The 121682-nt window shown below is 46.3% G+C and overlaps 1 protein-coding gene across 1 annotated transcript; it reads right to left on the bottom strand.

Moving 5' to 3' along the window:
* Positions 1–17361: 17361 nt before the first annotated feature.
* Positions 17362–121444, bottom strand: CD164 (CD164 molecule). The gene is made up of 6 exons (XM_029595296.1): positions 121010–121444; positions 97631–97714; positions 54803–54877; positions 54014–54079; positions 37501–37563; positions 17362–20710 (listed from the first exon to the last, which is right to left on the bottom strand). The coding sequence occupies exons 1-6, from the start codon at positions 121077–121079 to the stop codon at positions 20547–20549; spliced, it is 522 nt and encodes a 173-aa protein (XP_029451156.1). The 5' UTR covers positions 121080–121444; the 3' UTR covers positions 17362–20546.
* Positions 121445–121682: the final 238 nt, after the last annotated feature.

The raw sequence follows: 121682 nt of genomic DNA, 5'->3' as shown, positions 1-121682 counted from the left end.
TAGGGTTGTTATTCTTTGAGGGGCAGATTTTAAGAGCCCTGCTCGCCTAAATCCGCCCAAAACCGGGCGGATTTAGGAGAGCAGGGCCCTGCGCGCCGGGAAGCCTATTTTACATAGGCCTACCGGCGCGCGCAGAGCCCCGGGACTCGCGTAAGTCCCGGGGTTCTCCGAGGGGGGCGTGTCGGGGGGCGGGCCCGGTCGTCGCGGCATTTCGGGGGCGTGTCGGCAGCGTTTTGGGGGCGGGTACGGGGGGCGTGGCTACGGCCCAGGGCGGTCCAGGGGCGTGGCCACGCCCTCCGTACCCGCCCCCAGGTCGATGCCCGGCGCGCAGGAGGCCCGCTCGCGCGCGGGGATTTACGCCTCCCAGAGGGAGGCGTAAATCCCCGGAGAAAGGTAAGGGGGAGGTGTAGACAGGGCGGGGCGGGTGGGTTAGGTAGAGGAAGGGAGGGGAAGGTGAGGGGAGGGCGTTAGAGGATTCCCTCCAAGGCCGCTCCGATTTCGGAGCGGCCTTGGAGGGAACGGGGGTAGGCTGCGCGGCTCGGCGCGCGCCGGCTATACAAAATCCATAGCCTTGCGCGCGCCGATCCAGATTTTTAGCAGATACGCGCGGCTCCGCGCGTATCTACTAAAATCCAGCGTACTTTTGTTTGCGCCTGGAGCGCAAACAAAAGTAGGCTATTCGCGCTCCTTTTAAAATCCGCCCCTGAGTGTTGGCAGACAGTACTGTGTTGATACAGGAGGAGGACCATGCTGAAATATATCATAATAGGTATGATGCCATATGAATTCCAAGATGCAAAGTTTTCTTGTTGGCATCACAACAGTGCATGAAATTATCACAACAACTTGTATAATTTTACCTCAGAATGTCATTTTTCATGTAAAATATGTTATAAATGCATAATTTAAAATTGTGTATGGGGAGGGAGCGCCAGACTGTAAGGTTTGCCTAGGGTGCCTAATACCCTTGCACCAGCCCTGCTGCCACAGCACACTGAACCGATTTCTATGTGTTATCCACTATGACGCCTAGATCTCTTTCTTGGGTTGTAGCATCTAATATGGAGCCCAACATTGTGTAACTATAGCATGGGTTATTTTTCCCTATATGCTTCACCTTGCACTTATCCACATTAAATTTCATCTGCCATTTGGATGCCCAATTTTCCAGTCTCACAAGGTCTTCCTGCAATTTATCACAATCTGCTTGTGATTTAACTACTCTGAACAATTTTGTATCATCTGAAAATTTGATTATCTCACTCATTGTATTTCTTTCCAGATCATTTATAAATATATTGAAAAGTAAGGGTCCCAATACAGATCCCTGAGGCACTCCACTGCCCACTCCCTTCCACTGAGAAAATTGTCCATTTAATCCTACTCTGTTTCCTGTCTTTTAGCCAGTTTGTAATCCACAAAAGGACATTGCCACCTATCCCATGAATTTTTACTTTTCCTAGAAGCCTCTCATGAGGAACTTTGTCAAACGCCTTCTGAAAATCCAAGTACACTACATCTACCGGTTCACCTATATCCACATGTTTATTAACTCCTTCAAAAAAGTGAAGCAGATTTGTGAGGCAAGACTTGCCCTGGGTAAAGCCATGCTGACTTTGTTCCATTAAACCATGTCTTTCTATATGTTCTGTGATTTTGATGTTTAGAACACTTTCCACTATTTTACCTGGCATTGAAGTCAGGCTAACCGGGCTGTAGTTTCGCAGATCGCCCCTGGAGCCCTTTTTAAATATTGGGGGTTACATTAGCTATCCTCCAGTCTTCAGGTACAATGGATGATTTTAATGATAGGTTACAAATTTTGACATCGAAGCAAAAGCCAGAGCATTCCCATGCATCGGCGGGGATTGGTGCCTATGCTTCTTTAGCTATCATCAATGCTTAGCCTGGTCCTGGCCCAGTGCAGAGGCCAATGAGGAGGAACCAAACATCCTTGGCCTGGAGGAGATAGAGACTGTGGTCTGTTTCCAGTTCCCCTGTTCACCAGTAGCATCAAAGGAACAGATGGTCCCGCCAATGTTGATAGCTCAGTTTCCCTCGGTGTGGCTCCTTGGTCCTTCGATGCAGATGGAACCAGCTGAAACTTCAACTTGGAAGATCTGCTCCATCTTGTTGAGTCAAAGCAGACATCGCTTCAGAGTCATCTGGCTGCATAAGCAGCAATGCTGCATGTCATGTGATGGCCCCAGGCAGAGGGCACATCTCTCATGAGGATTTGTGATGGAAATGGTCCTTGGGCAGCAGGGGCATCACTGAAAACAACATGGACATGATGGATGAAACAAAAGTGGCTCGAACTGAACGTGATGGCGGAGGGGCTTCAATGGCCAGCAGACACTGATGCACCACCACTGCAGGGAAAAAAAAAAAAAAAAAAAAAAAAATCGACCATAAAAGGAAATTTACCCGAATCGCCAAAACCCTGACTAGGAGACACTATGGGGCGGATTTTAAAAGGGTTATGCGCATAAGTTACGCGTGTAACCCTTAAAAAAAAAAATCCCTGTGCGCGGCGAGCCTATTTTGCATAGGCTCGGCCGCACGCGCAAGTCCTGGGGCTTTGCTAGGGGGTGGCGCGATGTTCAGGGCGTTCCGGGGGGGTGGTGCCGGCCTGGGGGCATGGCCGAGGCCTCCGGACCAGCCCCGGGGTCGGATGATGGCGCACCAGCGAGCCACCAGCAGGCGTAACTTTTGCAATACAGGTGAGGGGGGGGGGGGGGGTTAGATAGGGCTGGAGGGGTGAGTTAGGTAGGGGAAGGGAGGGGAGGCGGAAGGAAAGTTCCTGCCGAGGCCGCTCCAACCCCGGATTTTAAAAGATACACGCGGCTACACACGTATCTATTGAAATCCAGCGTACTTTTGTTTGTGCTCGTTTTTTGTTTTTTTTTTTTTTTTAAATGTACCCCTATGGAAGGGCACCAAGAGGAACCCAGCAACAGAATGACAAGGAAAAACTACAAAAAAAAAAAAAAAAAAAAAGACAAAAGTTTTACAGCAGGTCAAAAAAATTGCCAAAAGGAGCTCACTCACACTATGAGGATTACAACTCCAGAGAGACTGGCAAGGGACCCCGCACAGACATGTGGTATAGGGCATGCTCAGTGTGCCTAGTCAAAGTTCTAGAAACTGACATAAGTCTTCCGCATTTGGGCTCCATCTGATGTCACCCATGTGCAAGGACTACAATCCTGCTTGTCCTCTGAGAAAATCCAATCCATGTGTGGCAGATCAAAGTCTCAAGCAATACTTCTTTCCCAGCTTTTTGATGTTCTGGATGAGTTCTCTGTCCATTTCTTCTGTTTGAATCTGTGAGCTATAAATCACTCCAGTAAAAATAGATGCACCCTCTTTTAGGGCAGTCTATAATGCTTCATCTCCACGTCTTTTGCAATTCAGTTGCTTGGATATAGTTTTTGATAGCTGCTCCTCCCTCTTTTCTATCCTCTCAACAAGTTATAGTCTGAGCTAGCAGATTCACTTACCTATAACAGGTGTTCTCCCAGGACAGCAGGATGTTAGTCCTCACAGATGGGTAACATCAGATGGAACCCTGACACAGAATACTTTTTGTCAAATTTTCTAGAACTTTGACTGGCACACTGAGCATGCTCAGCATGCCACCAACCCTGTGGCCACATGGGGGTCCCCCTTCACTCTTTTTTATAGCAAAAGTATGAGCAAAAAATATAACAAAAGCGAACCCAACTCTGCAGGGTGGCAGGTGGGTGGGTCTTGTGAGGATTAACATCCTGCTGTCCTGGGAGAACACCTGTTACAGGTAAGCAACTCTGCTTTCTTCCAGGACAAGTACGATGGTAGGCCTCACCAATGGGTGAATAGAAAGCTGCAGGCTGCTCCCCGAATACCCTGGGCCAACAGACCCCTAATAACATGCAACAAGCACAACAGGTGTGCAGCCTGAACACCACACTGGGCCCTAGGTAGGAGGAGTTGGGTTGTTACACTGGAAACAGATTACAGAGGACAGACTGGCTAAAGGCACTGTCCTGTCAACTGTCTTTATCCAGACAGTAATGGGCTGCGAAGGTTGAAGGGAACGCCATGTCGCAGCTTTGCAGATTTCAGAAACAGGGACTGCTCGAAAGCATGCCACTGGCACTCACTGAGTGCGCTTTTACTTGGCCCTCTAGCAGAAGGCCTGCTTGCTGGTAGCAGAAAGCAATACCATCTGCCAACAAATTAGAGGGGGGTCTGTTTGCCCACCGCAACTCAATCTATTCTTATTGAAGAAGACAGAGTTGGATGGACTGCCTGTGGGCTGCAGTGCGCTCTTAAAAAAAAAAAAAAAAAAAAAAAGGCAAGAGCACGCTTACAGTCCAAGGTATGCAGAGCCCGCTTACCTGGTGTGAGTGTGGTCTCAGGAAAAAAGTAGGCAAAACAATGGACTGGTTTAGGTGGAAGTCAGTCACTACCTTAGGCAGGAACTTGGGGTGAGTGCACAGTACCACCCTGTCAGGGAAGAACCTCGTATAAGGCGGATAGGTTACCAGGGCCTGCAGCTCGCTGACTCTGCGAGCAGAAGTAACCGCCACAAGGAAGAGGACTTTCCTAGTGAGGTGTTTGAACTCATAGGAGCGCAGGGGCTCAAATGGAGGCCGCATGAGCCACTAATACTAGGTTGAGATCCCATGCCACAACAGGGGGCATAGTAGAGGCATTAGTTGTAGTAAGCCTCTCATGAAGCGCTTCACTAGGGGTTGCACAGAGATTGGGGTACCACCCACCCCTCGGTGGTATGCGCTAATGGCACTCAGATGTACCCGAATTGAGCTGGTCTGTAGACCAGACTCCGAAATGCACCAGAGGTAGTCCAAAAGGGTCATCGTGGGGCAAGAGAAAGGGTCAAGGCCTTCTTGCATGCACCACGAGGAGACCCTTTTTCCACCTCGCCCGATATGACTGCTATGTGGAAGGCTTTCACAAAGCTACTAGGACCTGCGAGACATTGGCCGAAAGGTTGAGGGGCTGAAGGATCAGGCTTTCAACATCCAGACTGTCAGGGACAGGAACCAGAGGGTCAGGTGAGGTGCCCAGGCTAATGGGTTCCTGGACAGAGAGGACGCAGAGGATGGGGAACCAGACCTGACGTGGACAATGCGGGGCTATGAAGATCATGGAGCCTTGGTCCTGCTGTAGCTTTACGAGAGAGTCTTTGTTATTAACGGAATCTGAGGGTACGCATAACAGGCTCATGCTCCAGGAATGAGCGAAGGCAGAATCTGTCCACCTTGTGGTTCTGCGAGGACACAAAGATTGACGTCCGGCTGACCCCACCCGCAGAAGATCCTGGTCGCCACACAAGGATTCAGAGGCCACTTGTGGGGCTGGAATGTCCAGCTAAGGCAGTCAGCCACTACATTCTGTGTGCCTGCCAGATAGGTGGTTCGCAGGAGCATGGACCACGACAGGGCCCAGGCCCAAATCTGCATTGCCTCTTCGCAGAGCAGGTAAGAGCCTGTGCCCTCCTGTTTGTTGAGGTACCACATAGCTACCTACCTGGTTGTCCATCTGGATCAGGATGACCTTGTTGGACAGGCAGACCTGGAATGCGTAGATGGCATACCTCATTGCCCGGAGTTCCAGGAAGTTGATCTCGCAGGCCACCTCAGTTCTCGACCACATCCCTTGTGTGTGGAGGCGTTTGAAATGGGCGTCCTAGCCCAGGTTGGATGCATCGGTGGTCAGTTATTTTAGCAACCGGGGGCTGAAAAGGCAACCCTTTGTTCAAGTTGGATTTCCACATCCACCACCTGAGAGAGAGCCAGAGTGGAGTGGTTATGTGGACCCATGCAGAGAGCTTTTGAGAGACTTGGCTCCACTGCGATCGCAGGGTCCACTGTGTGACTCATGTCTAATGGGGCCATTGGGGTGCATGGACAGAATGCCATGTGCCCCAACAACCTGAGGAGCAAGTGGACAGAGGCCAGCTGATGGCATCGGATGGAGGCCGCCAAGTTGGCCAGGGTGGCTACTCATTCGCTGGGAAGGAACACCTTGGCCAAAGTCGTGTCCAGGTCCGCCCCAATGAATGACAGTTTTTGAGATTGAGTCAAGTGGGATTTCAGGTAGTTCACCAGGAAACCCAGTGACTGAAGGAGTTGTAAGGTTAAGTAGAGGGAGTGAAGGGCTCCCTCCTTGGATGAGCTCTTGCTAAGCCAATCGTCCAGTTATGGGAATACATATACACTGCTTCAGTGCAACTGTGCTCAGACAAGTACCAGGCACTTTGTGAATACCTGGGGCACAGAGGCGAGCCCGAAGGGGAGAACCCTGTTCTGGAAGTGACTGTGACCCACGCCAAACCGCAGATATTTGCAACTGGGGGGGGGGGAAGGAATCACAATATGTGCAAAAGTGTTTTGTAGATCCAGAGAGCAGAGCCATTTCCCCTGCTGCAGCAGCAGGAGTAGGGTGCCCAAGGACACCATTCTGAACTGCTCTCTGTGCAGTAGCCTGTTTAAGGCTCGAAGGTAGAGGATGGGACGGAGGCCGCCTGTTTTTTTTCAGGATGAGAAAATAGCACGAGTAGAACCCTTGGCCTCCCTGGGTCTGGGGAACTTTATTCCACGGCTCTGGTCTGTAGCAGGGCCGAGAGTTATAACTCGAGGGCCACTGTGTGATCGACCAGACTCCATGCTGGAGAAGGTGGGGAGTCTGGTGGCACCACGAGAAGATTGAGGTGGTAACCGTGGGCTATGATGGACAATACCTATCAATCGGTGGTGATTGGTATCCAATTCCTGCTTAAGCGACACAGATAACCTCCAACAGGTGGGTTGGATGGTGCGGGGGTGGGTGGGGGGTGGATTCTGCTCCCTGGATGTGAGTCAAAATCCAGCTGCAGGGCTAGGCTGGGGAGCTGGCTGTGCCCTCTGTTGGCAAGGATGGCCTCGTTGAGAGGGCAGAGTTGTACGAGCACAGGATGCTGGGAGGTTAGTATCTCCGTAGTTTGTAGAACTGTTTTCTGGTGTCCCTACGTGGACCGCAATGCACCGCTAAGTGGCCATCGGTGGTAGCGGAGAGCTGACGCAGGGTCTCATGGTGATCCTTGAGTTGGGCCACTGTGTCACTGATTTTATCACCAAACAGGTTCTCTCCTGTACCGGGGAGGTCTGCCAATTTGTCTTGTACCTCAGGACGAAGGTCTGAGGCCTTAAGCCAGGCCCAGCATCTGGTGCTAATGCCAGCTGCTGCGATGCTTGAGGCAGTTTCAAAAGAGTCATAAGCCAACCTCACCTTGTGCTTTCCAGCTTCCAACCCCTTTTAGAGTATGGAGTCCGGACCCTCCTCAAACTGCTGGGGCAGGGTTTCCCAAAACTTCTGGACTTGTTTCCAAAGGTTTCGATTATACTGGGTCATATAGAGCTGATATGCCACTATGCAAACAACCAGCATAGACCCCTGGAAACCCATCAACCAAGGGCATCTAGGGCTCTTTGGTCTTTTCCCGTAGGGGCAGAGGAATGAGGGCGGTTCCTTCTGGGCTGACTCTACCACCACTGACAGGTGGGGCAACTGGCTTTTTTGAAGACCTAGGGCCTGTTACACTAGGTATGTGGCAACGGTCTTTTTATTGACCGGAGGCACAGTACCAGGATGTTCCCAGAGACTATGCAGGAGGTCTAGGAGAACCTCATGGACTGGGATAGCCATGACCTCTTTTGGAGCATCCACAAACTGAAGGACCTCCGACATTGTGTGGTGAGCATCTTCCTCTATTGCAAGTTGGAAAGGTATTGTCTCCACCCTTTCCCTTACAAAGCTAGCAAAGAAGAGGTCTTCTGGTGGTGAGCACTGTCTCTCCTCCGGGCGGGGGGGGGGGGGGGGGGGGGGGGGGGTTTGAAAGAAGGTCCTCAGAAGCCTCCGAAGAATGGTCCAAGGAGGCATCACCCATGTGTCTTCGATGGCCTCTTTCTCACCAGGGATGTGCCTGGGTTGAAGAGAGAGGGTTAACCCCAGAGTAGGGGGTGCAGGCACCTATGGGCAGTGGGGTGGCACAGGTAATGGTGGTGCCAGCACAGAGGGCACCAGAGTCTGAGAGGGATGCCAAGGCACCGAAAGGCCCGATGGTCCAGGATCCAGCATCAAATGGTCCTGCCCCATCTTCCTCCTCCGAGGAGCCCGGGATCAGGATGGAGACCAGAGGAGGTATCAGTGGTTGGCTGGGCACCGGAGTCCTAGCTGGTACGGGCTGCATCGGCAGAGCACAGATCAGGACATCCAGCTTTTCCAGGAGGGGTGCCAATATGGATGTCACCAGTTCTGATGCTGGTATGGGGGCCGGTGTCTGTGGCAATTGAAAACCCTGAAGGGTGTTGAGCACTGCCTGTTGGACCATGCTGCCCAATTCCTCCAGGAACAAGCAGGTGGAGAGAACCAACCCTGGAGGAGGCAGGCTAGGAGTCACTGGAGTGCCCACAGGAGTCCATGGGGAGCTCAGTGCCCGTCACAGTTACCGGTGGGGGAATGCCTTGGGCTCCTGGGTCCAGAGGAGGATGGAGGCTCTGTCGAGGCCGATGCCACTCCGGTGTCTGTGCTCGCACCAGACAGAGATGCGTGTCAGTGGTGATGCTTCCCACTGTGCTCGGCCCGGTCTTTCTCCGGCATAGAGGATGACGCGGAAGCCTTGGAATGGGTCCATGCCGGCAAAGGTCGGCCTCCTGCTCCTCCCACTGGGGCTTCGATGGAGGGACCAGAATCAGATGGACCCCCTCGACCCAATGTACACGTCAGCAGAGTCGATGGAGCAGGTTACTTGGGCCCTTGGGGGGTCATCTGGGCACAGCTCAGACAATTGACTGATGTCATGGGAAGGCCCAAGGCAGAGGACACACATTGTGCGATTCCGTTATGGACATAGTCCGCTGGCACTTGGGGCACTTCCTAAACCCAGTCACCATGGTAAAAATAGGCAGCATGCAGTCGATGACAGTCTATTACCATGAGGAGAATAAAACAGGAACCAACCGCAAAAGCACGAAGTGAACTCACTGAAACAGAGGAGTCTATGCGCGATGGGAGACCCCGGCACAGGGTCGAGAGTGAAGGTAAACTTCAAAAACTTTCCATGAGGAATATTGTGAGGAAAACCTCACACAGAGCTCCAAGAACTGTTGAGGCAAATGCTGGGCAAAAAAAAAAAAAAAAAGACTGAAGGGGGGACCCCGTGTGGCCACAGGGTTGGTGGCATGCTGAGCATGCTCAGTGTGCCAGTCAAAGTTCTTGAAACTTTGACAAAAGAATTCCGTGACAGGGCTCCATCTGATGATGTCACCTATGAGGACTACCATCCTGCTTGCCCTGGGAGAAAGCCATATCCTAAATCATGAGAATCTATGAACCATGTCTCCTTAACAGCAACAATGTCTAAGTACACCTCCAGGATTAGGCCTGTAGATCTGGAATTTTGTTGATCATACTATGAGCATTTACAGTCAAAGCTTTCCAGTCAGCTTTTCTGCTTTGACAGATTTTGTTACTTTGCTTTCCTTCTTCCTGTTTTGCTTGGGGATGTCCTACCAAATTCACGGGCCATCTCCTGCCACCCTCATTTCCTGTTAGATGCCTAATGTATAATCTCAATTTTTCACTTAGCATCCTCTTTCCTACCACAGACAAATGTAGGGCATCCTTACCATATAATATTTTATTGCTCCAAATCATAGCTCCAGCCTCCACTGTACCCTTATAACAGATTGAGCCAGACATTGAAAGTTGTATGGCCTAACCTTTGCATGAACAGGTAATACTTCTGAAAAAGGCAATAGGCTTTGCCAAGTGTCTAATCTTACCTAGATTTTGGAAATGCTCCTGTACTTTATGATCCATGTTCCTAGTGAGGTTATTGGCTCCCAGATGGATAACATTGACAAGAGTTCTTTTCTTCTACAATTGCATTGACCACCTGCTTTATACTTCTATTAGCTGAGGATCATGGAAGGCATTTACCTGTTGTATCCCCAAATTGAATTCCCAATTTGGTTACTCTGAAGACAGTCTCCCCACAAAAGCAGCTTTCTTTTATAACATTTTACCATGTTGAAGGGTTTTTGGATGCATTGGGCAACTACTTCCCTTTCCGACATCACTTCAGATTTTGTTGCTAGGGCTTCATTTGCCAATGCAGAAAATGCATTATGTAAGGGTGACAGCAGGAAGTGGTTCTCTCATCACAGGACTTATTCTGCCAGAGCAGACTAAGCCAATTATTCCTGGCATTCTGAATGCTGGGTGTCTGACTTCTGTGGGGGGCAAAAACACAGAATGCTTCAAAGTTGGGGACAGTGGGTGTCTCAGAGTCACAGGTCTTGTTCCAGAGAGCACATTGTTTACTATTTATACCTGGGTTTCTGAATTATCTGCGAGAGATGCTCTGAATGCTGCATGGAAGGGGAGGTTATTTGAAACTTGGGCAATCTTTTTGGAGGTGCATTTGCTCCTTATTTATGGCAAATGCTGAAGGCAAATTTGATCATGTCATTTTTGTCCCATTTTCAGCTCATTTATAAATATATTAAAAAGCAGTGGCCCCAGCACCAATCACGAGAGCCATCCACCATTAACCTGTCTCCATAAAGAAAATTCACCATTTAGTCCTACTCACTTTTCTACCTTAACCAGCTCAGGACAATACCATGACTTATTTCTTAAGTGTCTCCTGAAGGACTGATTCAAAATCCACCTATACTGTGAGAGCAGTTGAGTTAGCTCACCTTTATCCACATTCATTAATCCCCCCCCCTCCCAAAAAAAAACCAAACAAAAAAGTACCAAATCTGCTCTAGTCACCTAATAAAAAAAAAAATCAAATTTGTCAGACAAGACCTTCCTCTGGTAATCCATATTGCTTCACGTCCAAGAAAGCCCCTGCTTGTATAGTTTACTATTCTCTTGCTCAGCAGAGTCTCCCTTAATTTTCCTACCACAGAGGTAAGGCTGAGTGACCTGTAGATTGCAGCCTCCTCTCTGCTATTACAGATGAAGTGGGACTACCATCACTGTTCTCCAGTCACATGGTACCACTCCTATTACAAGGGATCTACTCGACAGGTCTTTCAGCAGACCTACCAGCACCATCTGCACTTGCTCAGTATCTGTTACGAATTTATTGAAAGAATATGGGAGTCTGGATGTTTGGAGTTCAACACTTCATACTTTTGCCATACTGGATTCTAACAGGAAACATTTGATAATGGTCTTTAGCAATCAGGACTACATTAAAATCATTTTAAAATACTTTAACATTTATTACATGAACATTAGATGGGAATGATGGTAGTAACAGTCCACATGCAAGTATCTAGTTAAGAGATAGCAAATGTTGCTTACCTGTAACAGGTGTTCTCACAGGACAACAGGATGTTAGTCCTCATATGGGTGACATCACAGGATGGAGCCCAATCACAGAATACTTTTATCAAAGTTTCTAGAACTTTGACTGTCACCTACTGGGCATGCCCAGCATGGCACTAAACCTGCAGCCAGCAGGGGTCCCCCTTCAGTCTTGTTTATAGCTATAGGAAGTGCCAAAAATAAAATAAAACATAACGAACCCAACACCACGGCGTGGTGGGCGGGTTTCATGAGGACTAACATCCTGCTGTCCTGTGAGAACACCTGTAACGGGTAAGCAACATTTGCTTTCTCACAGGACAAGCAGGATGGCAGTCCTCACATATGGGTGACATCACAGGATGGAGCCCAATCATAGACCGAGCTGAGGATGTCCAAGTATGCACCAAATGTACCCAAAGACGTGCAACAGGCACAACAACTGAGGTGGAATTTAGTAGAGGGCATCCTGAACCCTAACGGGCAGGCGGAAGGGTGTCAGTACATCAAAGTTGCAAAAGGTTACACAAGACAGACTGCCGAAGATGGAATCTTGTCCTCCACCCTTGTCTAAACAATAGTGGGCTGCAAAGGTATGGAGAGAACTCCAGGTAGCAGCCCTAACAAATATCAGAAAGCGGCACAGAGCGTAGGTGCGCTACTGAAGTTGCCATGGCCCTCACAGAGTGTGCTTTAACACTATCTTGAAGTGGAATGCCTGCTTACTGATAGCAAAAAGATATGCAGTCCGCTAACCAGGAGGAGAGAGTCTGCTTACCCACAAGGTTGCCCTAATTTGATGGGATAGAAAGAGTATGGTCTAGAACACTAGAGTCCATTTACAGTCAAGGGTATGCAAAGTCTGTTCTCCTGGATTGGAATGGGGCTAGGGAAAGAAGGTAGGTAGTATAATGGATTAAGATGAAACTCCGATACTACCTTAGGCAAGAACTTAGGGGAGTGCGGAGTACTGCCCGGTCGTGCAGAAGTTTAGTGTAAGGCGGATAGGTAACTAGGGCCTGTAACTCACTAACTCTGCGAGCGGATATGATCGCCAAAAGAAAAATCAATCACTTTCCATATGAGATAACTAAGATCACAGGTTTGGAGAGGCTCAAATGGTGGTTTCATGAGCCGACCCAAAACCAGACTGAGGTCCCAAGAAGGGGCTGGAGGGCACAGTGGTGGCGTGAGGTGGAGCAAGCCCTTCAGAAAGCACGTTACAAGGGGGTGTACTGAAATAGGAACATCCCCGACACCTTTATTGACGGCAGTTACCGCACAGACATGCATGCTGATGGAAGAAGTTTTAAGACCTGATTCTGACAAGTGCCAGAGATAGCCCAGAAACTTCATGGTGGAACAGGTAAAAGGATCAAAGGATTGAGCAGAACACTATGATTTAAATCTGTTCCATTTATAAAAGTAAGATTTTCTCGTGGAAGGCTTCCATGAAGCAATCAGGACACAGGAAACTGGCTCCAAAAGGTTAAGTGGCTGAAGAATTAACCTTTCACCATCCAGGCCCTCAGGGATAAGGCCTGAAGATTGGGGTGGTACAAGCACCCATCATTCTGAGTGAGCAGAAAAGGGTCCTTTCCCAAGAGAATATGCCTGTGAATGGAGAGGTCCTGAAGGATCGTAAACCACACTTGGCATGGCCAGTGAGGTGCTATCAGGATCATGGTTCCCTTTTCCTGACATAGCTTCACGAGAATCTTTGAGAGAAGCGGAAGTGGAGGGAATGCGTATAGGAGACCGGTTGCCCATGAAAGGGAGAACGCATCTCTTGGCTGTGAGTGCGAGGAAAAGTTCTCTACTTTGTGGTTTTGAGGTGACTGAAAGACGTTGATGTGGGGATAACCCCAACATTGGAATATTGAGTCCGCTACTGTGGGGTCAAGGGACCACTCGTGGGGTTGAAAGGCACAATTCAGCTTGTCCGCCAACACATTGTCCACTCCCGGCAAGTAGATGGCCCTGAGGTACATCGAGTGGGAGAGGGCCTCCGCCCATATCTGTGCCGTTTCCTGACACAGTAGATAGGAGCCCGTCCCTCCCTGTTTGTTTATGTACCACATGGCCACCTGGTTGTCCGTCTGAATCAGGATGACCTGGTTGGAAAGGTGATCCTGAAACACCCGAGAGCATATCTGATTGCTTGTAGCTCCAGGAAATTGATTGGGTGTTTGGCTTCCTCCATAGACCAAGATCCTTATGTCTGCAAATTGGTGACATGTGCTCCCCAGCTGAGGTTGGAAGCATCAGTGGTGAGAATTATGAGGGTAGGCCCTGGAAGAGATTGATCTGATTTTTCCACCACGCTAGAGCCTGACAAAGGAAGGGGGGGGGGGGGGGGGGTTTCGGTGATATGGACAATGATAGATAGTGGTTGGATAGATTGAGTCCATTGTGACCATGAGGGTCATGCAGGTTACACCAATAGCCTGCATGACCCTCATGGTCAAGCAGGCCATTGGTGTAACCTGTACTGAGGACACCATGTGTCCCAGCAGGATGAGGAAGTGGTGTGCAGTCGAGTGGTGCTGAGAAATGAGAGAGAGCTCACTGTCTAGGTAGAAATGCCTTTGCTTGAAAGGTGTCCAAGTCTGCCCCTATGAAGGACAAAGTTTGAGATGGGACTAAGCAGGATTTTGCATAGTTGAGGAGAAATCCTAGCAAAATCAGAGTGTGTAAGGTAAGCTGTAGGGACGACAGAGCCCTGGATCAGCCAATCGTCCAGATAGGGGTAAAACGTGAACACCTTGGGTCCTAAGGAAGGCTGCTACTACTAAGAGGCAGTTGGTTAAGACGCGTGGTACAGATGCCAGGCTGAATGGTAGCACTCTGTACGGATAGTGCCTGGGGCCTACCAGAAATCTGCGATGAGTTGGAGTTATCGCAATGTGTGTACACGTCCTGGAGGTGTAGAGAACAGAGCCAGTCTCCTCTTTGCAGAAGAGGAGAGAGAAACCAAGGTTACCAACTTAAACTTCTCGTTGGAGGTACTTGAGGGCACGTAGGTCCAGAATTGGATGGATGAACGCCACCTGATATTTGGGGGATTAGAAAATACCGGGAATAGAATCCTAGGCCTTACTGGGAGTAGGGCACTGGTTCTATTGCTCTGCACTGGAGGAGGAGGGAAACTCCTATTCCAGGAGTAGTCAGATGTTCCATGTCAGCCAAAGTGGGGAATCCAGTGGGATGGAGAGAAAGTTCAGGTGATAACCCACTGTTGAAATGGCACAATTGACCTCCCACTGGTATCTGAGGCAGTGGAAGCTGGCTGGTGCTCTCTATGCAGGAGTCAGAAACAGGGCCTGGCTGAGGAGCTGCTTTTGTTTAAGGAGGTTGACGAGAGTGGGCCTTCTGGAAAGGTCTCATGGAACAACTTCTAGACAGTGGTGGATAGGACTTCTTTGGATGGAAGAATGACTTTAGTATCCTTCCTGAATGTCTGTTTGGAGGAATACTCAGAAGGCAGAGAGTTGGCAAATGGTCTCATGATGCTCCTCGAGTTCCACCACCGTTCGCTGGATCTGTTCACGAAACAGATTGTCCGATCTGCCTTACATAGGAGACAATCTGTCTTGTACTTCAGGGCGCAAGTCCTAAGACTTAAGCCAGGCCCATCTTCTTGCAGAAATGGTAGCTGCATCTACCCTGGAAGCGGTGTCAAAGATATTGTAAGAGGATCTTATTTCATGCTTCCCTGCTTCAAAACCCTTGTGTACCAGGGTTTGAAGCTGTTCCTAGAATTGCTGAGGCAGGGACTCTGCAGAGTCCTGTATCTACTTGAATAAGACCCTATTATACTAGGTCATATACAGCTGGTAAGAGGTGATCAGAGAGATGAGCATTGATTCCTGGAAGACATGCCAGCCAATGGCATCCAGAAATTTCTGCTCCTTACCTGGGGGGAAGGAAGAGTGGGGTTTTGAGCATCGTGCCCTCTTTTGGGCAGATTCTACAACCACAAATTGGAGATCCAGCGGAGGTTTCTGGAACCCTGGGGCTGACTGGACCAAGTAAGTGGTATCTGCCTTTCGATTGACTGGAGTTACCAAACCAGGGTGTTCCCAGTTTGAGAAGATCCAAAAGAACCTGATGAATAGGGATGGAGGTTATTTCCTTGGGCACATCCAGGAACTGTAATAGCTCCATCATTTGGTGCCTGTCATTGGAAGGGAACCAACTCAGACATTTCCTTCACAAAATTTATGAAGGACAAGTCCTCTGGAGGAGAATGCTTCCTGCTTTCAGTAGGAGAAGGTAAATCATTGGTGTCTTGAGATGAATAGTCAGTCCAGGTGTGATAGGGATCAGCACCTGTCCCTCTAGGAACCTGAGAAGGACGGGACGATTGTATTCCTAAAGGTCCTGGTCTAGGCTCTGAAGGCAGCAAGGGAAGTACTGGAGGCACAGATGCAGGCGCCGATGGCATCGATGGCTGAGGCATCGGCAGGACTCCTGATGGAGGAATACGGAACGGTGTTTCTCCTCCCGCTGAAAGAGTAAGTGGGGAAGGCACCGGAGCAATCAGTGATCTGGGATCTATTGGTGGAAAAGCGGATATAAGCGCTTCCATCTTCGAAAGCAGCGATGCCAATGCTGACTGAATGGGATCGGTGGTCAGTTCCACAACTGGCACTGGTTTCGGTGCCAGGGGAACTTGGAATCTGTGCGTTGCCTTATCGATGGCCTCCTGAACCATCTGGTTCTGCTCTTCATGGAGACCTGGAGCAAGCAGCCCCAGCTCCGGCAGGGGAGAAGGAGGCAGAGGCATAGCCGGAGGGACCACCGTTAAAGGCAGAGTTGCGGCTCCCGATACCCGTCCGGGTGAGGGTTGCCTCAGTGACCTGGTCCCAGAAAGGGTTGTTGCCTTTTCTGGATGGGGTTTCTTCGATGGTGACTCACGATGGCGAAGTCTATGATTTTCCTTCATTGATGGTCAGAGGCTTTCGGTGTCTATGCTTCTCTCTACGATCGCCTTGATCCTGAGGGAGAGTAGAGGTAGTTGATGGCTGGGAAGTCGACACCGGACGGTCACAGGCCAGTGCCCGATGCTGGCGAAGTGGACGGCGTCGAAGCAATAGCCAGCATCGGAGTTTGATAAGGAAGAGAAGTTCCATTTTCTCCATTCTGGCTTTGCGACCTTTTAGTGTAATTAAGGCACATTTGGTGCAAGTCAGGACATCATGCTCACACCCAAGGCACATTACACAGACCTTATGGGGGGTCTGTAATGGACATGGTGTGAGTACAGTCAGGGCACCGACAGAACCCCGACGCCATGGCCTTTGAAAGATTGAGCTGTGGTGCGGTCGACGGCCAGTAAGCCACAAGGGCCAAACTCGACGGGAATTGACTGAAAACAGGTAAGGGACTTACCGGAGTACCGCGAAAGCAAAAATTTGAAAGTGAGACCCCTGTGGGGTTTAAACATTTTTAGTAATTCTGTGAGGAAAATTCCTGTCAGGAATCGCTGTGGAGCTCCTTAACCCATGTGGCTACTGCTGCATGGAAAAGTCAACTGCTGGCTGCAGGTTTAGTGCCATGTTGGGCATGCCCAGTAGGTGCCAGTCAAAGTTCTAGAAACTTTGACAAAAGTGTTCTGTGATTGGGCTCCATCCTGTGAAGTCACCCATATGTGAGGACTACCATCCTGCTTGTCCTGTGAGAACAATGATTCAACTCAAGCCCAGGGAATCATCCTGGGACGGGTGGATTGGTGAAACGTGGTCCACAAGCCTTGTGCATATTCCAGACAACTGCATGCACAACAGCGTGGTACTGAGTCACAAGTCTTCTGAGCCAACCTAATATCAGCCCAACCAGGCCGGGCCAGATGCTCACCCAAGCCCATTTGCCAAAAGGCACAGCGCCAGCATACAAGCAGACAATATCCACTTTGAAGAAGCACCTAAGGATCCAGTTTCATTAACATCACTATTTATATAAATAAAAACATTTTAGCAAAACTAATTGATTCAACAGAGGTCAATTTAATTGTTTTTCCAATTTGGCTTGAAGTGATTACAGAGATTTGGTTTGTGGCACTTGCAAATAATTATAGAAAACATTTCATAGCAACATCTGAACAAGCTTCAACCAGAAGTAACTTCACCAGGATTCTTACAGGTTTCCAAGGTACAGGGAACACTAAATAGAGTTACACATGAACCAGCTTACCTGCCACTCAGTATCATGTAGAAAACCCTTCTGAAGGAAGTGAGATTCTCCCTGGAGGCCAAGTATTACCAGCTGGGGAACTCCTGCAGTAAATCTAATCGAGGTGGTACACCGTAATCATCCCCTTCACATTTTCACACGTGCAAGGGAAAGTGTCACTTGAGGGATAAGTCACCTGGCATCGGATGCAAGCTGAGCACCCCACACAGCAACTAACACACCAAGCTGAGCAGAACAGAGCTGCAGTCACAGCGGCAGCAACACTGAACAGTAGGCACAGACTTGTTTGGAAACATTGAAGGCACTTACATTTGAAGTGAGTTTTTGGATGTGCCTCGTTGGAAAAAAATTCTCAATGGGCTGAAAAACCGGCACATCGCTGAAAAGATCAGGCACAACACGCAGGCTCAAGAAGACTGTACGCTGAGATCAGTGTGGTCCTGAGTTTTCAGATTACTGGGACTTGTGTTTTTCCCCCCACACCTCCCATGCTCCACCAGTTGAACCAGCTCATTAGGTGCCCAAAAAAAAAAAATATTTTTTTTTTTTAAATCCTCCCTGTTCTCAAATGACATGGATAAAAAGCAAGGCTTTACAACCAAGGCAGGACAGGGAAGTGAAGGAGACTGGGAAATAGCAATACAGCCCTCAACATTCAGGTGGCTTGGGCTCATGCAACCATCTACCCACAGAAGAAAGGCACATGTGGAAGAGGCATGTTCAGCCCATGGGGGGAGGGTACGCAGAAGACATGGCACACAGCAGTTTCAGCTCCAGTTAGAGCAGACTGCCAAGCAGAAAAAGCACAGACTTGCATGCAAAGTCCTCTGCATGGGCAGATGCTCCACACACAATGTTCTGAATTACAGTGAAACATGCACACCAGGAGAGACTAGAGGCTGCACACGATGCAAAGAAACTGATCACAAACGCTATCCATAGCCAAGAAAACACACTGCCACATTCTATCAAGGGGGCCTTATGTAGCATTTCAAAACTGGCAACAAGCCAGATGTGTTTATTAGTAGCCACTTATTCCCAACAGGAAAAAGATCTAAAAACTGGTCTGCACAGTTTCTGGACCTGCTCCAGTGATATCAGATCCGAAAGCCTGAGCTGTTGGGAGACCAATGCATAACCGTGGATGGAGCCACATGCATGTTCTTAACTTACAAATGATTAGCTACCAATTCAATACTATTCTGGGATTCTGCCAAACCAAAAGCCTGTTTAGTAAAAAAAAAAAAAAAAAAAAAAAAAAGCCTTTATTTCCTTTAGCATAAACTACCATGGACTGGCATGTCTAAATTTACCATGCTTAATAAAAAAGCAAACCTGAGCTACATCCAAACTTAAGCTGTGTTTATTAGACCGTACAGCAGGCCAATTGGGGGGCCCAAAATGTAGACAGTTGCCTGACAACCTGTCCAAGCAGGGATAGCATCCAATTCTTCCAAAAGATATTAAACAGAAAGGATCTGCAGAGTATATAAAAAGCCAAAGGAGTTGCTCCTGTCCCACCTTGGCCTAAATCCGGCAGAGCTCCCTGTGAACAAACTTGGCCCTTAGGGAAATCCTCGCTTTTCGCCATCAGCAGTGGGGCACTTGTGTGTGTGTGAGACTAATGAACTGGTGATGAGTGGGACTATATCTTTATCCTTCAGCACATCCACAATCATCAGCTTGGCATACAATGGAAAAGAGCATTAAAAAAAAAAAAAAAAGAAAAGCTTGAACAGTCTACGAGCAAGCAATCGTTAAGGCACTGTTCCATCTCCTCCTTCACACCTTCACCCCAATGGAAGGTGCAAGATTTATTTGAAGGTGAATAATCTAGCATAACCTCTTTAACACAAGCCCCCCTTTCACAGCATTTATTCTAATGCAGATAAAAGGGGTTTTATACCCCACTGAGAGGCAATGGGTTAGAAATACAAGATTCTGCCTCCATCTGCTTTTTTGCCATATTTCTAGTGGCTGGCAAGCCAGAAAACTTGACAAGCTCAACATCTCTTCCCACTCCCACCCAAGCTGGTGGGACCCTGCATCCTTGCTAACCAGCTTCTCATCTCAACATTATCCGCTCAAATTCAAAAGGAAAAACAAAAAGGAACAGCCCTTGCTGGGGGTAGAACACACCTTTTCTTTTTCTCAGCTGCAGTTTAAATTAGAACAAGAAGGCTGCTGCTCTAATTCTTCACTGAAGCAGCAAGGGATGCAGGCAAAAAGAACATTTTAAAACCCCAGCCCTTTATATATTACCCCTTTACAAATCAAGGGTTTTCTCCTCCTTCAGAATGCATATGGCATTTCATAAAAGCACTATACCCACTTACTAGCAGGAACTCCAGTTGAATGGGTGGCCCCACAGTGCTCTACACTGCTGCAGAGGGATCTGGGTTCAGATCCTTCAGCAAGACCAGGGAAGAAGGGAAGAAGGAAAGGAAAGCAGCTGCCCCCATTAGCCAGGCAACCGTATCGAGGGGCTGCTGCAGAAGTGACACCCCCTCAGGCCCTGGCACTCTTAAGGAGCACCAACTGGAGAGTCTAATGGAACATGTAGGTGGCAGATTGCTGAGGGGTTGAAGATTGAGTGCATTCGTACACACATTAGATGACTAGGATGGGCTGCAGAAACCATCACATAAGAGTCAGAACATAAACTACCATCCCCCCCCCTGCTTCAAGACATTGTGCACCATAGACTGTTTCTGAAGGGGAAGAGAAGGGAGAAAAGCAAAGATTATAAAGCTATATTTGGTGCATCATGGTTTAAAAAAAAAATTGCACAGCAGCAGATATCAGTATTGTAATAATCTGACGACATGTAGACAGGTAGTGGGAATGCTGAGCCGCAGATAATGCACCAGTTATAACCCCAAGCATAGCAATAAAAAAAAAATTCTTAATATAGTCATCCGTTGGGAGCTGCATTCTTCAAACTGCTGTCTGCATGCATGTGGGGGGTGGCACTGGTCTCAAAGTGTGTGATAGTTTCGGTCCTTAGACTTGCAGAATTTATAAAGAAAGAAGATCACAGCTTGTACGCCCAGCACCAGGACGATGCCCCCGATGAAACTGGCTGCATCAAAAGTCGATTTAGGGGAGGGGGGAGGCACGGTGGTGGTAGGGTTGACTTTCCCTGTTAGATTGCAAGAGAAGAAAACAGCATTTAAAAAGCAGAAGTGGTACATTCTCACTCACATTTAGTCAACACTAGCAGACAACCTGATATGTTCAGCCCTTTGGCTCAGTAATCCAGCAAATGCCTCAAATCAGGAAGAAACAAAAAAAAGTATGGCTGCTGGTGCACGTGACCAAACCTTTTTATCTGCATTGGATAAGGTCCTATTTGGTGAATGTGCAGATTAAGGTACCAACTCCTATTGCATCTGTTTAAAATTAAATATATAAACAATTGACTTCAGTTTTTGCTCACCTCTGGAGCTTTAAAATTGGCTTTGAATGGCTGGTATGTGAAAGGTAGAGGTAAAAATTAATACCTAGCCTATATGCTACAAACATACAAAAAGGAATTGTGCACCTAAACATGTAAAATACATTTTGTTTGAACGGCTGGTGTCAGGAATTTAATGGTGGTCCCAACAGGAGCTGAGGGGGTAGGGGGCTAGGAAATAGTTGGATTTTTTTTTTTTTTGCTGGCTTCTGGTGTGGAGGTTATAGAGGGGAAAACAAGATTAGTTGCAGGGCTAGCCACTTCCACTCCTATAGTGCTACAACCAGATCTGGTTTTCAGGATATCCACAAAGCACATGCCATGTGGGCTGTAATATATTTCTCAGACCCCATTTTCTGCATAAAGACATCTGGACCTGATTCACTGAGGATTTTCTCCCACCTCCACTGCTATGGGAAAATTTTTTGCTGCCTCCTATGTTCTAGGCTAGGTAGGCATGGGCTGAGATAAGCAAGGGTTCAAATCCTGCTTCTCAGGACCATGGCCAAGTCCCTCTGGCAAGTTGTCTCAGGTACTCACTTAGGCTGTAGGCTCTCTGGGGAAGGAACTTAGTGTACCTGAATTACTAAGAATGCTATAATACATTTGGAAAGGCAGGCTAAAAAGGCAATTACTTTATATACCTTCATTCCAAATAAAGACCACAATTAGATTGCTTAGATACTTTAATAACTATTGGATCCTCTGAGGAATATATCCAGATAGAGGGCAGGATTTGTGATTTTACACCATAGGTATGACTTTTCAGTTTAGCACAGGGTTAGCTAATTCCAGTCCTCAAAAGCCACAAACAGGTCTGGTTTTCAGTATATTCACAAGAAACATGAATGAGAAATTTATACACAGTAAAGGCGGTGCGCATGTAAATTCATTGTGGATATCCTGAAAACCAGGCCTGTTGGTGGCTCTAGAGGACAGAGTTGGCCACTCCTGCTCTGGTACACAGCCACCACACCCAGCGGCTCAGGATTACACATCTCCACCTGTACATCACTTTGAGCGATTTCATTTAAATCAGGAATGCAAATGGGTAGGCCCTCCCCAGTTTGCCACTAAATGCCCCTAGTGTCCATGCCAGTTAACACTCAAGCTTTCCATCCCCCTCTTCCTCCTCCCATCTAGGAGAGCAGGGCTATATTGCTCTTTTGCAGTTGAAGCTGTGGCTAGGATCAGTTCAGTTCAGACACTAAAGAGACAGGATGTATGATTTTCACTCCTGGGGAGGCCTCATCAGGTTTTTACTGTTTGAGGGGAGACTCCTCTGTGCACACCCTGCCAGAGGGACACAGGAAGTTTAGTTATAGTAAGTACGCTGGTGCTGTAACCCCTGCAGGACTCCAGACCAGCGAGCCCATGCACTTGTGAGAGGCTTGGCTGTGTGAAGCTGTTGAAGGCTAGAAGAATCCTATTTTTAGAAGGGATGTGTGTTTAACCCACCTTCTTTGGAGAAAGTCATCCTCACTAACTGGACTCAGGACAGGGGTTGAAGACTGGTGAGCCCATTCAGCCCATGAATGTGGCAAGTACTTGACAACAGAACACCAGTCTGGGAAGATTTTCTCTTGTTTGTGAGGCAGCATTTTAGCCACCCCCTCATGGGGAGCCAGGCTGGATCAGCAGGTTCCTGACCATGGACTTTTCAACCCGAGTCATCACCTTTCAAAACTACTAAAGGAATCAAGTAAGATCATGGAGACCAGGACCCAGGTCTTGGTGATCAGATTTGAACAAGAGCTTGAGGTAGGAAGGTTTTTTTTTTTGCTATGCTAGAAGGGTGACCTGTGTCATAAGAATCCCAGGAAAGCTGCTAGGAGAGCTTGTAGTGTACATTTCACATCACCATGGGAAGCAATCAGACTGGTGAAAAGGCCACCTTCCCTGTAATAAAATCTGTAACTGCACACTTATACAGAGATGGACTTAAATTTATTAAATGGTTAAAATCAAATTAAACACCCAGTGCCTAGGCCTGCATTGCTACCATCAAAAGGAAAATTGGTTCTTACCTGCTAATTTTCGTTCCTGGAATTTCCACAGATCAGTCCAGACAAGTTGGGTTAGCATCCCTACCAGCAGATGGAGGCGGAGAATAAACTTTTCAGGTACTGCTACTTAACAGAGAGTGCCACCTGCAGTTGCTTAGTATGGACTGGTACCCAAGCCAAGATGTCTAGCCCCAAACTCCAAGGATCTCTCCCTCTAAAGCAAACTGAGGAATAAGTTGGAATTCCCAACCAAACTGACCCCTGAACTAGGGCAAAGAAAAGGGAAATTTAGAGTCTAAAATCACTGATAATCTCATTCATAATGCTATAGCACAAAAATTCTGCATCACCAAAAACATCCAGAAGCAGAAGTCTTTCAAAAAAATAAGATGAGAGTCTGGACTGATCTGGGGTATTCCAGGAATGAAAATTAGCAGGTAAGAACCAGTGTTCCTTTCCTGTTCATACCCCAGATCAGTCCAGACAAGTGGGATGTACCCAAGCCCCTCTACTGGGTTGGATCCTGAAAGGCCTGCATGCAGCACACTTTCAAAGGAGGCCTCTGCTGGGGCCCTGACAACCAAACAGTAATGTCTAGTAAAAGTGTGCAGGGGACCAAGTTGCAGCTTAACAAATCTCCTGTGGAGACACCACAGGAGGCTGCCTGTGCCTACAATCCCTCAGGGATAGACAGACCTTTACAAGTACAGGCCGAAACGATCTCCTTTAACCAATGAGTCATCATACTCTTAAGTCGCTTTGCAACCTTTTTGATCACTGAATACAAAAGATGGTCTGAGCTCCAAATCCATTAGTCACCTTGAGATATTTTAGAAGAACCAGACACATCCAAAAGAATAAGTTCCCTTGTACGGGGAGAATCAGACACCAGGTGTGAAAACCCCAACTCCGTCTGGCTAAGATGAAAAGCAGCATGACCTTGGGCAAAAAAAAGGAAGGAACAGCACCCAAACACCATCATCGAAAATTCACAAAAAAGGCTCCCTGCATAAGGTCTGGAGCTCTGAAATTAGTCTTGCTGAACAAATAACCACCAGTAACACAGTCTTCAGAGTAAAGTCCTTCAAAAGGAGCCCTTCTGAAAGGCAGGTCCACACAGCACTTGAAGAACCAAAATTAAGATTCCAGACAGAGGACAAACCCTTTGCTTCCTTAAGACTTAAGGCAACCTGCCCCTGAAACAACCTAAACTGGACTCTGAAAGAATTATAGGCTAAACCCTTCGACAAGCCCTCTTGCAAAAAGGTCAAGAGTCTGGCAATGTTTGCCTGCAAAGGATCAACACCATGGGCCCCACACCAGAACTCAAACACTCCAAATTCTGATATGTGCCAAACATAAGAATTGCATACTGGGTCAGACCAAGGGTCCATCAAGCCTGGTATCCTGTTTCCAACAGTGGCCAATCCAAGTCACAAGTGCCTGGCAAGTACCCAAACATTAAATAAGTTTCAAGCTACTATTGCTTAATAGTTTACGGATTTTTCTTCAGGCTAGAAGATCTGTGAAGCGAAGAAATTGATGGTCTAGCTCTGATGGGGAATGTGGAGATATGCCTCCATTAGATCCAAGAAGGCCAGAAATTCCCCTTTGCACACTGCCCGCACAAGACTGTGTTGACTCTTTGCAGATCTAGAATGGGCTGAAATGAACCCTCCTTGGGAGCCACGAAGTACATGAATACCTTCCTTGACCCTGCTCCTCTTGTGGCACCAGGATAGCAGCTTCCAATCGCTGCAGCTATAGAAGAGTGTCCTGTACCACTGCCTGCTTGACAGGTGAAGCACAATGGGACTCCAAAGGCCTCTTTTTTTTGGGGGGGGGGGGGGGGGGGGGGGGGGGGGGGGGGGGAGAAGAGAAAATTCTAAGGCATAGCCATCCTTTATTACTTCAAGAACCCATTGTCTAAAGAGATTCTGGTCCATGCCTTGTAAAGAAAGGACAACCTTCCTCAGACAACCACTAGGAAGGGTGGGCTTCACAGCATCAGAGCCCTGCTCTGCACTCTGGTCAGCCTACAGGTTCCTCAAAAGAACTGTTTTCCTGAACCGTGCTTCTGTGTGGATCCAGAAGAACCCATGCTGGATCGAAATCTCATCTCACGGACGCGAGTGCAAGGCGGGAAGGTCTTATTTCCCTTATCCTCAGGCAATCTATTCCCTTTAGAATCTGCCAATTACTACATCAGCTTCTCCCCAAACAACTTTCTTTTGAAGGGGGAGATTACAAAGCTGTGCCTTTGACCAATCTGACCAATTATGTATCCACAGGAACCTTCAAGCAGCTATCGTGGATATCATATTCCTAGCCAAAATATGAAGCGTATCAGCGCATCCGCCACAGACCATCCCCACTTCCAACTGAGCATCCTGACTAAGATCAGCAGAGGTCCCTGCAGTCTTCTGCACCCAGCACAAATAAGCCCTCTGTTAGACTAGCACAGACCAAAGCTCTAAGGCTCAGCACTGAGACCTCAAACAGCCTCTAACAGGATCTCTAGTTTCCAGTCTTTGATATCTCTCAAGGTCACTGACCATGCCACAGGAATAGTTGTCACCAAAACTGCTGCATCCACAGCTCTGTGTCCTCCGGCAGGGGATACAACCTGGCCATAGCCCTAGCCATCTTCAGTCTTACCTCTGGGAAATCCCATTCCCAGTCAGTCAGCTTCTTCGATAAAAAGGGAATGCCTTCAGTGGTCCACGCAGCCCTTCCAACACCAAGTTCACCTCCTCGTGGGAATCCTCCTGTGCAACCTTAACCCCCAGCTCCTCCAGAACATGAGGGATGAGAGGCCACAGCTCCTCCTTACGGAATAACGTGACCACTCTTGGGTCATCCCCTTCCGCCAGAGGGACAACATCCGGGTCACCATCCACCAGACAAGCCACAGGATCCAAGCATTAACCAGCACCCTGGTCAATATGCGGATTCTCCTGTGGATCATTGCCAGAATCCCCAGAGAAGTCCCTCTGCTTGCAATCGATCCAGGCCCAGCAGGCACAAAATTCCCCCCCCCCCACCCCCGACTTTGGAGGTGCCTCAGCCCAAGACTTCTTAGCCTTGTCTCGGAATCTGTGTGGCTGGGCACCTACCCGCCAGCTCTTCCTTGGCAGGTAGGCCTCATGCAGTAACAAAACACCCGTGGAAAATCTCACTATCCCCCTGCTCTGCAGCTGCCAGGTCTTCTCCTGGACCTGCTGGCACCTCTCCCCCACCTTCTCCAGAAGCCTGTACTGGAGAAAGTGGGGGAGAGGAGTCTCTGCATTCCCCATCTATAGCAGGGGCTCCTGTCACATGGAGCCAAAATGGTAGTCTCCCACCCGAGGCCTCCTGTATGTGTGTGCGCAGCGTCTGCTCGCTGATCCCGGTGCTGAGGCTCCCTCACCTCCGGAGGAGCAGTCAGAGCAGATAAGAGCCACACTGAGGCAGGATCGCCTCCCTCCAGAGACCAGACAGGCTCTCTCTTTTGCTTAGTGGGAGGTGGCATTTTCAGAAACACGGCCTGCAGCTAAAATTAAGCAAACAGGAGCAAAGAAAAGCTGCTGCAGCCGACGCTGCCCCAGCTCTGGGTGCTGAAACAGTACGAGCCACACGGTTCCCTGCTCACCCCGACACATCGGGCCTACCTTACAGAGAAAAAGCAGCCTCCCAAGCAACCTAGGAAAAAAAAGAAAGTTATACATTCCTGTTTCTGGGTGCTTGGGCCTCAGGGGGGGGGGGGTGAGGGAACTAGGATCCCTGGCTTTCCCTCCCCCAGGAATCAAGGGTTGAGCCTGGCCAGGGATTTCCAAACCCCTGCTCAACCAGAGGGATGGCCCATGAAGGAACCTAACACCTCTGCAAGCACAATCTACCCTTCTGTCTTCTCGCTAAACATGTGGGTTTTTTTAAAACTATGATCAGACTGCAGGTTTGCACCTCTACCATCTGATGGAGAAAAATACTAAGGGACTGCAAGTGGCACTCTTGGTTAAGTAACAGTGCCTGAAAAGTTTTTATTTTCTGCCCATCTGCTGTTAGGGATGCAAAACCCACTTGTTTGGACTGATCTGGGGTATGAACAGGAATATAATGTTTACACCAATGTCTGGGCCACAGACAAGAGTGTCAACTCATAAAATGAATCCCCTCTAGGATAGAGAGCTAAGGATTGGGAGTGATAGGCAGAAGCCCTAAAGATAAATGTGTGCCCTGAAAGAAATTGCTACTTCCAAATAAAGAGATTACATGATTAATACGTTTTAATAAAATAAATGTACAAAAGGTCCAATGCCTGACAGCACGGCAAGCACCATTTTAACTGCACTATTACCTCAGCTATAATGTTAGGCTGTTAACGCTAGAAAGGGCATCTTTCAATAAAATGGAAAACAAACCCAAATGGCGAAAATAGGCAAGCACATAAGCACTGGCAAGTCAGATGTAAGACAAAGAGAATTTAAGTTTACTATGGCAAAAACTAACAAAAATTATTCTTGAAAATATATATTTTAAACTAAAGAGCAAGTGAGGGAGTCCCTTGGGCCACTAGATGACAGGGGCAAAAGGGATGTCCAGACAGGACAAAAATAGCAGAAACACTAAAAATTCTTTGTCTGTCTTTACTGATAAGAAAGTTGGGAACATCCCTGCATGTGAAACATTCTTTAATGGTGGAACATAAGAACATAAGAAAATGCCATACTGGGTCAGACCAAGGGTCCATCAAGCCCAGCATCCTGTTTCCAACAAACAAAATCATAGCCGTGTGTAGATATGGCCATAATAGGGATGAGTCAACGTGGTTTTAGCCAAGGCAAATTTTTCCTTACCAGTCTGATATTTTTTTTGAAGGTGTAAAAAAACATGTTGATAAGGGTAAGCTGGTTGAAGGCATTTGATAAATTCCCCCAGAAGACTCAGGAACTAGAGTTGCTTACCTGTAACAGGTGTTCATAAGACAGCAGGATGTTAGTCCTCACATGGGTGACATCAGGATGGAGCCCAATCACGGAATACTTTTGTCAAAGTTTCTAGAACTTTGACTCGCACCTACTGGGCATGCCCAGCATGGCACTAACCCTGCATCCAGCAGGGGTCCCCTTCACTCTTATGTATAGCAAGAAGTACGTGCGAAAAATAAAACAAATCGCAAGCGAACCCAACTCCATGGGGGTGGCAGGTGGGTTTCGTGAGGACTAACATCCTGCTGTCCTGTGAGAACACCTGTTACAGGTAAGCAACATTTGCTTTCTCACAGGACAAGCAGGATGGTAGTCCTCACATATGGGTGAGTAGTAAGCTGAGGATGCCTGAGCAATGCACCAAATGCACCCAAAGACATGCAATAGGGACAACAGGGGTGGATTTGGGTAGGAGGGCATCCTGAAAACGGGTCGCTGGGTAGGATGTTGGGAAGTTAAGCTGAGAATAAGTTTCATAGGATAGACTGGCCAAAAATGGAATCTTGCCAGCCAGCCTTATCCAAGCAATAATGGGCTACGAAGGTATGGGGAGAGCTCCAGTTTGCAGCCTTACATATATCAATAAGTGGCACCAAACAAAGGTGTGCCACAGCCCTAAGAGTGTGCTTTCACACGGTCTTGTAGCAGAATGCCTGCTTGCTGGTAGCAAAAGGAGATACAGTCTGCCAACCAGGAGGAAAGGGTCCGTTTTCCCACTGTTATCGAAAGAACAAATAATTGAGTGGACTTCCTGTGGGCCGACGTGTGCTCCAGATAAAAGGCTAGGGCATGTTTGCAGTCCAGGGAATGTAGAGCCTTTTCTCCTGGGTTTGAATGGGGCCTTGGGAAGAAAGTAGGTAAGATGATGGATTGATTAAGATGAAATTCCAACACTACCTTTGGTAAAAACTTAGGGTGGGTAGGTGACTAATGCCTGTAATAACTGTGAGCAGATGTTAGAGAAGAAAAGAACTTTCCAGGTGAAATAGCAGAGATTGCAGGAGTGGAGAGACTTAAATGGAGGTTTCATGAGCCGCCCTAAGATCACGTTAAGATCCCAAGTGGGGCTGGAGGGCGCAATGGAGCAAACCTCTCATGAAGCATGTGACTAAGGGCTGTGTCGAAAAACTCATCTCCTACTCAGTTGTGGAAAGTGGATACCGCACTGACATGCACTCTTATAGAGGAAGTTTTCAGGCCTGATTCTGACAGATGCCAGAGATAGTCCAGAAACTTTGCATTGGAACAAGTGAAGGGGTCTATGGACGTGCACCATACCGTAAACTTTTTCCACTTAGAACGATAAGAGCGTCTCGTGGAAGGCTTTCGTGAAGCTACTAGGACTCTGGATACAGACTACGAAAGGTTAAGGGATTAGCGTATTAACCCTTCAATATCCAAGCCGTCAGGGATAGGGCATGGAGATTGGGGTGGCGAAGGCACCCTTTGTTCTAAGATATCAGAAGCAGATTCTCCCCTAGAGGGATGTGCCAGCAAACTGATAGGTCCCAGAGGATTGGAACTGACTTGGCGTGGCCAGTGAGGGGTTATCAGAATTAAAGCCCTTGTCCCTTCATAACTTCATGAGAGTCTTCGATACGAGTGGAAGTGGAGGGTATGCGTAGAGGAGACCACTTGACCACAAGAGGGCAAAAGTGTCCCTCTGCTGCGAGTGGTGGCTGCAAGTGAGGGAGCAGAAGTTCTCTACTTTGCAGTTGTGGATGGACGCAAAGAGGTCTATTTGTGGATACCCCCAATGTTGGAAGATGGTGTCCGTGCAGTTGAAAGGTTCGACTCAGCTTGTCTGCTAGAACATTGTCCATGCCTGCCAAGTAGGTCGCTCTGAGGTTCATCGAATGGGAAAGAGCCCACGCCCATATCTGTGTAGCTTCCTGACACAGAACGTAGGAGCCCATTCCCCCTTGCTTGTTGATGTACCATATTGCCACCTGGTTGTCGGTCTGAATCAGGATGACCTTGTTTGAGAGGCAATCCTGAAAGACTGAGGGCATATCTGATCGCCCGAAGCTCCAGGAAATTTATCTGATGTTTGGCTTCCTCTGGAGACCAGTTTCCCCGAGTCTGGAGGCCAACATGAGCACCCCAACCTAGGTTGGAGGCATCCGTTATCAGGATAATTTGAGGTTCTGGAATTTGGAAGGGAAGGCCTTGATGAAGACTGGAGAGCCGCATAGACCAGGACAGCGACATGTGGAACTGCTTGGTAATGTGGACAATGCAGGACATTGAATAAGCCTGAACTCACTGGGACTTTAGAGTCCAAGGCATACCTTTGGAGTGACATGTACAGAGGATGCCATGTGACCCACTAAAATGAGGAAATTACTAGCTGTTGTGTAATCTCGATCCTGGAGGCATTGCGCTAGGAACATGAAAGTACAAGCTCGATCCTGAGGGAGGAATGCTTTCACCTGCACGGTGTCCAGGTCGGCTCCTATGAAGGTTAGGGTTTGAGATGGAACTAGGCTGGACTTGGGATAGTTGATCAGAAACCTGAGACACAGCAATGTATGGAGAGAGTTAGATGTAAGGAGGGCTAGTGCGTCCTTTTTGAGTTGGAGCCCTTATCAGCCAATCGTCAAGATAAGGGCAGACATGGATGCCCTGACACTTCAGGTAGGCCGTGACCACTACAAGGCACTTAGTAAAGACTAAGTGTGGATGCTAGGCCGAAGGGCAGTACCCGGTACTGGAAGTGCCAGGGGCAGACTAGGAATCGAAAGAATTTGCGGTGAGACGGAGTGATTGAGATGTGTGTGTACGCATCCTGAAGATCCAGAGAGCAAAACCAATTTCCTCTTTGCAGAAGAGGAAGTAGATTGCCCAAGGTTACCATCCTGAACTTTTTTCTGTAGATACTTGTTTAAGGCACAGAGGTCCAGGATTGGACGAATGCCTCATGACTTATTTGGAATGAGGATATACTGAGAATAGAACCCCTGCCCCTGCTGGGAGAGGGGCACCAGTTCTATTGCTTGGGATTTCAGGAGGGTTGGAACCTCCTCCAGAAGAGAGGAGTGGTCGGATGATCCCTACGTTGGCCGAGGTGGGGAGTCTGCTGGTACAGACCATAAGTTGAGGTAGTAACCTTGAGTCAGTACAGCAAGTACCCAGTGGTCCGAAGTGATTGTGTGCCATAGGTTGGTGAAGTGGCACAACAGACTGCCAACAGGTACGGACGGTAGAGGAGGAGATTGGTTATGTTCTCCAGTGAGGAGTCAAAATCCAGCAGCTGGTTCTGCTGGAGGAGCTGGCTGAGTTTTGAGGCCTGGATTGTCTGTCCTGACCCTTCTGGTAAGGTCTGGAGGTGCAACCTCAAGTAGCAGGAGGATAATCTCTGTGGCTTGAAGTACAGCCGCTTAGAGTCTCTTCGGAATGTCCTTTTAGGAGGTGGATGGAAAAATCAGAAGACACTTACGAAAGCTGACATAGCAACTCGTGGTGGTCTTTGAGCTGTGCTACAGTTTCCTGGATTTTGTCCCTGAAGAGCTTATCTCCAACGCAGGGCAGGTCAGCCAACCGGTCCTGTACCTCTGGTCTTAAGTCAGAGGACTTTAGCCAGGCCCATCTTCATGCACTAATCCCCGCTGCAGACACCCTAGAAGCAGTGTCAAAAATATAGGCAGCATGGACCTCATGCTTGCCAGCATCTAGACCCTTCTGAACCAGGGTATTTAGTTGATCAGGTAGAGACTCAGAAAATTCCTGGATCTTTTTAAATAGGTCTCTGTTATACTGGGTCATGTATAACTGGTAGGAGGCAATGCGAGAAATAAGCATTGAACTTTGGAAAAAACACGACAGCCAAATGCATCCAGGGACTTCTGTTCTTTCCCTGGAGGTATGGAAGGATAAGGTTTAGAACATTGTGCCTTTTTCTGGGCTAATTCTACAACTACAGAATGGTGATCCAGCTGTGGTGTTTGGAAACCTGTACCAGGTAGGTGGCATCTGTTTTTTGATTCACTGGTGGTACAGATCCTAGATGCTCCCAATTCCTCTTCAACAAGTCCAGGAGGATTTCATGAACGGGTATGGACATGATTTCCTTGGGTGCATCTACGAATTTTGAGCACTTCCAGCATTTTGTGTCTGGAGTCCTCTTCTGTCTGAAGCTGGAATGGTAATAGCTTCAGACATTTCTTTTATAAAATTAATAAAGGACAGATTTGCTGGAGGAGAAAGTCTTCTCTCCTCAGGGGGGTGATGGCTTGGAGGGTAGATCAGAATCCTGGGAAGAATTATCAGTCCTAGGATCGTAAGGCTGATCACCTGCTCCCATAGGATCTCCAGAGGGAAGTAATGGTGCTATTCCTGAAGGATCAGGTCTAGGCAACAATGGCAGCACCAACTGGCGAGTCTGTAGCAAGATCCCAGGCATAAGTTCAGGCCTCGGTGCTTCATCGTCCGATGACAAAGGAATTGGGGTGGAAGGTATTGGACATACCGGTATCCTCAGTTCCACTGGTGGAAGGGCACCGATCAGCACATCCAGCCAGCTGAGTAGTGGTGCGAGCGCTGTGGGAATCGGGTTGGTGACCGGAGCTGGCATTGGTATAGGCGTCGACTGAGGCTGGAAACCCTGTAGAGCCTTTCCGATGGCCTCTTGGATCATCTGATCCAATTCCTCGTGGAAGCCTGGGGCATGGAACCCCAGCTCCGGAGTAGGAAGCAGCACTGGCGTAGCCGGAGGGTCCACTGGTGAAAATGGAGTCTCTGCTCCCTGCACCAATGAAGGGGGGGGGGGGGGGGGGGGGGGGGGAACACCTCGGTGACCCAGTCACAGGAAGATGGGGCCTTTTCTGGACAGGATTTCTTTGTTGGTGGCTCTGTCGACACCAATGCCGAGGGCTTGCCTGGATCAGCGGACAGCCTTCCGATGACTGTGTCGACACTTTTCACGATGTTCTCCTCTGTCCTTCTCCGGAGCCGAAGAGGAAGAAGTTGATGCCGGGTGGACAGCACTGGTGTCTCGCTGCTGGCGAGAGGTCTATAGCATCGGCTCAGATGATATCGAAGTGCTCGATGGGAGTCTGTGGCTTTGTCTGAAAAAGAAACTCCATCTTCTCTGAACAGGCCTTACAGCCCTTCAGTGTCATTTGGGCACATTTGGTGCAAGTTAAGATGTCGTGGTCTGACCCTGGACACTGTCAGAGGACAATCGGGGCACCGACGAAAACCCGACGCCATGACTTCGAAAAAAATTTAGCCGCAGTGCGGCTGATGGCCGGTAGGCCTCAAAGGGGAAACTCGATGGAATTGACCGCAAATGAGGGTCTACAGAATCGATAGGGGGACCCTTATGGAGTTGAATTTTTTTTTTTAATTTTAAAGTTAAATTCCGTGAGGAAAATTCCTGTCAGGAATCTAGAGAGCTCCTTAACCTGTGTAGCTTCTGCTGTGCAGAAAAAAAAAGAGAGACTGAAGGGAAACCCCTGCTGGATGCAGGGTTAGTGCCATGATGGGCATGCCCAGTAGGTGCTAGTCAAAGTTCTAGAAATTGACAAAAAAAAAAAAGTGTTCCATGATTGGGCTCCATCCTGATGTCATCCTGTGAAAATAAAAAAGTTCAGTGATAGGTGGCAATGTCCTGGACTGGTAACTGGTTAAAGAAACAGGAAACAGAGGATAGGACTAAATGATCAGTTCTCCAAACAGAGAAAGGGCATGAGTGGGTATCACAGTACTGAGATCTGTGCTGTCTAACTTTTCTAAATGATATGGAAAAGGGAATCACAAGCGAGGTGATCAAATTCTCAGATGAGAAAATTATTCAAAGTTGTTAAAACAGCAGATTGTAAGGGACTGCAGCAGGATCTTGTCAGTCTCCTAGTCAAGGCAGATGAAGTTTAATGCTTAAGTGCGAACTGATGCACTTAGGGAAAAATAATCTTAACTATGGGTACATGATGCTAGGTTCCATATTAGGAGTTACTCAGAGAAAAAAAAAAAAAAAAAAAAAAAAAGACACGACCTTGGAGGCTTTGTGGACAATATGTTGAAATCCTCAACTGTGTGGCAGCAGTCAAAAAAAGCAAAGAATGTTAGGAATGATGTGAAAAGGAGTGGAGAACAGACAATATATTTCCTCAGTTTCAACCACCACCGAGAGGGGACATGACAGAAGTTTATAAAGTAATGAGTGAGATGATCCATCTGTGGAATGTGTTGCCAGACCACATGATCAATGTGATGAGTATACCAAGGTTTAAAAAAAAAAAGGTTTGGATGTGTTTCTGGAGGAAAACCCTATAACAGTGATGGCAAACTCCAGTCCTCAAGTGCCACAAACAGGCCAGGTTTTCAGGATATCCACAATGAATATGCATGAGAGATTTGCATACAATGGAGTAGAGTAGAGTAGCAGGCTATGAACCAGGAGAGCAGGGTTAGAGTCCCACTGTTGCTCGTGACCTTGGGCAAGTCACTTTACCCTCCATTGCCTCAGGTACAAACTTACATTGTAAGCCCTCTGGGGATAGGGAAAAAACATTCAGTACCTGAATGTAATCTGCTTTGAAGTGGGAGTAACAGGAATTAGGATCCACTTTACGGGATCTGCCAGATACTTAAGACAGACTGGCTGCTGTTGGAGAGAGAACACTGGACTCGATGGACCTTTGACTCACCATGCCAATTCTTAGGTTCTTATGGGAAAGAAAAACTAAAAATGTGAAAAGTTAAGCTGCAATAGGGAGTCATAGGGTCTCTGGCACAAACTATCAAAGATTCCTTGGGGTAACAAACTATAAAGCAGTGTTTCAGCGTCATGCATTCTGCCCTGCCTTTACCAGCTTTCCCACAATGAAGCATGGAAGCAGAGGGATGTTTACCCCTACCTGCAAATGCAAAGCTATAAACCAGCTTCTGATGCAGACCCACAAGCCAATCCAGAGCACCCGAGGCCTGTCGAGATAAGATATAACGGTCCCATTTCACACTACTGACTAAATGTTTCACTTTGTATGGCTCCCTTCAGGCACGGATGTGAACATTTTGTATTTGTGCTTGCCAAGATGCTACCCAAAAGGGCTTCTGTATATCAACGACTGGGCAGATTCCTTACCCTGCCTCTGTAGACATGATTGCTTTTATCCGAGACTCTACTCTGCTTATGCTTGCTGCAGCTTTCTTGTAGTGAAAGGTAAGCCGCTTGGTTTTATAATCTTCTATTAAAATGAGACTGATGAACCCATAAACAAGAGAAGGGTCTTGTGAGCAGCTTGTTCAGTCGTTTTATGGGACATTCTGAAATGGATACGTCCCCACAGAGGATTCCTTTTTCCAAAGCAAGCAGCTCACCAGCTGAAGTTTAACTGTACTTGTGTCTGAGATCCTGCCTCTTAGCAGGCACACAGCAACCCATGTTTACAATGGAAACTGAAAAAAAAAATATATAAATTGTTCCTTCTATTTTTTTTTTTTTTTAATATGCTACACGGAGTCGAACAGGAAATGGCAAGAAAAAAAATGCTTCCATATGTTGCTGATTTTGGCCTACTTTTACCTTCTCCTAAAATCAAGTTTCCTCCCAGGCATTGTGCCCCTTAGACTCCCATATCCCCGGTGCGAGGGAAAGTGATAAACTGACTTACAAAACAGCAAGCAAAAGGATATTCCTTTCCCACCTGAGGGCAGCAGTACATCCACCCATTAAAAAAAAAAAAACAAGGGGGGGGTTGTTATAATTTGTTTCCCCAACATGTATTTGCATTCTGACTGTTCTTTTTGTGGTCGGACACTGAAGGATACTGTGTTTGGCTAACTGTTCGGTTCTTGTTCTTAAGTGGAAAATGCAATAAAAATTGTTAAATATAAAAAAAAACCCTCTTGATTAAAGTTTGAGAACTTTACACTAATATCAAATCTTTCCTTCCTAGAGAAGAAAAAAAATGCTAAATGCATACCCCTAGGGCATTCCACTCTACCATCCTCCATTGAGAAAGCTGACCATTCAGTTCTACTGTTCCATATCTTGCAACTAATTTGCAATCCATAACAGGACATTACCTCCTGTCCCACAACTTATTAATTTCCTGAAGAGTCTCATGAGAGACTATGTCAAGCACTTTCTGAAAATCCGTGCATTGACTTGCCATTATGCACGTTAACACCTTCAAAAAAAATGTGGCTGATTGGTGAGGCAAAACTTCCTTTGGATAAATCCATGTCTAATTGTTCTTTGGTATCAGGAAAGAGAAACTATTCTAATGTCAGGCTCACTAGTCTTTAGTTTCCCAGATGACTCCTAGAACCCTGTAAGAGGCTGTAACTGAAGATTGGAAGGTAGCCAACCAATGATTAATGAGGCCTGCAATTTCATTTTGTTTACAACTTAGGGGTGTATACACCATCTGGTCCAGGTGATATGCTATTCTCTATTTGTCAACTTGCCCTATATCAGCTAAACTATGCCCTTGGGGCTACTAAGGTAGCAGCTGATTTAAAGGTTTGGAGATATTTGTATATTTCCTGGGCAAGTAGAATTAATGCTCTGAAAATGAATCTTATGACATCTGGTTTATTTCAGCATATTTCATATACTCTGCCTTTCAAGGTTGAATAGTACAATTTCTAGTTTCATCTGTCAAACAAGTCTTCCTGCATTAAAAGCTTGGTAACTTTGTTGCTAAATGATTGAGGTAGGAGGGAGCATGGCTCTTCCAAATCTTTTGGTATATTTCTGGGCAGCCAATCTCATGTATTAGTTGCTGGCTAGGAGCTGGCTACCATCAATTTTGGTGCTTAAAGTGTATCAGATGTAAAGGTATGAATATTTTTGTGCTTCTGAAACCATATACTTCTGTTGACAAGCAGGCATGAATTAGCTATAACACATGGGTGACCATCCGACAGCAGTGACCTGGACCTAGTTCAGGATCAGTCAAGTTTAATGCACGTGTGGGAGCTCCCACATACATGTTGCCTTGAAAGCTCTTCAGTCTGTTTGAGCTATTGTATGAACATGTCCCAGCCTCTCAAATTTTAACTTGTGGCGCAAAAAAAAAAAAAAAAAAGCAAAATGCCCATGCAGCCTCAACTTTTGAGCTTTACAAAAGGTGAAAAAACTGTTTGAAGAGTATGGAAAGTCTAAGGCCAAGCAACTCAGTGCGCAGCAGCTTCAACTACCATATCTATGGGCACTGGCTGTCCACCATGGATACATGCCATCTACTATTCCTGCCTGTCCCAGACCACGACTCCAACTGCTACAGCTGTGGTCTGATATCTCCTACAGCACAGAGGCACCATGTTTGGACAATGGAGGCGCTATGGAAGGTATTGGCAGACTGGTGTGTGGCTGTGGATAGCAGTTTGAGACAAATCTTCCCATCAGATGCACAGAAAGTCTCCCCCCTCTTGATATGCCAGTTCTCAGATCAGCTGGACATTACCCTCAAGCCACAGACTTCACTCAGGTTTACTACAGATGCAACACTGGTTTATAGCTCCATAAGTTCAGACATATAGAATACGTTACCTGTCGTCGTGATGCTTGGTGTGATGGTTGTGGATGCAGTAGATGCATTTGTAGTCGTGTTAGCTGTGGCATGAAAAAAAAAAAAAAGGAAAAAACTTCAGTTCAAAAGCAGTAAACTGCAGTATGGTGAAATGGATTTTGTGCACATTTTCCTTGTTTTGCTTTTAGACTTCTGTTTTTCCCCCCAGAGGGCTCAATCCCTTTAGGTGGAGTTTGACTTCTAAACACATTGTAGTTCAAACTGAGGCTTGGGATGCTCCTCAGGGAGCTGTAAGACTAATATTGTGCTGTGCCAGAGCTCAGAAAGCTATTGCTAGTACTTTGTACAATTCATCCTTCAGAGACAGCCTTGCACTCCAATCTTAGTTGGGAGTACAAAGATCACATCTACATGCTAAGGCCCAATTCTAGCTCATGTGGATAGTCCTTTCCTGACCTCCCCCAGGCCCTGTCAAGTACCTAAGAATATGAGATTTGCCATACAGGATCAGACCAAAAGGTCCATCAAGCCCAGGATCCCATTCCCAACCATCACAAGTACTGGGCAGGATCTCAAAAGGATGACAGATTCCATGCTGCTTAAACTAGGGATAACCATGCGGTTTATGGAATTTTCCAAAATTACAACTAGTTGTAAATAGACCAATACCTAATGGATCCCAAAATATACCACGATAATACTGTATAAAATACAATTTTTATTAAACAAACTTTTTAAATTTTTCATTATTTCATAAAAACTTTCATTATATTTGTTTTCTGAGCTCAGAAATAGATATTCATAATGGCCTGTAGTCCAACCATCTGAGTTCAAAATTGAATTTCTATTACTTTAGAAAACGTGGCTGATAATTTCTTTGCCATTTAAGAGTGATATAAATTTCTACTCATTATTGCAACCGAACTAGCCAACATGATGCAAAATTTTGAAAAATTATGCCATTAATATGTTGAACTAATTTTTTAGATAGTTTAATTTTGAACTCAGTGAAACTTCTAATATAACACACTCATAAACCACAGTCTAGATGTATGTCAATATGAGTACAGAATTAACAATTGATGATGTCAATACGTAAAAAGGATGACAAGATAAGGTTTTGTCGGGACAAGATAGGCTTACTGCCATCATTTAAACAGGTTCTGTTATTATTACTGTCGGGCAACATTAACATCAGACCGATGCAGTTTATGGAAACCCTATTACCGGAAGTCAATTTGGAAGACAGTGTGGCTATTTGATTTCAAAAAACTTCACGTCTTGCCTTTGAAATATATAATCTGAACTTTGGTCAACAAGAAATGTTAAGGATGAACGTTGAACTTGATTCAGTAATTTAATATATACCAACGGGATACTTATAAAGAAATATTTCAAGTATTGAAGACATCATCAATTGTTAATTCTGTACTCATATTGACATACATCTAGACTGTGGTTTATGAGTGTGTGTTATATTAGAAGTTTCACTGAGTTCAAAATTTAAATATTGAGTGAGATTTATTGATGTCATCAAATTGATTAAACTATCTAAAAAATTAGTTCAACATATTAATGGCATAATTTTTCAAAATTTTGCATCATGTTGGCCAGTTCAGTTGCGATAATGAGTAGAAATTTATATCACTCTTAAATGGCAAAGAAATTATCAGCCACGTTTTCTAAAGTAATAGAAATTCAATTTTGAACTCAGATGGTTGGACTACAGGCCATTTTGAATATCTATTTCTGAGCTCAGAAAACAAATATAATGAAAGTTTTTATGAAATAATGAAAAATTAAAAAAGTTTGTTTAATAAAAATTGTATTTTATACAGTATTATCGTGGTATATTTTGGGATCCATTAGGTATTAGTCTATTTACAACTAGTTGTAATTTTGTTCAATATTGTATACTAGTTTTTCTCCCTTGCAATTTTTCTTATGGAATTTTCCTCCAGGAAAATGCCCAAACCTTTTAAGCCCAGCTATACCAACACCTTTTACCATATGCTCTGGCAATAAATTCCTGAGATTTATGCTTTGAGTAAAAATATTTTCTGTTTTAAACTACCTGGTAACTTTATAAAGAGTAAACAGATTCGTGTTTAGTCATTCCACACCACTGATTTTATTAGACCTCTACATCTCCCCTCAACTGTCTTCAAGTTGAAGAGTCCTAACCTCTAGCCTTTCATAGTGGAATTGTTCCATTCCCTTTATCATTGATTGCTCTTCGATACTTTCTAATTCTGCTATAAACTGAGATGCAGTGACCAGAACTGCACTCATACCAGAAGTGCAGTCCTTTCCTAATAATCCCTAGCATTCTATTTGCTTTCTTGGCTGCAGACTGAGCAGACAGTGTCAATATATTACCCATAGCACCCAGATTCTTTTCTTGAGTACTGACTCCTAGTGTGGAGCCTTTCACTCTTTAGCTATAATTTAGGCTGCTCGGCCCTATGTGCATCACTTTGCACTTGTCCACATTAAATATTATCTGCCATTTGTATAACAAGTTGAGCATTCTTGAAGGTCCTCTTGCAAGTTCACAATCCTCTTGTGATTTAAGAACTTTGAGTAATTTGATCACCTCACTCGTCATTTATAAAGTGTTACAAAGCAGTGGTCCCAGTACGGATCACCTCTCACCACTGAGGATAAAGTAGCCTTTTAGCCCTACTTCCCCCCCCCCCCCTATCTTTAAATAGTTCTCAATCCACAACACATCGTCTTATCCCTAAAACTTAATTTTCTTTGAAGTCCATGAGGGAGTTTATCAAAACACTTTCTGAAAACACAGATATATTAACTGGCTCACCTTTATCCACACCTTCAAAAAAAAAAAAAGTGTAGCAGACTGGTCTCCCTTCAGTCTTTTTCCATGCAGCAGTAGCCACGTGGGTTAAGGAGCTCTCCAGAGATTCCTGACAGGAATTTTCCTCATGGAACTTCTTTAAAAAAAATTTCTACCCCATGGGGGTCTTCCTATTGATAACAGCACTCCACTGTCAAAAGGTAAGGTTTTACCCTACTTGCGGTTGATTCCTGTCGAGTTTTCCCTTTGGGGTCTACTGGCCATCGACCGCACCGCAGCTAAATTTTTGTCGAAGTCATAGCATCGGGCTTTTGTCTGTGCCACAACTGTCCTCTAACAATGTCCGTCACAGATCCACATAGTTTGTGTATTGTGCTTGGGGTCAGACCATGTTACCCTAACTTGCACCAAGTGTGCTCAAATGATGTCGAAGGGCCGTAAAGCCTGATTAAAGATTGAGTTTTTTCATTCAAAACTCCCGACCCCATCGACCTCTCGCCAGCAGCGAAACACCGGTGCTGCTCAACTGGCATAGACTACTCCAAAGATGTCGACTTCTTCCTCATCGCCTCAGGACAGAACATCGTGAAAAGCGTCTACACCGGCATCAGAAGGCTCAGTCTGCCGATCCAGGCAAGCCCTCTGCATTGGCAGAGCCACCGACAAAAATGCCGTCCAGAGAAGGCCCCATCCTCCTCTGCGACCAGGTCACCGAGGCATTCCCCACCTTCATCAGTGCATGGAGTCGCGATTCCACTTTCACTGGTGGACCCTCGGCTTCGCCAATGCAGCCTTCTACTCTGGTGCCAGGGTTCCAAGCCCCAGGCTTCCGTGAGGAATTAGATTGGATGATCCAAGAGGCCATTGATAAAGCACTGCAGGGCTTCCAGCCTCCATCGACACAGATACTGGTGCCCACGCCGGTCACCAATCCAATTCCCATGGCGCTCGCACTGCTACTGGGTAGACTGGATATGTTGCTCTGTGCCCTTCCACCGCTGGAACAGAGGAAACCAGTATGTTCTCTTCCTTCGATGCCGATACCTCTGTCATTAGAAGACTAAGAAACATATCCATACCACCATCTGGAATTCTGCTGACTCATCCATCGATGTTGCCGGTTCCATCGGCGCCACCATCAATATTGGCGATGACTAGGCCTTGCCCTTCGGGATTAATGCCATTTCTCCCCTCTGAAGATCCTCAGGGAGCTGTGATCAACCTTATGATCCTTGGACTGATGATTCTTCCCAGGATACAGATATCTGTCTTCAGTGCCCTCTCCTCCTGAAGACAGAAGGTGTTTTCCTCCAGAGGATCTGTCCTTTAACTTTATTAAAGAAACAATTTCATTTCAGCTTCAGACAGAAGATGCACAGCACAAGATGCTGGAAGTACTCCAGTTTCTTAATGCTCCTAAGGAAATCATGTCAATTCCCATTCATGAAATCCTAATTGATGTGCTAGAGAAATTGGGAGCATCCAGGTTCAGTACCACCTGTCAATCGTAAGACAGATGCCACCTATCTTGTGCAGTTGGCTCCTGGGTTTTGACGATCACAACTGGATCACTCTGTGGTTGTGGAATCAGCCCAGAAAAAAAAGGCATGACATTCCAAACCTCGTTCCTCCAGGAAAGGAATAAAAATCCATAGATGCTTTTGGCAGACTAGTCTTTCATGGCTCAATGCTTATCTCTCACATTGCTTCCTACCAGTTGTTCATGACCCAGTATAACAGAAACCTTTAAGATACAGGATTTATCTGAATCTTTACCTGACCAATTCTAGGATGAGCTTAATGCTCTAGCTCAAAAAGGCATAGATGCTGGCAAGCATGATGTCCGCGCTGCGTACGACGTATTTGACACGGCCTCGAGGGTGTCCGCAGCAGGGATTATTGCAAGAAGGTGGGCCTGGTTGAAATCCTCCAACCTCAGACCAGAGGTTCAGGACAGGTTAGCTGACATACCCTGTTCTGGAAATAATCTTTTCCGAGTCAAAATCCAGGAGACTGTGGCACAGCTAAAGGACCACCATGAAATGCTGTGTTAACTTTCTTCAGTGCCTGCTGATTTCTCGTCCACCTCCAAGAGGACATTCAGGCAAGACTAAGCAGCTGGCCTACAAACCAAGAAGGTATTATCCTCTGGTTTCCCTGAGGTCACCCTTTTAAGCCTTATCAAAAAGGTCAGTCCAGGCAGTCCTGTCCTCAGAAGACCCAACCTGCCCCTCAGCCAGGACCAGTGTCAGGGTTTTGACTTCTCCCCGGAGAGCATATGCCAAACTCCTCCTTCCATCTGTACTGGTCGGTCAATTGTGTGCCAAATGTTGAAGTGGCACAATCATCACCAATCAGTGGGTACTTTCGGTAGTCACTCAGGGTTACCACCTCAACTTCCTGACTGTACTGGCAGACTCCCCACCTTGGCTGATGTGGGGATCAGACTACTCCTTCTGGAACAGGAGGTTTCAACCCTTCTCCATTCCCAGGCAATAGAACCAGTGACCATCTCCCAACAGGGGCAGGGGTTCTATTCCTGGTATTTCCTCATCCCAAAAAAGTCAGGTGGTGTTCGTCCAATTCTGGACCTTCGTGCCCTAAACAAGTATCTACAAAGAGAAAAGTTCAAGATGGTAACCTTGGATTCTCTACTTCCTCTTCTACAAAAAGGAGACTGGCTGTGCTCTCTAGATCTCCAGGACGCATACACACGCCTCAATTATTCCATCTCATCGCAAATTCCTGCAATTCCTGGTTGGCCCTCGTCACTTCCAGTACTGTGTACTACCATTCGGCCTAGCGTCCGCTCCATGAGTATTCACCAAGTGCCTCGTGGTAGTCGCAGCCTTCCTCAGGAGTCAGGGTGTCCATATCTACCCTTATCTGGACAATTGGTTGATAAGGGCTCCGACTCAACCAGCCACATTTGTGTCGAGTCTCACACTCCATACCTTGATCTACCTAGGGTTTCTAATCAACTATCCCAAATCTAAGATAGCTCCATCCCAAATTCTCTCTTTTATAGGGGACGACCTAAACACTATACAGGCAAAAGCCTTCCTCCCTCAGGATCAGGCTTTTACCCTGTCCTCTCTGGTGTATCATTTACAGACTCAAGTATCCTCAACTGCTCATCACTTCCTCATGCTGCTGGGTCACATGGTGTCCATGGTGCATGTCACTTCAATGGCCCGAATAGCCATGAGTCATGCAATGGACCCTGAAATCCCAGTGGGTTCAAGCTTGTCAGCCACTCAGCTGACTGTCACTGGCCTGGTGGATACAACACTCCAATCTACTTAAAGGCCTTCGATTTCAGGCTATAGATCCTCAAATTCCCTTGACAAACACCTCCAACCTAGGGTGGAGTGCTCATGTCAGCGACCTACAGACTCAGGGTACCTGGTCTCCAGAAGATGCCAATCAGATAAATTTCCTAGAGCTTCGGGCAATCCGATATGCCCTCCAAGTTTTTCAGGATTGCCTTTCAAACAAGGCCATCCTGATTCAGACAGACAATCTAATGGCTATGTGGTACATCAACAAGCAAAGGGGGGGGGGGGGGGGGAACAGGCTCCTACCTCCTGTATCAGAAAGCTGCACAGATATGGGCGTGGGCCCTTTCCCACTCGATGTACCTCACAGCCACATACTTGCTGGGCATGGACAATGTGTTGGCGGACAAGTTGAGCATCAAGTTTCTTCCGCACGAGTAGTATCTCAACCCCACGGTAGTGGACACAATATTCCAACGTTGGGGTTACCCTCATAGACCTCTTTGCATCAGTCCACAACCACAAAGTAGAGAACTTCTGCTCTACCACTCGCAGCCACCACTCGCCACAGAGGGATGATTTTGCTCTCTTGTGGGCCAGTGGTCTCCTTTATGCATACCCTCCACTTCCACTCATACCGAAGACTCGTGAAGTTAGAGGGAAAAGGGCGTAATGATTCTGATAGCCCCTCACTGGCCACGCCAGGTGTGGTTCCCAATACTCCAGGACCTTTCAGTGTGCCGGCGCATTCCTCTGGGAAAGGATCCGCTTCTGATAACTCAGAACGTATACCTGTGCCACCCCAACCTCCAAGCCCTCTGACTGCCTGGATGTTGAAAGGTTAATACTCCAACCTCTTAACCTTTCAGAGTCTGTGTCCTGAGTCCTGATAGCTTCACGAAAGCCTTCCACGAGGAGGTCTTATTCTAAATGGAAAAGTTTTACAGTCTGGTGCACTTCCATGTCCTTAGACCCCTTCACTTGTTCCACGGCGAAGTTTCTGGACTCTCTCTGGCACCTATTGGAGTCAGGCCTGAAAACTTCCTCCAACAGGGTGCATGTCAGCGCGGTAGCCGCATTTCATAAGGGCGTGGGGGATGTTCCTATTTCAAATCAACCCTTAGTAACACGCTTTGAGATGTTTGCTCCACTGCACCCTCCGGCCCCTGCTTGGGACCTTAACGTGGTTTTGGGGCGGCTCATGAAACCTCTGTTTGAGCCTCTTCACTCGTGATCTCCGCTGTCTCACCTGGAAATGTGGAGATTACTTACCTGATAATCTCGTTTTCCTTAGTGTAGACAGATGGATTCAGAACAAGTGGGTATAGTGTGCTCGTGCTAGCAGTTGGAGACTGATCTGACGTCAGCACGGGTACACATACCCCCACAGGAAGTGAAGCACTTCAGTAATCTTCCTTGCAAAAGCTGTTATGGATATATGTGTACTGACGATCAATGAAATAGTGAAACAGGATTCCCCTGACCGATTGATAGTAGCTGGAGACTGCCAGCATTCCCAACCGGAAGGCGTCGACACCTGGTAGAGTGGACGCACTCATGTAAGAAGTGATAAGGCTTACCTTGAATCGGTGAAATCCATGGACTCAGCATCCCGCCCAGCTGCCAGTATACATCTGTCTACACTAAGGAAAACGAGATTATCAGGTAAGTAATCTCCACATTTCCTAGCGTGTAGCCAGATGGACTCGAACAAGTGGGATGTACAAAAGCTTTACTCCCGGACTGGGCGGGAGGCTGCCTGAGGACCGTGTAAGACCGCCCTCCCTGGCCTGGATATCCAGACGGTAAAACCTGGAGAAGGTATGGAGGGAGGACCACGTCGCCGCTTTACATATTTCTGCAGGCGACAGCATCCTAGATTCCACCCAAGATGCTGCTTGGGCTCTGGTAGAATGAGCCTTAACTTGTAGAGGTGGTGACTTCCCGGCCTCTACGTAGGCCGCTCTGATGACTTCTTTAATCCAGTGGGAGATGGTGGGCCGAGAGGCCGCTTCTCCTTGTTTCTTCCCGCTGTGCAGGACGAACAGATGGTCCGTCTTTCGTACTGTTTCTGTCATTTCCAGATATCTGGGCAGCAATCTGCCAATGTCGAGATGGCATAGCAAGCGCCCTTCTTCAGGATTTCTTCAAACCCGCCGTGGTTGGCAAGGATATGGTTTGAGTGAGGTGAAATTGTGAGACTACTTTCGGCAAGAAGGATGGAACTGTGCGAAGATGGATCGCCTCTGGAGTGATCCTAAGGAAGGGATCACGGCAGGACAGCACCTGTAGCTCCGAGATACGGCGTGCTGAACATACGGCCAGCAAAAACACCATCTTCAAAGTTAGCGAACGGAGAGACAGGCCCCGAAGGGGTCTGAAGGTGGATCCTGTGAGGAAATCCAAAACTATGTTGAGGTTCCACAGAGGTACTGGCCACTTCAGTGGCGGACGAATGTGTTTGACTCCTTTCAGGAAGCGAGAAACATCTGGGTGCGTGGCAATGGTCTTGCCGTCCCTCCTGGGACCGTAGCAAGACAGCGCAGCCACCTGAACCTTGATGGAGCTGAGGGAGAGACCCTTCTGAAGTCCATCCTGCAGGAAATCCAGGACAATAGGGATAGTAGTCGCATGTGGATTGGTGCCATGAGTGTCACACCAGGCTTCAAACACTCTCCAAATCCTGACGTAGGTGAGGGATGTGGAAAACTTGCGAGCTCGGAGAAGTGTATCTATCACCGGCTCCGAGTAACCTCTCTTCTTCAGTCTAGCCCTCTCAATGGCCAAACCGTAAGAGAGAATTGAGCCGGATCCTCGTGGAGGATGGGACCCTGACGTAGCAGGTCCCAGAGAGGAGGCAGGGGAAGGGGCTCCCCTGCCAGTAGTCTTCTCATGTCTGCATACCAGGGTCTCCTTGGCCAATCTGGTGCCACTAGAAGAACTAGGCCCCGGTGCTTCTGAATCTTGTGGATAAGGGTGCCCAGCAGGGGCCACGGAGGAAAGGCGTATAGCAGGGCCCCTGCTGGGCACCCTTATTCATCTTGCGGCTGAAGTATCTGGGTACTTGAGCATTGGACCTGTCCGTTAATAAGTCCATGTCCGGAATCCCCCAGTGATCCACAATCATCTGGAAGGCTGTGGGCGACAGCTGCCATCCCCCCGGATTTAGGCTTTCTCTGCTGAGGAAGTCTGCCGTGGTGTTGTCCCTTCCGGCAATGTGGACAGCGGAGATGTCCTGAAGATTCGCCTCTGCCCAAGCCATCAGCGGTGCTATCTCTAGGGACACCTGTCGGCTTCTGGTTCTGCCCTGACTGTTGATGTATGCCACCGTGGTGGCGTTTGACATCACTGACTGCCCGGTTCCACAGTCTGTGAGCAAATTGCAGGCAGGCTAACAGACTGCCCGTGCCTCTAGGCAGTTGATGTTCCACCCCGCTTCTTCTGTTCCATCGCCCTTGGGCGGTGAGTTCTTCGCAGTGTGCTCCCCATCTGCTCAGGCTGGCATTTGTGGTGAGCAGAATCCACGTGGGGGAGGACATCTTCGACCCCCTGCTCGTGTGGTTGGACTGCAACCACCACCGTAACTGGGACCGCACTCTGGCTGGTAGAGGTAGATGCATGGAGTAGTTCCGGAAGCGGGGACTCCAGCGAGAGAGCAGGGAGCTTTATAGAGGTCTCATATGGGCCCTTGCCCAGGGTACCACTTCCTGGGTGGATGCCATGAGGCTGAGAACCTGCAGATAATCCCAAGCTATGGGCTGGCTGGCTCCCATCAAGGACCGGAGACGCGTTTGAAGTTTTAACCTTCTCTTGGTGGTGAGACTGACTGTCTGCCTGGGTGTCGAACTGGACTCCCAGGTATTCCAGTGATTGGGAAGGCTGTAGGCAACTCTTGTTTAGGTTGACTACCCATCCCAGGCTTTCCAGAAGGGCGATCACTGTTGGTTGCCCGATAGCTCTCCTCTCGTGACTTCGCCCTGATCAGCCAATCGTCTAGGTAGGGATGGACCAGGATTCCTTCCCGTCTGAGCACCGCTGCTACCACTACGATCACCTTGGTGAAGGTCCGCGGTGCCGTGGCTAGCCCGAAGGGCAAAGCCCGAAATTGGAAGTGGCGTCCCAGAACCTTGAAGCATAGGTAGCGTTGATGATCCTGATGGATTGGGATATGCAGGTAGGCTTCTGACAAGTCTAAGGCCGTGAGGAATTCTCCTGGCTGTACTGCGGTCTTGACTGAGCGCAGAGTTTCCATGCGAAACCTCGGGATCCTTAAGTATCGGTTGACTGACTTGAGGTCCAGTACGGGCCGGAAAGTGCCCTCTTTCTTGGGTACCATGAAATAAATGGAATAATGTCCAGAATCCATTTCCCATGCAGGTACTGGGACTATGGCTTTCAAGGGCAGGAGCCTCGCCAGGGTAGCTTCCAATGCTGCCTTCTTGTGGATTGGAAACGGAGATTCCACAAACCTGTCCGGAGGGAGATGATGGAAGTCCAGATAATACCCCTCTCGGATGATGGCGAGGACCCACTGGTCTGACGTAATCTCTACCCATCTGGGGTAGAAGAGGGTTAACCTGCCCCCTATGGCTCCATCCCCCGGATGGATCGGCCGATTCTCATTGGGAGGCGCGGCCGGGCCCTGAACCTGAGCCGGCTCCCCTCTTTATGCTGCTTGGCCCGAAAGGACTGGTTCCTGGCCCGAGGACGGGGTCCCTGGTAGCGACTCCTAAAGGGAGTGAAGCGTTGAGAGCTTCTGCCGCTGGAAGGCCTCGGAAAGGCACGCTGGTTCTTCTTTAACCTATCTTCCAGCAGGCGAGGTATTGGAGAGACACCCCATGTGCTGGCCAGTTTATCGAGGTCGCTGCCGAACAGGAGAGAACCCCTAAAGGGCATTCTGGTGAGGCGTGTCTAAGGAGCATCGGCTGACCAATTCCGTATCCAGAGCTGCCTCCTGGCAGCTACAGAAGATGAGATCCCCTTGGCTGTTGTACGGACTAGGTCGGATGCGGCATCCGTGAGGAACGAGAGAGCTGACTCCATGTCCGCTGCTGGAGCATTGCTCCTGACCTGTGACAAACAGGAACGCGTCACCACTGTGCAGCAGGTTGCGATTCGCAAAGACAGAGCTGCCACCTCAAAAGTCTGTTTCAGGATGGCGTCCAGTCGCCGTCATGAGGTTCCTTGAGGGCCACCCCCCCTCAACTGGAATGGTAGTGCGCTTGACCACCGCGCTAACCAAGGCGTCCACCTGAGGGCACACCAGCATCTCCTTGATTGTCGGATCCAGGGGGTACATGCCCATCAGGGCCCGACCCCCTTTGAATGAGGCCGCTGGTGCAGCCCTTCCAAATCTATCAGTTGCTGTGCGGCTTGCAAGAAGGGAAAATGGCAGGCTGTAGGACGAAGACCTTCCAGCAGAGGGTTCTGTGTAGATGGCACCGTAGTGCTGGGGCCTGTAATAGCCAACTCCGCCAGGCACTGAGATACCAGGTCGGAGAGATCTTCCTTGGGAAAGAACCGCCTCATGGTTTGATATGGCTCAATCCCCGAGGGAAGCTCCCCCTCCTCAGAGGGTTCGGACTCGTCCTCTGAAACATCAGGGTCCGCCTGAACCGGACTGCCCGGAGGAGGGTATTCTTGCCCACGATAAGGGTGCGAAGGTCCAGGGGCAGGATCCGCTGGAGCAACAACAGGGCCTGGACAGGAAGCTGATTGCATCTGTACAAAGGCATGGATCCCCTTAAAGAGATCCACCCAGGAAATGGAAGCGGTCTCAAGTCATTGGGGTACCAGGTCCCCCGGGATCCCAGGTTGATAGAGAGTACCCGCTAGATCCGGGGTGGCCCCTGGGGAACTGTCAGCAAACCTCTTGAGACTGGTCCTGGCCCGAGGCTCCCACGACCTCCTCACATTGGGCACATGCTGAACAGAGGCAGAGAGCTTTCACGCCGGAATCAGGAGGTGCCGCCGGAGACGCCTGGGCGTTCGAATGTTCCATTGTGCGTTGAAGAATATGCGCTCAATACAATATGCGCTCAATAATATGCGGTCAGCATATTATGATTCAACGCCTCACATCCTTCCTTTCTACATACTCCTCCTTCCCTCCACCACACAGCCATATTCTCATTGCTACCTTATGCCTTATGATCCCACTACGCCTTATCCACTATGCAGCTGCATAATGACACTTCATTAAACATATTTTGACATTACACACACAGCCGTCCCAGTTGTTGTTACTCTATATATGTTATTCACTGATGAAGCATTTCACTATTTGTTATTGTTGAATTGTTGACCTGTTCTATGTTTATTGCTCAATGTTCTCGATCGATGTAACGCCATAGCCGCGACTGTTCTGTTCAATTGTAAACAGATATGATTTGATATCTTTGTTCAAGAATGTCGGTATAGAAAAAATCTAAATAAATATACGCTCACTACAATATGCGCTCAACAATATACGCTCAATACAATATATGCTCAATAATATGCGGTCAGTAATATACGCTAAATGATATACAATATACGCTTAAGCGGTCATCAAATATGCGCTCAATACGATACAGGCGCCTATCATGGGCGCTCAATACCTTAACAAGGCCGACAAAATGGCAACCTCCGCAGCGTGCCGCATACAGGCCACGCCGCCGATCCTCGTACCTCGGAGACCAAAAGTAAGAGATGTACGCCTTACCTGATCCTCGGCGCTTCCCGGCTGGAACCCGGGCGGTCTCCGGCTGCGGGGGGAGAAATGCCGCGCTTGAGGAAATGCACCCGCTGCCTCTAGGTCCACGCCGGGACCGAGGCGCCTCTCAGCCCGACCCAAGCCCTTCTCGCTCGGGGGCTAGGTCCTCGCCGCGATTCGGTCACCGGACCAAGGCCTAAACCTCAGAGGGATCGTGGAAATCACCCCAGGAAACTCAACTGGGAGAGGGACCCGAAGGTATCACTGCAGGAGTGCGGGGCTCGTTGTTCAATAGAAGTTTAGCAAGTAGAAAGTAGAAAGTAGATTGGAAACACGCTCAGCGAGCGTGCAGGCTCTCCAAACTGCTTTGGAGACTGAAATTACTGAAGTGCTTCACTTCCTGTGGGGGTATATGTACCCGTGCTGACGTCAGATCCGTCTCCAACTGCTAGCACGAGCACACTATACCCACTTGTTCTGAGTCCATCTGGCTACATGCTAGGAAAGTAATTTTTCTTCTTGCTATCACCTCCACTTGCAGAGTTAGTGAGGTGCAGGTTTTAGTTACCTACCTGCCTTACACTAAGATTCTGCATAACAGGGTAGTGGTCCGCACTCACCCTAAGTTTTTACGAAAGGTAGTATCGGAATTTCATATTAATCAATCCATTATCCTTCCTACTTTTTTTCCCCAGGCCCCATTCAAACCCAGGATAACAGGCTTCTGCATTCCTTGGACTGCAAATGTGCCCTAGCCTTCTATCTAGACCACACATCGGCCCACAGGAAATCCACTCAATTGTTTCTTGCGACACCATCAAATTGGGAACTCCTGTGGGAAAGCAGACCCTCTCCTCCTGGTTAGTGGACTGCATTTCTTTTTGCTACCAGCAAGCAGGTATTCCGCTGCAAGACTGTGTAAAAGCACACTATCAGAGTCATGGAGCCATCAGTAGCGCACCTACGTTCGGTGCCGCTTGCTGATATTTGTAAGGCTGGAGTTCTCTCCATACCTTCGCAGCCCATTATTACTTAAGATAAGGCTGGCGGATTCCATCTTTGGCCAGTCTATTCTACGCAACTTGTTTTCAGTTTAACTTAACATCCTTCCACCAACCTGTTCAGTGTTCAGGATGTCCTCCTTATCAAATTCCACCCCTATTGTGCCTGTTGCACATCTTTTGGATGCATTTGGTGCATTGCTCGGGCATCCTCAGCTTGGTACTCACCCAGGACTATCATCCTGCTTATCCTGTGAAAAAGCAGAGCTGTTTACCTGTTACAGGTGTTCACAGGACAGCAGGATGTTAGTCCTCATGAAACCTGCCCACCACCCGTGGAGTTGGGTTCATTTATGTTTTTATTTTTTGCATGTATTTTTTACTATAAGACGAGACTGAAGGGGGGACCCCTGCTGGATGCAGGGTTGGTGCTGTGCATGCCCAGTAGGTGCCAAAGTTCTAGAAACTTTGCCAAAAGTGTTCTGTAATTGGGTGACATCCTGTGATGTCACCCATATCTGAGGACCAACATCCTGCTGTCCTGTGAGAACATGTTACAGGTAAGCAACTTTCTTCCTCCCAGGGGGTTGGCAGGTCCTGGTGGATCATCTCACCTGGTAGCAGGTACAGCGAGAGCCGGGCTTGGAAGCCCACAGGGCTCTTTTCTTGGTGAGGTGCCCAGGGTGATACCGGTGGGTCCGGTCCCAGTCCCTCCCCCCCACTCTGCCGGGATCAAGAGACGCCTGCCCTTAAAAGATGTAGAGCAAATTCCTTGTACTATACTTCTTAGAAGTTCACTGAGATTTGTTTTAGTTCCTCTGAATTGTCACCTTTAAATATTTCTGGCACATGTATCTTGCTTACATCTTCCTCAGTAAAGACCAAAGCAAAGAACTTAGTCTCCACTTACTCCCCTTTTTCTCTCAATCTAGTTGCCCAACTGATTCCCTTACAGGCGTTTTGCTGCAAATATATCTGAAAAGTTAGAGTTTTTGGTTTAATGGCAAACTTCTTTTCAAATTCTTTGCCATTATCAAATGTTTTGCATCTATTTGCTAGTGCTTGTGATTTGTTTTCACTTGGATCCCTTTTCTGTTTGAAAGATGTTTTTAGCTATAATAGCCTCTCACATCACCATTTAGCCATGCTGGCATTTGTGGCAGTACAATGGAAGTGTAGTTAGCCATTACTTAGAAATCTGTCATTTTTCTACTTGCTGTTTGCAAGTTAAATCTGTTCACTGTTCCTAGTTTTGTTAAACTCTTTAGTATGTTAATTGTGTATCTTGAAATTAAAATATTCCCAATGTTTTCTGTATTTGGTCTGTGGGTGCCTAAGAACCTTGAGACTAAGGTTATGTGGTGTCATCATTAGAAGCCACCAGGAGAGTTTGCAGGTGGGGGTACTTAAGAGGCACACAGGACCCCACTTGGTGGTTAGGAATTTGCCAGTGTAGGGGTACAGGCAGAGGCAGGCTGGCCTGGGCATTGCTTAGTGGGATCTTCCATGTGTCAACGGGATTAATCCCAAGTGGGTGTCAGGGTGGTGCTGAGGAATTGACACAAGCAGTCACTAGTTGAGTTCCTGTATTAACTAAATAAAGGTCATATGCATACAACATTCAGTCCTCACACCTGTGACTAAAAGATGCCTCACCTTCTGAAGTAGTCAATTTTTCTTCCTTCCCCTCTTGGGTCACTGTTCTGACCCCTGCACTGGGATCAACGTGACTGGCTTACAATGCGTTTAGCCAAACTAGTTTTGTCTGAACTCACTAATGGCAGAAGCAGGGTCGGTTACCAGACAATTCCTTTCCTTTATTTCCTAGCATATTATTTGCCATTAGAATGTGGGGACCAAATCTGCCCCTACTGTGATAAGATTGCGAGTATGGGGGGAGGGGGGGGAGAATACTGTTCCCATTGCACAGGTTTAAAGCTAAGTTATTGTATTTTTTTCTGCCATCGAGCTTTTATAGACTTCCAGCCCCAAATTAGGACCTACAGCACCAAGAGCATTCACAGCCTCCTTCACCCTACCTTGCTTTTTATTCCTTGGTCTTTTATAACCCAGCCATCATAATAGCCACAGGCTGCAACTGTTGTGCAATGGCCACAAGCCAAATGTCTGTGCTATCCCAATGAGCAGAACTGACAAAGCATTATATTCTCATGGAAAGGAACCAAGGACCTACCCTGAAGCATGTGAGCACAGGGTTGCTTTTCTATACTGCTTTTTGTGCAACAGCAGTTTTTCATACTGGGGCATGGGTGTTGCTTTACAGTTTTCCCCCAGTCTGGCTTGCTTTCCTACACTGTAGAGCTACCTGTCCAGTCCAATTAGAACCTGCCCACACCAGTCACTGCCAAGGCTGGTTTGCCATGGATTGTTCAGGGTCTTCTCTTCCCACTACAGTCCACCCATCACAGACTGTCATCAGTAGGAGAGCGCAGATGTCAGTTGCTTTTGGAACCTGGCACATGTCCACACTGAACCCCACCCACTAGAGTCACTTGAGAAATGACAGCTTCCTCCCCCCCCCCCCCCCCAAGGGGCTATGAAGCTTTACTTCTGCAGCATCCTGTCTGGGTCTTACATTAACCAATGTATAGCACTGCCACTGTGCCAGCCCAGTGTCATGTTTTATTAGGTGTGGGTTCTTTCAGAGGGGAGAGAATGGGAAGCTTTGGGTCACCATTTTGTGAGAGCCTATGAGCAAAGGACGATGCACTTAGTTACCTGTTGAAGGTGCAGCAGACACAGTGGTGCTGTTCACACTTGGCGTGACAGATGTGGTCTCATTGCCTAGAAGAAAGTGAGATGCTGCATGAGGACTTTCAGTCATACTTTTGATTGATTCTCTTCCATGAAGAGCAGGAGCTTTGGGACCAGCATGCAGATTGTTTGCCTCCCATGTCCAACATTACAGCAATCAACTACAGCCCAGACACTGCTGGACAGGGCAGTAAAATACCAGCTCCACAGTTCTGTCGGCCTGCCCCTGGTCCAGTCAGTGGAGTCAGACAGATTGCAAGTCAGCTGCCCACTATCAGAGCAGCCCAGGTACACAGCACTGAAACATCTGCTTTTATTACATGCTTTCCCAATAAAAGCTTAGAATCTACATCAACATTTCTAGATTATGTCAACATGCCTACTTCAATATATCAGAACAGTTACCAAATAAAGCACAAGTAGTAAAGGTTAAACAAAGAAAGATGCAGAGAGCCATAACAGCGTGCAGATAAGTAGTAAGGATGATAAGCAGTTCTGGAGGTGATGTCTGGGCAAGGAAATTGTTCCTCATGACTTTTGCATAAGGTATGGTAAATTAACAGGCACGAGGTAAAATCATCACAGGGGTATAAGCATTTGGTAGTCTGCAGCACAAACTGATACACAGCAGAAACTGCCAAGTCTGTTCTGTCACTTCCAAGAGCCAGGTTTTTAGCAGTTGTCTGAATGTTGGCTGCTTTAAGGATAGGGAGTTGCACAGGGCTGGACCTGAACCCAGAGCAGAATACTTGCCTGCACATTCTGTCGTCTCATTCAAATATGTACAGTTGGTCACATTCTGACTTGTGTTTACACAGGTAGAGTTTTCTGCAAGGAAAGAAACTTAGTTAACTATTTGAAAGTCCAGCTTTAAAGCTTTTTTTTTTTTTTTTTGCTGGCTTATAAGAAAGCCATTTCTATGCACAGGATGCATGACTGAAAGCCAAGTTCTAGCTAAATCTTTACCTACCTTAAGATGCAGCCAGCATTGGTTTTGCAAAGCTTTTAACTAATACTCTGCCTCTCAGATTCTGGTATATGACAGCAGCCCAGTACAGAAAATTTAGAATAGTAGTTTACACATACATCCCAAAATGCTAAACACTCAAATACAGGAACAAGAAGCACATATGGGAAAATATGATACTTTGATGCCACCACCACCAAAAAAGAAAGCAGCAGAGACTGCCACCCTCACTTGTAATTTGTTTTTGATGCTTGTGAGTTTACGTTTGTTTCATCTAGTGATATATATATATTCTTCCATCCACTTTACTTTGCTGGGGGTGGGAGAAGTACACTCAGGTACCAGATACCACATGTTTTGGGTGGAAAAATCCTGGACACCCAAGAAGAAATGCACTCTTGCTTTAGCAGATCAGAGACAATACCTAAGGTGCCTGCTTGTAACATCTGGGAAACACTGACGTGCAGAGCTTCAAACCCCAGCACAATCTCAACAGCAAATGAGGGAGGTGGAGCAGCAGCTTGGAAAGGGGTTTTAGGTTTATACATTTTTATAAACATGAGAAAAAAAATTGTCTTAAAGAACCAGGAAACAATTAGAGTACCTAATTCACCTTATTTTGCAGAAAAAATTATAGACCGGGGATAGGCAGCTCTGATCCTGGGATGTTACAAACAGGTCTTTTTCAGGTTACCCACAATGAATATGCCTGAAAGATTTGCATACAATGGAAGCAGTACATGCAAAATCTACCTCATGCATATTCAGTGGGAATGAAGTTACTTACCTGATAATTTCATTTAATCATCTTTTCTATACCGTCGTTAAGTTATATATCACAACTGTTTACACATTGGCACGTAGAGTAATGTTAAAATCTGTACTGGTTAATATTTTCTTTAAAAAGTGCCAGTAAAGTTCTGGTTACATAGTTTCAACAATACATTTGATGAATGTCAAATCTTGTCAATTTATACATGTAAAAGATTTACTTTACATGTATAATCCTTTTGTACTATATATTTTATCTAGAATTAGCAGTGAGATAAAATAAAAACTTTACACAATTAACCTATGTGCTGTGAGCTGATGTTCTGCTGCCTGCTTTATTTTTCCTATTCTCAGTTCCCTTTGTAAAATGCTTGTTAGAAAAGCCAGGTTTTTAAACATTTTTTTTTTAAAGTTTGAAATTTTTCTGCAATCTGATTTCAAGGGGAATGGTGTTCCATAGTATCGGTCCTGCTAAGGATATTGCCTGCTCTCTAACTTGGATCAGTCTTGCTGTCCTAACTGAAGGGATGGTTAGGAGGGCTTTGTTGGCCGATCCAAGGTTTTTCTGTGAGACATGCACATACAATGCTGTGTTCAGCCACTCAGCTTTTGTCATTAATTTGTGTATTGTATCCTTTGTTCTATGGTTAGCCAGTGTAAATCTGCTAGTGTTTCAGTAATGTGATCTTTTTTCCTTTTACCAGTGAGTATTCTTGCGGCAGAGTTTTGTAAAATTTGGAGTGGTCTGATAGTAGTGTATGGTAATCCTAAAGGCAGTGTGTTGCAGTAGCCCATGCTTGCAAAACTGTTCGAAAGTTTTCCTTAGTGTAGACAGATGGACTCAGGACCAGTGGGTTATGTACTCTTCTGCTAGCAGGTGGGAGACAGATTTCAAAGCTGACATAACCCTAGATATACCCCTGCGGTGACCTCAGCTCCTCAGTATAGTCCTCGAAAAGCCATTGTGGATATATCTTTGCATAACAACTTGATTCAACCGATTTAAAAAAAAAAACTGGAGAACGCTAGTGCACTCAAGTTAATGCAGACACCAGACTAACTGTGGGTGTCTTGAACTAGGGGTAGGCAACAGCTTACCTGTATTTGTTTAGACTTGAGGTTTGCTCTGAGGTCCTCCTTTTCTGGGGCAGCTGTGAGAGGGATGCTGAGTCCATCTGTCTATACTAAGGAAAACAAATCATGTAAGTAATTTCTCATTTCCTAGCGTGTAGCCAGATGGACTCAGGACCAGTGGGATGTACAAAAGCAACTCAGACAGGGCAGGAGGCTGCCTGTGGCCCACTTAGTACTGCCCTTACGAAGGCTGAGTCTTCTCAGGCCTGAACATCCAGGCAGTAGAACCTGGAGAAGGTGTGTAGGGAGGACCACATCGCTGCACAACAGATCGACAGGCAATAGCAGCTTGGTTTCTGTCCAAGATACTGCCTGGGCCCTAGTAGAATGAGCCTTAACCTGCAGTGGTAAATGTTTTCCTGCCTCTATATAGGCTATCTTGATTGCTTCCTTGATCCAACTGGCTATGGTTGTCCACGAGGCCACTTCTCTTTGCTTCTTCCAGCTGTGAAGAACAAGCAATCCATTTTGTGCACCAGTTCTGATCATTCCAGGAGTCTGCAGACATTTAGATGGCGAAGGAGGTGTGAGTCTTCAGAGTATGTTCATCCAGCGATGGTAGGGAGATGGCTTGGTTCAAATGGAACTCTGAAACCACTTTCGGTATGAAGGAGGGGATGGTGTGCAGTTGTATGGTTCCAGGAGTGAACCTCAGGAACGGTTCCCGACAGGATAGTGCCTGTAGTTTGGAGATGCAACGAGCTGCACATATTGCCACCAGGAATAATATCTTCAGTGTTAACAGGCATAGTGATAGACCATGCTTTGGTCTGAAGGAATCCCCTGCTAGGAAGTCTAATACCAGATTGAGGTTCCATAGGGTTCACTTTGGCTCTGAAGCAGGAGAGGGCGGCTACTTGGACCTTGAGGGAGTTGAGTGACAAACCTCTCTTCATACAGTCCTATAGAAATTCCAAAATCATGGGAATCTTGGCCATTCGTGGGAATACCCCACAGTACTTGCACCAGGCTTTAAATATTCTCCAGATCTGTATGTATGCCAGAGACATTGAGAATTTCCACGTGCGGTGCAGGGTGTCAATCATGGCTTTCAGGAGTCCTCTCAAGGGTCAGACGATAAGAGAATAGAGATGGATCTTAGTGACGAATCGGGCCCTGCTGGAAGAGTTCCTGTGTGGAAGTAGAGACAGAGGGCTCCCTGCAAGGAGTCTTTGCATGTCTGTGTACCATGGGCGCCTTGGCCAATCCGGGGCCCACTAGTAGAACTAGTCCCTTGTGGTGTTCTATCTTGTGGATGATCTTGCCCAATAGAGGCCATGGAGGGAAGGTGTACTGTAAGTTCTCCTCTGGCCAGGTCTGGACGAGGGCATTGATTCCTTGGGAGTGCGGCTGAAGAACCTGGAGACTTGGGCATTGAGAGGTGTGGCCAGTAGGTCCATGGCTGGGGGGTCCCCCAGCGATTTACTATCAGTTGGAAGGCTCTGGCCAACAGCACCCATTCCCCTGGGTCTAGGCTTTCTCTGCTGAGGAATTCTGCAGAGTCATCTTTCCCAGTGATGTGGGAGGCTGAGATCCCTTGTAGGTTTACCTCTGCACATACCATAAGGGGGTCTATCTCCAGAGACACCTGCTGGCTCCTCCCTGGCAGTTGATGTAGGCAGCCGTTGTAGCATTGTCAGACATTACTCAAATCGCTTGCCCTGCAGCTGAATCGCAGGAATGCTAGTCTGATTGCTCAAGCTTCCAGGTGGTTTATGTTCCATCCCCCCTCTTCCTTGTTCCATTGTTCCTGGGCTGTCAGTTCCCGACAGTGGGCTCCCCACCCTCGGAGGCTCTTGTCTGTGGTGAGCACAATCCACTTCAGTGGAGATAGACCACATAAGCAGAGGAGTAAGCCTTTCTGTAGCCACCACTGAAGCAGAGAACGAACCTCCACTGGTAGTTGGAGGTGAATTGAGTAGTCTTGGGACAGTGGGTTCCAGCGTGACAGTAAGGAGCATTGGAGTGGTTGCATGTGAGCCCTTGCCCATGGTACGACCTCTATAGTGGATGCCATGAGCCCGAGGACTTTAAGATAATCCCATACCTTGGGGCACGTACTGGTCATTAATCACTAATTGCTCCATCAGATTTCTCCTCCTCAGGGGAGGGAGGAAAACCTTGTTCTGTTTGGTGTCAAAACAGGCCCCCAGGTACTCTAAAGACTGAGGGGGCTGCAGGCTGCTCTTGACCATGTTCACGACCCAACAGATTTCCTGCAGTAGGTTCTTGACTCTACTGGTCACCTGCAGGCTCTCCTCCAAAGGCTTCACCCTGATCAGCCAGTTGTCCAAGTAAGGGTGTACCAAGATCCCTTCCTTCCTCAGTGTTGCCACAACCACCATAATTTTGGAGAATATTCTGGGGGTGGTTGCCAGGCTGAAGAGTAGCACTATGAACTGGTAATGGTGTCCCTGTACTGCAAAATGTAGAAAAAACACTGGTGGTCTTGATGAACTGAGATGTGAAGGTAAGCTTCGGAGAGGTCCAGGGAGATTAGGAACTCCCAGTTGTACTGCCATTATTATGGAGCAGAGAGTCTCCATGCAGAAGTGTAGTATCTGCAGATGACTTAATGTTCTTGAGGTTCAAGATGGGTCAGAATGATCCCTCTTTCTTGGGAACAATAAATAGATTGAATAATGCCCTGTATTTTGGTGTGGTGTAGGTACCAGAGTTATTTCCTTCTGGCTGAGTAGTCTTGTCAGTGGATTCCACTGCCAGTCTCTTGATGTGGCAGTGGTAGGATGATACAAGTTTGTCCAGAGGGATGCTGCGAAACTCCAGAGAGTAACCTTCTCGAATGTTTAATACCCATGTCAGACGTGATTTCAACCCATCGTCTGTAGAAGAGGAAAAGTCGACCCCCTATTTCCTCTTCCTGTGGATGGGTCGGCCCATTCTCATTGGGGAGCTCATTAAAAAGCCTGCCCCTGGACTTGTTCAAGGACTGGGACCTTCCTGAGGGAAGAGGTTCATGGAACAACGAATTCCTGTAGGGTCGAAAGCATTGGGAGACTCTGCCCCTAGTTCTGAGGGGAAGCATGCTGGAATCTTTTTCCTCTATCTTCCAGTAGCCAAGGCACTGGAGATTCACCCCACTTGCTAGCTAATTTCTCTAATTTGCTTCCAAACAGGAGAGATCCCTTAAAGGGTATTCTTGTGAGATTCACCTTATGGTTGCGGAATTGGTCTGCAGATGCAACTTTGACAGCCTTCTGGCCACCACTATGGAGGCTACTCCTCTTGCTGAGGTACGCACCAGGTCTGAGCTTGCGTCCATCAGGAAGGCTGCAGCAGGTTCAAAATTGCTTCTCCGGTATACGTTCAGGGATTATCTGCCTCCCGAGAGAAGCAAGCAGGAGTGTGCCACCAGCAAGCTATTTGCAGTGTCATCGCTGTTGCATCGAAGGCTTGCTTAAGAATGGATTCTAATTGTCTATCTTGAGTATCCTCCAATGCCACCCCTCCCTCAATGGGAATGGTTGTTTGCTTCAAGACTGCACAGACCATGGTGCCCACTTTCAGGAAATTCAGGCTTCCAAGGCCAGACCTCCTTTAAAGTTTCCCTCTGGGGGCATCCCACTCCAGGTCAATCAGTTCCTGGATGGCTTCCATCATTGGGAAATAGCACGAGGCCTTATGAAGGGACACCAAGATGGGGTTCTTTGGTTCCACCATAGGATGGTAATTCATCCATGTGGAAGAAGCAAAGCATGGTTCTCTGTATGGTTCCAGGCCTGGTGGGATTTCCCCTTCCTCCAGTGAGCCACCATCATCTGAGGTGTCTGGGTTCCTGTCAGGGAAGTTCTTGGTGAAGCAAGGTATGTCTAGGCACCTGAGCAGGGCCAGGAGGGTCAGGTGCTCCTGGCTGGGGTTCTACCCAGGTCGCAGTCAGGGCTGATTGTGCCTGAATGAAGGCTTGCAGTCCCTGGAAAAATTCCAACCAGGAGAAGGCCCCTGGTCCCATACTAGCCCCAGGGGGAGTGAATAGGGGCCCCTGAAATGCCCTCTTATGGAGAAGATGCCATTTCGGAGTTGCATAGATCCGGGGGTGCTGTTGTATGGAGTAGTTCCTGACCCATCCTCAGACTGTTAAGGACCAGGCTTTGGTCCCCCCTGGGCTTCTTCACAATGAAAACACAGGCAGGGCTCCAGTTCAGGCTGTGTGGCTTTGATGTGGCAGGCTGTGCAAAGGGAGTGCCTTCTGAGTTTCTTTGCCGCTGGTGCCATTGCCTCTGTGTATAGACACAGGTAGTGCTTCGATATGCATGCTGTTATATGCATGTGCACTTTGCACGCGGCTATGTTAGCAATGCACAAGTTGGGCACATTGACCATCCGGCCTGCCCTGCATGTACCGACGGCCGAGCAGGGAAGACAACACCAATGCCACCAAGGGCGTCCACATGTCTGGACCCCTGAACTGGACTGGGGTCTAGTCCAACCAAGGCTGCTCAACCCGATTGGTGCTTTTACCTTGCCAGATGGACAACTGAGTTGGTATGGCACTCAGAGAGCCCCAGAGACCTTAAAGTTTCCTGCTTACCTGGTCTCTACACTTACTGGTCATGTGTCTCCAGCTGCGGGGGGGGGGGGGGGGGGGGGGTGGCGGCTTAACCTTCACCGCCATGCTCTGTTATGCACCTACTGCCTTTCAGTTGCTCTAGCGGCTAAGTCCATGTCAGGAGCCGGCTACTGGACCAAGGCACATCTCAGGAATTCTCAACTGGAAGAGGGACCCTTAGGTATCACTGCAGGAGAGCGGGGCTCTATCCTCTAAGGTAAAAATTTGTTTCTCTAACACTGCTAGTGTCCACATCTGCTAGGAGACGGATACTGAGGAGTAAGGTCACTACAGGGGTATATCTAGGGTGATGTCAGCTTTGAAATCTGACTGTCTCCCATCTGCTAGCAGAAGAGCACAAAACTCACTGGTCCTGGGTCCATCTGGCTACACGCTAGAAAAAGGTGGCTTTTAATGGATCCAAGTTTGCATGACCCATAGTATCCTCAACCAGAGAACATATCTCCTCCCACTCTTCAGAGCTGCATTCAGGGATAAATTTATTCTAATCACTGTGGAGACGCATTGACTTCCTCTAAGCAAGGATTCATCAATCACCCAGAGGTTATTACTCAAATCTTGTCATACTGAGTTAGACCAAAAAGGTCTAAAGGTCCACCATTTCCAGCAATAGCTAATCCAGGTCAAGTGTACCTGGCAGGATCCCAAGGGGTAGATAGATTCCAAGCTACTTATCCCAGGAATAAGCAGTGGATTTCTGCAGCTCCACCTTAATGGTTAGTGGATTTTTCCTGCAGGAACTTGTCCAAACCTTTCTTAAAATGCAGCTACACTAACAGCTTTCACCACATCCTCGGGCAATGAATTCCAGAGCTTAATTACATGGAATAAAAAATTCTTAGTTGCAAAAATGTATTATCTAGTAACTTCAATGTGTCCCCCCCCCCTCTTTGTACTCTTAGAGTACACTGATTAACATTTACTCATTTTATAGACCTATCATCTCCCCCTTGGCCATCTTCTCCAAGCTGAAGAGTCCTAACCTCTTTACTCTTTCCTCATAGGAGAATTGTTACATCCCCTTTATCATCTTTGTTGCCCTTTTCTGTATCTTTTCTAATTCTGCTATAATCAGATGTGGTGACCAGAACTGCACACAATACTCATGATGAGGTCACACCATTGAACTATACAGAGGCATTATGAGTGTTTTATTCTCTATTCCTTTCCCAATAATCCCTAGCATTGTATTTGCTTTCCTGGATGCTACTGCATGCTGAGAAGATTTAACATTTAATTATGTCGCCTAGATCCTTTTCCTGAGTGGTGATGCTTAGATTTAGGGTCTTAGGGAAACATTGTGGAGTAAGAATGATTTCTAACTATCCATAACTTCTACCTTATCTGCACTAAACATCACTGAAGTTCACATTGTACAGTAACATTGTCGTGCTTGTCTTAACATTTCAAAGCAGATATATTCAGTTTAAACATGAAATACTAAAGTCAAAAGTCCAGTGTAGTTTAGATTATATCCCTGTAGCACCAGATGTGATTAAAAGGGGTGAAATCAAAGCAGTTACTAATGAAGGCGAAGGAGCTGGAAAACTAAAAGCTGGATTTTTAGCCCATTTTTCCCAAATGCTACTCAAACGGTCGGTATTTGATGTTCTCCTGGGCACCTATCTGAACACTGTATGGTTTGCCTCAGCAGCAGAAACAAATCACAGGAAGATCAGAGTCCTATATCAGAAATACAGACTTGCGGAAAAATAGGAAGTATTCTGAGAAGATGGGTGAACTGGAACAAAAAGTAACAAATCTGTGTAAGAAGTGAATAAAAGGAAAAGGAAGTCAATATTGTTTTCTAAAGAGGTTGCAGGAAAAAAGGAAAAGAGATCAGCATTGAAAAGAGCACAAAGAGGCCAACAGGGAAGAATATCTGGTGAAACTGAAAGATAAAAGAAATCAGATGGCAAAAGTTCAAGTGGAAGAAAGGATCAAAGAGGTAAAGTGAGGCAACAAAACATTTTTTCAGATCTATCAAGCAGGAGGAAGGCCAGAAGTGCTACTGTAAGACTGAAAGGAGACAAGGGTCATGGTGTGGAGAAAACTATTTTGATATTCATTAGAGACCTTGAGGAAAGACCACTGCTGGCTGGTAAGAGCATGAATGTGAGGGGAGAAGACACTGCTCCATTTACAGAAGAGTATTTGGATGGAACTAGCAAAACTGGGAATGGAACATGGAGCTGGAGGTACATCCCAGGATACTGAAGGAGCTCAGAAGTGCACTGAAATCTGTTCAGTACATCCTTGATAGCTGTGTTGCAGGTTGAACATACCTTGTGGTCCCACTTCACAAAAATGGTAGTAGGGAGGAGCCTGGAAACCACCGTGGAGGTAAAGCTAAATGAAGATGCTTATGAAGCAAAGGATAGTGAACTGTCTGCAATGCAGTAGACTACATGATCCAAGACATGGTTTTACCAGAAGATCAGACTTGTTTGGGTGACTAGAGAATTAGATTAAGGAGGAGCATTTTCTGTGATTTATCTGGATTTCAGCAAAGCTTTTGATACTGTCCTGCATAGGAGGCTCATGAACAAATTAAAAAAAAAAATCTAGGAATGGGTCCAAAGGTGGTAGAATAGATCAGAAGTTGATAGACTGCAGTGATTAGTCAAATGGAATCTGAGGAAAAACCCTTGGGACAACATGGACATGTATGAATCGTTCCATACAGCCAAGTGGTCAAGAGGTTTTTTTTTTTATTACAACATTGATTGTTTTACTGTGACAAAACTAAGACAACCTTATTAGCATGTATGATGCAGTGTGATCCAGTTGCTTTATTCCATTTATGTATGCTGATGTTCAAATTTTAGTGCCTCTGGAATTTGATTCAGGACAGGTCCTCTCTCGTTATAATGGATATTTGGATGTGTTGGCATCTGGTTAAGGGTGAATTTAAGTAATTTTGAATATTAAAAAGGCTGAAATACTACAAGTGAAATTAACTTGGAGTAATGTCTGCTCCAAATTGAGGAAGAAATAGGTACAGCATGGGACATGATCTCTTGGGATCTTGCTAAAATTCTAGTTGGACACTGGAAAGTCAGATGCAGTGCTTCAAATGGATTATGGGCATTTAATAGTGAAACAATTGAAATCTTTTCTTAGCTTCCAAGCACTAAAATTTGTCTACGCCCTAGTTATTAGCGCTATTAGACAACTGTAATATCTATTAGGGGCTCCCAAGTAATTTGGTTGGGAAGCTCCAAATAGTGCAAAATATAGCTGTGAGAACTCATGTGTTGATCTAGACAGGAATCAGCTGAGCCTCTCCTTTTGAAATTACTTACCCATGAGGTTAGTGTGTAAATTTAAAGTTTTGGTACTTGCTTTCAAGATCTTGTGGGGTTTAGGTCCATCATAATTGCAAAGATCATTTTCAATGACTGTGCCCAAATTATGGCATGATCTTCCTTTATCAGAGAGGAGACAGATGTGATGCAGTTTTGGCCCAAGGTGAAAACTTGAATGATGGCGTCTGAGGCAGATTTTAAGAAGAGTAATGATGGCTGTGCTGAATTTTTGCAGTGTTTTATGTACGACTTGTTTAGTTTTCATCGCTTTGAAAGACTATTATAAAAAGCTGGAAGGCAATTGGAGAAATTACTTACCTGATAATTTCATTTTCCTTAGTGTAGACAGATGGACTCAGGACCATGGGTATAGTGTACTCCTGTTAGCAGTTGGAGGCGGATCAGATTTCAATCTGTCAGCCCCTACTACATATACCCCTGCAGGAATTGCAGCTCTTCAGTATTTTCCTCAAAAAGCATTGTGGATGTGTGTGACTGATTAACTTAATTAACTTTAATAATTTCAAAACTTGTTAGAACGTTTAAAACTTGATTAACTTAACTTGAACTGGTTGATTGACTATGGCTGGAGACCGCCAGTGTACTCAACCGGAAAGCGTAGACACACGGCAGGGTGGATGCCCTAGGTAAATGAAAAACATGGCTTACCCTTGATTCATTGAAAAACCATGTATAACGGCAGCCAAGGGTGGGATGCAGAGTCCATCTGTCTACACTAAGGAAAACGAAATTATCAGGTAAGTAATTTCTCCATTTCCTAGTGTGTAGCAGATGGACTCAGGACCAATGGGATGTATAAAAGCTACTCCGAACCGGGTGGGAGGCTGCCCGAGGCCCACTTAGAATTGCCCTTGCAAATGCCATGTCCTCCTAAGCCTGCACATCCAGACAGTAGAATCTGGAGAAGGTATGGATGGAGGACCACGTTGCCGCCCTGCAGATCTCGGCAAGTGACAGCATTCTAGTTTCTGCCCAGGAACCGCCTGGACTCTGGTAGAATGGGCCTTGACCTGTAGAGGTGGTGGTTTTCCAGCTTCTACGTAGGCTGCCTTGATGACTTCCTTGATCCAGTGGGCAATGGTTGCCCGCGAGGCCGCTTCCCACTGTGAAGGACGAAAAGGTGGTCAGTCTTTTGTACTGGTTCCGACATTTACAGGTATCTGGATAGGAATCTGCCTATGTTGAGGTGGCGTAGACTACGGGCTTCTTCCGAATTCTTCAAGCCATCCATCATTGGTAGTGAGATGGTTTGGTTAAGGTGGAAGTACTCTGGGGAGGAAGGAGGGCACCATGTGTAGTTGGATGGACCCTGGGGTGAGTCTGAAGAACGGCTCACGGCAGGACAGTGCTTGTAGTTCCGAGATGCAGCGGCCTGAACACACGGCCAGCAAGAACACAGTCTTTAAGGTTAACAGACGGAGGGACAGGCCTCGGAGGGGGTCTGAAGGCAGTTCCTGCTAGGAACTCCAAGATGAGGTTGAGGTTCCACAGAGGTACTGGCCACTTTAGTGGTGGACAGATATGTTTGACTCCTTTCAGGAAGCGTGATACATCTGAGTGAGAGGCTATGCTGTCACCCTCGCTCCTGGAGCCGTAGCATGACAATGCTGCCACCTGTACCTTGATGGAGTTGAGGGACAGACCCTTCTGTAAGAATTCCAGGATCATGGGAACTTTAAAGGAGTGTGGCTTGATGTTGTCTTCGCACCAGGCCTCAAAAACTCTCCAGATCCTTATGTACGTTAGAGATGTGGAGAACTTGTGTGCTCTGAGGAGTGTATCTATCACTGCCCCCGAGTATCCGCTCTCTCAGGCGGGTCCCTCTCAATGGCCAGACCGTAAGAGAATTGAGCTGGGTCCTCGTGAAGGATCGGACCTTGTAGCAGGTCTGTGTGGAGGCAGGGGTAATGGGTTCCCTGCCAGTAGTCTCTCAAGTCTGCGTACCAGGGTTTTCTTGGCCAATCCAGAGCCACCAGAAGAACTAGTCCCCTGTGTCGCTGTATCTTGCGAATGATTGCGCCCAACAAGGGCCAAGGCAGGAAGGCGTATAGCAGGGTCTGCGGCGGCCAGGTCTGTACCAGGGCATCGATCCCCTGGGACTGTGGTTCCTACCTGCGGCTGAAGTATTTGGATACTTGTGCGTTGGATCTGCTTGCTAGAAGGTCCATGTCTGGGTTCCCCCACCAATTCACTATCATCTTGAAGTCTGTGGACAACAGCTTCCATTCTCCTGGGTTTAGACTTTCCCGCTGAGGAAGTCTGCCGTGATGTCTTTCCCAGCGATGTGTACAGCGGAGATCTCCTGGAGATTTGCTTCCACCCACGCCATCAGGTCTATTTCTAGGGACACCTGTTGGCTTCTGGTTCCGCCCTGCTGGTTGATGTAGGCCACAGTCGTCGCGTTGTCAGACATCACTCTGACCGCTTTGTCTCGAAGTCTGTGGGCGAACCACAGGCAGGCTAGTCTGACTGCCCGTGCTTCTAGGCGGTTGATGTTCCATCCTGCCTCTTCTACGTTCCACTGTCCTTGGGCGGTTAACTCTTCGCAGTGTGCTCCCCATCCATGTAGACTGGCATCTGTGGTGAGCAGGGTCCAGGTTGGGGAGGATAGTCTTGATCCCCAGCTCACGTGGCTGGTCTGCAGCCACCACCGTAGCTGGGTCTAGACTCTGCCCAGGAGTGGTAGACATACGGTGTAGTTCTGGGACCGTGGGCTCCACCATGATAGAAGTGAGTGTTGTAGGGGCCTTATGTGGGCTCGCGCCCTTGGCACCACTTCCAGTGTGGATGCCATCAGCCCGAGGACTTGCAGGTAATCCCATGCTGTGGGACGAGGATCGCTCAGCAAGGTCTGCAGCTGGTTCCACAGTTTTGATCTCCTTGTGGGGGGGGGGGGGGGGGGGGTCAGGCTGACCTTGTCTTCCTTGGTGTCGAATTGGACTCCTAGGTATTCCAGCGACTGAGGGTTGAAGGGAGCTTTTGTTTGTGTTGACCACCCATCCTAGGTTTTCCAGTAGTGTTATGACTCTGCTGGTTGCTTTCCTCCGGTGACTTTGCCCTGATCAGCCAATCGTCCAGGTAGGTATGAACGAGGATTCTTTCCTTCCTCAGTGTTGCCATCACTACTATTACATTGGTGAACGTCTGGGGTGCTGTGGCTAACCCAAAGGGTAGTGCCCGGAACTGATAGTGACAATTCAGGACCTTGAAGTGTAGGTAGCACTTGTGTTCCCGATGAATTGGGATGTGTAGGTAGGCCTCTGAAAGATCCAGGGATGTGAGGAACTCTCCTGGTTGTATTGCACATATGACGATCATAGGGTTTCCATGCGGAAGCAGGGGATCCTTAGGTGGCGGTTGACCGACTTGAGATCCAGGATGGGCCTGAATGTACCCTCTTTCTTGGGTACGATAAAGTAAATTGAGTAATGTCCAGCATTCATTTCTTGTGGAGACACCGGGGCTATGGCCTCGAGGGCCAGAAGTCTGGACAGTGTAGCTTCCACTGCCACCCTCTTGAGGGGGTCATGGCAGGGGGATTCCACGAACCTTTCCAGAGGGGTTTGTAGAAAATCCAGGTAGTACCCCTCCCAGATGGCTAGGACCCACTTGTCTGAAGTTCTTGACCCATCTGCAGTAGAATAGGGCTAGTCTGCCCCCTATGGCTTCCCTTGTATGGGTCGGCTGAATCTCATTGTGGGGTGCAGCTGGGGCCTGTCCCTGAGCTGGCTCCCTCTTGTGCTTGTTCTGAAAGGACTGGTTCCTGCCCGGGCAGGGCACTTGATAGTTGCACCTGTAAGGGTTGAAGCACTGAACTTCTGCCCCTGGATGACCTGGGGAAGGGTCACTGGCTTCTCTTAGTCTTATCCTCCGGCAGGCGTGGCAATGGGGACTCGCCCCATTTGTTGGCCAGTTTCTCTAGTTCGCTGCCGAACAGGAGGGATCCTTTGAAGGACATCCTCGTGAGGCGCATCTTGGAAGAGGAGTCAGCCAACCAACTTCGGAGCCAGACTTGTCTCTTGGCCGCCACTGCGGATGACACTCCTCTGGCTGCTGTGCGCCCTAGATCGGAGGCAGCGTCAGCGAGGAATGATACTGCTGGTTCCATGTCTTCTCCCGGGGTGTTGTTCCTGGTTTGTCATAAGCAGGCACGTGTCACCACAGTGCAGCAGGCCGCAATGTCAAATGACTGTTTTAGGATGGCTTCCAGGTGCTGGTCATGTGCATCCTTGAGCGCCGCTCCTCCCTCCACTGGGATGGTAGTGCGCTTAGCGACTGTGCAGACTATGGCATGCCAGAAGCTCCTTGGTCGCTGGGTCCAGGGGGTACATGGCCGACAAGCCTCGTCCCCCTTTGAATGTGGACTCCGGAGCAATCCATTCCAGGTCAATTAGCTGTTGTGCCGCCTGTAAGAGGAAAATGGTGAGACATCTGGCGAAGGCCCTCCAGCAGGGGGGTTCGTTCTAGGTTCCCCTGAGGTGCCTTGGCCTGGGATAGCAAGCTCCGTTAGACATTGGGATACGAGGTCCGGGAGTTTGTCCTTTGTGAAGAAGCATCTCATGGTCCGGTGTGGCTCTGTCCCTGAGGGGAGTTTCCCCTCCTCCAGGGGCTCGGCTTCCTCTTCGGAGAAATCAGTGTCCCTGTAGGTGGGGCTTTGGGTAGTGGGAGCCTGTGCCTAGGCCTCGAGGGTCCTGGGGCATGAGGGTCCTCCGGTGGAGCATGCAGCTGATCAGCCAGAGGTTCAGTTTGCATTTTAACGAAGGCGTGAATCCCCTTGAATAACTCCACCCATGAGATAAATGCTAGGTCTAAGCTAAGGGGCGCTGGTTCCCTGGGGCGGACCCACTGGGGCCTGCTAGGTCCGGGGTACCCCCTGAGGAGCTAGAACTGGGCGGGACTGGCCCTGACCTGGATCTCCCAGGGCCTCCTCACAGTGTGTGCACAGGGCGTCTGCCTCCTCGCTCTGATGTGGCATGCTGGGCAGAGGCCTTGAGCTTTTATTCCAGTTTCTGAAGATGCCATGTCTGTGGACGCGTAAGCTCTTGTGTGCTCCAGTGTGCCTGAGATGTGCGTGCAGATATGCACCTAGCCGTAGATATGTGCCCGGCTCTGTGCATGCAACTTATGCGCGCAATTTTATGTGTGCGTAAGTTTATGCTCACAAGGATTTTGTGCGCTTAGCTTGATTTGTGCGCTCGGATTGAACGGCGGGTGGCGCGGCGAATAGGGCCAAGATGGAGACTGCAAACATGCGGGCAATATGGCGACCTCAGAGGGTCTCCACGTGGGTAAACCCTTGGAAATAGCCGGAGCCTGGCCCTGCTAGGGCGGATCAACCCGGTGGCACTGGTTCTGATCAGTGACCTGTGCTCCTCTTCGATCCTCGGAGACCGGATTCAAACAGAAGATTTCTACCTTACCTTGTCTTCGGCGCTTCCCGGTTTCGTTCCGGGCGGTCTCCGGCTGCAGGGGAGAGAGGGCAAATACCTTCACCGCCACGCTCGAGGGTGCACCCGCTGCCTCTCAGCTGCGCCCGAGGATCAGGGGCTAGGTCCTCACCGCGATTCGGCTGCCGGACCGAGGCTCACCTCCGAGGGACCATGGAAATCACCTCTGAATCTCAACTGGGGGAGGCACCCGAGGGTATCACCGCAGGTGAGCGGGGCTCGTCTTCAGGTAGGTTCTCCTTTAAATTTGGTTCAATGCTGCGAGAGCATGCAGATAGTCCGACTGCTATGGAGACTGAAAATACTGAAGAGCTGCACTTCCTGCAGGGGTATATGTACTAGGGTCTGACGTCAGATTGAAATCTGATCAGTCTCCAACTGCTAACAGGAGTACACTATACCCATTGGTCCTGAGTCCATCTGCTACATGCTAGGAAATCAAATTTTATAAATCTAAAAAGGAGACAGGATGGAAGCAGTCCAGAGACAGGTGGCCAAAATGGTGTGGAATCTGCACTAAGACTTGAGATTAGTCTTAAGGACCTAAATATGTATATACTGGAGGAGAGGAGGGACAGGGGGTTAATATAATAAAGACAAAATGCACAGGAATCAAACTTTACAATGGAAAGAAAACTGTAGAAAAAGGGGTCATAATATGAAGTTCCAAGGGAGTCTAGTCAAGACCAATATCAGGAAGTATTTTTTTCACAGAAAGTGTGGTGATGCATAGAATGCCCTTGCAGGGAAGGTAGTGAGCACAAGAACAATAAAATTAACAGAGGAGCCATAATGGCTAAATGATAGAAACAAAAAAGGCTAACCTGTGTTGACTGAGGCAACCTGCAAAGAGCAATAATTACCTAAGAATACAAAAAGAATAGACTGCTGGGCAAACTGGATGGACTACTTTGATCATTTTCTGCTAACATTGTTAATACTGTAGCCACCTAACATTAGTATTCAGATAAAAGAAGATAGTGTAATTTCTGGACTCCGTTAATTACAGGGACTGAGGCAGTGTGGTTATACTCAGAGGCAAGGTCCACTACAAAAATCTAATTTCTTTCGATGAGCAGAGTTGCATAAGGGAGAGTGCCAGATAGTGTACAGATTTCAGCAAGGCCTCAGACATGGGTCTTGCACAGGCAACTTATAAACAGGGTGCCCAGGTATAGGTCAAACTGATTGGGTTAGAAACTACTTTGTGCCTCACATCTAAACAATAAACAGTTCACCCAGAGGCAAAAAGAGTGTTCCTGCCCCACAGGGATCAGTCCTCTAATATTTTTGGAAGAGACTACAAAGGGCTTTCAGGAAAGGTTTGCCTTTGTACCAATCATACCAAAGTCTGCAAAAGGTAATCATGGAAGGTGTAGAAAATATGCAGGATCAGTCTAAGGAGATGGACTGCTCTAGACTGAGTGCCACCGTTAGGCCAGGTTTTCAGGATATCTACAATGAATATACATGAGAAAGATTTGCAAAAGTTCAAGTGGAAGAAAGGACTGTCAAAGAGGTTAAGTGAGGTGACAAAACAATTTGATATATATCAGAGAAAGAAGGAAGGCCAGAAGTGGTATAGTGAAATTGAAAGGTGACAAGGAGCAATGTGTTGATAGAGAAGAAATTAAATACTTCACTTCAGTGCTCACTAAAAATGACCCTGGAGAAGGACCGTTGCTGGTTAACAAGACCATAGATTAGGATAGGGTAGACGAATGTTTATGAAACTGAATGTATGGGAAGAGCTAGGCAAACTGAAAATGGACAAGGCCAAGGGGCCAAATATACATCCCATGATTGATGGAGCTCTGATGTGCTGGCAGATCCACTGAAGGACCTGTTTAATAGATCCCTGGAAACTGGAGTGGTGCCGCACAATTCGAAGAGAGCAGCAATGGTCCTGCTTCACAAGAGTAGTAGCACCTCCAGGGTGGCATTCTCTGAAATGCTCCCTGCTCCACACGCAGGCAGAACTCCAGAGTCAATGTGTGGATGAGATGATGGTACAAGGAAGAGGGATTCAGTTTTATAAGGCACTTTTTGGGGAAGGGAAAGACACTTCTGAAAGGACAGGCTCCACCTTAAACTGACTGAAACCAGGCTGCTGGCACTAAGTTTTTAAAAGCTGCTCTCTCCTTTTAAACTAGAAAAAGGGGGAAAGCAGTCACTCAGTACTGCATGGTTCAGAGGAATGTTTCTTCAAAGGATACTAATGAAACAAGAGAGTTAGGGCATCCCAACAGAGGTTCCAATAAAAGCAAACTGTCCATGTGCCTATAAGGGAAGAATCACCTGAGAAAGAATTCCAAATTATCCCCATCAACTGAAAAACAGGTTGTTAATACAAAAAAACCCCCACTTTGAAATATCTGTATGCCAATGCTAGACGTCTAAGTAAATGGGAGAGTTAAGAGTATATAGCAGTAAATGATGAGCGACATAACACTGGGCAACAAATTTTCACAAAAGTCATGTTATGGAAATGAAATTAGTCAATTCTTATAAATTTCCATGTGCTAAACACGAATGTGACTGAAAATGCAAAATTGGCTCTAGTTTTTTTGTAATATGCAATATAATTACATCTTAATTGTATGCCAATAGTAGGAGACCTACGGTTAATACAGTTTGAAAAATGAAGTCATAGACTCAATCTTAGATTTCTTTGCTTGTCTCTTATACACCTGTTTGGGAGCATCTCTGCGGAGTGTCCAGCAGTAGTCAGCCAGCATGAATATTTCAAATGCTCACCCTTTCTGACTGGGCTTCATATAGTACACTGCTGACGTCAGCTTACTCAGCAGCAGCAAGGCAGTAGAACTGCATTGCATCAGAAAATGATGTAAACTCTGGATGATGTGTGCATGATGGCATGATGCAATATTACATCATTCTAGGCTTATTTACAGTCCTACTGGATAAATTTACATGACTAAACATAGAAAGTGAACTATATTAAATATCTTCAAAACGAGAGCCAATAAAAACTTTTCATGGTCATATTAGTGTTCAGCACATCAAGATACTACAGAGTAGGACCTTTTTAGGTCAGTAACTTTCATTGTTGCCCAGTAATTGGCATGACAGAGACCTGGTGGAAGGAGAATAACCAATGGGACAGTGCTATATCAGAGTACAAATTATATTGCAGTGATAGGGTGGAGTGGCACTATGTCCAGGAGGATATAGAGTCCCACAGGATAAAGATCATACAAGATACTAAATACTCAGTAGAATCTATATGGGTAGAAATCCCATGTGTGGGGAGGGTGGAGCCACCACGAGCTAAGATGGCTGCTTGAACAGAGCTCCTGAGCACCCAAAGCTACATATAGAGATTGTAGTCCATCCTCCCCCTACAGAAGATTTCTAGAGAGCAGCTACTCGTTATATCCCACCCATATGGCTACCAGGAATAAAGGAGCTGATCTCAGGCAATATTTGTACCAAAAAGGAGGAACAGAAGCAGGAGGCCTACCAGACAGGGAAGGCCCAACGATGGCTGACCACATGGACAAGGAAGATGATATATCAGGAAAGCTGCTTCACAGTCCTCATCTGTACCTACGAGAGGAGAATTCCACCAATGGTTTATGGATTTAAGAAAAGATTTAAAGGCCAAACAAGAAATGTTAGGAAAAACTGGCTGAATTTCAAACTGGTTGACTGACAGGAGACAATGGTGATAAGTGGAACCTACTCTGAAGAGAGCCACAGGGACTGGTTCTGTTCAATATCTTTGTGAGTGACATTATAGAAAAGATAGAAGGTAAAGTCTGTCTATATGCAAGTGAAACCAAGACCTGCAACAGAGTGGACACACCTAAAGGAACAGAGAATGAAAAGTAATTTAAAAAAAGCTTGAAGAGTGGTTGAATATTTGGCAGCTGGGATTTAACTATAAATAGGAGAGGCAAAACAAGATTCCAAAAATAAATCAAACTTCAAGGAACTTGTACCAAGTATTGATCAATTGCTTTCAACATGTAATACTAATAAGAAATATTTAGAGAACTGGTAGTATGTTGTAAATTGATAGCCACTCTGGCTGTTAGGTCTGTCAATCATTTATCACTGCATCCACTACCATCTCTTTACAGATCATTCTACTTGCACCAGCATGCGACTAACATGCGAATAAAGTCTTTATATACAAAATTTTGCTTATCTTCTCTTGTACACAGTTATGAGAAACTTTGTGCCATATTCTCAAGTCCTGAATCAGATTCAAATTCAGGTTCATAGCACTCAAACTTTTAAATAAAATCTTGCTGGCCAACACAAATGCCCAGCATTGTAATGTTTCAGCAATAAGCCGCTACATCAGGGGTTCTCTAAGTTATTTTCGGGGGGAAATCCTCAGCTTGAGAATGGCGAGCAGCAGACTTGGGAGTAAACTGGTGCATGCATCAGCAGCCTCCCAGTGCAGTAGATTTAATCAGCACATGGGACAAGCACAGAGGATCTGAGGGAGGGAAAGCAAATGTTGCTTACCTGTAACAGGTGTTCTCACAGGACAGCAGGATGTTAGTCCTCACATATGGGTGACATCACAGGATGGAGCCCAATCACAGAACACTTGTCAGTTTCTAGAACTTTGACTGGCCCCTACAGGGCATGCCCAGCATGGCACCAACCCTGCAGCCAGCAGGGGTCCCTCTTCAGTCTTATTTAAAAGCTACAGGTAGTGCGAAAAATAAAATAAAATGAACCCAACACAGAGGGCTGGTGGGCGGGTTTCGTGAGCACTAACATCCTGCTGTCCTGTGAGAACACTTGTTACAGGAAAGCAACATTTGCTTTCACAGGATAAGCAGGATAGTAGTCCTCACATATGGGTGAGTACCGAGCTGAGGATGTCTTAACATGCACCAAATGTACCCAAAGGTGTGCAACAGGCACAACTGGGGTGGAATTTGGTAGAGGGCATCCTGAACTCCACCGGGCAGGCAGAAGGGTGTTGGTACGTCACATCGTAAATAGGTTACGCAAGACAGACTGGCCGAAGATGGAATCTTGTCTTCCGGCTTTGCTAAGCAATAGTGGGCTGTAAAAGTATGGAGAGAACTCCAAGTGGCAGCCCTGCAAATGTCAGGAAGCGGCACCAAGAGTAGGTGTGCTACTGAAGTCGCCATGGCCCTCACAGAGTGTGCTTTAACACGGTCTTGAAGTGGAAAGCCTGCTTGCTGATAGCAAAAGGATATGCAGTCTGCTTACCAGGAGGAGAAAGGCTGCCCCAATTTGTTAGGATAAAAAAAAACAAATTGAGTGTTCTTCCTGTGGGCAGCTGTATGGTCTAGGTAGAACGCTAGAGCCTGTTTGCAGTCAAGGTATGCAGAGTCTGCTCTACTGGATTGGAATGGGGCCTGGGAAAGAAGGTAGGTAGTATAATGAATTTAGATGAAACTCTTGATACTACCTTAGGTAAAAATTTAGGGTGAGTGCGGAGTACTGCCTGGTCCTGCAGAAGTTTAGTGTAAGGCAGATAGTGAATTACAGGCCCTAGTTACCTAACTACGAGCCAAAGTGATTGCCAAAAGGAAAATCACTTTCCATGTGAGAAAGCGAAGTTCACAGGACTGGAGAGGCTCAAATGGTGGTTTCATGAGCCGACCCAAAACCAGGTTGAGGTCCTAAGAAGGGGCCGGAGGATGCAGTGGAGGGTTGAGGTGAAGCAAGCCTTTCAGAAATCGTGTGACAAGGGGTTGTACTGAGATAGGGACATCCGATACCTTTATGAAAGGCGGCTACCGCACAGACATGCATTCTAATGAAGGAAGTTTTAAGACCTGACTGATAAGTGCCAGAGGTAGTCTAGAAACTTTGGGATTGGACAGGTAAAGGGATCAAAGGCCTGAGAAGCGCACCATGACGCGAACCTGTTCCATTTGTAGGAATACGATTTTCTCGTGAAAGGCTTCCATGAAGCAATCAAGGCACGGGAGAATGGATCAGAAAAGTTAAGTGGCTGAAGGATTAACCTTTCAACATCCATGCTGTCAGGGACAGGGCCTGAAGACTGGGGTGGCGAAGGCACCTGTCGTTTTGAGTGATTAGAAATGGGTCTGTTCCTAGAGGAATGTGCTTGCGAATGGAAAGATCCTGAAGAATTGGAAACCACACTTGGCAGGGCCAGTGGGGCGCTATCAGGATCATGGTTCCCTTGTCCTGACGTAACTTCACGAGAGCCTTCAAGAGAAGTGGAAGTGGAGGAAATGTGTATAGGAGAGCGGTTGACCATGATAGGGAGAACATGTCTCTTGGTGGATAATGTTGGCTGCGAGAGAGAGCAGAAATTGCCTACTTTGCGATTCTGGGGTGACGCAAAGAGGTCTATTTGAGGATAACCCTATTTTTGGAAGATGGAGTTCGCTACTGAGAGGTTTAGTGACCACTCGTGTGGTTGGAAGTTGCTACTCAACTCGTCTGCCAACACGTTGTCCACTCCCGGCAAGTGAGTGGCCCTGAGGTACATTGAGTGGGAGAGGGCCTCCGCCCATATCTGTGCAGGTTCCTGACAAAGAAGGTAGGATCCTGTCCCTCCCTGCTTGTTGATGTACCTCATGGCCACCTAAATTGTCCATCTGGATCAGGATGACATGATTGGACAGGTGATCCTGAAATACTCAGAGTGTATCAAATTGCTCGTAACTCCAGGAAATTTATTTGGTGTTTGGTTTCCTCTGGAGACCAGGAACCTTGTGTCTGGAGAGTGGCCACATGGGCTCCCCACCTGAAGTTGGAAGCATCAGTGGTTAGAGTTATTTGAAGGTTTGGTGCCTGAAAGGGCAAACCCTGTAGAAGATTGATGTGCTTCGTCCATCAGGCGAGAGACAGAGTGAGTCTGATGTGGACAATGGTTGATAGGGGCTGAAGGGAATGTGTCCATTGCGACCTTAGAGTCCACTGCATGACTCATGGCCAGGCGGGCCATTGGTGTGACCTGAACTGAGGACGCCATGTGTCCTAGAAGGATGAGCAGTTGTCGAGCGTTGAGACTGCAGCTGATGCGCCAGAGACACAAGAGCGAGGGCTCGTTGTCGAGTTAGGAAAGCCTTTGCCTGTAAGGTGTCCAAGTCTGCCCCAATGAACGATAAGGTTTGAGATGGAACTAAGGAGGATTTGTCATAGTTGACTAGAAATCCTAGAAAAATTAGAGTGTTTAAGATGAGATGTAGGGATGACAGAGTGGATTGCAGAGTCTGAGCCCTGATTAACCAGTCGTCCTGATAGGGGTAGATGTGAACACCTTGAATCCTGAGGAAGGCAGCAACCATGACGAGGCATTTTGTAAAGACTCGTGGTGCACATGCTAGGCCGAATGGAAGCACTCTGTATTGATAGTGCTTGGGGCCTAGGAGAAACCTCAGGAATTTGCGATGAGATGGCATTATCGCAATATGAGTGTATGCGTCCTGGAGGTCGAGAGAGCAGAGCCAGTCTCCTCTTTGAAGAAGAGGAAGCAGGGAGCCTAAGGTTACCATCTTGAACTTTTCTCTGAAGGTACTTGAGGGCTCAGATCCAAAATTGGACGGATGCCTCCCGACCTTTTGGGGATTAGAAAGTACTGGGAATAGAACCAGAGGCCTTGCTGAGGCAATGGTACTGGTCTATTGCTCTGGACTGGAGTAGGAGGGAGGCCTCCTGCTCCAGGAGCAATGAATGGTTGGATGTTTTCCATGTCATTAGAGGTGGGGAATCCGGAGGAATGGAGAGAAAGTTGAGATGATAGCCTTGAGCAATTGCTAGGACCCAGTGGTCCAAGGTGATTGATTGCCATATGTTGTTGAAATGGCACAAGCGGCCTCCCACTGGGACATTTGGTAATGGAATCTGGCTGCTGCCCTCTATGCGAGAGTCAAAAACCAGAAGCAGGGCCCGGTTGGGGGGCTGTCTGTTGCTTTTGCTTTTGGGTTTGATGAGCCTGATCTGAGGAATGGTCTCGCAGACCAGCATCTGGCGGGTAGGACTTCTTTGGTCTATGAAAAGACTTTTTAGAGTCCTTACGGAAAGGCTGTTTAGAAGGATAATCTGAAGGAATCAGGGAGAGCTATCTGAAAGTCATGATGGTCCTTTAGTTCAACCACTGTCTTTTGAATCTGCTTGCCAAAGAGATTGTCTCCTATGCAGGGGAGGTCAACCACTCTTGCACTTCCGGACAAATGTCTGAAGACTTGAGCCAAGCCTATCGTCTTGCTGAAATAGCAGCTACAGACACTAGTTGCAGTGTCAAAGATATCGTAACATGATCTAATCTCATGTTTGCCTGCCTCCAAACCTTTAAGTAGGGTGTGGAAGTTTTCTGGAAGTGACTGAGGCATGGAGGTTGTCAAGTCTTATAGTTGCTTAAAAATGTTGGTAAGCAGCAATTCGGAGGATCAGCATTAATCCTTGAAAGACTCTGCAACAAAGGGTATCCAAAAACCTCTGCTCCTTGCCAGGGGGAAAGGAAGTATGAGTTTGACCTTTTTGCTTTCTTTTGCACAGATTCAACCACCACAGACTGGTGATCCAACTGAGTCTTTTGAAAGCCTGGCACTGACTGCACCAAAATAGGTAGAGTCAGTTTTCCTGTGGACTGGTGCAATGGAATCAGGATGTTCCCAGTTCTTTTTGAAAAGGTCAAGAAGAACTTGGAGGTGATTTCCTTGGGTGCGTCCAGGAATTGAATGCAACTCCATCATTTAATGTCTGTCGTCCTGTTCCGTCTAACTGGAAGGGGACCAATTCAGACATGTCCTTCACAAAATTTATGAAAGAGGTCCTCTTGAGGAGAATGCTTTCTACTTTCAGTGGGTGAAGGCAAAGCATCAGTGTCTGGTGAAGAATCAGTCCAGGTATCATAAGGATCAGCACCTGTCTCTCTAGGAACTGTAGAGGGACAGGATAGTTGGATACCAGAAAGTCCTGGTTTGGGCTCCGAAGGCATCGGAGGAATAACCGGAGGCACTGATAAAAGCAATGAAGGCCCTGGCATTGATGGCGCCGGTGGAGGTATCTATCAAATCTCGATAGCTGAGGCAGAACTCAGATGCGAGAGATGCGGAACGGTGTTTCTCCTCCCGATGATAAAGTCAGTGGGGAGGGCACTGGAGCCATCTGTGACCCGGGGTCCACTGGTGGAAAAGCGGCAATAAGCGCTTCCATCCTCGATAGCAACGGTGCCAATGCTGCTGGAATCGGGTCAGATCTTGGTTCCACTATCGGTACAGATATCGGTGCCGGGCAACCTGGAGTCGATGCATCGCCTTGTAGATTGCCTCCTGAACCATCTGGTCCAGTTCTTCTCGGAGACCTGGAGCAAGCAGCCCCAGCTCCGGAACAGAAGGAGGCAGAGGCATAGCTGGAGGGACCACTGTTAGAGGCAGAGTTGCGGCTCCTGACGCCCTGTCTGGTGACGATTGCCATGGTGAAACGGTCACTGAAAAAGTCTGTGCCTTTTCTGGACGGGGTTTCTTTGGCGGCGACTCTGACAATGACAAGGTCAATGGTGCGAAACTTTCGGTGCTGATGGCGATGGTTTCTCCTTATGATCCCCTCAGTCCTGAGGAGAAGAGGGTGTCAAAGGCCGGAAAGTGATCGACGCGGGCGGTCACCGGTTGGTGGTAGATGCTGACGCGACGTTGACAGTGCCTGTTCAGATGACGTTGATGCAATGGACGGAGTTGGGGTTTGAGTATGGAAGAGAAGTCCCATCTTCTCCATTCTAGCCTTGCGCCCTTTTGGTGTCATTAGGGCACATTTGGTGCAGGTCAAGACATTGTGCTCTCGTCCAAGACACATTACACAGACTTTATGCGGGTCTGTAATGGACATGGTACGAATACAGTCTGGACACCGACGGAACCCCAACGCCATGGCCATAGAAAAATCGAGCTTCGGTACGGTCGATGGCCAGTAGGCCGCGAGGGCCAAACTCTACGGTAATAGACAGAAAATGGGTAAAAACTTACAGAGTACCACGGACTGAAAAAAAAGTTAACGGAGGGACCCCTGTGGGGGCAATTTAACTTTAAATAATTCCGTGAGGAAAATTCCTGTCAGGAATCCTTGTAGAGCTCCTTAACCACATGGCTACTGCTGCGCAGAAAAAAAAAAAAAAAAAGACTAAAGAGGGACCCCTGCTGGCTGCAGGGTTGGTGCCATGCTGGGCAAACCCAGTAGGGGCCAGTCAAAGTTCTAGAAACTTTGACAAAAGTGTCCCATGATTGGGCTCCATCCTGTGATGTCACCCATATGAGGACTACCATCCTGCTTGTCCTATGAGAAGGACTAAAGCTGGGATTAACTGCCAAGAAGTGCAGAGCCATGCAATAATCCAAAACAGCTGCATGTGATGGGAGCTAAAAATGATCAACAGAAACAAAATGGCGGTTCATCCAGTCTGCCCAGCAAGCTTCCCATGCTGTGCAGGTTACCCCCATGGATCAGTCAGTGCTGTTTATGGACTTGGCTACAAGTCGACAAGGAGATGTAAGTAGTTATCAGCTGTTGGCCCATAGGGTAAAGTGTTTCCAGGGGATAAACCCTTACTATCCTCATGCTTGGAAGGCATTTTCTTTTTAATGAAATTCTATGAAGAAACTTCCTCAGGTCGGTAGGAGCAGCCAAACACAGCCTCTAACATGCTGCCACCTCGATTCCACCTGAATCACCACTTAAATGTTTCTGGCATGGGTATTTACTGCAGCAAAGTAGTCATTTAATCTGTCACTGCCTTCTCCACCATTAATGTCCCTTTTTCCCCTTGATTGAGTAAGCCAACTGACTCCCTTGCATTACCTGAAAAGTTTTTGCTTTCACTATAAGCTTTAAGTTATTTGCATTCTATATCAATGCTTTGCATCTAACTTGCCAGTGCTTATGCTGTTTTATTTTCTTCATTCAGATCACTTCATTTTTTTGAAAAAAATAAGTGCTTTTAACTAGAATAGACTCACCTCTTAAGCCAGCAGTTTAGCCTACCTTCCACTTTAATGCATAGAATACATCTGGTTCAGGCTTCCAAGATGCTATTTTTAAAGAACTTCCAATGCCCAATGTAAACTTTTGCAACTGCTCCTTTCATTTTTTTCCTAACCATTTCTCATTTTATCATGATCTCCCTTTTGAAAGTTAAATGCTATTACAGTAGATTTAGTGTCCTCCCTCCAGTTATCAAGAAATTTGGTCATGTTAGAGCAACAGTGATCATAAGTTACTTTTCACCAAATCATGTTCTACTAAGATTAGGTCTAAAACAGCTCCCCTCCCTTGTCTGTTCTTGTGTCAGCTGGTCCATGAAGTAATTTATTTCATCTAGAAATGTTATCTCCTTAGCATGTCCTGATGTGACATTTACCCAGTCAGCATTGGGTAACTACAATTTCTTCTTTATTCAGTGCTATACATACTAACTGCCATTTTTTTCCTAAGACTTCTAGATCTGTATATAGACGTGTTCTTCAGCTTGCAAAAAAAAGTTCATGCAGCACCACTTGAGGTATACATCAAGGAAATTCTAGTAGGGCAAAAGGAAAATGAAGTTCACACTTCCTGGATTTTACTGCCTGTCCTTAACTAAATGCATTCACCCAGTCATGTCTTTCAGCTGTTGTACATGTAAAATAAGGATACCTGCTGTTATCTAGTCAGAGGCCCCATCACATCTGATTGATGGACTGAGAGCACCTTCTCCTTTTATTCAAATATTGGGAACCAGTGAAGGCTTAGCCGGTTACCTCTCCTCACCTTTGGATATAGAAAAGGCTTTAAATATTTTATATATGCAGCAGGATAAAGAATGTAAGGATAGATGTGCCCTACTTTTCCAAGAATATGATCAAAGGAGTGTTTGGCAGGTCCAGATTATGTACATATTTTTTCAATGCTATTTTTGAATTTAAAGAATTTAATTTTGCAGACCAAGGTGAAGCCCGACCTCTGCTGCTGATCTGGGATAGAGATTCAAACAGTTAAATGGTTAAATCGATAAAATAGAAATGTTATTCTTAGTCTTGAGTTTTGCCATTTAACTACAGACAGAGGGATCCTGGGGTGATTGCTTTGCTGCTATGGGACAAGGTATTAACTATAGGCAAAATTCTGAGCTGCACAGAGGAATAACCAGTAAGAAAAAAAATAAAAAAGTGATAATGCCCTAGTACAAGTCCTTGGTGAGGCCTTCCTGGAGTACTGTGTTCGGTTCTGGAAACCTCTTAAAAAAAAAAACAAAAAAAAAACAAACCCACAAACTAACTAGATGGAGATGGTCCAAAGAAGGGCAACCAAAATGGCATGGGGTCAGTATCGGAAGACTTATGAGGAGAGGCTGAAGGATTTAAATATTTATATTCTGGAAGAGAGGTGCAGGGGAGATACAGACCTTTAGATACCTGAAAGGTTTTAGTGATGCATAAGCTTCAAACCTTCTCCATGGGAAAGAAATTAGCTGAACTAGGGTTCATGAAATGAAACTCCAGTGGGGACAACTCAGAACCAATGGCAGGAAATATTTTGACAGTGTGGTGGATGCCTGGAATGCCCTTCCAGAAGTGAAGTCAAGAACAGTTAAAGAATTCAAAAGGGCATGGGACAAACTGGACCCCTAAAGGCTAGAGGATGGAAATGAAGGAAGGAGTGAGTATGGGACTAACCTGCTCGGTGGCAGTTATTACCCTTAGAAGGCATGGGGATGCTACCCTTAACCAATAAGCCTTGATACTTTTGATGCAACGCTATCATTACTCTCTGCTTTGATGGCAGGGGGAAGAGGGGAATTGGATTCAATTGACAACCAAAACAGGTCTGGGGTGCTGATACGGAGACAAAGGAAAAAGCAAAAGACTGCTTCTATGATCAAGTCCAAAAGCAAAGCAAGTGTAGCAGCATTGTCCAAATTTTTCAAGAAGGCTCCTCACCTCAAAAATGTTGCTGGCAGTCTTTTATGGGTTTGACAGTTGCTCGATTTTGATTGTAAATAATACCCCCAAGCCTTGTAAGGGTAACTGCATGGAGTAGCAGTTACTACCCTTGAGAAAAACATGGAGGTAGCCTGTGCAGTGCAGCAGATACTACCATAAGAAGCTTGCTGGGAAGACTGGCCAAACAGGTAGGCACAAAAGGGATGGCAAGAGCCAGAAGGATGCTTGGGAGCATAGGAAGAGAAATAGCTGGTAAGAAGGATGAGGCAACATTGCCTTTGTATAAGCTGCTAGTGGGACCTTATTTGGAATAGTGTACAATTCTATCAGCTACGCCTTCAAAAGGATATAGACAGAATGGAGTTGTTCCAGAGGACATCTAAAATTTCAATTATACAGCATAAAGATCAAAACATGAGTGCCCTGGAGGAAAGAAGATGAGAGATATGAAAGACCTCTGAGGTATCAATGCACACGAGGCCCTTGAACGAGGGGTAATGGGATGAGTGAAAAGGGTTAGACTTGAGTAAATTATATAAATCTCTTTACAGAAATGGTGGTATATGCAATAACTGTCTCCAGTGTAGCAGAATTCAACAGCACATGGCACAAGCACAGAGGATCTGAGGGAGGAGAAGGGACACTAAAGTTGAGCAGGAGACATGGAGAGGCAGACTAGATGGGCTGTATGGTCTATGAGGGATTTAAACCCTGGTTTTTAGCCCATTGTTCTAACCACTAAAACAGCCAGGCCCCAAAACCCAGACAATTGACATGCCCATTTCTTATCAAAACAAGATGCATTATCACAATGTATGTACTCCTGCAGTCTGTGCACAACTAAGCTTTGAAAAAAAAAAAACTCACTTCCTGCAATCCTACAAGAACGATAGGAACCACAAAACTAAGTTGATGACAAGCAGACCTGACTGCCTAATACCAAAGAGCTGTACATTATAAAGAGACAGAACACTCAGGAGGCAGTCCTATTAAACAAGAGAAAGTGCTGAGAACTCATGGACAGTGGCAATAACAAAAGTGCAGCAGGCTACTAGTAGTTATGCCAGCACATAGCCAAAAATGTGGAGTGCTACAGCCTTAGAAGCACAAGTCCCTGCAATGCAGAACCTGGGAGCTTAAGAGTTGTTTCCAGCATGGCTGCAAACAAAGACTCCAGGCCTATGACCCCGATCCAGCTACTCACTGAGCAACCCTAGGCAAGTCACATCACCGCCTCCAGGCTCATGTTTACAAGAAGCACCAAAGCCAGGTCTGCTGGGTTACATTTTAGCCCACAAGAGTGTGACCTATTACTGTCAGTCACACAAACCTACCAAGACTAATCTAATTCCACACCCCTGAAGACATGCTGAAGGATTAGGAGAGGTCAATTAGCTGCTTCAAGGCTCAATGTTTTATTATCCAAAGATGAACAGAAAGGATTAGGAGCAGATTATCTACAAAGCAAGAGAAGTCTATGCACGTAATTTATTTACTTTGAAACTAAGCTTTCTAATGACACTCCACATCCCTTGGCAGAAACAGTACAGAGCCGAAAACAAGCACTAAATTCAGAATTACTAGACAATACTCCATACTCAGTCATTGCTTAATAAATCAAAGAGCTTTTGGAGAAAAGAAAAAAAAAAAAAAAAAAAAAAAAAAAAAAAAAAAGGTTCTAGGCTTTTCTTCAGCAGTCTTTCTGCATCCCAGTCAGCAATGCAGAGAGCTTTCACTGTCCTATCAGACACCTTGGGCAAAGTCAAGCCTGTGAGAATCAGAGCTGCAGAGCCTGAACAGCACAAGGACCTGGTAAGGAGAGGTGGAGGGTTCAGAGGGGAGATAGGAGACACAGATGGAGTAAACGAGCATAGAAATGAGAACCCAGAAGCAGGAGATGAAATCTGAGGAAGCAAGCCACTAAAGAAATACATACTTTAGGTATCCTATCCCCTCTTAAATATCCATGTTTAGATCCTCAAGCCTCATCTTAATGGGTTTTTGGTGCCACCTCTGACCCTCCTTTCCTCTCTCCAGGTGAGGTCTTACCATGCCTCTGGCTCTAGTCACTGCCTGATAGTCTTGCTATTCTGAGATCAGAGATTGCTGGAGTTTTAATGCTACAAGGGCAATGTTTCAGACAATTATAGCAAGATTCAGTGCAGATTTCATTTTGTCCCCACTCCTCAAAGAATGATTGACAGCAATTTTGGCACCAAACAGCATTTATTTGAATGGTCCCACCGACCATTTCACTATTACTAAACTTAACGGTGGTATGATAAAGTGACCCGTGGCAAATCTCATTAAGAATTTCAGACTAGTTTTATTTTTCCAAGATATATGTTAGATAAAATATAAGTACTTCTGTGCAATTATATTTAAGGACTTGGGAAAACTCCATTTAGACAAAGCGATCTGGTGGCACATCTCACTGACTATTCAGATGAGTGATTTTATTCTATTGAGACGTGCCAGACAAAAATGTAAATAGCTTTGTGTTACTAAAAATAACCTCTCAAGAGGGGGTGCTGTTTGCCACTAGGCAAGATGGATGCCTTTGCCTGAAGCTCTGGTATTCCCCCACCTCACTAACCCGCAGTACAGTGAATCGTGAGCTATAATATTCTGTTTGTATTTAGAACTTTTTTATACCGACATTCAAGTAAAAATACATATCACATCGGTTTACAGCGAAAAATTATTAGAACATTACATAGAACAGGGGTTACATTGAACTAGGACCCGGGATATAAAATACAGACTAGTAACAATTCAAGTAACGTACAACGTGAGACGGAACTGAAACTGAAGTGAACATGAATGAAGTGCTAAAATAATTTAAACATACAAGCGTGAGTCAGAACTGAAATGAACACAGGGTTACTTCAACGGCAGGGGGAGGATAAGGATCTCATTTGTGAGGGGGAGGGGATTTCTTAAAGTAGTAGATTAGTAAAGATTACATCAGGTGAGGAAAATAGTAGTAGGTTGGTGAGAGGGTTACCCCCCCCCGGGGACAGAGAGGCTGCTAGTTCTCTAATGAAGTTTACAATCTTTCGCAAGGAGTGGGGGTCTGAGTATGAGGAAGGGTGGGTAGAGGAAATACCGATCGGTGATAAAAAGTGGCTGGTAAAAAGAGCTAATTGGCCGATCCTGCCAGCAGGAGAGGGCCCAAACCAGAGTCATCCATTAGGGAAAGGCTTGTCTGAATAGCCAAGTTTTAAGTTTGTTTTTTTTTTTGTAGGTCAACGGGCAGGGTTCCTGATGGAGATCAGGGGGGAGAGCATATTTGTCTCACTGCCCAAGCACCATTAGGAGGCTCAATGTCGCTGAAGAAAAGAGAGCAGATCTCCAAACGTTTTCATTTACCAGAATAGCATCGGAGTTACAGAAAACCGGATCTGATATCACAGACTGCATGGCAGGGGAAATGGAGGAAATTGAAGCAGAGGCCCCGATCCTATCCCCACAAACAGCAAATGACTTTGCACCCAGCCTGTCAGATCTGCCAAACAAAACCATGTTGAGAGTGGTTTATGGAGCTCCGGGCCAACATGAAAATGCACAGAGGACTTATTAAACTCCTTCTCTAAATTAAGGGAAGAGTTTCGGGCTCTCGGGCAGAAAGTTGACGAAATGGAAATCAGAGTTGAGCAGCATGATATGGCTATAATGGGTCTTACACAGTATACCAAGGATCATAAGTCTGAGATAAGCGCCTTAAATGAAAAATTAGAAGATATGGAGAATAGGTCCCGCCTTCAAAATCTTCAGATCTGTGGGCTGCCCGAAATGGCTAATTTCTCTGTTTCACGATCACCAAAACATTTTGCTCCTTCTTGCTTACTCAAGCTGTGGGTGAGAACAACCCAGTTATTGAGAGCAGAAGTGAAAAGATTAAGCTTGAGAAAGTGCATAGATCCATCGGTGCACGCCGAGATGGCAAACCATGGGATATCATAAATTTCCTCAGTTTTCAACAAAAAACTTATTTTGAATATCGCCAGGAAAAAAGCAGCAATGGAGCTGGAATAACCTTGCGATACAGTTTATCAAGATCTGGCTTCCAGCACTCTGAAAAAGATACACAATCTACGGATACTAACGGAGGCCCTGCAACGCACTGATATCCGATATATGTGGAACTTCCCGTTTGCACTCTTTCCAACATGGAGACACTACTAACAGATTAAAGACTGTGGGTGAAACAAATGCCATTTTTCAACAAGCAGGCCTTGAGATTCGGCTGCCGGTACAACCACCACGATGACCGGCAGGGAATCATCCCTAAAATGGCAGTGAACAGAAAAAGGAAAGCACTGCATGGCAACTCGCTCTCAGCAGTCTCAAGACAATTTATCTGACCAAGGATGAAGCTAAGAATGAGTGAGCTATAATTCTGATGTTTTTGTACTATAGAATTGGGATCTAATTTATGTTTACAAATGTGAGGTTGCTATGTTGAGTTAATGTAAGTTTGAATGTGGGGTGGGGGGAGGGTGGAGGTAGGGCACCCAGAAGCCAGGGGTGAGCTGCTCCAAGATTGGGATCCATGATAGTGTTTAAGTGGATCATATGGGAGGGGAATGCTAGCTCAAGAACAGGGACTTCAAATCCAGAAAGCCTAATTCCAGGCACCTTTGGGTTCACAGAGTGGGGTGGTCATTTGCTATTTAAAAAGGTCACTGAAGTTGTAACTCATGATTGGTATTGTCACTCTTAATGTCAAAGAACTTAAGTGATGCTTCCTGTATGAGTTATTACATAGAGATTTAAAACAATTAAAAGCAACAATTGCATTTGTACAGGAAGCACACCTTAGGAAAAGGCATGAACACCTACTTGCATTTCAGGATTTTCCACATGGCTTTCTTGCTGCAGCGAGTAAAAACTCTAGATGTGCCGGTACAACATTCTGTGATACTCAGCACAGTGTCAAAGTAAGAGGGTCGGGTATGTGTTTCTCAAGATTAAAATGGGTAAGGAAATTTTTTCACGTTTGTCAACCTATGCTCTCACACATGGCCAGGATCTTTATCTCCAGCAGATTAAAAGGCTGCTGGATGAGTATGGAGAAGGTACCCTAATATGGGGAGGGGATTTTAATTTAAACCTGAACCACAAATTAGATAGCTTAAACCTCTGCTGTCATTTAACAATTTTAGGTATGTTTTACAAACATTAGTGTTTACAGGACTGGACTATTGCGATTCAACCATGCTGGGACTCCCTAAATCTACCCTACGTACAGGGAATAAAGGATTATTATCAATACCAAATATAAAATCAGCACGCCTGAGTGAGGTTAGAGACAGGGCAATTTCGGTCGCAGGACCAAAACTTTGGAACAGCTTGCCTCCAGAGTTGAGAATGCAGGAAGATTTAAAACGATTTAAGAAAGACCTGAAAGCCTGGTGCTTTCAAGAAGCTTATGGAGCAGAGATTTAAAAGATCACTGAAAGATGGAATCCACATGAAATTTCTCCTATTTTCTTATCTATTGAGCTCCTTTCTATTTTATCCTTTTAGTATTATGTTTAACTTAACTAATTATTCTTATTATTTTATTAATTTTATTGTATCATGTTTCTTACTTGTTTTTAGCTACATTGTAAACCGTAAAGATAGAATCATGTGTTCTGACTCACGGTATATAAGAAATGCATAAATAAAATAAACTTATCAAGGAACCAGGAATAAAAATCTGTGTAATCAGAAAGCCAGATCTCTAAGATCTATTATGGTTGAATTGACTTTGGTTGATCCCTGGAGACAATGCAATCCCTCTTTGAGGGCTTACACTTATTCTGCACCCTATAATTCCTATTCACACATAGATTTCTTCTTAATCGATAAAATGCCAATGATGCAACTGCAACAATCAGAAATCGAGCCTATAACATGGTCTGACCATGGTGCAGAATGGGTGGACCTGTCTCTTAGGGGTGGGTGTGGCGGACAGACCTTTTGGCAACTTAATACCTCGTTACTCAGAGAGGAACAGTTTGTTAAAATATTGGCAGGACATATTCAGGAATATCACCTTAATGCTTGCTCCACAGACTCTATTAGCTGTCTATGGGAGTGCTCTAAAGCAATAGTCCGGGGGACACTGATTGCGAAAGCAGCTGCATTAAAGGACAAGTGCAGGCTTTCATTATTAAAAGAAATCAATGAGCTAAACACTTTCAGTCCCAATCCTCAGCAGTTTATAAAAAACTGAGGCTAAGCTTCGACTTCATGCTATAGAGGATAATACAATTTTACATCAATTCGAGCTAACCAAGCAAACATTTTGAAGGGGGTGATAAGGCAGGAAAGTTCCTAACCCGCCAATTAAAGACCCACACTGCACAAAGCAGTATTACAAAAATAAAAGATTCAAGTGGCAAACCCACCACTGAGCCTAGTGCGATTCATAAATGCTTAACGGAATTTTATACCACCTTGTAGAGTCCTAATGTTCAAATCCAGACCCATGACATTCAAACATATCTAGATACTGTGGAATTACAGTTCCTGACTGGGGAACAAGCTGTCCTTGATAGACCCATCACAGAAGAGGAAGTGAAAATGACTATTAAAACTCTTAAATCTAACAAACCTCCAGGGCTTGATGGGCTTCCTGGGGATTATAAAGCCCTTTCAGATGTTCTAGCTCCCTATCTTACCGAGCCTTTCAATGATATTCGGGAAGGGGGCCCCTTCAAGCTTGATCCAATGTAGCAGGCATTACAGTGCTACCTAAACCAGGAAGGGATCCCTCCCTGTGCTGGTCTTATAAACCCATCTCCTTAAGACTTAAAGATCCTGGCCAGGATACTTGCTTTACGATTAAATCTATATTTACTGTCATTGATTCATACAGACCAAGTAGGTTTTGTCCCTCAAGGACAGCTGCCTATCATAGACTTAGTATGGTGGGCAAAGAGCACACCTGCAGTCCTACTCTCAATAGATGCAGAGAAGGTGTTTAACTTAGTTCACTGGCCTTTTCTGTTTCACACATTAACTAAAATGAATTTCAGCCTCTTTTTCACACAGTGGATAATACAGTTGTACAGTGGCCCTAAAGCTATAGTGAAAGTAAATGGTGGATATGAGGACACCGACAGGGATGTCCTTTATCTCCCTTGCTCTTTGCTTTGTTTCTCAAACCCTCTGCATCCTGAGTGCAGGCCATACAGAGGATAAAGTTGGGTACTTCCAACTATACACTTTCACTATTTGCTGATGACATTATGTTCACATTAGCTGAGCCAATCACTTCCTTGCATGGAGTGGAACAGGAGTTTGTCGTTTAGGGGGTTCAAGGTGAATTTTGACAAATCTGAGTTCTTGAACATTACCACCTTGGGGGATCTTTAAGTCAAAAATTTTGCCAGACAATTTCCTTTGTTGGGCCAAACAATCTCTGAAATATTTGGGTATTCAATTAAATTCTAAGGTTGAAGAACTGTTCTCTCTTAACTATACTCCATTAATTCAAAAGATGGACAGATTCATTCACATGGTATCTATACTTGTTTTCTACTCTACCAGCTTTTCTTCCAAAACACCAAAAGAAAAAATTTTTGATTGTGGCAGCGAAGACCTCCTAGAGTGGCTTGCTGTATATTGTTTCAACCAAAAGATCCAGGGTGGCTTGGGGGTTCCTGATTTGCAAACATATTACGCAGCCTCACAGTTGAGGGTGATATTGGATTTAGTGAGAGTGTACACATGTAGGCAATGGGTTGCTATTGAACAATTTATGCCGGACTCCATGCCCATTGGAACTTTACCATGGCAGCCACGAACCACTAGGCAGTGTGCAGTGAATATACCCTGGTCCCTACAGACCACTTTGAAAGTCTGGAACAAATGGAAATCCAAACTAGTAGGGGATTATTCCTATTTTTATCTGACATCCCTCCTTTATAATAGGGAATTTGCAATTGGCTATCAGTCCCAAGCTTTTCAGAAATGGCAAGATGTGGGCCTAACTACTCTGGGCCACCTATTTCAAAAAAAGGGGGGGGGGGGGGGGGGGGAACTATTAACTTGGAAGCAACTGGCAGATAAATATAATTTGGACCTCACATTTCTAGCTTATGTACAACTTCGTCACTTTATTAAAGCTATTAGCAATACAGGGAAATTGAGGGGAACTAGATATTTTTGAAAAATTACTGCCTTCATGCTGATTCTCTGAATAAAAGGAATCTCAAAGATCTACCAAATTTTATGCACTGCAAGGACACATCCTACCCCACACATGTTGGGAATTAGAAAGGGAATAGTGAATAAAACAGAAAATGTCATAATGCCTCTGTACTGCTCCATGGTGAGACCGCACCTCAAAAAAGATATAATTGCGATGGAGAAGGTACAGAGAAGGGCTACCAAAATAAGGGGAATGGAACAGCTCCCCTATGAGGAAAGACTAAAGAGGTTAGGACTTTTCAGCTTGGAGAAGAGCCGGCTGAGGGGGGATATGATAGAGGTTTAAAATCATGAGAGGTCTAGAACGAGTAGATGTGAATCGGTTATTTAGTCTTTCAGATAATAGAAGGACTAGGGGGCACTCCATGAAATTAGCTTGTGGCACATTTAAAACTAATCGGAGAAAGTTCTTTCACTCAACGCACAATTAAACTCTGGAATTTGTTGCCAGAGGATGTGGTTAGTGCAGTTAGAATAGCCGTGTTTAAAGAAGAAGGATTGGATAAGTTCTTGGAGGAGAAGTCCATTACCTGCTATTAAGTTGACTTAGAAAATAGCCACTGCTATTATTAGCAATGGTAACATGGAATAGACTTAGTTTTTGGGTATTTGCCAGGTTCTTATGGCCTGGATTGGCCACTGTTGGAAACAGGATGCTGGGCTTGATGGACCCTTGGTCTGACCCAGTATGGCATGTTCTTATATTGAACTGGGAGAATGATTTGGGGGAATTGCTCCCAGCAAAAACCTAGGATAACTTCCAGAGAGCCAAAGGCGTTTTCTCCGCCAGATTACAAGAGCATAGCTATAAAAATGTTGTATAGGTGGCACTTTGATCCTGAATGCTTACTTAGGATATATCCCTCTATATCATCTGTTGGAGAGCATGTGGTGGAACTGGCAACTATTTCCATATTTGGTGGACATGCCCCAAGATAGTTGTTTTCTGCCAAGCTATAGCGAGTTGGCTAGGTCAATTACTGGCACAACACTTCCCATGGAAACCAGCGGCTGCTCTTAAATGCCCTTATTGATGGGTTCGACAGGCACCAGCATAGGTTGTGCATTTTTGTATTGATAGCATCTTGCACAATTGCTCAATATTGGAAATCCACTACAATTCACACAATGGACAAAGTCATAGCTAAAATACAGGGTTACTGGTTAGATTATTTAACGGAGTTTAAAAATAATCGATTAGCTTCTTACTATAAGGTGTGGCAACCTATGCATGACTGGAACCCACCATGAGCACTTTTATAGTCAAAACTCCTACATAAGTTGACAGCCTTCTAGACTGTCAAATATGGAAAGTATTGCATGTGTTGTACCTTACTAGAGACCTCCTGCAGGACTCAGCTGTATATCGGGGGGGGGGACGGGGACTATGCCTTATATCCACTTCTATTATATATTGTTGCATACTTATGTCGTTCAGTTGTGTAATGCTACCTGTAAGACTGCTAATAGATTGCATCATCGATCACACATCCTGTACAACTTAACACCACCTAAAGAACAGATGCTAAAGAACTTTCCTGTGCAGCACCACCTTGGGACTTGGAATAATGGCAGTTCCTGTGGGGGAGGGTGTTACGAGCGCGCGCGGGCGTCTCGAGCTGGTGGTGAGCCCTTGGGCCACGGCAAAAGCTAGGGAGGAGCCCCAGCCACACCGTGGGAGGTGAGCTGGGCAGCCATGGTAAGCCAGGCGGGTACAAAAGCAGAGAGTCCGACCCTCAGCCGGACCTGCACGCCCATGGTAGCCAACACTGGGAAGTTGACTGATGAACGGTCCTCCCGGACCTGCCGCAGGGAACGGCAATGGGCAGCAGGCCGGACAGAGGCGAGGGCAGACAGAGTCCTTTACACTGAAGACGTCAGACGGGGGCTGAAGCAGACATCCAAGACAGGCTGAAGCAAGACGTTGGAGACATCAGGGCAAAGGCTGAAGCAGACATCGTAGACAAGGCAGGTGCAGACATCGTAGACAAGGCTGGAAGGAAACATGGCACTGTCCATCAGGGCGCCCTACTCAGCCCACCCGTGGGACTGAGTCGCGGACCACCCTGTCCCAGACGCGCCCTACACAGCCCAGGAAGGCTGGTCGCGGACCACGCTGAGGAAAGGAGGGTGCAGGGAAGATCCAGGCAAACAGGAACTCCGATGCTGGGATACTGACATCTGGAGCCCCTTCGGCTGGCAGGCAGGGAAGCTCAAGAGCCCGGGGGACGAATCCCTCCTGTTGGCCACTCCAGGGCCCAACAGGACAGAAGGCTCAGGAACCAGACGAGGACAACAAGGAAGAGCAGGAACTGGATCAGACATCAGGTAACACATCAAGGCAGACATCAGTAACATCAGGTAGCGGACATCAAACAGGACATCAAGGCAGAGACACTGGACAGGGACCCATCAAGGCATAGGCGATCACGGAGGACCTGGATCGGCAAGGTTACAGACGACTGTAGAGCCCTATCCGAAGGCCAGTTGCAAATGACAAGAAAGTCCTTAAATACTGGAGGTAGAAGGCAACTCCCTGGGAGGAGCTTGCCAGGACCGCCCACCGCTGGCCCTATAAATGGTGTAGAGAGCTGCGGGCCGGCCCCTAGGAGAAGGGCATCGCCAAACAGGAAGTCCAAACACAGAGGCATGCAAGCCACAGGAACAGCTAGGCCTCTCAGGCCCTGGAGCAAGTCCCGGATGGTGCACAGGAGAGGCCCTGGCTTCGAAGTGGCCTCCGGGAGGAAGGTAAGAGACCACCTGTAGCGCAGCAACAGGGGGGAGGGGGTTTCACGGTTCAACGCTGGGAATATATTGATGAAGTACAGATATGAAGCTCATGATGTTGTGATAATTATAACATCAGCAATACTATACATAGTTATCACTGTCATGTATGTTGCATTTATATTACTTCTGAAAACTTTAATAAAATAAAAAAAAAAGTAAGCACTCAAGAATCTGTGTAAATGCTGTTTAGATTAATTTATATGTTGAATACTGCACCATACACAATGTTTAGTTTTAAGGTTCTGTTCATTAATCCACTATTGCTTTAGCTAGCAGCAGCATGACAAGGCAACCAGGTGGCACATTTTACTAACTACACGAGTGGTATGTTTTTGAAAAATAAGCAATTATGTGTAATTGTAACTAAACACCTAATGTTCCATATAAACATGATCAATTAAGATATCGTGATACACTGTAGTTTCAATATTGAGGGATATATGTTTAGAATACTGCTGCTTTGATTACCGGTACTTGTACATTTGTCATGCCGTATAATACAGAATGAGGAATCAGATTTGGTGTTTTATCCATTAAATATGCCCAAAATAATTTTTTTTTTTAATTTTGTACTTATTCAGAGTAAATGTGTCACCGGCGATAAACCCACAGTAAACATAACTTTGGGGCTGTCTTCATATATTGCATAATCAGAGTTTTTGACTGCATACAATATTTACAACAGCACACCAGGGTATGGTTTTCCTTCACATCCTTTAATTGTACTACCCACTTTCTTTGTCACATTTGTCACTGTCAAGTTTGACATTAGTGCTTCTAGTGTTTAATACTGATTTTATTATTTTTTCCAAGGCTAATAGTACACTATGGTGTATACTCTTTCCAAAGTAGTCTCATACTCCTAGAATGATGCATCTGACAAGTGACAATAACCAGTTAAGATTGCAGCATGATTAGACTGGGTAAAAAGATTTTAAAAATTTATGAATATATTTTCAAAACATTTTTACTCTAAAAAAAAGTTAGATTTCCAAAAATAAATTTGTTTTTTCATTATATTAATGATACCAATAGATGGTTACCAAGACAGTTTGATAGACAGGGCTCATACAGGTATCTAGTCCAGATATTAATCTTTTCCTATGTTTATGTACATGTCCCTCTCCACAATACTGTATGTCATTTTCCCAGTTTATTAATGTTTTCATTGTTATGAGTATTGTTTCACATTATTTATATTAATGTAGGATCTCATACTGTGTTTTGTTTATATCTTTTAGCCCCCGAAGCAGCCTGTTTTATGTGGTGAAACTTGGCTGAGTCGGGCTATTGAGCAATTTATAATAAAGTATTTAAGGATTCGAGATATCCCCCTTTTTTGTTTACTTCATGGCTTTGATAGATCTTCCTTGTTTTCTGGGTCCAATCTGAGGAAGCAAGCCACTAAAGAAATACATACTTGAGGTATCCTATCCCCTCTTAGGTATCCACGTTTAGATCCTCAAGCCTCATCTTACTGGGCTTTTGATGCCACCTCTGGCCCCCCTTTCCTCTCTCCAGGTGAGCTCGTACCATGCTTCTGGCTCCAGTCACTACCTAGTACTCTTGCTATTCTGAGATCAGAGATTGTTTGAGTTTGGTTTTACAGAAGTTTTAATGATACAAGGGCAATGTTTCAGACAATTCCCTAGGATGAAAACAATTACTCATGCTAACATCTGCGTCAACTCATGCTGGACAAGTTGTATACTAGCAAATGCCAATGCTAACTAAAAATAAAACAAACAAGACACACCAAAATCTGTCCCTCGCTTCCATGTGTGTAAACAGTACAAGGCCAAAGCAATGTGAGACATCTGTTTGTGAACCAATTCATAGAGACCATCCAGCGTGCAATGTGACTGATGAGGATACCACCACCTACAGATGTTATGTCAAAAAAGTATTTACCATGAAACGAGGCAAGGGAAGGAATCATCATTGCCATCATGAAGTATGGGTGCAGACTTACCATCCAACCTCCCTGCTCATCAGATCTACAAGAACTGTTTGGCCAACAGTCAGCAAGTCCTACTGTATTGCTTGCAAGTAATTAACACAGCAGAACCTTGCTTCCTTTTCACAAATTATCTAATGATCCCTAGTATTAGTACTGTATCATTTATAAATCACTAGATGTATTTGTACAGCCCTGCATATAAAAAAAAAAGTACCTGCTCCATGAAGCTTACAATTTGTCAAGAAAGAGCCTATGGGAAGCATATTTCCTGGTGATGTGGTCAGGATTCACCGACAGACATGGGCTCTTACGAGATCAGCTCTCCCTGTTCTATGAATAGTGTCAACACATGTAGCGAGCCTGGGAGTTGGTCTATGGGGGCCAGCCCAGCATGCATCACCATGTGGAGGCAGCACTCAGAACTAGGGAGATGGGAGTCCCCATCATTGCACACAGCACCTAGCAACTGATTGTCATGCTCTACAAGACGTCCTGGTGCATGCCTCCAGCTGAGGTGGTGGGGGGGGCATATGAAAATTAAAGTAAAATATCCCAGAGGCTTGTTCTGATTTGAACTGGAAGCTACAGGAGGAGGAAAATTCCTGTGCAAAACATAAGCACATCTTTGCAGTCTCAGTGTAGATTTGAGGTAGCAGTGCCATTACTTTGACTGTTCTGCTTGGAGATGTGAACATTTAAGCCTCTGCAGTCTGTTGCAGGGTTCACAAACATGCTTCCCTGTCAGAGTAAATTAAGACACTGTCCTTTATATCTGCTATCATCTTGTAACCAGTTTTGAGTGGCAGCTGTAAACATAGTAACCATGCTGAAATATGAAATCAGTCTTGCACATGACACCAAAATGTCACCCAAGTAAGATGCTACCTTAAGGTCTACAAATGCTTAAACACTAATTAGACAATAGCACATGGTTACACAAATTTTGTATTCATTAGGGAGACCATGGGTAGTCCAAATAGTATTCAGATACACATGAGAGTCACTTTTCAAAAAAGGCAAAACCACCAAGAAATCAGTTGTCAGTGGGTCATTTTTCTAACTACCTGCATGAAGTTTTCCCCAGTTTCAAAGTGAAAGTGCATGCACACTTTCATTTTGAACCTTATCCCAGGAAATTACCTGCACTTTTACACCTGCTGATTTGATTGGGTAGTTCTGAATAAATGTGCAGGCTTCAGAAAAAAAACACAAGTGTGTGCATAAGTGGAAGGCTCTCCCCAATCCCAGCAAAGAAATCTCCAGCACACAGCAAAATCAAGTGTTTATATATTGCCACAAAATTACTCAAGCAGTGATGGGCCTTGCCCCTAAAAATAAAATAAGTCTATACAATAGGCTTGGCCAGCGAGAGCAGCTGTTGGAAGTTGGGTTAGTTGTCTCCGTGCTGCAGAAAGCACTAGCTGCTGCATTTCATATGGCATTGCTCCTTCCAGGCTTCCCCAATCTCTTCCTACTTACCGTTCAAACATAGTACCCACAGGCAGCTTACATTATGGCTTTGGTCAAGACACTGCTCACAGGATGTGAAGTTTCCACAGTCAGCTGAAAAACAGAAAAATAGTTTCACATTATAAATATAAAAAGTCAGTAGGTCTTTAAATCCCTTTCACAATTTTAAGAGCCAGACTTTGCTAATTTTGTAAGGAGGAACCATGCTCATTTCACCTACTTAAGAGTACAGTTCAAGCAATTCAAAGCATTTTGATAGATATTTAAATTTCTATTTACCAGATAACTTTGGAAAACCTGGCGAGGGAGGAGTTTTGATGATACTCATCTACAGAAACAGAAGTACAAACATGAGCCAGTGGCATGGTACAGCCGAGCAGGATGGGCTGAGGCATCAGTTTACATCTAGGCAGTCCCACCTCAGACGGAGCTCCTACCTGCTATTCCTCCGAAACAAGTAAAGCTGTGCCAGAGGTGCTGCTCCCTAGAGATCTGCTTGGGCCTTCCACCTGTTGACTTTGGTTTCTCATTAAACACACTGGCACACACACCAGGTTCATACATTCTTCAGGCTACGCCCTTTGCTCCTGTCACTTTGCATCTATTTGAAATGCACCTTGGGCCACATCCAAGTCAAGTCTACAAACACTATATAATGATTTCACTGGCTGCTGAGTTTGAGGGACATGTCAGACACGATAAGAAACCCCAGACAGGAGACACCTGCAAATACCCAATTAAAATAAAAGCATTTATACATGCTAACAGCTTCAGCACCAGAAACCCTGGCAGCAACTTTAACCTAATGCTGGTAACTTCAAAGTAGGCTGGAGGAGACTAGAACTGCTGCTTCCAGGGACAAGGGGAAGCAGCCACAATCTTGAAGATATTGTAATAAACAAGCCAAGTTAAGTGTGCTAAAGGAAAAGAATGTTCCTGCAAAGGAATAAGTAGCCCGGTGGCTATGAACCAGTTTAGCCAAAGCTCAAATCCCACTGCTGCTCCTTGTGACCTTAGATCATAGGCCCTCTGTGCAAGGGAGGGGGTTCCTACACTACATGAATGCAACTCACCCCGAGATAGATCTAAGCACCAACCTCTGCAGACCTCTAAGAAGTATCCGTGAATACATTCCTCTTACTTACTCTTGCAGAGTACCTTCATTTGGAAACCTTGCTTAACATCTACAGAAGTCTCAGCAAGGCAAGCACTACTAGTGAAATCTGAAGGGAAGGAAAATAGTTCCATAATGGCCACACATCACCCACTTTTTTCAGTAGTCGGGACTAACGATAGCGGTAACAGTGCGGACCCTTCAGAAAGCATCCCTAGCACAGCTATAAGCAATGGACCGCAGGAAAGAGACCATAGCAGCTAACGAAAGTATTATGACAAGGTGGTTACAGGGACCCCCTGAAGATAATGAAATGGGCTTTTTTATGCTACAGAAAAAGATACCAAGGGAAAGTATTATGTAAGTGACAACATCTTTAAACAGAGAAGAGGAAGGCTAACCAGGAGTATAGAAGAACAAGGAAAAGGCAAATAAATATGAAAACTATGGAATGGCTTGAACAAAACCAAGCACCAGAAACCAAGTTAGAGCACCCAATTTCTGGCTCTGACATTCAACATTTTCCCCATCAAGACCTAGTAAACTGCAAATACCAACTGCTCAGACAGCCAGACCCCCCCCCCCCCCCCACACACACACAATGGATATTAGGAAGCATGCTTCTCCTTCCAAAGAGACCTCATATTCTAAGTTCATGACATGGGGAACCAAAGACCAGTGGATTCTGAATAAAGCCATCATGACCAGCTGTACGAGAAGTCAAAAGCTCAGGATAACGATTGATTAAAGCTTTTGAGAGCATCCTGCACTCTTCAATAAGTGGCCCTGAAATGTGCTGTTTACATGTAATGTGCCTAGTGCAGCCTGGTTGCTATGGACAGAATACAAGCAAAATGTAAAGAGTAGAGAGTGAATTCTGCATTCCTCAAGTACACCAAGTTCAACATGAAGACGTGCCAGACTCCTCTCATGGAACATATTATTCCTAATATTAAGATCCAGTGAGGAGTATTTCAGGGATATTCCCACTCACTCGTTTAGTTTGGCACTGAATCCAAATACTCTTAATTCCTGGGACTATGGCAGAGACATTCATTAATCACCACATCTACTGTTTGTGGACGATTTGAAGCTTTACAGTCCTGTGACCACTTAGCAGAACCCCCGACTAGTTGACAGTTTCATATGAGATTTGTCTTCCAAACATGCCCTTCTTTAAAGAAAAGAAAGCAAAGCTGATAACATCACAGCTGAAATTAACAGAAGTTAAACAGAAAGGCAAATACAATAATCTAAAAAGATGAAGTTAAAAAGGTACAATCTAGCACACATTACCAAGATTAGCAAAGAGTACAAGACTGAAATTGATATTGAAAAGTGCTTTAACAAGATACAAGTTATCAACCTGCAATCTTTGCACTGCTACTGGTTTGGGAATTGTGGACTGGCCACCATAATCTCAAACAGATGAGATGCAAAATAAAACCCATTCCAAGAGCTGAAAGTGGTTTGGGCCTTACAGAGATATTAAAAGCCTCCAAGCATACCTAACAGCATCAGATACAAATAATTTTTGTACTTCAGCACTTTGGGTAACAACTAAAATCAGTCTCTTTCCTGGAGCATAGACAATTATTTTGATAAGCAAAAGGAATGAGTGAGAATTTAACAGCACACCTGTGGAAAGGCAACAAAACATGCAACACAAGAGGAAAAGCCCTTTAAACAACTGGATCAGCCAACAAAGAAAAATGTCACTAAAGCACAAATACACTGTTACTGCTGTAATGGCAATCAGATCAATACCTGATAAAGGAATCGTTAAGGTGAACTTAAACCTAAAGATGAGACTGAGAAATGTAGCACAGGACTGAACAGAGAAAAATGGTTCATCGCCGGCACAGAACACCAAAGCTAATGCAAATTCTGTTTAACAGAGCTGGGAATGGGTTCACATTGTGTGCATGCTGTCAGAAGACTTGTATACCAAAAAGAGGAGGTAGCATTATTTGCCTTCCAGTGGATGAGCAAACATCAGAAAAGCATTGGGATCACTATGAAGGGCAATAGGTGTGCGAGCCCTCTGCTGCGGTGTAACTAATGCAGCCTCGAGGGCAAACCCACAAGGCCTATGCACCCTGTAGTGGGAGAGACCAGAGCTTCACTTATACTAGCCACCTCCCCCTGCAGATTGAGGACTTAGGCATATCCCTAAGGTAGTGAAAAGAACTAGAGTCCAAAAGACAAACCGGGGTCAGAGCAGGCTGCAGACTAATGGAAGCAGACAGGCCAAGGTCAGGGAAGGAGGCTAGTAAGAGTGGTCAGATGCAGGCAGCAGGCAATGGTGGTCAGGTCTAAGCAAGATGTTGAGATCCAGAGAGCCAGGCCAAGGGTAGAAGACACTGGACAAGACTGACAGGGCAGGGCTGGACTCCAGAATACAGAACAGGAAGTAGGAACATGCACACATGTACCGCAAGGCAGAAGACTCGTTGCTGAGGCGAGATAATGCTGCAGGGCCCTTGTTTAAATAGCCCGGTTGGGCCGACATTGGGAGGCCCCTACCTGGCCTATATTATGTGTGCACACTGAAAGGAAGGCGGTGGCTTGGCAGGGTCAGCAGCATGCAGAGATGGTGGCATTCTGCTGTGAAAGAAGGCCTTTGGTAGTGGTTAGTGGTGGGAGCAAGTGCAGTGTCTTGAGGGAGCCCTTTGAGTTGCCAAACATAACAGATCACAATCCTGAAACTGTAGAGAATGAAGACGTAATCACCTGGGTCATTCCCACTGATAAACATGATGCAAGAAAAAACAAACACACACACTGATAGCAATGCTATTGCATTTTTCTTCTCTCAGATGTCCATACCATAACTTCACAGTCCAGATGTATTCCACACATTAAGAAAGGTGGAAAGAAGGCAAAACGATTACCGGCATGGTTAAAAGGGGAGGTGAAAGAAGCTATTTTAGCCAAAAGATCTTCATTCAAAAATTGGAAGAAGGATCCAACAGAAGAAAATAGGATAAAGCATAAACACTGGCAAGTTAAATGTAAGACATTGATAAGACAGGCTAAGAGAGAATTTGAAAAGAAGTTGGCTGTAGAAGCAAAAACTCACAGTAAAAACTTTTTAAAATATATCCGAAGCAGAAAGCCTGTGAGGGAGTCAGTTGGACCATTAGATGATCGAGGGGTTAAAGGGGCACTTAGAGAAGATAAGGCCATCGCGGAAAGATTAAATGATTTCTTTGCTTCGGTGTTTACTGAAGAGGATGTTGGGGACGTACCTGTAATGGAGAAGGTTTTCATGGGTAATGATTCAGATGGACTGAATCAAATCACGGTGAACCTAGAAGATGTGGTAGGCCTGATTGACAAACTGAAGAGTAGTAAATCACCTGAACCGGATGGTATACACCCCAGAGTTCTGAAGGAACTAAAAAATGAAATTTCAGACCTATTAGTAAAAATTTGTAACTTATCATTAAAATCATCCATTGTATCTGAAGACTGGAGGATAGCAAATGTAACCCCAATATTTAAAAAGGGCTCCAGGGGCGATCCAGGAAATTACAGACCGGTTAGCCTGACTTCAGTGCCAGGAAAAATAGTGGAAAGTGTTCTAAACATCAAAATCACAGAACATATAGAAAGACATGGTTTAATGGAACAAAGTCAGCATGGCTTTACCCAGGGAAAGTCTTGCCTCACAAATCTGCTTCACTTTTTTGAAGGAGTTAATAAACATGTGGATAAAGGTGAACCAGTAGATATAGTATACTTGGATTTTCAGAAGGCGTTTGACAAAGTTCCTCATGAGAGGCTTCTAGGAAAAGTAAAAAGTCATGGGATAGGTGGCGATGTCCTTTCGTAGATTGCAAACTGGCTAAAAGACAGAAAACAGAGAGTAGGATTAAATGGGCAATTTTCTCAGTGGAAGGGAGTGGACAGTGGAGTGCCTCAGGGATCTGTATTGGGACCCTTACTGTTCAATATATTTATAAATGATCTGGAAAGAAATAAGACTAGTGAGATAATCAAATTTGCAGATGACACAAAATTGTTCAGAGTAGTTAAATCACAAGCAGATTGTGATAAATTGCAGGAAGACCTTGTGAGACTGGAAAATTGGGCATCCAAATGGCAGATGAAATTTAATGTGGATAAGTGCAAGGTGATGCATATAGGGAAAAATAACCCATGCTATAATTACACAATGTTGGGTTCCATATTAGGTGCTACAACCCAAGAAAGATCTAGGTGTTATAGTGGATAACACATTGAAATCGTCGGTGCAGTGTGCTGCGGCAGTCAAAAAAGCAAACAGAATGTTGGGAATTAGAAAAGGAATGGTGAATAAAACGGAAAATGTCATAATGCCTCTATCGCTCCATGGTGAGACCGCACCTTGAATACTGTGTACAATTCTGGTCGCCGCATCTCAAAAAAGATATAATTGCGATGGTGAAGGTACAGAGAAGGGCGACCAAAATGATAAATGGGATGGAACAGCTCCCCTATGAGGAAAGACTAAAGAGGTTAGGACTTTTCAGCTTGGAGAAGAGACGACTGAGGGGGGGATATGATAGAGGTGGACGTGTACTCTATACCGACTAACAGCGTTTAAATATCATCGCCTCTCTAAATTCTATCAAATCTGGAATCCCTACATTTCCTGGAGGCCGCTACCCCTACCGCCACTTTCCTACCATTCCTGAATGCCAGAATGGACACTGCAAAGCTTGGTGCACACTGACATTTTCTCCATCCTCCATGCAAGCATGTTTTTTCGGACTTTTTCCTTTTCTTGTTTTTCTTTTTTCTTGTTCTTATTTCTCATCACGTATATTTTATCTCATGGTAATGAGTAGCATGACGGGGGGGAGGGGGAGGGTGACTATTGTACCTCTTGTAAATGTTGCCATGTACCCATTATTCTTGTATTTCTTGTTTCCTACTTGTACTGTTGTTGGTCACGGCAATAAAAAAATTATAAATTTAAAAAAAAAAAAAATCATGAGAGGTCTAGAACGGGTAGATGTGAATCGGTTATTTACTCTTTCGGATAGTAGAAAGACTAGGGGGCACTCCATGAAGTTAGCATGGGGCACATTTAAAACTAATCGGAGAAAGTTCTTTTTTACTCAACGCACAATTAAACTCTGGAATTTGTTGGCAGAGAATGTGGTTAGTGCAGTTAGTATAGCTGTGTTTAAAAAAGGATTGGATAAGTTCTTGGAGGAGAAGTCCATTACCTGCTATTAAGTTCACTTAGAGAATAGCCACTGCCATTAGTAATGGTTACATGGAAGAGACTTAGTTTTTGGGTACTTGCCAGGTTCTTATGGCCTGGATTGGCCACTGTTGGAAACAGGATGCTGGGCTTGATGGACCCTTGGTCTGACCCAGTATGGCATTTTCTTATGTTCTTAAGCAACTACACTGTACAACGTATGGAGGAGAAAAATCCTGATGCACCAAATGATTCAGTCACCAAGAAAATAGTGCAGAGATATAGAAATTGTTTGTTATATTTGGTGCCACTAGCCTGATTGTAAAGAACTTCCAGGAACATCCTGAGAAGTCACCTCTACCCATTGTACCTTACAAACTCACAGGTCGATACAGTAAGGCCGCGGTAGAAACAGTGCGGCAGTGTCAGACGCACCCTTCCTCCCCGCACGCACAGCTCTCTTGACTTAGCGCCTGATACTCTCTTCTAATTGCATGCAAATGCATGCCGAGGCTGTGAAGTGTTAGGGAAGGGTTAGGCCCGCGCAACCCATTTTACTGTATAGGCGCTTAATACAGCGCCTATACAGTAACCTGGGTGCGCTCGTACCTGTCATTTCAAATGTCATTTCAAATGTCATTTGAAATGACAGGCACCAGGAAGTGTAAAAAAACCCCAAAAAACCAAAAATATGTAAAAACCTGAGTGTTAAAAAAAAATGTTTAAATACCTGTCACTTTTGTGCGGTCATCCAGGCAGCGGCGGGAGCCGGAGGGCCGCATGGGTCCAGGCGGGCGGCGGCGGGAGCCGGGTGTCCGATCGGGCGGGTAGGCGCGTGTTCGATCGGGCGGGTAGGCGGCGGGATCCGGGGGGCGGGTGGGCCTTGGGCGGGTAGGCGCGTGTTCGATCGGGCGGGTAGGCAGCGGGATCCGGCTGGGCGCGTGTTCAAACGAGGCCGCGGGCCGGGTCACACAGGCGCAGGAGCCGGTGGCGAAAGCAGCCTCCGGCAGCCCCCACCTGCAGTGAATGAATGCGCGCCTGTGCGACCCGTGCGATTCGGTGCGTCGTGACGTCACGCCTTGAGCGCCGAATCGCACGGGTCGCACAGGCGCGCATTCATTCACTGCAGGTGGGGGCTGCCGGAGGCTGCTTTCGCCACCGGCCCCTCCGCCTGGATGAAAGCACGCCTGTGTGACCCGGCCCGCGGCCTTGTTTGAACACGCGCCCAGCCGGATCCCGCTGCCTACCCGCCCGAACACGCGCCTACCCGCCCAAGGCCCCCCCGGATCCCGCCGCCGCTGCCCAAGGCCCACCCGCCCCCCGGAACCGACGACCGCCGGCTCCCTCTGCCTGGATGAATGGCCGTGCGATTTCAGCGCTGAAGGCAGTCACATGCCGTGACTGCTTTCAGCACTGAAATCGCACGGCCATTCCTTCACTGCCGGTGGCTGTGCATTCATCCAGGCAGAGGGAACCGTGGGCCGTTTTCGCCACCGGTTCCCTCTGCCTGGATGAATGCCCGTGCGATTTTGGCGCTCATGGCATGAGCGCCAAAATCGCACGGGCATTCATTCCGGCGGGGGCCGTACGTTCATCCAGGCAGAGGGAACCAGAGGCCGTTTTGCCGCCCGCTCCCTCTGCCTGGATGGATGCCCGTGCGAAATCGGGAGGAAGGGAGAAGGGACTGCCGTAGCAGGCCCGAGCCTTACTACTTTTTCGTTTTGTTTTTTTTTTGCTTCGGGAGGAGGGGACCGGACGGGGCTGCAGGAGACCGGACGGGACCAGGGCAGGTAAGCAATGTTTTTTACACTACACTACACTAACTCCTACTAGGGGGAGGCGGTAAACTAGCACGTTAAGGCCGCGGCAAAACAGCGGGTTACTGAGGAGATAATATCAGCGCCTGTTACAGTATCGGAGGGGAATAGCTAATTCCTTCATTATACAGCTTTTTCGTTCATTTACATGCTGGGTGCGGAAAGGGTTATGCGTCTGTTTTAGGAAGCGCTAGGGACGCGTGAAACTGGAGACTGTATCGCTGAATCGCCTTACTCGTCTGTATTGTGCGCTCCCAGCACATTACAGAAGGGGAATCTTTAACCGCACGTTACTGTATCGACCTGTCAATGAGGAGATCTCTTTGGCTCAACATAAGCATTCAGAACATTAGCAATGGATCGGAGAGACTGAGCCAACCTGGTTTATGAGAGGTTTGCTCCAGTCATGGTGTGTGCAAAACCCCCTCATCTACAGATACTACCCCCACAAACAGCATATAAGCATAAGAACAGCAGTTACTACCCTTAAAGAGACCATGGGGTAATCTGCACGGAGTGGCAGTTACTACCTTAAGAAGCTCACTGGGCAGACCAGGAGGAAAATTAGGTCCTTTCCTGCCATCATTTTTGTGTTTAGAAAGGTTTTAATGATCCAAAGGCGTCAAACCTCTTCCATTGGAAACAATTTAGTAGAACTAGGGGTCATGATTTGAAACTCCAGGGAGGATGACTTAGAACCAATGTCAGGAAGTATTTCTTCACAGAGAGGGTGGTGGATGGCTGGAATGCCCTTCCGGAGGAAGTGGTGAAGACAAACTGAAGGATTTCAAAAGGGGCATGGGATAAACACTGTGGATCCCTAAAAGGCTAGATCAGTGGTTCTCAACCTTTTTACTGTCAGGACACACCTGACAGATGGTTCTCACATGCATGACACAGTGACCCATGATAGTCATGGGGCTAGATGTAAAAGTACAGTTTGCATCCATGCGAACCCCCCTGACCCACAATAATGGATGTAAAGCAGAATTATGACATTCCCCGTACAACTCACCTTACAAAAAAGGTATTCTGGTTCTAGTGTCATCTCAGTAACTGCAACACAAACTCCAACTACCAGGCTCAATAGCCCTACTTATGAAAAGACAGCAGTTTATCACTAGTGCATATCCTCTTGAGAAAAAACAAATAAGACTGCTACAGTAAAATACCTCACCTCTGTCACATACACAGAAGCAACCTAACATATTCCCAGTCCCAGGATCTGCAGCAATGCACATAAACTAATCTGTACACAGTTACACCTGTATTATGGAATGCACTCAAACAGTAACAACCCTAGCTATGAAAAGGAAACACTATAAATATTAAATCAGGCCCTAAACACCAATACACCTATTAGGAAAACAGAACTAGCAAGCAGCTATAGATCCCAACACAGAAATAATTGTATAAGTATACTAATAAGCAGAATAAATGTTTCACAAAAACTATGAACAGAATATCCAACAATTAAAAACTCATAAAAATTTAAAATTTCTCCAAACACCAATAAAATATTTCAACAGCAGACATCACATAATATTTAGTAATTAAAATGGTAGTCAATCAAGAAAAATAAACTTAAGCCACCTTTACTAACCCCCCTCCAGCAGCTCTCCTGCTCTTCCATGCAGGCCAGTAGCAAACACCAGAAGCAACAGTGGCTGAAGCTCTGTACTCATGGTCCTCTTCCTTAGTGCCCACGACCAGTCTCTGTCACACACACACACCAGTCACACCCCCATGACCAGTTTCTGTCACACACCAATCATCTCCCAACCAGTCTCTCTTACATACATACCAGTCACCCTCTCTCTCATGCACACACACAGGTTTCCCACTTCCATGTTCTCTTACATATACAGGCTTCTCACTCCCATGCTGTGTCACACACACAGGCTTCCCACTCCTATGCTAGCTCTCTCCACATGCACAGGCTTCTCATTCCCATAATCACTTTCTCTCATACACATGCCAGTCATCTCCCTAATCAGTCACTTCCATTGTCTCTCCTATATACACACACACACACAACACCTCTGACCAGTTTCTCTCAATCACACACATGCTCTCACACACTTTACATAGATGATCTCAATCAAATGCTCTCACTTTCACACAGGCTCTCAGTCATTTACACATGCACACTCACACATCTTACAGACAGGCTGGCTGTCTCATTTCCTTCCCCCCTGAGCACAAATGGTAGCTGCAGCAGCCTCCTCCTCTAGCCCCCGCAGGCCAAGAAAGAAGAATCCCATTGGCCACGGGAGGCTAATTCTGCTGTCTCCTGTGAAAATTTCGGCTGCTTCTGATTTTGCTTCGGGCCCACGCTACTGCTCGGGGCCGCCACTGCCACCGCTATTTATTCATGCAGCACGGCTTTCTTCCCACACACCCCACTGCACATCACTTCCTGTTCCGGGCCAGGGTGGGGGCAGGTGCGGGAAGAAGAAAAGGCCCAGCCGCAGTTGCCAGCCTCCACTAACACTGCTGCCGTTCCCATCAAGGCTTGAATGCGCTGATAGCCCGGGCAGCAACGGCAGCAGTGGAAGAAGATAACCTGCCTCTCGCTCGGTGAAGGAAGAGGGGGGGGAAGAGCAGTGGGAGACCGGTAACATGCGACACCTGCCGCTGCTTGGCGACACTGGTGTGTCACGACACACCGGTTGAGAAGCACTGGGTCAGAGGATGGGGGGGGAAAAAAAAAAAAAAAAAAAAAAGAGCTTAACCTGCACAGAGCAGCAGTTACTACCTTGGGAAGCTTGCTGGGCAGACTAGATGGACCATTTTGGTCTTCTGCTGCTGTCATTACTATATCACTATGTTAAAATGCCATACTGGGTCAGACCAAAGGTCCAAACCCCAAACCCATCTCTGACAGTAGCCAAACTGATAAGATCCCACAGAAAGGTCCAATTGTTGCTGATAACCAGGGATAAGCAGTGGTTTTCCCACAATGCTTTCACCATTTCCTCCCTCAACAAATTCCAGTTTGTGTGCCGAGTGAAAAAAGTTTTAAATGTACTATTAGCTACATAGCATAACCGCAAGCCTTATTTGAAAGGATAAATAACTGCTCCCCTTTTACTTGTCCCACCCTGCCCATGATTTTATAGACCTTTAGTTTATTTCTATTCCACCTTTCATTGCTTCAAAGCAGGTTACGTTCAGATACTGTAACAATTTAAGTTTGTAGCTGAGGAAATGGAGGATTAAGTGACTTGCCCAAGCTCACAAGGTGTGGTAGCGAGATTTAAACCTGACTTCCCAGGTTTGCAAGCACTACGCTACTCCTCCACTCTCAGCCAGGTCTCCTCCAGGCTGAAAGGCTAAACAGATTAGGGCTTTTCTTCAAAGGGGAGCCATTCCAACCTTTGTGTTGGAGATGGGGGTGACCAGAAGTGCACCTTTTCATGCTTTTCAATGCAGTATTACCACAGCAGAATGTGGCCTCTGATATTTAGCTGCATCCACAATGACATGTGCAGTGCCACAATAAGCCACACTGCCGCTATAGCAGGCCAAGTTTGGATGCACATGTAACCCCTGTATGGGTGAATCCTGGCAAGTTTCCCCCCCCCCCCCATAAAGGGTACATTATAATAAAAAAAGACCCTATCTACAACAGTTCAACTTCTGAATGGTCCGGGGAAGCACAGCTTCAACACCCTTATGACCTGCTGCAAACAGCACTCAATTTCTCAAGTCTATGATAAAGGAAAATTGGTTCTTACCTGCTAATTTTTGTTCCTGTAATGCCACAGATCGGTCGAGACCAGTGGGGTTATGCACTCCCACCAGTAGATTAAGTCAAAGTACAAAGCTTTGAGGCACTGTTATCCCAAGGGTGCCTCCTCCAGCTCATTAGTATTTATCGATACCCAAGCAAAGAATAATTGACAAAAAACCATCCAATTCCCGAAACAAGGGCAAATAGGAAAAAACTTCCTCACGGGTCCGAAACAAACGACCCCAAAACCTGAAAATCAGGTTTGAACCATGGTTCATAACAAAACAAAATATTATAGAATCATTCTGATAGATTCCCTATGTACAGCAGCTAACCATTAGGTAAATCAGTCTTTTTGGCAGTAGCACCCGGGTAGGTCCTGGACTGATATGTGGTATTACAGGAACGAAACTTAGCAGGTAAGAACCAATTTTCCTTTCCTTTTCCCAGACCAGTGGGATGTACCAAAGCCACATTACACCGGGCGGGAACCCGAAAGACCCACTCGCAAGATGCTCTCCCCAAACAGGTTTGGATCCCTGACATCCAGACGATAATGCCTTGTGAAGGTATGCAGGGAAGACCAGACTGCGGCTCTGCAAATCTCCTCAGGCAACTGACACTCCGCCCAAGAAGCCGCTTGTGCTCTTGTAGTGTGAGCTTTCAAACCACTTGGGACAGGGCGACCCTGCCCGATGTAGGCCAAGCAAATTGTTTCCTTCAGCCAGTGAGCCAAGGATGCCTTTTTGCCCTTCTTTCAACCTCGAAAGAGGACAAAGGTGATCCGATTTTCGAAAAGAGTTAGTGACCTTCAAATACCGAAGGAGAACCCAGCGGACATCTAACAGATGAAGATCTCTTCCCATAGCGGGGACACGAGCCCAATCAGGGAATCCAGGTAACTCCATGGACTGATTAACATGAAAGGCAGACACCACTTTCGGGGGAAAAAAGGAAGGGACCGTGCTCAGGGACACACTAATCAGCAGAGATGCTAAGGAAGGGATCGTCTACAGGAAAGGGATTGCAATTCTGAAATACACTTGGCAAAACAGATGGCCACCAAGAACACAGTCTTCAAGGTGAGGTCTGTTAGCCCCATTTGGACACGTTTTTGACATGCTATTGCTACCCCTTATACAGTAAGGGGTAATAGCATGTGGAAAATGCACGGCCAACCCCCCGAAACTAATAGCACCCGCAACATGCAAATGCATGTTCATGAGCCTAATAGGTATTCACCCGTAATACAGAAAGCTAAAATGTGGCAATCACATTTTACTTTCAGAAATTAAAGGCAGGAGTTAATTTCAGACAGCACCGGGCAAGAGTACAGAAAAGCAGAAAAGACTGCTTTTCTGTACACCCTCTGACTTAATATCATAGCGATATTAAGTTGGAGACCCCAAAAATAAAAAAAAAATAAAAATCTTATTAAAAATCTGCCCGCGGGTTGGAAAACAGACGCTCAATTTTGCCGGCATCCATGTTCCGAACCCGTGGCTGTCAGTGAGTTCGACAACAGATGCCAGTAAAGTTAAGCGTCGGCTGTCAAACCCGCTGACAGCCGCTGCTTCCAGCAATAAGGAGGAGCTAGTGTCCCTAGCGCCTCCTTATTAGTGCGGGTCCTAATTTAAATACAGAATCGCACACCCAGGAGAGGTGCCTGGGTGCGCGTTGGGAGAGCAGGCGCCGGCTCTTCCGCACGGTTTACTGTATGGGCCTGTACGTTACTTTGAGTACTGAGAAAGATATCAGAAGCTAGAAAACACCAACGGTCTTGAAGTGCACGTTACAGGACTACAAGCAAATGACTGAGCAATCAAGATGTCCCAGAAAGAAGTCGATCTCAGAGGGAAAATGTAAAAGATTAACCAAGGACAGTACAGGAAGACTGCTGGGTCTTACTTGCTAGGTAGGAGAAGACTGGAAACCAATGATAGAAAAATGAATGGGAGATGAACAAGGAACCTGGAGAAGGTACCAGAAGGGTAGACAAGATGGTGGCAGCAGAAAAAAATCATGTTTTATATCCCAGGTGTTTGCAATGCCCATCCTGCAGATTTTGGGCCTTATGGCAGTACTGTGATATTATACCAAATCCTGTTTATAAAATATTTTCTGAGTCAGACTAAGGCCCAGAGAGCCCAGCATGCTGTCTCCAACAGTGGTCACAAGTACCTGGCAGATCCCAATCAAGTAGATCCAATTCCTGTTACTCAATCCCAGGGATAGCAATGGCTTTCTTTAGTCTCCCTGGCTAATAATGGTTAATGGACTTTTCCTCTAGACCTCTTTTAAAGGCCGCAACGCTAACTGCCTTTACCATGGCCTCTGACAACAGATCCCACAGCCTGACAGTGCACTTTCTAGGATTTGTTTTAAATCTGCTGCTTGTTAGTTTCATGGCATGTCCCCTTGTTTTAGTATTACTTGGAAGAGTAAATAATTGTCCTTTATTTACCTGTTCCACCCCACTCATGATTTTATAATCGCTCTGTGCAGGTTTATCATAAAAGCTGTCTGTGCTGTATTCCTGCTAGATATGTAAAGTAAGAATACAGAATACACCACAGGGTTCTGAAGGAACTCAAAAATGAAGTTTCAGATCTATTAGTTAAAATTTGTAACTTATCATTAAAATCATCCATTGTACCTAAAGACTGGAGGGTGGCCAGTGTAACCCCAATATTTAAAAAGGGCTCCAGGGGCAATCTGGGAAACTACCGACTGGTTAGCCTGACTTCAGTGCCAGGAAAAATAGTGGAAAGTGTTCTAAAGAGCAAAATCACAGAACATATAGAAAGACACGGTTTAATGGAACAAAGTCAGCATGGCTTTACCCAAGTCTTGACTCACAAATCTGCTTTTTTTTTTAAGAGGTTATTAAACATGTGGATAAAGGTGAACCGGTAGATGTAGCATATTTGGATTTTCAGAAGGCATTTGACAAAGTTCCTCATGAGAGGCTTCTAAGAAAAGTAAAAAGTAATGTCAGTCCTTTCATGGATTACAAACTAGTTAAGACAGGAAACAGTAGGGGTAAATGGACAATTTTCTCAGTGGAAAAGGGTAAATAGTGGAGTGCCTCAGGGATCTGTACTTGGACCAGTGCTTTTCAATATATACATAAATGATCTGGAAAGGAACACAACGAGTGAGGTTATCAAATTTGCAGATGATACAAAATTATTCAGAGTAGTTAAATCACAAGCAGATGGTGATAAATTGCAAGAGGACCTTGTGAGACTGGAAAATTGGGCATCCAAATGGCAGATGAAATTTAATCTGGATAAGTACAAGGTGTTGCATTTAGGGAAAAATAACCCTTGTAGTTACATGATGTTAGGTTCCATATTAGGAGCTACCACCGAGGAAAGATCTAGGCGTCATTTATTTATTTAACATTTTTCTATACCGACCTTCAAGGTTGAATACCATATCAGGTCGGTTTACATCGAACAGGGGTAGAACAGTATAACATAACGTAACATAAGGAACAACTTTATAATTAGCGGAGACAAGAGCAGAGAAGCAAAAGTTACATAATAACAAGGACCTTGAACTTGGAAGCTGGTTCAGCTGGAAAAAGAGAAGCCTTAAGAGTGTATTAAATTATATACATTGTGAAATGTCCGAGCCTGGTCTAGTGGATAACACATTGAAATAGTCAGTTCAATGTGCTGCGGCAGTCAAAAAAAAGCAAACAATGTTAGGAATTAGGAAGGGAATGGTGAACAAAACAAAATGTCATAATGCCTCTATTGCTCAATGGTGAAACCACACCTTGAGTACTGTATACAATTTTGGTCAGTGCATCTCAAAAAAGATATAGTTGCACTGGAGAAAATACAGAGAACGATGAACAAAAATGATAAAGGGGATGGAACAGCTCCCCTATGAGGAAAGGATGAAGAGGTTTGGGCTATTCAGCTTGGAGAAGAGACAGCTGAGGGGGGATATGCTAGAGGTGTTTAAAATCATGAGAGGTCTAGAATAGGTAGATGTGAATAGATTTACTCTTTCGGATAATAGAAGGACTGGGGGCAATCCATGAAGTTAGCAAGTAGCACATTTAAAACTAATCGGAGAAAATTCTATTTCACTCAACGCGCAATTAAACTCTGGAATTTGTTACCAGGGGATGTGGTTAAGTGCAGTTAGTGTAGCTGGGTTTAAAAAGGTTTGGACAAGTTCTTAGCAGTGGCTTATTTTCTAAGTCAACTTAATAGCAGTTAATGGACTTCTATTACTAGCATCAGTAGCATGGGATATACTTAGTTTTTGGGTACTTGCAGCCTGGATTGGCCACTGTTGGAAACAGGATGCTGGGCTTGATGGACCCATGGTCTGACAGTATAGCAAATTCTTATGTTCTTATAGGTTAATATCTTGTAAATGCCAACTGTGTTACTACAGTAATATGCATTGTGCATGCCAGCTGCTGTGCCTTCTGCTGATAAAGGAGGAGGAATAGCTTAGTGGTTAGAGCAGTGGACTATGAACCAGAAGACCAAGGTTCAAGCCCTGCTGTCACTCCTTGTGACCTTCGGCAAGTCACTTTACCCTACATTGCCTCAGGTACAAAAAAAAAACAAACTTAGATTGTAAGCCCTCTGGGGATAGAGAAATACCTACATTACCTGAATGTAAACCGGTGTGATATCTCAATTGAGATCAAATGTCGGTATATAAAAATAATAAATAAAATAAACTGAAATCCTCTGAATGAATGAATACATGGACAACGTTAATTTAAAAACCTGATTGTTGGCAGTGAAGCCACCTCTTGGTTGTAGTTCTGCTTTCAGGCATTGGAAGAATTTTTTAAACTGGGCTTCTTGGAGCAAGCTCATGTCTGTTCATTTCAGAGCAAGGCAGATGTGTGACAGACCTATCATACCCAGCTAGATGGCTGCATTGGTTTACTCCTGGACAGTTCTGGAGCAGTACAATTTGCTTGGGAACTTGTAATCAGTTGCCTAACCTCTTGCATGCTGGTACCAGCTTAAAGCACCAATGCTAGTCTGCACTCCTGACTGTAGGTAAAGTGTTCTATTTTTTTAAATCTTCTTGAAGCAATTAAAATTAGATTGCTAACTGTTTAACAGTTAATTGTTTATGGGGCAGTGCAGAAGACCAGAAGGCTTACTTCTAGAACCCAAGCAGTAACTGAAGCAGGAGAGACAGCAGCAGCTGTCTGAGCTGTATGCATGCAAGGGTGCATCAGGGGCTGCTGCAGTATTCAGAGCAGCCTGGCAGAACTCTCTCGCTGCCATAATGACAACACAGGTTGCAGCTCTGCCCCAACAGGATGCACTGGAGGCAGCCCCATGGCCTCCCTCACTCCCACAGTAGTTAACACCAGCCCCCAACACAGTCACCAGGGGCTTGGGTGCCTGGCTTCTGCTGTTGCAGCTGGATTAACCACCTTGTGGTGTTAATTGCCTTTAATATTACAATTTATTTACGCAACACTTCATCTGGCATTAAGCAGTGTTCTAGTTCAACTTTATTAAAAAGTCAATGCAGAGGAATATTAAAAGGAGCTGCTGTATAGGTTATGCATCATAAAGGTGCTCAGAGGTCCCCAAGGCTTTTTATAGCCCTCTCCCTGGAGTACTGCAGCAGGTTTTCCTCCACAGCTCTCATTTGCTGAAGCTAATCTGGGTGCATGTAGAAGAGGTAAATAAAATCCTGCAGCCAGTTATCACTGAGCTGACAAGGCTCTTAGGAAATACAATAAAATACTCTGTTATTTTAAATCTTAGTTATGTATAACTTATTATACTAATTGTTTTGCTTTCGCTCTCTACTCTCCCATCCTGTAAACCCCTTGTTCTTTGTAACTTTATTTATTTATTCTCATAGTTAATTGGTTACCCCTTGTTTCAATGTAAACCGGTACGATAAGACACCAGTCTTGAGTATCGGTATATCAAAAGTATTTAAATAAAATAAATAATAAAATAAATAAAACATCTGTAGTTTCTACACTAGAAAGAGGGGTGTCAAATGTATGGTTCACGCCATCACTGGCCTGCTGAGAGACCATGATGTAGCACACTTCCACTGTGGCTAGCCAGAATTCCCAATTCCTCCCTGGCCCCACAGACTATCCCCTCCTTGAGGTGCTCAGTCCTGGTCCCAACTGCAGCAACAGCCATGGGTTGCAAAGGCCCGCAGGCAGCATTGTGATTCGGCTAACGTAGTACGCTTTTCAGTCCCACCTCTTATAGGGAAGCCAGGAGAAAGCAGGGAATCTGCCCCACAGTCCTCCATTACCTGCTGCCACTGCAGTCAGGGCCATTACTGTCTCGCTTTGAGGGTTCACAAAATAGGGAAGAAAAGTTAAGTGTGAGGTGGCAGGGAGGGGACATTCATAGTGTTGACTTGCATGGCCCCTGTGGACAGATTTTTTGACAACCCTGCTGTAAATACTTGGAGCTGGCCACTGCTAAGCTATACATACTATCCAGAACACAGATTTAAATAAGCACCCCTAACTTTACAGCACAAACTTCCCGAGGTGCCCCTGGCAGCTCACTTCCAGGCAGCAGTGCCCAAGTGCTTGTAGTTTTGAGAGGTTTTATGAAAATGGCCCCCAGTCACATGGGGAAGGTTTCCACCTTCCTCCGCATGGTGAGTTTTACATCTCAAAGGCAGCCCACCTACCGAAACAGGCCAATGATACCCAAGCCGACACTTGATCCCCCCTGATATCTAATGTGGGCAGGGTTATGGGTTGCCCTGCGGAAATCCACATTGGTGAAAATACAAGTAACCTCACCAAATACATTTTATTCTTCCTTCATTGAAATGCATTACAAGGGCAGCACACAGAAAAGCCCCGTTTAATGGGAAGCCTTCAATGTTTCAAGGGCGAAAGAGAAAGACAGATGTGAAATGCTTGCTTACTTCCCCATGAAGCACAGTTTACACAGCTTTACACAAGTTTGGTACATACATCATTAGCTGGATGCAACTGAGGGGGTATATTGCTAAAAGACTCAGGAGGAGAAACCAGTTCTCCTACAATCCCCAAATAAGGGTCAGTGACACTGCAGGAAGCTACCTTGACGGGCTCCATGGGAGACAGAACTGCTAGTGATGGAACCCAAATCATACTGAGGACTATTCAAACTTCTTATTTTTCAAAGAACCAAACTAGAGGAAGCTTTGTTCTAACAACTTCAAGTGTACCTGGTGATAAAATAATCACTGCATCCATGCCAGGACTCTGACCAAAACCCCTTTTCTGTCCGCTCACTAACTCCAGAGCTCAGGTTGTGTTCCTGTAGCTTCACTTTCACAGCCCATTCTCTCTGCACAAAGACAAGCTCGATGTTTTACTCTTGAAAAGAGACTCAAGGGATGCTTTCAAATCAGGGTGACCCGACTTCCCGGTTTTCCCAGCTGTTGTACAGTGTGCGGTTACAAGGCAGCGAGGAAATGTAAGAGCATGGTGGCCGGGCGGAGGAACAATCAGGTTTAAGTGTTGCTCTGGGGCCGGCGCAACAGTCAGCTGCATGTTTCTAAGCGGCTGCTGGCAGCCAGAGCAGGAGGCAGATGAGTCGCCACTCAGGCTCAGCACAGGTGCAGGAAGGCAGGGGTCCACAGGGGTCATGGCCCCACCGTAGGTCACCAGTGGCTGCAGCTACTCCCTGCTACTTATCCAGTCCTAAACCCATTTCAGCTGCCTCACCTCCCTGGCAAGAAGGGCTTCCTGTGATTTCCAGCACAAAATGAGCTGCATCTTAAAGAGAAAGCTCAAAAACCAACAACAAAACCCATGGGCCCTTTTGGCCATTGCTGCCCCAGACCGAGGGAGTCTAGACCCACCCTGACCTGCCCTCAGCAGCAGAATCAAAGAACCACCAGAACAGGTCCAAGAAAGGGTGCTGGATGTGGACCTCTGAGGGGGGATCAAGGGGAAGAGAGGAAGAAGTGACGAGAGCGGGGAACAGGCAGAAGAGAATGAGGGGACGGAGTGGAGCAGATGGAGCAAGTGCAATTGTGTAAGAAGGGGCCGAAGGGAGAAGAGGAGTATGGGGAGTTTGGGTGCCAAATGCTGAGAGAGCTGGGAGCAGAGGAGACAGGAGAGGACTTCTCTCCCTCCACCTCAGCCTCCTCCTCTCCCCCCCATCTTCCTATTCACACTGCCTCTTTCAACCCCTGCCCCAAACCCCATCTCTTCCCCCCCTTGCCCCACTACCTCCAGGCTTTTTCCCCCGATTTCAACCACCTCTTGTTCTTTCTCCTCCCTATCACCCCTCCCCCTTCTCTTGCTACAACTCCTATCCATCTCCCACAAGAAAAAGGGCAAAGGCTTGGTGACCCCAACATACCTTAACCATGTTTTCTTATGGAGGGAGGATGGGAATTAGTTTGGCACAGCCATGCATTCATCTTTTCACATAGGGGCAGATCTCTTCTCTTTCTTCCTGCCTGCAGTCCCCTCCTCTCTCATCTGTCATCAGCCATTCCCCCCTGCTCCCAGCCCTCACTTCTCCCCATCTCCCTCTTAATCCTGCAGCCTCTCCCTATATCCACCCCCTTGTTTTCACCCTCTGGATGAGATATAATCAGTACTCCCCTCACCCCAGACCAGGCAGGCCCTGTGCATCCTGGATGGTGTCAGTCCTAACAACCCTAGATCCCCTCTCTACCCCTCCCTGCCCAGCATTCCTCTGGACCCTTCTCTGCTCTATACATCCCTGCATGCACATTTATGCAAATCAGGGGAGGGACAACAACCCCATCCTGGGTCCAGTCCTGGTCTGTGGAAAAGTTTTGCTTAATATTTTTTTTTTTTTACATCTATTTACTGCCAACCACTTCCTGTTTGGCTAGGGAGTGCTAGTCACATGAGAAGTGCTGCTCCAACTGTGGAAACCAGAGCCCACGCAGCACAGTGTAGTACATACTACCCAGAAGGAGCCACTTGATCTAACAGTGTTACAAAAACCCAGCTTGGAAGTTTACAAGAAAAATGTACCACACACACACAAGGGATAGCACAACTATGACTCAGATCATATGCTGAGTGCAGATGTTTTCACACACTTAAACTTCTGCAAGCATTAAATACAAACTGGGAGATAAACGATTTCACATTTTAGCTGTCACCCGGACTATCTAAACTCCACTGGCAAGTACTGCTGCCTTAAGACCAGACATCATAGACCCTGATCTCAGCCCTTACTAAGGCAGTCTAAGTCTTTCAACTCCTTTGGTCATAGATCTTTATTTTTATTGCTTTTGTTAAGCATAAATCTTACACAACTCAATGCTATGCCTAGATGCTCACAAGCTGATAAATATTTATCCCACAGTACTGACAATGTTTAAGTCACACATCACGTCAGCCCCGCTGCTATAAACTATGTTGCCAGGGACAATCTGACAGCGAGCCAAGATCAGCACTGCAGGATCAGATTGGCCCAAGGGAAGAGGCCGATCTTGTACCAACCCATTGCCCACCAACAAGCCCTTTCTAATGGGCAGTTTTAGTTCTGCCAGGATAGCAAGGCTAGAGCAGTGTGACATTCCCACAGGAGTGAGGGGAAACCCAGAACAGGCCATTAATGCCCCATATTGTACAACTTTTCAATCTCACTCAAAAGGACAAGGAAAAAACTCAGACCCTGCGTTTGATCTTAGCCAAAGATAAACAGTTTTCTAGGTGTATTTTAATTCTGTTTAGAAGCATAGACCAGGGCTGGCTCCCCTGCTATGTTTAAACTAGCTAGGTTCATATTTCATGAACATTTGCTGGCCAACACCTAACTCCCACCAGGATACCAGGGGCAGGAGAGGCAACAGGAGAAACAAAGGATGGTCACCAGGGAAGCAAAATGCAGACAGCAGGGCCTACAGACAGGCTGTGGATAAGACAGCAAAGGCAGCACAGAGGTAAAGAAATAGGGATAAGCCAGGAGTAGCAAGCCATGCCGGGGAAGGGGAGAGAGGAAGAAGGGCAGAGAAAGAAGGGAAGGCACAAAAGAGGGAATAGAAGAGAGGAAGGAAAGGGCAGGGAGAGTGGGACAGTGGAAAGGAGGACAGACAGGGAGAGGCAGAGAGGAGGAAGGGGTAAGATGAGGGGATATTTTTACTTAGCCACCATTGTGTTATTTTTTCCCCCTTTTCCCAACTTATTTTAATCACTCTGTATATTACTTTGGACACTTGTAAAATCTGAATCTGATAAGAATAGAGAAGGGAGACAGAAGTGTGGAAGGGGTGAGAACAGAAAATGAAGAGGGAGAGATAGTGAAAGGCAGAGTGTAAAGGGCAGATGAAACAGGAACAGAGGAGGAGAAAGAAAGGGGAAGTGGAAGAAGGGCAGAGTGGGGGTCAGAGGAAGAGCTGGGAAAGTAGGGAGAGAAAAGAGCAGGAGGGGGATAGTGGAAGAAGGGCAGAGTAGGGTTGGTAAAACAGGACAGAGAAAGAAGGGGCAGGTACACAGGAAAAGGGCAGAGTTGAGGGCAGGGATAGAGAAGTGGGAGATGAAACAGGAACAGAGGAGGAGAGAAGATGCAGGTAGAGTGGAAATCAGACAGGGCAGGTGCAGGAACAGTGGAAGAAGGGCGGGATGGAACAGGAGGAGAGTGCAAGAAAGACAGAGCAGAGATAGAGAAGGGGGAGGTGAAACAACAGAGGAGGAGAGAGGGTGCAGGCAGAGAGTAAGGAGAGGAGGAGAGGGCAGAGGTGGGGGAAGAGTGGAAGAGATAGAAAAGGGGGCAGGGAGACAAGAACAGAGAAGAGAGGATGCAGGTAGATAGCAAGGAGTGTAGAGCAGGGATGTGGAAGGACAGAGAATGGAGGACAGGGATAGAGATGGGGGGAGGTGAGTCAGGAACAGAAGAGGATAGAGGGTGCAGGTAGAGAGCAAGACTGACAGGGCAGGGATAGGGAAGAGTGGAAGAATAGCAGAGTGTGGTGGGCAGTGGCAGAGAAAGGGGCGGGGAGACAGGAACAGAGGAGGAGAGAGGGTGCAGGTAGAAAGTAAGAAGGGGAGGGCAAGGATAGATGGGGGGGAATGAGAGACAGGAGGAGAGAGGGTGCAGGTAGAAAGTAAGAAGGGGAGGGCAAGGATAGATGGGGGGAATGAGAGACAGGAGGAGAGAGGGTGCAGGTAGAAAGTAAGAAGGGGAGGGCAAGGATAGATGGGGGGGGAATGAGAGACAGGAGGAGAGAGGGTGCAGGTAGAAAGTAAGAAGGGGAGGGCAAGGATAGATGGGGAGGGGGGGAATGAGAGACAGGAGGAGAGAGGGTGCAGGTAGAAAGTAAGAAGGGGAGGGCAAGGATAGATGGGGGGGGAATGAGAGACAGGAGGAGAGAGGGTGCAGGTAGAAAGTAAGAAGGGGAGGGCAAGGATAGATGGGGGGGGAATGAGAGACAGGAGGAGAGAGGGTGCAGGTAGAAAGTAAGAAGGGGAGGGCAAGGATAGATGGGGGGGGGAATGAGAGACAGGAGGAGAGAGGGTGCAGGTAGAAAGTAAGAAGGGGAGGCGCGCACTCACCGCCTGCAGAGGCCGCGCACAGCCCGACCAGGGTAAGGACGAGTAGCAGCAACCGCGCTCTCCAGCTCATGGTGGTGGTGGTGCCGCCGCCGGACACACGTTAGCCGCTCGCGCTGTTCCCGCCTTGCGTCACTCTCCGCCGCGCTCTCACGCCAACTGAACTTCGCTTCCTGCGCACCCGGGTCACCTGATCCCGTCGCTGCCGCCAAGCGCCCTCGCGAGAGGGGGGAGGCACAGCGCCGCCGCCAGCACCTCCTCGCTCTCTCACCGCTCCTCCTTGTTCCTTCGTTTGGAAGGCCGTGAATAGCATTACCGCTCGTCCACGCTTATTGCTTTCCTGCTTTGCTATGCTTGGGTGGTAGCTGGCACAATTACACCGAAAAGGCGTATCAGCCTCCCCTTCGGCCCGCTGATGGTATGTTCCATCCTCGTCATGGTCCCAGGGCGGCTGGATCGCGAAGGGCAGGCCGTCTGTTACGTGGCCCTGATTATGACGGCTGGACGGCCACCTTAGACGTCCGCAGGGGGCGGGGCTTGGGGGAGGAGCGCCGTGCGCCTGGCAGAATGCAGGCCTTGGCGGAAGGGAAGCGGGAACTGAATCCCGAAAAGGCCTGCTTTACCGAGCCTTCCCCACCCCCGCTGGTTCGGTAAAGCAGGGCATGACAGTCAGCAG

Source organism: Rhinatrema bivittatum, chromosome 3 (genome assembly GCF_901001135.1).
Source record: "Rhinatrema bivittatum chromosome 3, aRhiBiv1.1, whole genome shotgun sequence".
In the NCBI taxonomy this organism is placed as follows: domain Eukaryota; kingdom Metazoa; phylum Chordata; class Amphibia; order Gymnophiona; family Rhinatrematidae; genus Rhinatrema; species Rhinatrema bivittatum.
Note: the sequence above shows the minus strand (reverse complement) of the source record. Positions and strands in the feature narration are given on the sequence as shown.

Coding starts and splice junctions, on each gene's coding strand:
- CD164 (XM_029595296.1), bottom strand. CDS start 121,079: ATGAGCTGGAGAGCGCGGTTGCTGCTACTCGTCCTTACCCTGGTCGGG. Junction 54,878..97,630: donor GTGGGTACTATGTTTGAACG/GTAAGTAGGAAG, acceptor CTTTCCTTGCAG/AAAACTCTACCTGTGTAAAC. Junction 54,080..54,802: donor TGAGACGACAGAATGTGCAG/GCAAGTATTCTG, acceptor ACTTTCTTCTAG/GCAATGAGACCACATCTGTC.